General features: G+C 45.1%; 4 protein-coding genes and 1 long non-coding RNA gene across 11 annotated transcripts in view; 1 reads left to right on the top strand and 4 right to left on the bottom strand.

Annotated features, from left to right (window-relative positions):
* The first annotated feature begins 29,632 nt into the window (after nt 1–29,632).
* Nucleotides 29,633–73,736, top strand: vat1 (vesicle amine transport 1). The gene is made up of 6 exons (XM_033035260.1): nt 29,633–30,152; nt 36,652–36,862; nt 47,365–47,535; nt 49,165–49,254; nt 56,959–57,194; nt 71,849–73,736. Exons 1-6 carry the CDS (start codon nt 29,802–29,804, stop codon nt 71,948–71,950), a joined length of 1,161 nt encoding a protein of 386 aa, XP_032891151.1. The 5' UTR covers nt 29,633–29,801; the 3' UTR covers nt 71,951–73,736.
* On the bottom strand, nt 49,211–64,900 carry LOC116981996. Its single transcript, XR_004414326.1, has 3 exons — nt 64,687–64,900; nt 59,176–59,189; nt 49,211–49,223 (listed from the first exon to the last, which is right to left on the bottom strand). It is a non-coding gene; the product is annotated as an uncharacterized LOC116981996 (long non-coding RNA).
* Nucleotides 73,737–81,910: 8,174 nt separating the features above from the next.
* LOC116981994 lies at nt 81,911–104,314 on the bottom strand. Of its 3 annotated transcripts, none has more exons than XM_033035257.1 (6): nt 103,727–104,314; nt 100,438–100,618; nt 98,819–98,922; nt 88,445–91,489; nt 87,431–87,642; nt 81,911–82,293 (listed from the first exon to the last, which is right to left on the bottom strand). In XM_033035257.1, the coding sequence occupies exons 2-6, from the start codon at nt 100,610–100,612 to the stop codon at nt 82,224–82,226; spliced, it is 3,606 nt and encodes a 1,201-aa protein (XP_032891148.1). In that variant the 5' UTR covers nt 100,613–100,618; nt 103,727–104,314; the 3' UTR covers nt 81,911–82,223. The 3 variants fall into 3 exon arrangements, with proteins under 3 accessions (XP_032891148.1, XP_032891149.1, XP_032891150.1); XM_033035258.1 differs by lacking the exon at nt 103,727–104,314 and adding an exon at nt 103,093–103,676; XM_033035259.1 differs by lacking the exons at nt 98,819–98,922; nt 103,727–104,314 and having other exon boundaries at nt 100,438–100,574.
* Nucleotides 104,315–105,695: 1,381 nt separating this feature from the next.
* ifi35 (interferon induced protein 35) lies at nt 105,696–128,355 on the bottom strand. 5 transcript variants are annotated; one of them, XM_033035253.1, is made up of 11 exons: nt 128,097–128,355; nt 127,073–127,134; nt 124,247–124,321; nt 120,368–120,526; nt 118,932–119,048; nt 118,206–118,353; nt 116,177–116,292; nt 114,127–114,313; nt 110,778–110,890; nt 110,043–110,252; nt 105,696–105,706 (listed from the first exon to the last, which is right to left on the bottom strand). In XM_033035253.1, exons 2-10 carry the CDS (start codon nt 127,100–127,102, stop codon nt 110,052–110,054), a joined length of 1,146 nt encoding a protein of 381 aa, XP_032891144.1. In that variant the 5' UTR covers nt 127,103–127,134; nt 128,097–128,355; the 3' UTR covers nt 105,696–105,706; nt 110,043–110,051. The 5 variants fall into 5 exon arrangements, with proteins under 5 accessions (XP_032891144.1, XP_032891145.1, XP_032891142.1 ...); XM_033035254.1 differs by lacking the exon at nt 105,696–105,706 and having other exon boundaries at nt 108,640–110,252; nt 127,088–127,134; XM_033035251.1 differs by lacking the exon at nt 105,696–105,706 and having other exon boundaries at nt 108,640–110,252; nt 128,097–128,354.
* A 7,841-nt stretch (nt 128,356–136,196) lies between these two features.
* The window catches only part of rpl27 (ribosomal protein L27), an 8,024-nt gene continuing 41 nt past the window's right edge, over nt 136,197–144,179 (bottom strand). The window contains exons 1-5 of the mRNA XM_033035250.1: nt 144,080–144,179; nt 142,153–142,235; nt 141,023–141,192; nt 137,094–137,204; nt 136,197–136,284 (exon numbers count right to left, since the gene is read on the bottom strand). The exon at nt 144,080–144,179 is cut by the window's right edge and continues 41 nt beyond it. Of these exons, the coding sequence (XP_032891141.1) occupies nt 136,236–136,284; nt 137,094–137,204; nt 141,023–141,192; nt 142,153–142,233 (411 nt within the window). The 5' untranslated portion in view covers nt 142,234–142,235; nt 144,080–144,179 and the 3' untranslated portion in view covers nt 136,197–136,235. The remainder of the gene's footprint in view (nt 136,285–137,093; nt 137,205–141,022; nt 141,193–142,152; nt 142,236–144,079) is intronic.

The raw sequence follows: 144,179 nt of genomic DNA, 5'->3' as shown, positions 1-144,179 counted from the left end.
TTGTCCGTCTCCCGAGCTTTCCCGTTAAATCTTGAATGAACATTGTGAACTGTGAAGTGTTGTTAAATCATCACGTGGCACAAATAATGTCACTTTTTTTTTTCACACACTATAAATATCCTCCCTTGGTTGAATTGGCTCATTTGGAGACATGCCTGTACTAATGCCGTGACTTTACTGCAGGAAGATGCCACATTACTTAGACGATGTTAGTTGCACCCAAGTTTAAATTTCCAACGTGTGTTTCAGAGTAAAGAGTCAGCGCAGAATCCTTGATAATCAAAAACTGTCTGAATCAGCAAGTTAGACTCAAAATGCTGGAGTAACTCAGCGGGCCAAGCAGCATCTCTGGAGAAAAGGAATAGATTCAATTTTTGGTCGGGACCCTTCTTCGGGATGATTGCAGGGGGGAACTGGAAGCAAGAAAAGACCGGGACAAATCAGGGCCAACAACAGATGACCTCAGCAGGGTATTTTGAAGAGGGGTCCCGACCCGAAATGTCGCCTAACCCTTTCCTCCAGAGATGCTGCCTGACCCACTGAGTCACTCCAGCACTTTATGTCTATATTTGGTTCCCTGATAGGCCAATTGTTGGCTAGGAATAGTGTGATCCCAAGAGGGAACCATCATTGCAAACCTTAGACTGGTTAACCAACATTTACTGCATGGGGGAGGGAGGGACACAGACACAAAATGTTGGAGTAACTCAATGGGTCAGGCAACATATCTGGAGAAAATGAACAGGTGGCGTTTGTGTCTATCTTCGGTAAAAACCAGCATCCGCAGTTCCTTCCTGCACAATGGATCTCAGTGTCAGTCTCTGACTCCCGTTGGCAGGCCATTTGGCCCACAGCCCGCCCAGCAATGACTAACCCATGTCACAGGGGGATGGTGTGAAGGCGGAGTTAGACAGAGCTTGATTAATGTTACGGTTGGGGAATGGGCCATAATATGGCCAGGGAAACGCTGTTATTCGTGACGCCCCCTCCGCCCTTTCCCAGCTGTTCTCAATCGCACCCCTGGCCACACAAAAATTTATACTTTAAGAAGGAATACACGGAACATTTAAACTCAGAACGCTTCTAACAGAGTGAGCCATGTGAGAACTTTGATCATTCTCCCTGTATTTGCATTTGACAAAATAGTCGGAAACAAGTGTTTAAAAGTGTTCATACCTTTTGCTATGCCTAATTGGCCCTTACCTCTGCGAAAATAGTCTGATATTCGTAGGTGAAATGTCACCAACAATAATTGATTCTATTATTAATTGACTAATAATTGACTCTATTAGCGGAAAGATGCAATTCTGATCTAATATTATCAGTGTCTCTGTCTTTGGAAGCAACACCAGCAATTTATTAAATCTGACTACATGCGGCACAGTGGTAGAGTTGCTGCCTCACAGCCCCAGAGACCGGGGTTCGATCCTGACCATGGGAGCAGTCTGTATGGAGTTTGTATGTTCTCCCTGTGACCGCGTGGGTTTTCTCCGAGTGCACCGGTTTCCTCTCACACTCCAGAGATTACAGGTTTGTAAGTTAATCGGCTTCGGTAACATTGTAAAATTGTCCCTGGAGTGTATAAGAATAGGTGGTCGGCGCGGACTCGGTGGGCCGAAGGGCCTGTTTCCGCGCTATATCTCTAAAATCTGAAGTTAGGTAATGTCCAAAGGAACAGCAGATGCTGGTTAATACGCACAAAAGGACACAAAATGTTGGTGTAACTGAGCAGGTAAGTCAGATTTGGGAACAAAAACATAAAAAGCTGGAGTAAGTCAGCGGGTCAGGCAGCATCTCTGGAGAAAAAGAATAGGTGGCGATTCGAATCGGAACCATTCTTCAGACATCCTAATCGGAATTGAGTCTGAAGATGTGTCTCGTCCCGAAACATCACCTATTTTTCTCCAGAGATGCTGCTTGACTCGCTGAGTTACTCCAGCTTTTTGTGTCTGTCTTCGGTTTACCAGCATGTGCAGTTCACTCCTTACACGGGTCTCTGGAGAACATTGATTGGTAGCGTTCCGGACCCTGCTTCGGAAAGGCATCGATCGCTAGTCGGCGAGGACTCCGAGCTGTATCTCTCAAAGAAGTACATGTGAAAAATTTCTCACGGACCATAAAAATGCGGGACCTTTCAGTAAAGTCCCTTTTAAAGATTATAGTTATTTTCTTGAATCTCATTAACATAACTCATGAATAAGTTGATGTCCATATGCGGATGCAAATCTTTATTTTTTTAATTCAATCCCACAGAAGACAATTTTTACTCACCTTCTGTCCCCTCTGTCCAGCTTCCGGGTTCACCGTTCGCAGGAGTTTCCACGGTAAACGCAAGAGACAATACGGATATCGGACTGGCCACTATGTCCATATAATGTTGCAATGTTCAACCACAAGTGTACAAGTCACTCTTGGAGAAATTCAAGCTTGCTTGAAAATTCTCCCGAGTCAACAAGTTACACGATTACCTGCCGTTAGTGCCACGGTGGTCCACGGTGGTCCACGAATGCCGTACGGTTATCGTACGAGGTTCCCACGATGTTCAACTCTGGTTACCTCTTGCGTCAAGTCGCCCCGTGAGAAAGGCCTATAAATGTCCAGCTGATCAAATCTGGTGGTAGATCTGGTAGTCTGGGGCAGCACAGTGATACAGCTGGTCGAGCTGCCGCCTCACACCAGAGTTCCTGGTTCGATCCTGACCTCGGCCGCTGTCTGTGTGGAGTTTGCATGTTCTCCCTGTGGGTTTCCTTGGGTTTCCTCTGGGCGCTCCGGTTTCCTTCCACATCCCGAAGATTTACAGATTTGTAGGTTAATTGGCCTCTGTAAATTGTCTCCAAGTGTGTAGGGAGTGGATGAGAAAGTGGGATAACTTAGAACGGGTGAACGATGGCGGTGGAGGCGCGGAACAGCGGAGCGGCAGAACACCAGCGCGCACCAAGCCAGCTCGGGTGACCGGAAGCACCAACAGATGGCGACGTGAACGAAAGCACCGCCGGGGAAGCAGAGGTGGGTTAAAGGCCAGGTTAGAGCTAGCCCCACACAGGCTAGCGATTCCTAGCCTTTTCCTCGCCAACGTGCGCTCACTGGCAAACAAAATGGACGAACTCCGGCTAAGGATCTCCTCCCACAACTGGATCAAAGACTGCAGCATCCTGAACTTCACTGAAACTTGGCTCAACACCGACGTTCCTGACAGCGCCATCCAGCTAACGGGGCGTCATTTACTCCGAGCGGACAGGACAACAGACTCCGGTAAGACCAGAGGTGGGGGTCTGTGCATTTATGTAAATAAACCATGGTGCACGGACTCCACCATCATGGAGAGTCACTGCTCAGCTAACCTAGAGTTCCTCTTGGTTAGATGCAGACCATTCTATCTGCCCAGAGAGTTTACCTCCGCATTTGTGACTGCAGCCTATATCCCTCCTGATGCTAATGCCAAGCTTGCAATGAAAGAGCTGCATACTGCCATTAGCAAACAACAGACGCACAACCCCGAGGCAGCCTTCATTGTTGCGGGTGACTTCAATCACTCCAACCTGAAGACTGTACTCCCCAAATTCCACCAACATGTCTCCTTCGCCACTAGAGTAGACAAGGCTCTGGACAAAGTCTACACTAACAAGGCTGAAGCTTACAAAGCCGTCCCCCTCCCCCACCTTGGACAGTCTGATCACGTCTCATTGTTCCTGCTCCCAAAGTACTCCCCACTCATCAGACGGGTTAAACCAACTGTGAGGACAGTTAAAGTCTGGTCAGAAGAGGCGGACTCCACACTTCAGCAGTGTTTTGGAAACACTGACTGGAAGGCGTTTGCAGCCCAGGCCACCCTTGACTCCCACACGGACATTGATTCCTATACATCCTCTGTTCTGGACTTTATAAATTCCACCATCAATAGTGTCACCTCCCTCAAACGGGTGACCATATTCCCGAATCAGAAGCCATGGATGAACAGCGAGGTCAGGCTACTGCTGAAAGCACGGGACACCGCTTTCAGGTCAGGCGATGCTCAAGCCTACAGTTCATCCAGGGCTAACCTGAAGAGGGGCATCAAGAAGGCCAAGCACTACCATAAGCTCAGGATTGAGGAGCACTTCAACAACAACTCCGACCCCCGACGCATGTGGCAAGGCATCCAGGCCATCACGGACTATAGATCCACCAACACCACCCCCACATCCAGCGACGCCTCCTTCCTTGAGGAGCTTAACCACTTCTATGACCGCTTCGACAGGGACAATCTAGAGATGGCCATCAAGGCGGTGCTCCCTGCCGATCACCAACCCCTCACACTCACCCCCTACGACGTGTATGTGGCACTGAGTAGGACTAATGCACGTAAGGCTGCTGGCCTTGACGACATCCCCGGGCGCGTCCTCAGGGCCTGTGCTGCGCAGCCGACAGACGTCTGGACTGACATCTTCAACCTGTCACTTGCCCAAGCAGTTGTTCCCACGTGCCTTAAAACCACCTCCATCGTGCTGATGCCAAAACACTCCACTGCGGCAAGCCTCAACGACTTCCGCCCAGTTGCACTTACTCCCATCATCACCAAGTGCTTCGAGAGGCTGGTCCTGGCACACCTCAAAGGCTGCCTACGCCCCACACTGGATCCCTATCAGTTTGCCTACCGCAAGAACAGGAGTACGGAGGATGCCATCTCAACGGCACTTCACTCCGCCCTCTCCCACCTCGACAACAGAGGCACTTACGTTAGAATGCTGTTCATCGATTACAGCTCAGCATTCAACACCATTATCTATTAATATATAAAACTCTCGCCCAAAATTCCGAAACGGAACTCCGTCCGGCTGTCACATTTCTTCCATTGATTCCCTGCAACTCCGAAACTGGACGCAGAATCGCCGACATCTTTTCCATTTCGGTAGAGATTTCACTTTTCTTTCTAAGTATCCGCTCCTCATTACATTCCGTCGTGTTTAAGTACACGTTTTTAATCAAATCCTAACCCCCCCCCCCCCCCAATATTTCAAAACTAAACTGGCTTCACACCCACAGAACCTTCACCAGCACCAGCCCCTGCTGAGCGTTCCATCGTGTGATGTCACAATGCCCAATCTTCACATATGTCCAATCGGAATGGATTCATTTACATATGCCTATGCAGGAGCCCCAGCCAATGGTGAACGTTCCATCGTGTGATGTCACAATGCCCAATGCTCAAAGACATCGTTGCCATAGAGAGGGAGTACAGAGAAGGTTCACCAGGCTGATTCCTGTTATGTCAGAACTTTCATATGAAGAAAGACTGGATAGACTCGCCTTGTAATCGCTAGATTTTAGAAGATTGAGGGGGTATCTTATAGAGACGTTTAAAATTCTTAAGGGGTTGGACAGGCTAGATGCAGGAAGATTGTTCCGGATGTTGGGGAAGACCAGAACAAGGGGTCAAAGTTTAAGGATAAGAGGGAACGCTGAATCGCCGACATCTTTTCCATTTTGGTAGAGATTTCTCTTTTCTTTCTAAGTATCCGTTCCTCATTACATTTCGACGTGTTTAAGTGTACGTTTTTAATCAAATCCTAACCCCCCCCCCCCCCCCCCCCAATATTTCAAAACTAAACTGGCTTCACACCCACAGAACCTTCACCAGCACCAGCCCCTGCTGAGCGTTCCATCGTGTGATGTCACAATGCCCAATCTTCACATATGTCCAATCGGAATGGATTCATTTACATATGCCTATGCAGGAGCCCCAGCCAATGGTGAACGTTCCATCGTGTGATGTCACAATGCCCAGTGCTCATAGACATCGTTTCCATAGTGACAGTACAGAGAGTCAGATGTGGGCCGAGGAGCCTTCAAGACAACATGAGATGTTCCCATATTGTGTGAAAATATTTACGTCATTCACCCCTGAACCTCGATAAGAACACAACCTGCACATCTTAATTAAATTAGAGAAAAACGGAAAAGAGGTCGGGCATTTACACTTTTAAGGCTCTGTATGTGTCGAAGCTTCGTGTGTGTGATGCCGCACCGCTAACCCCCCCACCACCCCCCCCACGCGTTGCCGAGACGGACCCGACTTCGACGACTTCAAGATACGATATTTTAAGACGGCAGGGACCCGACTTCGACGACCAAATCTCCCCTGGGGGCTACAGGTAGGGAACGGTCTTTATGCACTTTTCCAACTCTGTGTGTGGGGGTGGTTAGTGTGTGTGAGGCGCCCGCCCCCCACCCCCCCCCCCCCAGTGGGGGCTACGGGTAGGGAACGGCTGCGTTGGGGGATCAGACCCAACGGGTTTGCCATTGGTCGTCGTGTTTAAGTGCACGTTTTTAATCAAATCCTAACCCACCCCCCCCCCCCCAATATTTCACAACTAAACTGGCTTCTCACCCATAGAAGCAGCACCAGCCCCAGCCCCTGGTGAACGTTCCATCGTGTGATGTCACAATGCCCAATGTTCAAATACATCGTTGCCATAGAGGGAGTACAGAGAAGGTTCACCAGACTGATTCCTGGGATGTCAGGACTTTCATATGACGAAAGACTGGATAGACTCGGCTTGTACATGCTAGAATTTAAAAGATTGAGGGGGTATCTTATAGAAACTTACAAAATTCTTAAGGGGTTGGACAGGCTAGATGCAGGAAGATTGTTCCAGATGTTGGGGAAGTCCAGAACAAGGGGTCACAGTTTAAGGATAAGGGGTAAATCTTTTAGGACCGAGATGAGAAAAACATTTTTAACACAGAGAGTGGTGAATCTCTGGAATTCACTGGCACAGAAGGTAGTTGAGGCCTGTTCATTGGCTGTATTTAAGAGGGAGTTAGATGTGGTCCTTGTGGCTAAAGGGATCAGGGGGTATGGAGAGAAGGCAGGTACAGGATACTGAGTTGGATGATCAGCCACGATCATATTGAATGGTGGTGCAGGCTCGAAGGGCCGAATGGCCTACTCCTGCACTTAATTTCAATGGGTTCTATGTTTCCCTCTCCGAAACCCCTCTCCCACCCATCCCTCTCTCCCCCACCCCCCTTCCCTCTCTACGCCACCCCCTTCCTCCTACCCCTCTGTCCCTCTTCCATCACTCCCCCTACCCCTCTCCACCTCCCTCTCCCCTCTTTCCCCTCTCTCCCCCACCCCTCTCCCCCTCCCTCCCTCCTTCCCTACCTCCCCATCCTCCCCCTCCACCACATCTATCTCCCCATCCCCCTCTCTCACCCCCTACCCCGCTCTCCTTTCCCTCCCAAATCTGTCCCATTTCCTCCACCTCCTCTCCCCTCCCTCCCCTCTTCACATCCCCCCTCCCTCCCCCCACCTGTGTGTTTGGGGGTTGGTTAATATGAGTTTGATGCCGCAGCCCCCCCGCCCCCCCCCCCCCCTGCAAAACGCCGTTGGGGAAACAGACCCAACGGGTCTGCACTTGGTCTAGTACCATCTAAACTGATCACCAAACTCGGTGACTGGGCATCGACCCCTCCCTCTGCAACTGGATACTGGACTTTCTAACCAACAGACCCCAGTCTGTTAGGTTAGACAAGCACACCTCTTCAACCCTCACCCTGAACACCGGCATTCCACAGGGCTGTGTGCTGAGCCCCCTCCTCTACTCCCTCTTCACCTACGACTGCACACCTGCACATGGTACTAACACCATCATCAAGTATGCAGATGATACAACGGTGATTGGCCTCATCAGCAACAACGATGAGTCGGCCTATAGGGAGGAGGTCCAGCTCCTAGCAGCATGGTGCGCTGACAACAACCTGGCCCTTAGCTCCAAGAAGACCAAGGAGCTCATTGTAGACTTCAGGAAGTCTAGGGGCGGCACGCACACCCCCATCCACATCAACGGGACGGAGGTGGAACGTGTTTCCAGCTTCAGGTTCCTGGGGGTCAACATCTCCGATGACCTCTCTTGGACCCACAATACCTCAACTCTGGTCAAGAAGGCTCACCAGCGTCTCTTCTTCCTGAGGAGACTGAAGAAGGTCCATCTGTCTCCTCAGATTCTGGTGAACTTCTACCGCTGCACCATCGAGAGCATCCTTACCAACTGTATCACAGTATGGTATGGCAACTGCTCTGTCTCCGACCGGAAAGCACTGCAGAGGGTGGTGAAAATTGCCCAACGCATCACCGGTTCCTCGCTCCCCTCCATTGAGTCTGTCCAAAGCAAGCGTTGTCTGCGGAGGGCGCTCAGCATCGTCAAGGACTGCTCTCACCCCAACCACAGACTGTTTACACTCCTACCATACGGGAGGCACTACAGGTCTCTCCGTTGCCGGACCAGCAGGTCTAGGAACAGCTTCTTCCCTGCGGCTGTTACACTACTCAACACTGTACCTCGGTGATTGCCAATCACCCCCCCCCCCGGACACTCCTCCCACCAGGAAAAAAATACTATGACTGTATGCACGTAAACAGATTTATTTATTGCTCATATTTATGTCGCTCTTCTAGGGAGATGCTAACTGCATTTCGTTGTCTCTGTACTGTACACTGCACAATGACAATAAAGTTGAATCTGAATCTGATGTGGACTCGGTGGGTCGAAGGGACTGATTCCATGCTGTATATACAAACACTTCTAAATTCTGTACTCCAGATCTATAATGGTGGGGGCTAAATTTTCTACCTAACTTTGTCCGCAGTTTGATCACCGTACCTGATCATACCCATGAGGAGTAATTGGGAATGTGGGAAGAATAAAATGGGTAAGGGGAGGATTAGAGTAAAAAGGGGACTGACGCTGAAGAAAGGTCCCGGCCTGAAACATTGTCCATCTATTCCCTCCAATGGAATGGATGCTGCCTGACCTGCTGAGTTCTTCCAGTGGGTTTTATTTGCTCAGGATTCCAGCAGTTCCTTGTGGGGCCAAAGGGCATGTTTGTATGCTGTATCTCTCTCTCAATCTGACTCCGTTATTGTTATTGTTGGCACACAGGGTGATCTCAATCTCACTTGGACCAGGAAGAGAGCTGAAAAAGTGGGAGTGATTTGAAAGAGTGAACGTATCTGACATTTGTGGAGTCCTGCCAGGTCTTTTTGTCTGGACATTGAATGACTTCAACAGACTCCCGGGGTCAAGGAAAGAGCTTTCACGTCGCGGCCCTGTTTCAACCAATCTTTCCACCACCACGCACAAGACGCACAAGAAGCGCAAGACAGACACCATTGTGCAGATGCCGAGAAGTGTGTTCTGGCTCTGGCTGAACAACTTCTAATCTTGTGTGTGGACTCGATAAGAAGAAGAGCAGACTCCCAATAGAATATGTTTGGCCAGAATATTCAGGAGCAGGACATCTTGTGGCAATTGTAAGTCTCCACCGTACTGCTACAAAGTTTCGGGGGGGGGGGGGGGGGAAAGACTAGCCGATAAATTTTCAGGAAGTACAAAAAGTGAGAGCATTGTAAGGGAATATCAAGATATCAAGGTGGGCCCACAGTGAATAATGGCATAGAGGAAAGGGTTGAAGAGGGAAGGGTCAAGGTGGTGGGGGCTAAAAGGGAGGGGGAGACTGAGATAGGGAAAGAGGGTCAGAGGTGGGGATACTGAGGGAGGGGTGATTGCAAGGTTTCAAGGAAATGTGCGCAGGTAAGATAATTTCTCACTATTTGTGTGTGTTTGGTCAGAGTGCATGTATGTTAAGCTAATATACTAAAGTTGAGCCACAGACATGGATTCCAGTTGACTTGGACTTGTTGACTTGTTTGTAAAGCGTCATCAACATTTCATGGCAGGCGCTTTTGAAATTATTTCTTCAATTGAAGAGAATGAGCTCTAATTGATGCCACTGACTCTAATCCTATGTCGTACTATTGGAAATTCCCCCGGATCATAGTTTGACACCACATGGCCAGAGAGAACTGTTGTCGATCGTAAAGAACAACTTCACACATGTGCTGCAGATGGTGCTGTTATGAGGCAGTGCCAGTGCAGGGAGGAGGTGTGAGAGGCAGGGTCCTGTGCCCAGCATGGCCCCTTGCCATTGTGAAGCATGTGCCCTCCACACTGGCAGGGCTTGCAGCTCGTATCTGCGCAGTGAATTGTGTGGACGGGGAGTGATGGCACACCCAGCATTGCCGTTAGCAATAAGCTGGTGAACAAAAACCAAAGCAGGCAGATGCAGAGCGCAATGTGTGCATTGAACAGTGGGAATCCTTACAGTCATATCCTCGTCCTGATCTGCTGCAGGTTCATTCTTCGTGCAATATAAATGCAGATTGTTGGGTTGCATTTTAGAATTTCTATAGGTAAGTAAAGGATTGGTGTTGATGCAGGAATCAATGCACCAGTGATGCGTTTGACACCAGGCAAATGTCAGACCTGCTCCCAATCCAGAAATATCCAGGCTAATTTCCCAATGCTCAGTACCTGACCCAGTAACGATCGCTGGCACTATGTAAAGGCACAAACAGCTTTAGCATGTGATTTATGCATACAAACTTGTGCAAATGAATCCAATTTCCACCTACTTATTTCCATGTTTAACCGTCTGCGCTGAGGCCTAATGGCGGAGCTGGTGACCTCGAGGCTCTGGAGGCAGAGCCTGTCAGGACTCGCCCTGGGCTCGCTCCCGTGAGTGCGGCCCGGTGAGGGGCTGAGACGCTCCCGTGAGGGCGGCCTGGTTTGAGGGTGGAATGGCGCTCACGTGAGGGCGATCCGGCTCGGGGCTGGAACGGTGCTCCGGTGGTCTGGCGGCGGCGGCCTGAGTCCGGGGTTCGGCCGCAGGCCAGTGGACGACATCGTCAACAGCTGCGTCCGCTGGACTGGAGGGCGGCAGCTTCGACCACCCCCGGGCCGCGGAGTTTGAACCGGCCCGTTCGCGGAGCTCGGTGAGCCGCGGGATTGACTTACAATCGCTCGGTGGGGTATCGCCTCAGCGCAGAGGGAGAAGAGGAGGGAAGAGACAGCAGCCCTAAGATTTTTGCCTCCATCACAGTGAGGAGGTGCTTGGTGGACTCACTGTGGTGGATGTTAATTTGTGTTTACTGTCTGTTCTGTTGTTTATTATTGTATGTATGGCTGCATGTAACGACATTTTGTTCAGACCGTAAGGTCTGAATGACAAATAAAGGATCTAATTCTAATTCTAATGAGGGCGGCAGTAACTTTGGTACACACAATTGCTGGGGAAACTCAGCGGGTGCAGCAGCATCTATGGAGCGAAGGAAATAGGCGACGTTTCGGGCCGAAACCCTTCTTCAGACTGTGTAACTTTGGTTGTTTTTAGGGTGCGATGTCTTGATCTGTCCATGAAGTAGATGCTCACCGCCTCCCGTCATAACCAGCCTGTACAATGCAGCTGCCCTAGTCCCCACTGGTAGCGTGTGGTGTCGGTGGAGGTGGCCGCAGGAGGCCCTGCAGCAGCCGACTGGGCGAGTGTTAACTACACGGCTGCCACCTATGCGGTGGTGGAAGGAGCTGGGCCAGACCGACCCAGTGTCACCGTTCCAGTGCCACCAGGACACCCAGGCCTTAAAGTGAGAAAATATAACTTTGCAAATCTGATCAGACTTGGAACTTACAAGATGACGAGAAGGCGAACTGTGGTGACTCCGGAGAGAACTGAGTCCGTGTGGTGACTCTCTTGGTGCTGTCCCTGGAGAGGATCTATTGTATGTATGCCTGTATAGAATGACTTAACTGCCTTGCACAGAGAGCAGGCATCTCACTGTATCTCTGGTACACATGACAATAATAAACTGAACCAGACTAAACAACCCTCTCATTACAAAGTTCATGGATTTCCTTCCTTCAGTGTGATGTTTTAAACATTAACAGGTTTGAATTTTACATCTGAGCAAAACATGATTGTAAAATAAATGAATTGGGCAATCGCATTTGCATAAAATAAAACTTTCCTGCCTGTTTACCTTCAAAGCTGGGATTCAAGTGCAGAATCTTATGGAGGGCAGGCACATCACTAACGTAGCTGACAGTAGCCATTTCACACAGTGAGGGCCTGCAGATAAGAGCAGCAGGAGTCCGTCGGGCCATTTGTACAATAGGCCAACTTAAAGAAACCAAGCATTCATTTATTATTCCAAAGGACAATCAGATTCATATGTTAATCTGCTGAATCCAACAGCCTTTTGAATTCTAAACAATCTGATCCGAGCCACTGTGCTCCGTCTTCAATCATTGTTTGTGGTTTCATTTGCTTATGTGCCATGGTCACAGCTCCCCAATACAGATCCTGACCTATGGCTGTTATTCTCACTGGTTTTTGCTGACATTATGCACCAGTCTGTTTGCAGGACCAATACGCAGGGTGGCTTAACGGCGACTCGGCTGACATGAAAATTCATGCGCTGGATTATCTCACAGGCGTGGAGCTTGTTTGCTCGGTGCAGCCTGATGCCATCTGCGCTCGGGGTGCCATATGGGTGACGATAGCAGGAGAAATAAAACAAACTGATGCCAAAATCATGAACGCAACCTGGAGTTTGGGAGTTCATTGCCTGTTTAAAAGGAGATGCTTTGTTGTGCTGTCAAATCTCATGCCTCTGGCGGCATCATCACCGCCTCCCTAACCCATCCATATCTCCTTGCAGCTGCTTCAGAACCGTATATTGCTTTTTACTTCAGCAACGACTAAAGGAACACTGCAGCTTAAACTACAACATGGAGGCTAACTCCATGCACAAAGCACAATGGCAAATGGAGAATCAACTCACACAGAGATTACATTCACACACACGATACACATTTACACTACACCCACACACTACACTCTATACATGCACACAGATATTCACATTAATCACACATCACACACACATGCTCAATTGCACACACTTACAATACACATACACAAACATGCAAATGCATTTACATTACACCCACACATTTTACACATGTGCACACACATACACATACATGCACACCTACACATACAAACACACACTATACCCAGATGTGCAAACATACAAACATTACAGACATTTATGCGCACACACTCACACACGCGATCAAGGAGGACTTCGGTTCTACTGGATGTCAACGTTTCAGATTGGGATAGACACCAAGTGTTGGAATAACTCAGCAAGTCAGACAGTATCTCTGGAGAAAATGGATAGGTGGTATTTTGGGTTGGTGTACTTCTTCAGACTCCAGCGTTTTATGTCTATCCCAATCTGAAACAGTGCCTATCCAAGTTCTCCAGAGATGCTGCCTGACCCATTGAGTTACTCCAGCACTATGTGTCTTTTTATCTACACCACCATCTGCAATGCCTTTTGTCTTCCATTAATAAATTAACAAAATATTCATTGCAGTCATTGCAGTACACAGACAATGCAGTACAGATTTGAAATGGCTTGCTTTAAAGATATCAGATATTTCTTAGTCTTAGATTTGCATTAATGAGCACCTAATCAACCTTTCGCTTGACGTAGTCCGGTTGCCATGGCACCAGACAACTCCACTTCCCTCTGGGATGTTCATGCAGGCAGGTTACTGTGCATGATCATTGCCTTCTCTCAACACTCAGCTTCACTCCGACCTTCCCCTGTGATGTGGATAATATTCGTCCTGTGTGAAACTGTGATTAATGAACTAATTGCTGCAATACACTCAGAGATCTCCGGATGTGCTTTCACCTAAACATTTAAATAATTGCAAATTTTCCAATATTTGTTGTGAAAAGCCTTCTCGGCTTTGATTACTTTGTTATAATACGCCTCTTCGTATTATAATTCTCTCAGAAATCACCACGTATCAAAACCCTCTGGCCTAGCTGAAAGGTTTCTGAATTGGGCCTCTGCATCATCTCAGGTATCCTACATTAACACCACGGTAAATTAAATTCAAGCACACAACTTAGATTTAGACTTAGATCCTTTATTTGTCATTCAGACCTTTTGGTCTGAACGAAATGTCGTAGCCTGCAGCCATACATATAATAATAAACAACAAAACACACAATAAACACAAATTAACATCCACCACAGTAAGTTCACCAGGCACCTCCTCACTGTGATGGAGGCAAAAATCTTAGGGTTACTGTCTCTTCCCTCCTCATTCTCCCTCTGCGCTGAGGCGATATGTTGTTACCCCACCGGGCGATGGTAAGTCAGTCCCGCGGCTCACCGAGTTCCGCGAACGGGCCGGTTCAAGCTCCGCGGCCCGGGGTGGTCGAAGCTGCCGCCCTCCAGTCCAGCGGACGCAGCTGTTGCCACGGGAGCTCCGGAAAACAGGCACCAGCCTGTGACCTGCGAGCTCCCGACGATGTCGTCCACTGGCCCGTGGCCGAGCCCCGGATTCAGGTCGCCGCCGCCAGAACGCCGCCTCAGCTACCGGAGCACCGTCTCAGCCCCACGCCTGGCCGCCCCTCACCGGAGAACGTCCCAGCGCCCTCAACGGAGCACCGTCTCAGCCCTGAGTCTTGCCGCCCTCACCGGAGCACCGTCTCAGCCCCGCGCCGGGCGCCCTCACCGGATCACCGTCCGCCCCGCGCCGGGCCGCCCTTCCACCGGAGCGCCGTCCAGCCCCGCGCCTGGCCCGCCCTCACCGGAGCACCGTCCCCTCGCAGCCCGCTACGGCCCGCCCTCACCGGAGCGCCGTCCCAGCCCCGCGCCGGGCCGCCCTCACCGGAGCACCGTCTCAGCCCCGCGCCGGGCCGCCCTCACCGGAGCACCGTCTCAGCCCCGAGTCTGGCTGCCCTCACCGGAGCACGGTCCCAGCCCCGCACCGGGCCGCCCTCACCGGAGCACCGTCTCAGCCCCGAGTCGTGCCGCCGCCCTCACCGGAGCACCGTCTCAGCCTCGCGTCTGGCTGCCCTCACCGGAGCGCCGTCTCAGCACCGAGTTGTGCCGCTGCCACTGGAGCGCCCGAAACGCTGCCACAGCTCGAAGACGGCCAGCCTCGCGTTGGTGAGTCCTGGCTGGCTCTGCCTCCGGAGCCTCGAGGTCGGTCGCAGGTTGGAGGCCGCCAGCTCTGCCATTAGGCCTCAGCGCAGACGGAGGCAGAGAAGGGGGGAAACGACAAAAAGAGTAGCATTCCCCCGAAGGGAGAGACAGAAAACCATGTTTCACCCCCCCCCCCCCCCCCCCACATAACACAATCCAATAACCAAAAATTTAACCAAACAAGACAAAAAAACAACAACAAAAAGTAAAAACAGACGGACTGCAGGCGAGCCGCAGCCGTTCAACAGCGCCACCACTTCCGGATTATCCACTTCCACATCATCACATGCACTTTCAACACATGGGTCTCTTTACAAAGGCAACTGGACGGGTCTGGAGTACATGAAGGAAACTGAGGCAGTCAAGTCCAAGGCAGTGGGCAGGAGATATGGTCACAGACTGGGGATTTGGTCAGAGCGCGGAGGGGAGTCCGTGAGGGATACATGGCCTTCAAGGGAGTATTAGAGTCGATGCTTTGATAGAGATCAGCTGGAGGATGGAGAATGGGGCGTCCATGGGACAAACCGAGTGCTGGGCATTTGGGCTTGCATGGTTTTCGACAATGTGAAAAACTGGAGCACGGAAACCAAGCAGTGGGATGGAACGGCACTGGGGGCAATGGTAGAGTGAGGTCAATGATTCAGGAGGAGGTCAATATCACAGAGCTGATGGGTAGAAAGTGGGCACCAGAAGAGAGTTTTCAGTCTGATGCTATTCTATGAATATACGGTTGTCCTGGCAACGACTAGTGCTTTGTTTGAAGGTACGCACAGGCACGACGCACCGACACCACTGATGTGTCACGCATATGTTTATTAATCATGCATAGCTTATGGATAACATAACATAAGGGGGGGGCGGCACAGTGGCACAGCGGTGGAGTTGCTGCCCTACAGTGACAGGGACCTGGGTTCGCTCCTGACTACGAGCGCTGTCTGAACGTAGGTTGTACCTTCTCCCTGTGACCACGTGGATGTGCTCCAGTTTCCAACCAAACTAAAAGTTTTTAAGGTTAATTGGATTTGGTAAATATTGTAAATTGTTCCTCATGTGTGTAGGAGAGCGTTCGCGTACTGGGGTGATCGCTGGTCCACAAGGACTCGCTGGGCCAAAGGGCCTGTTTCTGCACTGTATATCTAAAGTCTGAATTAAATAATGCATTTAATTGTTTGGACTTAGAGTTCAGTTATTATATTACAAGTTAAAGTGTCCCCAGTGTTAGGTATATTGACGTTAAAATAAATTGTTGATAGATGTGAGGTAGACAAAAAAGCTGGAGAAACTCAGCGGGTGCAGCAGCATCTGTGGAGCGAAGGAAATAGGCAACGTTTCGGGCCGAAACCCTTCTTCAGACTGGAGATAAATGTGGTTTGGTTTTTAATTGATATGCGTACATATATATAGTGTATATATAGTATCGGGTGTACACACACACTGAACATTTATTATATTGCTACAATGTACTATTCTAACATATTCTGTTGTGCTGCTGCAAGTACGAATCTCATTGTTTTATCTGGGACGTGTGACAATAAAACACTCTTGAAAAGATCATTAATGCATTTCACACGACGAAGGGCACATCTTTAACCATGTAGGGTCAAAATAAAGAGCGCAGTAATTGCCACATTTCAATTAGTATGATGAACCAGAGATTCAGATGTAAGCCTTTTCCGTTTCTTCTTTCTAATCACTTAAACATTGATAAGGAGACATACTTTATGATGTTGGTTCAGTTCCACCGTCTCATTATCTTGTTTCACGACCACATTAATCGTTTTTTTTCTCGCCACTATTGGCAGCTCAGTCCAGGCTGGTAGGAGTGTGTTAATTAGGAGCACCTGGCTGAGGCAGAACGTGCGAACGCCTTTCCTGTTTTGCTTGGACGTCCCAGACTCTCCCCGATGATGTGCGGAGTGCCTTGCACGAGGCAGCAGGTGGAGGGGAAGAAGGAAGGCTGAGGGAGGCAGCATCGGCGAGAACTAGTGGGAGGAGGAGCAGCATCTGAATATGCTGCTAGACATCGGCAGGAGTGGGAGATGAGGAGGGAGGGAGACTAAATCAGACTGATTGAGGCGGTGCAGCGTAGGTTCACGAGATTGATCCCTGGGATGGCGGGACTGTCATATGAGGAAAGATTGAAAAGACTAGGCTTGTATTCACTGGAGTTTAGAAGGATGAGGGGGACTCTTATCGAAACATATTAAATTATAATAGGACTGGACAAGCTAGATGCAGGAAATATTTTCCCAATGTTGGGCGAGTCCAGAACCAGGGGCCACAGTCTAAGAATAAAGGGGAGGTCATTTAAGACTGAGGTGAGAAAAAACTTTTTCACCCAGAGAGTAGTGAATTTATGGAATTCCCTGCCACAGCGGGCAGTGGAGGCCAAGTCACTGGATGGATTTAAGAGAGAGTTAGATAGAGCTCTAGGGGCTAGTGGAGTCAAGGGATATGTGGAGAAGGCAGGCACGGGTTATTGATAGGGGACGGTCAGCCATGATCACAATGAATGGCGGTGCTGACTTGAAGGGTCGAATGGCCTCCTCCTGCACCTATTTTCTATGTTTCTATGTTTTAGCACAAGACCTCATACCAGGTGGTAGTTCAGCTCTGGGACAGGCAGCTGAAGGAGAGTGATGAAAATTGTAAGTTATAGAGATAGAATACAACTTTTGTCGAATGAACTGCCTGTCCTTACTCACTGCTCGGCCAATGTTCTTTCCCTCATTTAGCATGCAGTCACTCCTTTCCTTCGAAAGCTGGGCTGGACTTTGACAGATAGGAGGCCCAGTCTGGTGTTTACTAATGCCTACTACAACAGTCCACATAATTGGCAACAAAACCATGGAATACAAATGAAAATGCAAATGCTGGAATCTGAAGCAAAACTGAAAACTTTGCATGAACTCCGCCTCCAACTGGGTCCCGACCTGAAATAATAACTGGGTTGTCTTTCCACAGATGCTGCTTGACTGGCTGAGTTCTTCCAACATTTTTTGTTCTAGGTACCAAAATGCTTTGGTGATTAAATTATAACTACAGCAGTTGTGCAAAGGCTCAGCTTTGGTTTAGATTTATGTTCATTATTGTCACCTATAGCAAGGTACAGCGAAAAGCTTTGTTTTGCATGCTATCCAAACAGATCAGATATACCTTACATAAATACAATCAAGGAAAACTCAAGTACAATAGATAGAGCAAAGGGGAAGATACAGTGTGCAGAATATAGTTCTCAGCATCAGTTCCACAGGCAGGGTCCAATGTCCTCAACCGGGTAGAGATGAATCAGATAGTACCCTAGCTTACATAAGGACTGTGCAGACGCCTGATAACAGAGGGGAAGATGCTGTTCCTGAGTCTGGAGTCTGGTGTGCTTTTTCATGCTTCTGTACCTTCTGCTGGACAGGAGCAAGGAGAGTCAAGAATAACCGGGGTTGGACAAGTCTTTGATTATTTTGACTGCTTTTCCAAGGTAGATGGAGTCAATGTGTAAGAAGGAACTGCAGATGCTGGTTTAAACCGAAGATAGACACAAAGTGCTGGAGTAACTCAGCAGGCAGCATCCCTGGAGAGAAGGAATGGGTGACGTTTCGGTTCGAGACCCTTCTTCAGACTGGTCTCGACCCGAAACGTCACCCATTCGTTCTCTCCTGAAATGCTGCCTGTCCCGCTGAGCTACTCCAGCTTTTTGTGTCTATCTTCGATGGAGTCAATGATGGGGAGGCTGCCCTGTGTAAAGGACTGGGCTACATCTACATCTCTCTGCAGTTTCTTGCGGTCTGGGCCAGAGCTGTTTCCAAACCAAATTCTGACACAACCTGACCTTTCTATGGTGCAACTGGAGAAGTTTGTAAGAGTCGCTGGATACATGCCAAATTTCCTCAGTCTCCTCAGGAAGTAGAGGTGGTGAAGTGTCTTCTTGGCTGTCACATCAATGTGGTTGGTCCACCACAGTTCATTGGTAATATTAATGCTAAGGAACCTGAAGCTCTCAATCATTTCCACTTCCACACCACCTACATCAAACTGGATGGACACTATTATGCGCAGGTAACCACGTCTTTGGTCCAATGTGGACAAGACATGATTTTACAAGGACGTGCCGGCACTTGAAGGCTTGAGCTTTAGGGAGAGGTTGGGGAGTTTAGGATTTTAACCTAGCGCAGGAGGATGAGGGGTGATCTTATAGAGTACAAGATCATGAGGAGAATAGATAGGGTAGATACACAGAGTTTATTTGCCCAGAGTAGGGGAATCAAGAACCAGAGGACATAGGTATCAGGTGAGAGGGGAATGATTTAATTAAAGCTGTGGCGCAAAGGGCAGGACAGTGGCGCAGTGGTGGAGTTGCTGCCTTACAGCACCAGAGACCTAGATTTGATCCTGACTATGGGTGCTGTCTATATGGAGATTGTACATTCTCCCTGTGACCGCATGGGTTTTCTCCGGGTAATCCGGTTTCCTCCCACGCTCCAAAGACTTACAGGTTTGTAAGTTAATTGGCTTTTGCAAATTGTAAATTGTCCCTGGTTTGTAGGATAGTGCTTGTGTGCGGGATGATCGCTGGTCAGCGGGCCGAAGGGCCTGTTTCTATTCTGTACCTCCAGAAGTCTAAAGTAAAAAGTCTAAAGTAACTTGAGGGCAACTATTTTACACAGAGCGTGGTGGGTATATAAAAAGGGGCTACCGTAGGGGGTAGTTGAGGTAGGTACTGTAACAACATTTAAAACATATTTGGACAGGTACATGGATAGCAAATGTTTAGAGGGATATAGGCCAAACACAGGCAGGCGAGACTAATGTAGATGGGGCATCTTGGTTCGCATGGACATATTGGGCCAATGGACCTGTTTCCACGTTGTATGACTCCATGGTTCTAAGCGGAGTTAGTTTGAGCAGGATGTCTGTCACCAGTTTAGCTGCTGGTCCTTTGCTGAAAACTTCAATGGTGCCGATGCTTCAAGCTTAGGTAACTGGACACTGTCCAGTTTCGGCATTGAAAATGTGCTGCTCAGTATCCATATGATGGCTGGGATACAGGGATGGGATACAGGAAGTAGGTCCACTCAAGCCAGTGAAATGTATAGTGTTTGGATGAACCCAGAGTGATAGAGGGAGATGGAGGATGTTAAGGCAGCAGTTATGGGAATAGATTGAGAGACTAGAGAGAGGATACGGCAGCTGCCATTAAATGGTGCATCTGGAGACAGCCATTTTCTTTGGGATGATCGCATGGGTTCAGGGTCCAAGTTATTCTGCTAAGCTCCAGAACGAGTGATACATGGATGACGAACTGTGTAGCTAGGAAGTGAATATTGCATCAAGGGTGCAATAAAGATTCCAGAGCAAAAATGAACTGAGTAAAAATTAATAGAGAGTGTATCATACAGCCAGTTGCATAGGAAGTGTATAATTTACCTGGACAAGGCTGCATGCATGCTACATTGCTGATGGGAGTGGGGGATGAAAATGCACAGAAAGTTTCCAAACACCCAATATATTCAGGGGTGGTGCTGGAGGACAGGGACATTGTAAATGCTACACTTTTCCTTAAAGAAAATGTGCAGAGATAAGTCGAGTAATGACAAACTAATAAGTTTTAATTCATTGTTGGATTATGTTCCAGAACAATAACCAGAGGCAGGATTAGCAATCACAGGGATATGTGAGGGACAAGGGCCAAACATGCGAAAATGGACTAGTTGGGCCAAACGGCCGGCCATTATTCATCACAAATGTGCCACATAAAATGTGATGCCCGCTTGATGGTGAAGTATTGGTATCGGTTTATTATTTATCCATTTCAGTATTAGCTACTAAGCAGCACTCAACATAAACTGTAGGCAGTCAGCATCATGAAACTGGTAAATTAATCATAATTGCAGCTTTTCAATTTCATTTCCAATTAATAGTCAGTTTTAATTAATGATAGAAAGCCAGTCAAAAATAGATACAGTACCTGGGAAAAAAATGTATGAGGGCCGCAATATAAATTTGTCAAATTATACTTACTGTTGATACACCAAGGCATGGATTCATTGGGCTGAAGAGCCTGTTTCTGTGCTGTATCTTTAACCAAATCAATGCAATAGATTTTACTCTTTTCCAATTTTGCACGATTCTATATTTCAGAATTTCAAAGCTCGATCCAATTTATCTTTCTCATTTTTGTAAATATTTGCTCTGAATAAATCTGAGGAAATAAGCAAGAATATCACAAAGTTAGCACAAAGAATAGTAGTGGTTGGGATATTTTCATGAAACTGAAACCAAATAGATAAAATCATAAGAGACTGGTTTTCTCATTTTATTTTTTATTAAATAACTGTCAGAAATGTATGATTCACAGAGTGATCATGAGCAAACATAATTACTGCCCCACACCAAACACTCAAGAACTGCAGCTGACCTTTCTATAATGCAATAAGTTGCTTCATTCCTGCATTAATTCACATAATGCAAAAGCTTGTTTTGTTCACGCTAATTATTTTTTGAATCTGGATTATTTTCTCATTTCCAAGAATGGCAAACATGAGATGAGTATAGAGATGAATAACAAACAATTCTGAGATTTAAGAAATGTGACACATATGTCCGTGCATTATTTATTATAATGTCAAAAGGTGAGGCCTCCTGTTTACTTTCATACAAGATTGCTACTATCACCCTGCAAACAGCACAACAAAGCTCTCTCCAGAAATTGCACAACTTGGCACCGAACAAGAGCCTGTGAAATGTTTCGACAGTGGGACAGCAGAGAATGCAGGAATTCTGAGTGTCCGCTAACCCTGTCCAAATTCCCTGCATCTGAATATTTTAAAGATCACAATGCATTAAAGGATGTCGCTGGTAACGGAGGGCCTGAGGTATGAGGAGAGATTGGATAGGTTAGCGCTCTTTTTTTCCCTGGAGCCTAGCACCTTAAAGAGGCATATAAAATCATGAGAGGCCAGATAAGGTCACAGTCTCTGCTCCAGGGTATGGGAGTCTAAAACTCGAGTGCAGAGATTTAAGATGAGAGGGGATGGATTTAAAGAGGATCTGAGAGGCAACGTTTTCTCACACAGAGGAAGGGGTGGGTGTATGGAATGAGCAGTCAGAGGAGGTTGCAGAGGCGGGTATATTACTACATTTAAAGGCAGTTGGATAGGAAAGGCTTGGAGGGATATGAGCCAAATGCAAGCAAATAGGACGAGCTCAGAGAGACAAACAAGTTGGCATGGATGAGTTGAGCAAAATAACCTGTTTCCAATCTATATCTCTTGACTCTATGAGGAGGTGCATTTGCATAGCCTGTATGAACCGCTAATAATGGGTGGTGAGGGTAGACATTTCTATTTGGCACCTCCAAAAAAGGCAGGACCCCCTCAGTAGCAGATGTTCAAGTAAGAGTGAACTTCTCCCCTGCATCCTACGTCATGGAGAAATGAAATGGAAACCTCTCAATCAATTGCCTAACAAATCTCAGGGTAATTATTAACTTGCCACACTCATGGAGTAAGCACGAACTGCATATCTGTAAGATACAAGGAACTGCAGATGCTGGTCTACAAAAAAAAGACGTAAGGTGCTGAAATAACTCAACAGGTCAGGCAGCGTCTCTGGATACATGGAAAGGTGACGATTTGGGTTGGGACTCTTCTTCAGATGCAAGAATTGTGTGCAATTAGTAAGTTTTTGCAGCAGCAACATCAGACCATTGATTCACGTTCCTGCTGATGCTAGTATGTAGTATCACAGATGTGCCGATCACATTCACTGATTCAATTTCAGCTTCCAATCCATCAGATAGTACATTAATAATGTACATCCTGAAAGAATTTCTAGCTCAATATAAGATAACAATATTTTGAAAAGTACAAAAAATACCTTTATTTCATTAGACAAAAATATCAGAGGATAGTTAGTCAAAAATATTAGTGATAGTCCTTTAGAATAGAAAAAATGGCAAAGGGATTTCTATAAATCGTTAGTTTCACCTTAGCGAATCTGGAACAGGAAACAAAGTGCTGGAGGAACTCAGTGGGTCGAGCAGCATCTGTGGAGCCAGAGAGATGGTCGTTTCGGGTAATTTCAGGGAACTGGAATAATTTCGGTAAATTTCCGCATCCGGCCAGCGAAGGGGTGTAAAGGTAACACACACAGCACTGCCGGTTTGGCGCTCAAAGGTTTAAACAGAGCGCCGTCATTTTAACGAGTGGGAATTTAAACAAAGAGCTGTCGGCTGCAGCGCTATGGGTTCCTACTATAGCGCTACCAGCCGCTGCGCTATCGGCTTTAAACATAGCGCTATGGCCACTGCACTATGGGTCACAGACTGTTCGGGAACATTCTCGTATAACAACGAGTCTTTGGAATTCTCTTTCTCAGTGGAAGTTGAGCCTTTGATTATTTTTCAGGAATTCTGGATAAACCTAGTGGTGAAAAGTTACCAGTGAGCAGTGGGATTGCATTACGGGGATTGGCCTTGATTTTACAGAACGGTGGGTTGGCTCAAGGGGCCGAAAGGGAGGGAGGGAGGGAGAGAGGGACAGGTGGAGAGAGGGAGAGAGGGAGAAGGAGAGAGGGAGAGAGAAGGAGGGGGAGTGAGAGAGAGAGGGAGGGAATAAAAGAGGGTGGGAGGGAGAGAAAAAGGGAAGGGGGAGAGAGAGAGAGGAAGGGAGAGAAAAGGGGAGGGAAGGAGAGAAAGAGGTGAGGGGAGGGAGAGAAAGAGGGAGAGACGGAGGGAGGGAGGGATGGGAGAGGGAGAGAGAGACGGAGAGGGAGATAGGGAGGGAGAGAGGGAGAGAGGGAGAGAGGGAGTGAGTGAGTGAGTGAGTGAGTGAGTGAGTGAGTGAGTGAGTGAGTGAGTGAGTGAGTGAGTGAGTGAGTGAGTGGAGAGGGAGAGGGAGAGGGAGAGGGAGAGGGAGAGGGAGAGGGAGAGGGAGAGGGAGAGGGAGAGGGAGAGGGAGATGGAGAGGGGGAGGGAGGAGGGAGGGAGAGAGAGGGAGGAAGGAGGGGGAGAGAGGGAGGAAGGGAGAACAGAGACTGAGACACATGAGAGCAGGTTGGAAAAATGAAGACAACAAAAGCTGTTGGAGGCAACGACAGCTGCCTTGCATAATACTGTACAAGTGAGTAACAGAAGCAGGCAGATACAGTGTAGTTACATAGATCTGTTTTGCCTTGTTCTTCTTTGTGTTGTTACCGTGTGCCCACAAAAAAAACCCAACAACATATAGCACGCAGGAAGCATTTTTGAAAATTTCAGGAAATACCATCAAATTCCAGGAAATTTGGGATTCTATTTAAGGAAGAAAAATGGTTGAGGTGTGGAAGCAATGTGGTCAGGCTAAGGGCAGTGAAGTCTGAAGAAGGGTCTCGACCCAAAACATCACCTATTCCCTTTCCCCACAGATGTTGCATGACCCGCTGAGTTACAATTGTATTGTATTGTATTATTACTCATCTCAGGCACACCGACTCAGACATAAATTCTGGAGAATCATGAAACAGCTGATGCTGGAATCTTGAGCAAAAACAAAGTGCTGCAGGAACTCAGCGAGCCAGGCCGCATCTGTAATGGGAAAGGACGAATGACATTATAGTTTTTCAGACTATAAGGGGAGATAGATATCCCGGATTTGGATCCTGACAGAGGACAGTTAGTCTGAAGAAAGCCCCCGTCCTGAAACACCCTCTGTCCATTCCCTGCACAGATGCTGCCTGACCCGCACATTTCCTCCAGCAGTATGTTATGTACACAAAAATTAAACATTGGCTATATTTAAGAGGGAGTTAGATGTGGCCCTTGTGGCTAAAGGGATCAGGGGATATGGAGAGAAGGCAGGTACAGGATACTGAGTTGGATGATCAGCCATGATGATATTGAATGGCGGTGCAGGCTCGAAGGGCCGAATGGCCTACTCCTGCACCTATTTTCTATGTTTCTATAATTACATAAAATCATGCAAGACAGTAAAATGAAACAATACTGTATTTAAAAAAAAGACATTCTTTTAAAACACAATCAGTTTAGCTTGGGGAGGATCATTATTATCCGTGAAATGAGGTACAGTGAAAAGCTTTTGTTTGTGTGTTATCCATTCAAAGAAAAGACTATACATGAATACAATCAAACCGTCCACAGTGCACAGATAAGGTAAAGGATAAATTAGAAATAAAGCAAGTCGGCACTTCAGTTCGGGATCCTGCACCAGGTTTGAAGCCATTTGGGGGGGGTTTGGGGGTCAGGTAACTGAGGTGATTCAGGCAAAGTGGCAGTTAATCTGTGTGCAACATATAAACCCAGTGATGAGAGAAACAGCAGACTCTGCTTTAGTGCTGGTGCTTGAGCGATAGATGTGGGCAGTGTAAAACCTGCATTATGTAGTGCCATGGCAACCTTTCCACCCGCTGGAGAGGAACGTCAAGGCTTTGGTTCAGCATCTCATTGAAAGACCGCAGTGCAGTGCACCCTCAATAATGCACTGAAGTGGATGTTTAGCAAACATGCTCAGTCATTTAGAGAGGATCCTAAATGCACACCTTTCAGGGACAAGGGTGCAACAAACTGAGCCTGGCTAAGTAAGGGGAGCAGAATGGGCAAGATAGGGTGGCTCGCTTGCCAGTTTTGCTCTCAGCTTGGGAAAGGCTGTATCCATGTCCGGTGATATATGTCCACGGTAAAATAGTGATAGATCTGAAGAAGGGTTTCGGCTCGAAACGTTGCCTATTTCCTTCGCTCCATAGATGCTGCCGCACCCGCTGAGTTTCTCCAGCATTTTTTGTCTACCTAGTGATAGAGACTCAACAGATATACTTGAACGAAATGAGCGGGTGATCGATGGTCGGCATGGACTCGGTGGGCTGAATGGCCTTTTTCGCCATGCAGTTTCTTTCAATCAATCGATCACTCTGCCGCACCTCTCAAGGATCCTCAGTTGAAAAGTCATTGAATGACGGAGGAAGCAGGAGCAGATCCACCTGCTCCTCACGTCTGCCTCAACACTCATGATGTGCATGATCTCTCTCAGGAGTCAGCTCTTCTGTGCCAGTGCCACATAGACCTCATGTTGAAACAAGGAACTGCAGACGCTGCTTTACACAAAAGGACACAAGGTATGGAATAACTCTCTCTAAAGAAGGATCCCGACCCGAAACGTCACATATCCATGCTCTCCAAAGATGCTGCCTGACCTGTTAAGTCACTCCAACACATGGTGTCCTTTCTTTCCGCATAGACCTCGGTTTCTTTTGTTAGAAGATTCAAAACTGTGCTGAGTTATCCAGGTGAACACGCAGTATTTTTCCCCAAGGTAGCGGATTCTACAGCTAGAGGCTACAGGTGTAAGGTGAGAGTGATTTCAGAAGGACCTCAGGTCAATCCATTCACTCAGAGGAAGCTATAGAAGCGAATACAATTACGACTTTTAAAAGACTTCTTTTGGACAGATGTTTAGAAAAGATAGACACAAAATACTGGAGTAACCCAGCAGGGCAGACAGCATCTCTGGATAGAAGTAATGGATGACATCTTGGGTCGAGGCCCTTCTTCAGACCGAGAGTCAGGGGAGAGGGAGACAGAGATATGAAAGGGTAAGGTGTGAAAACACATATGGAAAGGGGATGATGATCAAGGAAATGTAGAATGGTACATTGTTAGCTGTGGGGAATGTGACAGTGAGACCACCTCAAGTTAACAATCACGCTGGTTCTGTAGGAGGCAGCCAATTGACAATAATGGCTTGATGCTCAAAGTAAAATGAAAATCTGCCCACGCATCTTCAGAGAATGGGACGAGGAGGATGGCACAGTGCCACAGTAAGTAGAGCTGCTGCCTTACTAGGTAGAGACACAGGTTCAATCCTGACCTCTGCTGCTATCCCTGTAATCGAGTGAGTTTCCCCCGGGTGCCCTGTTCCCAGCCAAAGGACAGTTTGAATGGACAGTTACTTGGCTATTGTAAATTACCTCTGGTACATTAAGTTACATGAGAGAAGCACAGAAGGGGTCAAGGTTAAGTGGAGAGAATCAACAGCTTCAAGTTCTTGGGTGTGCATATCTCTAAAGATCTATCCCGGGACCAGAAAATTGATGCAACCACGAGGAAAGCTCTCCAATGCTTCAACTCTCTGAGAAAATTGAAGAGATTCAGTATGTCGCCGAATACTCTATAGAACCTCAACAGGTATGCTGCAGAGAGCATGTTCACTGGTTGCATAAGGGCCTGGTTGGGGTAACTCAAATGATCATGAACGACCAAAGTTGCAGAGAATGGTAGATACTACCCAGTCCACCGTAGGTATTTGCATCCCCGCCATTGATCTACAGAAGGAGCTACCTCAAAAAAGCATCTAATACCATTATTGACGTACATCATCCTGACCACGCACTCATCTCACTACCACCATCAGGAAGAAGGTGCAGGAGCCTAAAATCTGTGACCTCCAGGTTCAAGAGCAGCTTCTTCTCAGTAGCCCAGTGGGCGGCACAGTGGCGCAGTAGTAGATTTGCTGTGTTACAGCACCAGAGACCCAGGTTCGATCCTGACAACAGGTGCTGTCTGTACGGAGTTTGTACATTCTCTCTGTGACCGTGTGGGTTTTCTCCAGGTGCTCTGGTTTCCTCCCACATTCCAAAGACGTGCAGGTTTGCAGGATAATTGGTTTCTCTAACTAGTCCCTGGTGTAGAGGATAGAACCAGTGTATGGGATAATTGTTGATTGATGCAGACTCGATGGGCCAAAGGGCCTGTTTTCACACTGTACATAGAGTCATACAGCGTGGAAACAGGCCCTTTGGCCCAACCTGCCCACACCGACCGACATGCCCCATCTACACGTCCCACGTGCCTACATTTGGCCCATATCCCCCTAAACCTACCCAATTCATTCCAAACCTATCCTATCCATCGCACTACACCTAACACTGCACACACTAACCTCAATCCAACTCAGTAACTCTGATTTCCTGTGGACTTTGTTTTGATTGAACAACATACGTTGGTTTTGCACTATTATGGTTTAGTTACCTAGTGGATTGTCACCTTGTCGTGATGGAGAAGCTTGTGTGGTCCTGAGATCCTGAGAGCGATGCCGTCTGGAACTATGCTCCAGGTAGGGTCACCCATGGCGGTAAGATCGAGGGGGAGGTCCCTGACAAAGAGCAATCCAACCAAGACCTCAACGGTGAAACAGGCGGAGGATGATGGCTGACTTTAGTGGAGCATCACAATGGCTGGGAAGGCGGATGAAAGCTGCAGCAGAAAAGGGTCCCCAGTCGTCTTGGACTCCATGCCACTGGATCCTGAACCAGATCTGTCAAGAACCGTGTGGTGGCTTTCTGTGCACCAGTCTCCCCACGTTAAACAAAGTCACGCACAGGCGTCCTCCCAAAATAGGACAGTATTACTCGTTTCTAATGACCACCGATGATGATGACCTAGTATTACTGTTTATTAATTAATTGTATTATAAATGTATCTTTATCTGTGTGCTATTGCATTAATGGGCATGTATTGCTGTGGCAAGTAGGAATTTAATTGTTCTGTTGCTGGTAGATATGACAATGATGTATTGTTGACTCTTGAAGTAAGTGGAGAGAGGGATTGATATGATTGCTCTAAGAGCCAGCATTGACTCAATGGGCCGAATGGTCCCCTTCCACTTCCGTCGTGCTAATAGCTGTTTTGTCTTAATCTGTGACCATGCCAGATCCCCTTCCCCTGACATTTTTCCCTGGCTATTCACTAAAATTCCTCAAATCTTACAGCATCTCTGTAACCTCTCAGCATTGTCACCGGGGGATAATCTGAACTGTCAGCATTCACACGGGAAACCAGAAGTCCACTGGTAAAACAAACAGTTCAGAATGTATGTGGCAGATAGTGGATTGACAAAGAAAAATCCTCAAGCCACATTCACAACAAACATCCTCCTTTACCATGAACAGGAAGCCGAATAATGGGCAGGGCAATGCACGGTGTGGGATGCAACAGTGGGCTAGATCAGTGGTTCCCAACCTTTTTTAGCTCATGGCCCCCTTGGGCTCTTAAATTTTTCTGAGCCCCCCCCCCTGACATTATTAGCGGGAAAAAGTGCCCCCCTTCATTGAACCTGTGGCCCCCTAAATCCCCAAATTTTTCGGTGGCCCCCCTGAAATTTGCCATGGCCCCAGGTTGGGAATCACTGGGCTAGATTATAGTTTAATCAAATCTATGCAGAGGAGATTACAATGAAAATTGCCCCATGTTGGTATGTTATTGTAACACCCACAGCCACAATCGAGATTTACATTTCAATATTTCCCGTTGCTGCTATGGAAAAAAAAACAAATTCTGCTTCCAGACTGAGTTTTATCTTGAGAAATTGTTTCCAATTAAAATTTGATTTGTTTTCTTAAAGGCGTATTGTCATCTTCGGTGACCATAAAAGACAATTGAATAAGGCCAGATTAGAGAAAGATACAGCAGGGTGGTGTGACCACAAGAAGTGACCAATGCCATATATTGTTAATATTAGATTTATTCATCTTTTGGGTGAGAATGGGGAAGAGAGAGGTCCCGTAGAAAAAAATGATCAGTTCTGCTTAATTAATTGAGCAATATAACGAGGACATATTTTAAAAATGCTTGCTATATTTCATATAAGGCTGAACTTATTGCATGCAGATGGTTTAAAAAAAAAAATTAGGGTGACGCGCTTTAAAAACCCAGCTACTGGTTGACGGTTCCGTGACGTTGGGTTGCACTTTAAATTTCTGCTCCTTGTTAGCAGTGTATTGGCTGCACTATCACGACGTTGGCAGCTGGGCTTTGCTCTTTGCAAGATCCGTTTTGATTCTCCCTGCGTTCAGTGTAGCTAGCCTTTTTATCTGTGGGTTCTATTAATTCAAGGGGAATTTGAAAGCAGCTGAAGGGGGGGGAAATATGACCGGGGAAGAAATCAAAGAGCCTGAGGAGCAACAACAGCAGCAAGAACCACCACCGCCACAACCACAACCACAGCAGCCTAAAGAAGAGAGCAAGGAACCGGCGCCAGAGGTTTCCTACAAAGCCGTGGTGCTCACGGGGCCCGGGGGTTATGATAAAGTGAAGGTCGACGTCAGGAAGGGTGTCCCGGTGCTGAAAGCAGGTGAAATCCTGGTGCGAGTGCACGCTTGTGGCTTGAATTTCACCGACCTGTTGGTCAGACAGGGGGTGATCAGCAAACACACTTACCTGGGCACTGAATGTGCGGGTGTGGTGGAGGCACTCGGGGACGATGTGACCGATAGAAAGGTAAGGTGTCACCTGCGAATTATGTCCACCCTCCCCCCTCCGCCCCCGGGAGTCCTTTCGGCAATTGAGTTGTGTGTGTTAAATGAAGGCGCTGCTTCGCTTGGCAGTGAAGCCACCGCCCCTGTCTCCGCGGACAACGGATCGACGTGACTGCGGCCGAATTTCCTTGAGCCTTCAGCGTGGCTTTCAATGTGTGTGTGTGTGTGTGTAGTTTTACTTTTGTTAAGTGAAGCCTAGACAAAACTTTTTCTGTCTTTCTCGCCTCTTTTCTTCCTCCCCAATCTCCCCCCCCCCCCACCCCACCCACCCAGTCGCCTTCCAAGCAGTATCTCGACTCTGGACCCCAGCGTGAAGCCTTTCATGTTTGGGCTGTGTGGTTGATATGTGAGAATCTAAGGTCTTTACATTAAAAAAATGTTTCCCCGCGGAGTTAGCTTCTATCCGAGCTTTTAAGAACAGGCAAGCGTTAGAGTATTACGGTGTTCTTGAAGGAAAGTAGAGCAGCAGATGTTTTAAATAAATTTGGAAATGATATCACGTCCCATTTCCTCCCCATTGTCTAACGGGACCTGTCCTTTGTGCTCCCACCTCCGCCCTATATTACTGCAGGGATCTCCAAGAATGCCATATTTTTTCTCTCTCTCTCTCTCTGTGCAGACTTTCTCAACAAATAATTCTGATCGCAGACATAACGTTATCCCGAATATTTTCGAAGTGCTCTGCTTTTTTTTTTTTACCCGCTACTTACTCCCACTTCATTGCACACCCGAGGTTGGGACCATTTGTTGCTTTCATTCGAAGGCTTTGGGGAGTAAAAGAGGAATGAACTTGCTGTCTGCAATGGGAGGTGACCACGTCCCCACCATCTCCTTGACCCTGGACACGCCCTGCAGCAGTGCGGATTTTTTTTTTCTCTCGCCAGACCGCTTGTTATTTGCATTCTTCGCCGTGAGGAAAAGAATATATTTCCACTTGTTGCGTTCCTATTGTTATCTTACTCCAATAACTTCACCAGATTGGTATGGCGCCTTCCTGCTGTGTGACTACAGTTAACAGCATCAGTCAGGCCTTTACTCTTATTCATGCAGTGCATAGAACGATGTCACACACGAACAGGCCCTTCGGCCCACAGTGTCCGTACTGTACACAATGCCAAGTTAAACTAATCTACCTGAATTTGATCCATATCCATGTGCTTGCCAAGGCCTCTTAAACACCACTATCATATTTGCCTCAACCTCCAGTATTTGCCTCCACCTCCAGTATGTTGCAGGCACCCACCACTCTTTTTTTGAAACTCGCCCAACACGTGTTCTTTGAACATTCGCCTTAAAGCAATGGCCTCCAGTGTTTGATATTTTCACCCTAGAAGGAAAAAAGGTTTGAACTGTCTACCCTGTCTTTGCCCCTCTTAATTTTATGTACTTCTATCGGACCTGGCGGTGACAGCCGCACAGATGTGGTCAGGTGAAAATATATAGATACTGAGCCAGTGATGGTCATAGAATGGTTGTCCAAATGTTGAAGGTGGATTTTTGAAGTGAGGTTCAGAGGAGACTAATTGCAGTTCTGGGGAAGGAATGGGGAGAGGGGATCTAGAATGCTTGAATCGGGCTGTGAGGTGTGGTTGAGTGTGGAGGTGTTGGGTTTGAGCAGGAGTGAGTTCTGGGCCATATTGTTTAGAGACTGCAATATTGAGCAGAGTTAATTGACCAGTCTTGTCCCATCCTTAATTTTGGAAAGTTTGAACAACAAGTGGATGGACTTACAATATACTGCCTGAAGAAGGGCGTCGACCCAAAACGCCCATCTTTCCTTCTCTCCAGAGATGCTGCTGCCTGTCCCGCTGAGTTACTCCAGCAATTGTGTCTATCTTCTGTATATGTTGCTGCAGGTATAGACAGTGCTGCTTTGTGGACACTGAGTTGAGTGGGCAAATGTGACTTTGGCCCTGCAAGATAAGTGATGGAGTCATCCAACATTTGCCTGGTTTCTAATCTACCATTGTAGAATAGCTTGAGGAACTATTGTATGTGTTGGAAGGAACTGCAGATGCTGGTTTACACCGAAAATATGCACAAGATGCTGGAGTAATTCAGCTGGGACAGGCAGCATCTCTGGAGAGAAGGAAAAGGAGATGTTTCGTGCCAACGCCCTTCTTCAGGCTAGTCCATCCACTTGTTCGAACTATCCAAAATGAAGGATGGAACAAGACTGGTTAATTAACCCTGCTCTATAGTGCAGTCTTTACACAATATGGCCAATTGACCTGTCCCTCAACGTTCTCACACATCACTTCTGTTTCTGGGCAAAATAATCTAGGACAACTGAATCCTTTTAAGAAGCATGCTATGAACTTTGTGTGAAAGGGTCCTGACCCAAAACGTCACCTATCCTTGCTCTCCACAGATGCTGTCTAACACACTTGGTTACTCCAACATTTTGTGACTTAATTCCCTTATGGCCTGGTGTGCATTTTTGCATTTCTGTTGTATTTGAATGCCGTTTGATATTTGTCACATTTTTGTGTACACCCTTTCTCTTGACATACATGTTGAATGTGGTGGTTCATTAAAAAAACACTGCTAATGATTTAGTTATGCAGTGTTCAACTGTGACTTCATATATGCAGTCCCTCGTATCTGAGCTGTGATGACTTTATATGTTCATCTCCTTGTCGAAGGAAAGATGAGGTGCATTGGAACAGTTCAGAGGATGTCTTCCGTGCAATGCATGGGTTCTCTGTGAAGAGGTGGGGCAATCTAGGCTTGATCCACTGGAGTTTTAAACCAAAATTGAGAAGAGACTTAAATGAACAGAAGATTCTGAAGGGTGGGAGTGGAGGGAGATCTTGATGGGGTAGATGTGGAATGGATTCTTTGTACATGTAACTTATGATGACAATTTTTCCTGAGGAGTGACTTCAACACTCCTCGCCAAAGGATGGTGGAAGTGGAGTTTGAAAATAATCTTAAGGTAGATATGCATTCTTGATACGCAAGTTGGTTAAGGTTGCTGGGGGTCAGCAGGTATAGAGTTGAAGCAAGAATCATACAAGCCATGAACTTATTGAAAGGCATAACAGGCTCAAGGGATTTGGTAATCTTCAACTGCTATTCAAGTTGTGTGGCATACAACTTCACAAAAGTATAATGTTTGGTTTGCACAACGCAATTGAGGTCACGTTAGCGCAGTGGTAGAGTTGCTGCCTTACAGCGAATGCAGCGCCGGAGTCCCGTGTTCGATCCCGACTACGGGTGCTGTCAGTACGGAGTTTGTACGTTCTCCCCGTGACCAGCTTGGGTTTTCTCCGTGATCTTCGGTTTCCTCCCACACTCCGAAGACGTACAGGATTTGTAGGTTAATTGGCTTGGTAAATGTAAAAATTGTCCCTAGTGGGTGTAGTATAGTGTTAATGTGCAGGGATCGCTGGTCGGCACAGAGCCGAAGGGCCTGTTTCAGCGCTGTATCTCTAAACTTAAACAAGCGAAAAAATTGAGGAACTGTTGTTGAAATTCATATGAATGTCCAATGTTATAGAAGTTTTTCTGGTAAATAAGAGGAAAGATTGTAAAACTTAATTTATTTTACCTAATGCCTGGATAAATAGTGAGACTCGGCAGAAGTGCTGTAAAATGGAAGTTTTAATTTTGAATTTTTTTTTAAAGGATACATTTGTGTTTATGCAATTTGTAACACCTGAGGGATTGGGGTAGATTATTTGGCAGTTTGATGTGTTGAAGGAACTTGAATGTTGAATGATGCCATTATTTTTTTTTATGGTTAAAGAAAGGTTAGTTGAAATTGTCTCGCTTTTAGACAGTGTAAAGTTTGTAAAATGAAGAGGGATAAGATTTAAAAATCAGCACTTTTTTTTTTCATACATCTATCCCTTGGACTGCAGGCTTGCTGCTGCAAACAGACACTGGTATTCGATTTGGAAGAAATCACATTCGAGTGGTGTAGAGTCAATGTCATTAAAGATGAAGTTGTTTCTGAATGTGGTGTCGATGCAGCTGCTTGGGGGAGGGGCACCAAGGCACAAGAAAAGGGCTTTTCTTTTGCATAAACACACTTGCTGCTTCAGGGTACTGAATTGTGGATGAATTTTCTTTTTGCAGCAGGGCGGGGGAGAAGTTAAATTTTTGAGCTTCCTTCTATGGTCCCTTTGGAGATTAGTCATATGGAAGGAGACCTTGCGAATAACTATCTTATTAGTCATTACAGACATGCTTCATTGCAACAGAATTTCCAAGGGCAGCAAAACAAGCAAACAATGCTGTATTAAAGTATTTATTTCCTAATGGAGCTGATCCTATCATGTTTGAACCCAATGAAGTCACGAGCAAGCGTTGCGAAGAACCTGGCTTGCATTCTATTTCCAGGCACAATTTGAACTTTCTACGAGATTCAATTATTGAAAATTGCTACTGCTACTGCTGATTAAACCCAAGGTGTATTGTACTCTCTGGATCAGAATCGCCCACAAACAAAACATAACATTAGCTATAAATGCATGTGTAGATGACCATTGCTTTGGTTACTCTAACTGCGACTGATTGTCCAGTCTCTGACCTTTCCTGGTAGTGACCCTGGAGAATGTCCAATGCTGGTGCTGGTACTAAATCTCTGACTGGTGATCATCATCGACTTGGAGGATAGATGTTGCTCTTCTGTGCATGTTTGCAGAGACAATTTTATTTTGGTATTGCCTTGTGGTTTTCTTTTGGATATATGCATGAAGGCAGTGCAGTTTAGGGCTTGAGGTAAGAACCATGAATTGGGAAAAGTATTGACAATTGAATGATGACATTCTTATTTGCAGGTAGACAAAAATGCTGGAGAAACTCAGGGGTGAGGCAGCATCTATGGAGCGAAGGAAATGGGCAACATTTCGGGTTGAGACCCTTCTTCAGACTGATGTGAGGATGGGGGGGGCGGGAGCGGGAAGAAGAAAAGAAGAAAAGAAGAAGAGGCGGAGACAGTGGGCTGAGGGAGAGCTGAGAAGGGGAGGAGAAAGCAGGGACTACTTGAAATTAGAGGTCAATGTTCATACCGCTGGGGTGTACACTACCCAAGTGAAATTATGAGGTGCTGCTCCTCCAATTTACGGTGGTCCTCACTCAGGCCATGGAGGAGGCCCAGGACAGAAAGGTCGTATTTGGAATGGATGGGGGAGTTGAAGGGCGGAGCCACTGGGAGATCGGTTAGGTTAATGTGAACCGAGCGGAGGTGTTGGGCGAAGCGATCACCAATCCTACACTTGGTCTCACCGATGTAGAGCAGCTGACACCTAGAGCAGCGGATGCAGTAGATGAGGTTCACAGGACTTGCAGTGTAACAGTCCTATGAACATTAAATACAGATGACGAATGACAAAAAAAAAAAAAAATCTTCAATGCAACTCCATAGAAGATGGAATGACTGGGTTGTGTAGAAATGGCACTGGAACAGACTCCAATGCTTTAGGTTCTGATTCCAAGTGGATGTGATGGTTAGGCACTGCAGGAGTTCACTAATAAATACTTCAGTTGTGAGCCTGCTGCTGTAAACTTATGCACTGAGGCACTTTTTTTATTCTTGCCTGTGGGAAGAATCTGGCCCTAGGCCAAAGGTGCGGGGCCAGGAATTATAAAGGTTCGTAGTCAAGTGTGGATTTTGCAGGAATTCCAATCTTACCATTGTAGCAGTCAACATCTAAATGTCCTGGGCGTGCAAGAGATGTTAGCTCTGGTACTTGTTCTGAGCTGACCCACAACAGTCCCAAGAATAGATACAAAGTGCTGGAGTAACTCAGCGGGTCTGGCAGCATCTCTGGAGAAAAAGGATAGTAGAATTTTCGGGTTGGAATCTAAGGGTTGGAAGATTCTAAGCCGAAACGTCACCCAGCTTTTTTTTTTCTCCAGCAATGTTCAATTGTCAAGCCTGCCTCCCTGAGCTGCTCCAGCACTTTGTGTCTTTCTTCACTATATAACTAGCATCTGCAGTTCCTTCCTACACAGTCTCAAGAGTATTGTACAGGAACAATACAACTCAATGCACAACTTCAATCGAGTGTGGATCATGCAGCACGGAAACGGGCACGACTGCCCAACCCATCCATGCCAACCAAGACCAAGATGCCCCATTTGCCTGCGTTTGGTTCATATCCCCCTAAACTGATCATTGTATCGGACACTGAAGCACTTAAGTATTTAACGTTCAGTGGTGTGAAGTAATCTAGGATTTCCCGTTAATGTGATCACCAATGTATTTTGATCGCAGAATCCTGGAAAAAGAAATGGGAATAGAATGGAGTTCCTGTCCCTTGTGCCAAAACACCTTGGAAAAGCCCAGGAAGATGCAGTGCCCACACTATCCTGGCTTCCCAACCCCACCCACCCCTTCACATTACGCAATTGGCCTTTCACCTCAACCTCGCTGTATTTCCCTGGAGCACTGTCATTTTTTTTGCAACTGTTTGCCAATTATGTTACTAACTCTGGCCACTTCTTCCAAGGTTGGTGACAAGGTAATTGTGCTAAATCTGGATGGAGGACTTTGGGCAGAGCTGGTGGCGACCACGGTCGCCCGTACATTCTTGATGCCTGAAGGGATGAGCTTTCAAGATGCTGCTGCTCTCTCGATCAATTACTTGGTCGCATACATGATGATCTACGACTTCGCAAATTTGCGTCCAAATCAGAAAATTCTCATCCATATGGCAGCTGGTAAGAGTTTCTCTGTCTCTCCATAGTTTTGTGTACATGTTATTAAATTGTTATCGTGGAATACACTGTAGCTGGGCGACTGGAACTTTGCACAGTACTCCAAGTGTGGACTCCATCGATTCTGCCACTTGGCTACTCTCTGGGGCAATTTGTTATGGCCAATTACCCACCATATCTTTAAATTTGCGTGAGAGAACTGGAGCACCTGAGGTCATGATTGAACCCGAATCTTTAGTGCTGTGAGCAAGTGATTCGCATTGTGCCAACTACCCGCCACCAGTTCCCCTCTCTCCTTCAACACTAACCTGCAATGTTCAAACATCCCTGAAGGGCAACATTTCAGGTTGGGACCCTTCTTCAGGCAATGGGTCTGAAGAAGGGTTCTGACCCAAAATGTCACCTATCCTTTATCTCTAGAGATGCTGCTTAACCCACTGAGTTACTCTCACACTTTGTGTATATCTTTGGTATAAACCCGCATCCACTGTTCTTTGCTTCTATTTCCTTTCGCTGTTCGTTCCATGTGCTTGCTTCTCTCTATGCGAAAACGTTGCCCTTTGGGTTCCTATAAAAAATCTTTCCTCGTCTTGAACCTATCCATTCTAGTTCTTGATTTCCTGTGTATTTACCCTCTCTATTCTCCTCTTGGTTTTATATACTTCTATAAGATCACTCCTCTGCCTCCTGCGCACCAAGGAATGCCATTTCCAGGCTGCCCAGTATCTCCCTACAGCTCATGGAATGCAGAAGTCATTTGAGTATCTCCTAAGCTAGTTCTTCAAGTCTCCATGTTTAGTTTGTGCTGCATGTATTACTGAACTGAATTCAAGACAAACAATGGTATTTGTCAAGCCCTTTAAGTATTACTTATGCCAAACTCACTTATCTGTAGAGGCTCCTTCCAACTGTGATGCCTATAACCGTTCAAATGCAATTTCTTTCATGGACCAAATGTCACAATCAACTTTGTGCCTCAGATGCAATGTGTTATTTTATTTTAAGCTTTGCGAGAAGAATTTTGTAAAGGCTCTGAGGTTAGTGTTGAACATTAACATTAGTTGGAACATATCCTAAGTACCTCCTGTTTTGCTTGGACAGCTTACAAACCAGCAGTATAAATGTTGATTTATCTTATTTCAAGTAACTCTTGCATACCTTCTCTCCCTCCCCCCCCCCCCCCCCCCCCCCCCCCCCCCCCCCGCCCCCCCCTTACCCTACCCTAGTCATCCTACCAGTTCCACTGTTCACATCCTTGTAACCCTGTTGTTGCCACATGTTCCCCAGCCAACAATGAGCCAGTGTGGACTCCATCCTTCCTGAGGTCATCTGTTCCCAGCCCTGTTTTGTTCTGGCCTTCTCTATCTTTCAATCTGAAGAAAGGTTCCAACCCAAATTCCTTTTCCTTTTGGTCACCTATTCCTTTTCTCTGGAGATGCTGTCTGACCCATTTAGTTAGTCCAGAATGTTGTGTCTATCCTAAGCTCTAAATTGTGTACCACGTGGGGAAAATGCCATCTTACAATACCAAGTAGTCATTGGTTCAGGTAAAAGATATTTAGGACCTGGAATTGACACTTGAAGTTTAACACTTGAAGTTTAAAAGTAGAACATTTCTGTTAATGGTGCCAAATGTAAAATATGTAAAAGTGGATCTTGAACTCCTGTCCAGAAGTTGTTCTGCTCACTGAAACTAATTGTGGCACAGTTTACCATACTTGGTTTACTAGAGAATCAAATATCTATGCTTTGTTTCATGTAGAATTATACAGAACTGGAAAATTAATCAAGATCGGCTTCTGTTTGTTCAGTCTGCATCTCAGCAGACAGTTTAGGCACCAACATCCACTTCCAGCTCTTGGCTATCTTTACTTAACTTCCTCCCATATTGCTTCCTGTGAGGACTCTTGCATGCTCCCTGTTTGTACACTAGTTTCCACATTGTGTAACATCTTCAAAGTGTTCCTCAATCTTATTCTCCCATTAACACAGCTGACAAGCCGTCAACTGCCTTGCCTATTGTCCGCGCCTATTTTCAACACTTTCGAGCCAGAGTTAAGTCGGAGTTCCCTTGGATCTTGTTTTCCTTCACATTCATCAATTATACTTTACAATGTTCTTCCACCTTCCAGATACATTCTCTCCTGTCAGCATCCTGCAAGGGCCAAAGTCTTCTCAACCTAGCCCACTCTTCCACTTCTACCAACCCATCACTTTCTCTAAGCCCTGTCACGTTCTCTGTAATGCTATCTCTTCCCACCGTCCAGTGATGCAAAATGTGCAGTAGTGATTTCATTGCACTTCTAATTCAATGTGATTCTCCCGATATTGGAATAGCCATGTGCAGAATTGGGTAGGAAGGAACTGAAGATGCTGGTTTACCCTGATGATAGACACAAAATGCTGGAGTACCTCAGTGGGACAGGCAGCATCTTTGGATAGAAGGAATGGGTGATGTTTTGGGCTGAGACCACCTTCAGATATGGGCGACTGGTTTGCTAAACACTTAATTTAGTTTAGTTTAGAGATACAACATGGAAACTGACCTTTCGGCCCACCACGTCCATGCCGACCATTGATGACCCATTCACACTATTTCTATGTTATCCCACTTTCAAAGCCACTCTCTACACAGTAGGGAGCAATTTAGTGAGACCAATTCCTCCCCTCCCCACATTTCTGGTAACACAAAACTAACTTGTTTCTTGCTCGCAGTTCTGAAGGGCATTTGCCCTATAAAGTTTCCTCTTCCTCTCCCTCCATCCTTCCGTGTGTGTGTCCCCCCCCCCCTTCCTCCCTCCCTCCTTCCCCCAGGATACTGCCTGACATGTTACCTCTTTGTTCCTGTATGGATCCACAGACTATCATTGGTGGAACTAAATTGTGTATTTCTCGCATTTTCCGTTTTTATCTTACTTTAAAAAAAGAATAATGTTGTGACCATTGATGTGGTAACACGACCACAGTGCGGGCTAATCTGCTATACATGCATTTGTTCAGGTCACTTCACTGAGACTGGAAGCTTGAGACTACTCCTGTGGTGGTGATGGTTTGAAAATGTCCAATGCCTGCATGAAGCAAGCCTCGATTTCTACAGCTTTCGGCCCCTGACTTGCAATTCCATAACCGCAATATAGCAACTCTATTCAACTTTATTTTAAAGTTGCAATTTAGTTTCTTTTTTCCCCATTTTCCAACAGTGATAGTCTGTGGACCCACACAAGGAACAAAGAGGTAGTGATAGATATGTTTCCTCCAAGGTCTTGTGTGAGTATCAGCTGCCAGTTGTTTGCCTCTTGGCATTCGGTTGCATAGTGGGTAACCTCTCCCCTCATGGACTCGCCGGTTGCTGTTCACTGGTGAGGATTGTGTGCATGTTGTTTGTGAAACATGCACATAGCAATCGGAGTATTGCCTGAAGACACTGCTGTTGTAATGCAGCAGGCAATTTGCACATAGTCTAAAAACAGCAACAAAACGGTGAACAGTAAAGAGATCTCATTCTTTTTCCACCCTGATATTGAAAGGGTTTCCATCATTTTTTTTTTTTTATTTTAATATATTTTTTTATTAAAGGTAATCAATTACAATGCTTCAAACAACTTTATATCAAATTAATTCAATTTGCATTAAGTAAAACACTAGTAATACTTATCTACTATTTTTTTTAGAAATAATGATAGAAAAAGAATAGAACAGTTATAAATCATTAAGAGAGTGATTAAATAATAATTTGATTATATATAAGAAAGAAAAGAGAAACGGAAAAAAAAAAAAAAAAAAAAAAAAATGAAAAACCACAATATGTATTGTTAATAACACTACTACAAGTGATAGTATCAATAAAGACATATATGTTAATTCCAATCATTTTTATACAGTTAACAGCCTTTGATGCTATAAGTGACAAAATATGGACATGTTTGCTGGAAATTAATAAAACGGGTGCCTTCCACAACCAATTTCCGTTCTTATAAAATACGTTTTTTTATAAGGGAGTGCGACACGGTGGTGCAGCTGTGTAGTTGCTGCCTTACGGCGCCAGAGACCTGGGGTCAATCTTGACTAAGGGTTCTTGTCTTGTGGAGTTTTACGTTCACCCTGTAATCTGTGTGGGTTTCCTCCAGAATCTCCGGATTCCTCCCACACTCCAAAGACGTACAGGTTTGTAGGTTAATTGGCCAGGTATAATTGTAAATTGTCCCCAGTGTGTGTAGGATGTTAATGTGCGGGGATCGCTGGTGGGCTCGGTGGGCTGAAGAGCCCGTTTCTGCGCTGTACCTCTAAACAAAACTTTGTAGTGCGGCAGTTAAATTGCGCAAAGATTCAATGAATACTGGCCAGCTTCAAATCGTGATGGGGAAACCAGTTGTACAATGCAATGCAATCTTATGTAATCTGACTTTTAATGAAGAAAAAATGCCCTGGAATGGCAGCAAACTCATTTTGAATGTGTGAAGAAAAGTTGCAAGATTTTACTGTCAAAGCATTATTTAGACCATCTTGTGGCACCTCTTGAGATAATTATCTCTAGATAATCAATGTTTTTTTAGGTTGAAATCATTCAGATCAACTTGGTCTACTGAAGCCATTCCTCAACTTGGCACATGCATCAGACAGCATGAAATGGTAGAGACAAAAATGCTGGAGAAACTCAGCGGGTGAGGCATCATATATGGAGCGAAGGAATGGGACGTTTCGGGTCGAGACCCTTCAGACTGATGTCGGGGGGAGGCGAGAAACATAAAGGAAGGGCGCAGTCAATAGGCAGTGGGAGAGCTGGGAAGGGGAGGGGAAGGAGGGAGAAAGCAAGGACCTGAAATTGGAGAAGTCAATGTTCATATCACTGGGGTGTAAACTACCCAAGCAAAATATGAGGTGCTGCTCCTCCAATTTGCGGTGGGACTCACTCTGGCCATGGAGGAGGCCCAGGACAGAAAGGTCGGATTCGGAATGGGAGGGGAAGTTGAAGTGCTGAGCCACCGGGAGATCAGGTTGGTAATTGCGAACTGAGCGGAGGTGTTGGGCGAAACAATCACCAAGCCTACGCTTGGTCTCACTGATGTAGAGCAGTTGACACCTGGAACAGTGGATACAATAGATGAGGTTGGAGGAGGTGCAGGTGAACCTCTGCCTCACCTGGAAAGACTGCTTGGGTCTTTGTATGGAGTTAAGGGGGGTGGGAAGGGACGAATTTACCAGGGAGTTACGGAGGAATGGTCTCTGCGGAAAGCAGAAAGGGGAGGAGATGGGAAGATGTGGCCAGTGGTGGGATCCCGTTGGAGGTGGTGAAAATGACAGAGGATTATATAATAATATAATAAACTTTATTACAGACTCAAGGTCCAGACAAGGGGCAACATTACATTAAAAATGCATTGCATATCAAATATCATAAATATATATAAAATCATGGTATATCACATAAAAACATCATAATTTATATTTAACAAAAACCCACAATACTTAAGTTAAAAATCCAGATTAAAAGATGATCAATGTCCTACAACGAGACAACGATACCAGTGTCTCCACAACTGGGATTCGTAGCGTGTAGTGCTAACCCTTATGTTTGTCAAGGCCACAATAAGCACATTTTTAGAGTCATTTATCCTGCAAATGAATTTATACATGTGGTGTCTTAGGATAGCTTCTAAAGTACTGACTCCTGCAGCCACAAACATATTACTGGCACTACACCATCTAGGTTGCCTTAGCAGTGTTCTCATGGCATCGTTATATGCCACCTTTAGTCTCTGCATACTTGTCTTTAAATAGTTCGACCACAGGTGCGCAGTGTAGAGGGGTGTGCAGTATGCTCTAAATAGCGACATCTTCACCACATCTGCACACTCACCAAATTTACGCAAGAGGATATTTGCCTGTACATACAGCATGCGTCGTTGCCTATAAATATCCTCATCATCTGTCATTTGTTCTGTAATAATATGCCCTAGATATTTTATCCTATTACAGACACTAAGATTGTTGTCAGACAATTTAAAAACAGGATATTTTAGGCATTTATCCTCTTTGGTTCTACAGACCATAACAGCACTCTTACTAGCATTATATTTAATGTCATGTTCCACACCATACACGGAACATATAGTAAGGAGCTGCTGGAGATCAGCGCTAGATGGACTAAAGACCACAAGATCATCTGCATACATAATATGGTTCACTAAAATATTACCAATCACGCACCCAGTTGTATATGTTGTATGCGATGGCTGGTCGGGTGGAAGGTGAGGACAAGGGGGACTCTGTCCTTGTGACGTGGGGGGGGGGGGGGGGGGGGGTGGGGAGGGAGAGTGGAGCTATGGGATATAGAGGAGACCCTGGTGAGAGCCTCATCTATAGTTGAAGAGGGGAACCCGCGTTCCCTAAAGAATGAGGGCATCTCCAATGCCCTGGTTTGGAACACCTCATCCTGAGTGCAGATGCGGTATAGACGGAGGAATTGGGAGAAACTGGGAAATGGAACCAGATTAAAATGTGTGGTGATGGATAAGTTATTTATAAGTGCATGAATATCAGATGGAAATTGTGACCTAACTGTTCGCTGCTGCTGCCAAATAATTTGATCTTTAATAAAACCAACAAATGGGCAGTGCTGAGCCGAAATGCTGTTCCATCTTCAAATCTAGATTGTTTATCAGACACTAACATTTGGAAGATATTTTATCCTTGTTAAACTGAGTCTTTGTTTTTGGCGGAAATCTGCACAAGCCAAGATGACGTCTTCAACTGGAAATGTTTGTTTTCAATGTTAAAACAATGTTAAATGTTGGTGTGGTGACAATTCTCGTTGTGGATTAATGTTTTTAGTGCCAAACATTCTCGTTTGTATGCCATTAGTCTTTCCCTGAACCTAAGACTCTAGAAGAACTCTTGCTCTAGAAGTTGTTCGGAATCCCACTAAAATGTGGGATTAAAGGAGCACATGCCAGCAGCTGAAGGAAGGATGTCACAAAGTTGGAAGGGTGCAGACGAGATTGTTGTTACCTGGGCTCGAGTCGGAGAGAGGTTGGATAGGCTGGGGCATTTTTCTTTGGAGCTTGGGAGGCTGAGGGTTGACCTTATTGAGGTGTACAAGACCATGAGGGGCATTCATAACACTTGCTGTCCTTTTCCTAGGATTGTGGATTCTAAAACTTGAGGACATATACATAAGGTGAGTGGGGAGAGATTTAAAAGGGACCTCGGGGGCAACCGTTTCACTCTGGGATCGTCCATATGTGGAACGAACTCTGGGGAAGCTAAAGAAACGGATACAATGATGACTTTTAAAAGGTATTTGGACAGATACATGCGTGGGAAGGAGAAAGGTCTCGACCTGAAACGTCAACCATTCCTTCTCTCCAGAGATGGTGCCTGTGCTGCTGAGTTACTCCATCTTTTTGTGTTGATGGGCAAACACATGAATAGGAAGAGTTTAGAGGGCTGTGGGCTAAATGCAGACAAATGGGAACAAGCCCAGGTTGCTAACATGGTCAGTGTGGATAAAGCAGGCTGAAGGGCCTGTTTCCATACGATACAGTTCTTGTTCTATTCTTGCAAATCTTTGCCAAAAAAAAATGGTTGTTTTTAAGTGCTCCAGTCACCTTCCTGTAGTCATGATATATTAATATATCACCAGACATTTAGGTTGGTAGTAGGAAGATTAGCATTTGTTTGGGATATTTTAACAATGCTGGAGTTCATAGTTAAGCAATGAGTGCCAAAACACTCTGGGCTGCTGTGTCAGTGCAGTGCTGACTGGGTTCTCTGCTCTATATCGGATGAAAAATTGAACCCAAAAACCCAAGCTTTGGGTGAACACTGTTGGTCTCAAGTACCCAAAAGCAGGGGATTAGTTCTTGCAGGCCAGCCAAATTCATCAATCATGGGACGCGACTAGAATTGATATTTTGGCCGTTATGAAATGTCCACAATGGCAAACAAATGTTAGAAATAATACTGAGAGGGTGTTTGAGACCTTTAGACTTGCGGCATGGAAACAGGCCCTTAGGCCCACGGAGTCCACACAGACCAGCAATCGCCCTGCACGCCCACAAACTATCCTACACACAAGGGATAATTTTACTGAAGCCAATTAACCTACAAACCAATACATCTTTGGATGTGTGGGAGGAAACTGGCGCACCTGGAGTTAACTCGCATGGAGAACGTACAAACTCCATATTCAGGATCAAACCTCTGGAGCTCCAAGGCAGCAACTCTACCCATGTGCCACTGTGCAGCCCTTGCAAAATATATCTGGCGAAATCCAATGTAACACAAATTGCCACCATATTTCCATAAATAGTTAAGTAATTCACTAACATAAGATCTTAAGACATAGGAGCAGAATTAGGCCATTCAGCCCTTTTAGTCTGCCCCACCATTTTATCATGGCTTTTTATTTCCTTTTTTTTTTTTTCCCCTCAATCCCATTCTCCTGCCTTCTTCTTTCTGTAAGCTTTGACATCCTTTCTAACGAAGAACCTATCAAAGTCCACTTTAAAAATACCCAATGACTTGGCCTCCACTGCCCTATGTGGCAATGAATTCCACAGATTCACCATCTTCTGTCTAAAGATATTCCTGCTCATCTCCATTCTAAAGGTACGTCCTTTTTATTCTGAGGCCGTGCCCTTTAGTCCGATGCTCTCCTACTACTGGAAACATCCTCTCCACATCCACTCTAGCAAGGCCTTTCATTACCCGGTTGGTTTCAAGGAGATGCTATCTCCTCGTTCTTATCTCCAGCAAGTACAGGTCCAGAGCATCAAACACTTCACATATGTTAACCCAATCAACTCTAGGATCATGCTCGTAAAATTCCTCTGGATCCTCTCCTACGCCAGTACATCCTCACCCAGACATGATGCCCAAAACTGCTCACAATACTCCAAATGTAGTCTGACCACTAGCTTATAAAGCCACGGCATTAAATCCTTGTTTTTATTTTTTATTTTAGTCCCCTTGAAATGTATGCTAACATTGCATTTGCCTTCCTTACTACCAGCTCAACCTACAAATTATCCTTTTGGGGAATCTTGCCCCAGCACTCCCGAGTCTCTTTGCACGTCCGGTTTCTGAATCCTCCCCGTTTAGAGAATAGCCTGCGCCTTTACTTCCGCCAAAGTGCATGAGCGTACACACTCGGACAGACACACTTGACTTTCAGCAAGTCTTCATTTGAAGGAGAGTTGGCTAACAGCCAGCTGAGTTATTTTCAAGTGATTCCTGATTGTTACAACTTTTAAACCTCGAGTTAATTTTTAAGCTTCTATACCTTGATGGATTGTTTGGATCCAGTGGAAATGTAAAATAAACTGTAGACATCCTTGTGGGAAATGGAGGATTTACCTGCCGGATGACTAATATATTCTGAGTCTTTGAGTAAGTTGACCAAAGTTTCATTAGTTAAGGAATTGTTTAAAACCAACTAACTAGGGCTTTATTTTACCAGTGACTAACAGTATACCTGGTACCTATTACTTGAAGCTGATCCCAGTGATGCCTTCATTAGGTTAAACGATAAATCAAAGGCAACTGGGGAACATAGGTACTTGGTCCCAGAGGCGTGACCATGTAGGCCAGTATATATGTGTTTAAAAAGGCTCTCGGGTACAGATTTGCTGATTTTAACTTCTGTACCTGAGCAGAACCTGCCTTACTGAAATATTAATCAACCTTTCGAAAACCAATAAAGAATGCCCTTTTTCCTTGTTGAATAACACCCCTGACAACTATTAGTTTAGTTAGTTTATTGTCAAGTGTATCGAGGTACAGTGAAACACTTTTGTTGCATGCTAACCAGTCGGTGGAAAGACTATAACATGATTACAATAGTGTCATCCGTAGTCTACAGATACATGATGGAGGGGATAATGTTTAGTGCAAGGTAAAGTCCGATTACCTTGTCCGAAGGCCTCCAATGAGGTAGATTGTCGCTCAGGACCGCGCTCTAGTTTTTGACAGGATGGTTCAGTTGCCTCGTAATAGCTGGGAAGAAACTATCCCTGAATCTGGAGGTGTGTGTTTCCACACTTCTGGACCTCTTGCCTGATGGGAGAGGGGAGAAGAGGGAGTGACCTGGGTGAGAGTCGTCCTTGATTGCGCTGGTGGCCTTGCCAAGGCCGTGTGAAGTGTAAATGGAGCGGAGGTTGGTTTGTGTGATGGTCTGGGCCATATCCTCCTTCCCAGAGATTCTAATATTCCTTTAGGAATGTTTACATTCATTTCAGAAAATGTGCAGTTCAAGATCCAACGTGTGAATTAATAATTTCTTGTATATGCTTATTGCTTCCCATGTTAAATAGTGCTTTAAAGACCCGCTGGAAAAATTGTATGGAGCTTCAGGAATTGCGAAGGATGGGTTGTGACCGCTCTCTCCTGATTTCTTAAAGTTTGAGTTGAACGTTGACGGTGGTCTTGATTTGGTTTTGTTACATTTTTTGTTCAAATGCACTGACCAGTTTGCAGCATTGATCATCTCTCATTGTTCACTGCAGGTGGTGTAGGAATTGCTGCAACACAGCTGTGCAAACTAGTTAAAGACGTGACCATCTTTGGGACTGCCTCCGCCTCCAAACATGAAACGATCAAAGAGAATGGCGTGTCTCACCCAATTGACTACAACACCCTGGACTATGCTGAAGAAGTTCGCAAGATTGCCCCCAAAGGTAATGGGGTGGACTGGGTGGTTGATTGGGAGGCATTGATAGGGTGGATAGTTAGAACCCTTTTCCCAGGGTGGAAATGTCCAACATTAGAGTGCACAGCTACAAGGTGAGAGGGGGACATTTTTATGGAGATATAAGCAGGACAAGTTTAAAAAATATATATATATATTTAAAACAATTCATTTATAAACACAGTGGTGGGGGGAGCCTGGAACACTTTTCCAGGGGTGGTGGAGGAAGCAGATACAATAGTGGTGTTTAAGAGGTGCATGAATGTACAAAGAATAACAAGATATGGATGATGTGCAGGCAGATGAGATATGTTTAACTTGGCATCATGTTTGGCACAAACATTGTGGACCGAGGCGTTCCTGTTCCGTATCGTTCAATGTAATTGGCAAACTTCAAGTTGCCGCTGACTTGAAGGCTATCTTTTTCATGACTAATGTTGTTGTGTGCCATTAGAAAGCACAATAAATAGTAGACGGAACAGTTATTGCACAGATAAAACATTTAATTAATACATTTGCATTTGATTTTAGCATTCCCCATTTTCAAGCCTTTGACATTCATCCTCAAACTCAACAGCGATAAGACAGAATTCCTCCTCATAGACTCCAAAGCCACACTCAGCAAAATCAATAACCCCACTCTCACCATCGACGGCACCACTGTCTCCCCATTCGCCAGGCCTGCAACCTTGGCGTGATCTTTGATTCCACCCTCTCCCTTGAGCCTCACATCCGCCATGTCATTAAAACCTCCTTCTTTCATCTCCGCAACATCGCCAAACTCAGACCCTCTCTCACACCTCCCGCTGCTGAAAGACTAATCCATGCCTTCATCTCCTACCGACTGGATTACTGCAACTCACTTCTCCTTGGCATCAGCTCCACCTACATCAACCGACTCCAACTGGTCCAGAACGCAGCCGCCCGACTCATCACCCACACCAAATCCTGGCATCACATCACTCCAGTCCTCAAACAACTTCACTGGCTTCCCATCTCCCACCGGATCACCTACAAAATCCTGATCCTCACCTACAAAGCCCCACCATCTGACCCCCCCCCCCCCCCCCCATATCTCACTGACCTCCTCTCCCCCTACCAACCCTCACGGTCCCTCAGATCCACATCAGCGGTCTCCTCTCCATCCACAAGTCCAACCTCCGCAGTTTTGGGGACAGAGCCTTCTCCAGGGCAGCTCCCAGGCTCTGGAACTCCCTCCCCCAACTGATCCGCAATTCCGTGTCCCTCACCATCTTCCAGTCCCGCCTCAAGACCCATCTCTTCACCTCTGCCTATCCTTAGCCCCACGTCCCCCTCCCTTTTCATCTGTGCATTAATTGCCTCGTATTGTGTTTGAATTGAATTCTGTCTTTACTTTGTGTACTAGTCATGTCTCTACTATTTATTTCATTCCCCTTACATGTTTTTCCTCTACCTGCTAAATTTGTGTAAGGTGTCCTTGAGACTCTTGAAAGGCGCCAATAAATAAAATGTATTATTATTATTATTATTGTTCATGTATGTTTCTACATGTTTGACTCGAGCCATTATTACAATGCTGGAATTGACTGTCACACCATAACTACAAAGACTTCAATGTTTGTACTTTATCCTGAAGGTGTTGACATTGTCTTGGATCCCCTGGGAGGAGCTGACAACACTAAAGGCTTTGGTTTGCTCAAACCATTGGGAAAACTTGTCCTGTATGGTAAGTTACATTGAAACAGTCACTACTCTAGAATATCAAATCAATAGAATTGCTCTACTTACTGCACAAAGCAAAATCTAAGTATTCTCCTGCTGTAGCTATAGGCCCTTGGCATCTCTCACATGTACTTCCATTTGTAATAGTTGAGAGAGGATGTGAGAGATCTCTTCCGGCCACTATTGCTTGGTGATTTTGGTGATCTTCAAACATTGCAACCCCTGTGATTTGACCTCTTATAAGTCTTACCAAGGGACTTGAATTTGACTCGTGAATTTGTCACCTTTGTCAATGCAATGGACCTGGGTTATTGTGCTTTTGTTCCAGAGCAATCACTAATTGGAATTCAAAAGGTTTCAGCCTCAAGTACTGCAGTTCCTAAATTCCACCTCCAAATTAGTTATATTGCTGATTAGTGGTAGTGAATACTGATTTTCCCATTAATTATTTTGTAGAGGGGCCAAAAGACCTGAACTTCCAGCTTTCTCCATTTTATTTTACAAACTGTGGACATTGCTGGCCTGTATCAAATGGTACAAGGCTACCAATGAACACTTTGTTGTTGAAGAAGTAGTGCCAATAATAATGAGGAAGAACACTGACCTATTTACTAGTTGGGGGAAACAAACATGGAAAGCCATTTGGCCCACCTAGTCCGCGTTGACCAGCGATTCCCGCACACAAATGCGAGAATCCTACACACACTAGGGATAATTTACAATTATAACAAGCCAATTAACCTACCAACCCTGTATGTCTTTGGAGTGTGGGAGGAAACTGGAGTCCCGGAGAAAACCCACGCAGGTCACGGGGAGAACTAACACTCCGTACAGTCCCCATAGCCAGGATCGAACCAGGGTCTCTGGCGCTGTATGGCAGCAACTCTACAGTTGTGCCGCCCCATTTAACTTGGAATCTGCTGGTGGTGCATATTCATTCCCTCTTATCCTTGCTGGCTGAGATCAAGTTTTGCTCTGGAACGACGTTGGAGGTTGAGGAGAGAGTTGATAGAATGTAGCATTAAGTGAGGCAGAGACAGTCAGAACCTTTTTCCCAGCGTGGAAATGTTCCAAGACTAGAGAGCATAGGTGTAAGGCGAGAGGGGGAAAGTGTAATGGAGATGTGCGGGGCAAGTATTTACACCGTGGTAGGGGTCTAAAACATGTTCCCGGAGGTGGCAGTGGAGGCAGATACGATAGAGGTGTTAAAGAGGCTTTTAAAGAGCACATGGAAGTGGAGGGATATGGATCATGGGCAGGCAGATAAGATTAGCTTAACATGGTATCATGTTCAGTGCAACCATTGTGAGCCAAAGGGCCCATTTCTGTGCTGTACTGTTCTACTTTAGGTGTTGCAGAGGCCACCATTTGCAACAAGGACAAAATCAGCCTAACGGACATTCTTTCCTTCTGCTCTGAATTTGCCATTACAATAGCCTTGTTCCTGTTTGCTCAAACACTTGGCTACTGGAACCGTTTTGTATAACTGGGCAGGATTTCCTAATGCCGCGCTTTTGTGGGGGTGGGGGGTGGGGAAGCCTTGTAGTGCAGGCAGGATGTGTACAGAGAAAGCTTGAGGTTTAAGCATTGCATCTGGCAACAGTTGTTGAAATAGAGTAAAAACATAAAATGTTGTTAGCCTTGTTGGTGAGATGTCGGGTTGTGCGCCGGTCCTGTTAGTAACCCAACACTCTGCTGAGTATTGCCCTAGAGATGGATTAAATGTATAACTCTTTATTTAGTTTTGGTCAATATTTACCATTATGATTTATTTATTTTTGATCGGGTAACTTAAGGCAGGTGGTGAGCAATGCACTTTTTAAAACAAGGGAGAAGATGATGCAAGGTGGTTGTTGATATTGTGAAGCCCAATATAAATGCAAACCCTCTTCCTTATCAAGCAAGGAGTGTGGAAATTTACCAATGCACCACCTTGTAACTTCCCTTGTTGCATCTGGAGCTTCCTCTGTGCTGTGTACAGGATGCCTTTGTTGCTGCATGAGCCAACAACCAAGGGAGGGAATCGAATTGTTCTTTATAAAAATGCATACGCTGTAAAAGTAACAGGAAAGTGTGGAATGGGAGTCTGCAATCTCCGAACTTCACTCTGAACAATTAATTGCCAAAGCTACTGAATGGTGATGTGGAGAAAAACCTGGACGCCAATTGATCCATCAAGGAAAAATATTCAGATTTGTATATCACAGAAACGGGCCCCTTTGGCCCAACCTGTCCATGCCGATCAAGATGCCCCATCTACACTAGTCCCATCTGCCTGCATTTGGCCCATGTCCCTCTAAACTGCTCCCATCCATGAACCTATCCAAATCTCTTTTAAATGTCTTTATAATAATACCTGCCTCAGCTTCCTCATCTGGCAGCTCATTCCACTTACCCACAAATGACTTTTCCAATTTCAAACAGAGCCAGGGGAAATGCTTCTCAGACCGCTGTATGTGACGCCAAGATATCTTGTGCCGTAAAGTTAGATTTTCAGTTATTTAAAGGGCCTGTCCCACTTGGCCGTTATTTGCGCCTCATTTACGCGCCATATGGAAAATAGGTCGACGCGTTGTGACGCACGGGTAGCGTGTGCGTAGCGCGAGGTGGGTGCATGGAGAGGAGTGGAGTTGCGTGCGGTATCGCGCACCGCTCCAGGATTTCGTCCTGTACGAAATCCTTGCACGCCACCTGCGTGACGTATCGCTGACGCATTGGTGTCGCACGCTGCGTCCCGACGTCTCGCGTGTATCGTGTGGTGACGCATTGGAATTAGTTCCAACCTTAACTAATGATGTCACGCGCACCAGACGGCATGACGCATGATTTGCGCGTGATGTCGCGCCGACTTATTTTACATATAACGCGTAAATGAGGCGCAAATGACGGCCAAGTGGGACGGGCCCTTAAGATTTAAAAAATCTTTAATATTAACTTTAACCATGTTCTCTGTGAGAAACGGCTTTTAAAACACTGGTAAAAATAGTTTTTATCCTGCGACTGTCTTGATTTTAAATTAATAATAATGCTTTAAACTGTGCAAAATCACATTGCAAAGTTAGTGCTCCCAAAATTCTGTAGATCTTCGGTCAAAATAAACCATTGGTCTGCAATACCAATGCATTATAATTTTCCTGGGTCATTTGCCACATTTTTTCCATGGTTTGACATAGACATCTGTTTTGCATCCAAGTTCGAGTGTGACCTGCCTTCACTGGATCCCTGGCCCCAGTTTCTAACACATTCTCCAGTTACTGAATCATAACTTTTGAAACCAAAGCTATTTAATGCTTGCTATAAATTGTACAGTCTCCCAATAATCTGAGTGATCATCTACTGCTCAGTTCCATTTTGTACAGCCTTGGCTGGCTGTAACAAAAATAAAATCTTCATTGTAATTTGTAAGCCAAGTTCCTGTGTGCCATTTCAGTGAAAGGCGAGCTGCTCTGTTAAACTCTGGCTGTTTTTTCTGGTGAAGGCATTTTTAGTTCTATTGGGCAAGCTGCTTTAGGGTTTGGACGGAATAACAATAAAGAAACTCCAAGCATGTTTCCATATTATAAGGGTGTGTTCTACTTGGAGAATCTGCAGCTGAGTGATTTTTGCTCCCTGCCAACTGCCTGTGATCTTGTGGTAGGAGGTGAAATCAAACTTTGCCAAATTTAAGTAGTGGATACAGACTTGACTTTGTAGAAGGAAGCAGAGGGTGGTGGTGGAAGGTTTTTTTTTCCAGTCTGGAGGTCTGTGACAAGTGACATACCCCAGGATCTAGTGATGGTTGTTTGTTGTTTTTGGTATGTGTCCACTATTTTCATGACAATGTACAAGGCTTGCAGATGACACTAAAGTGGGTGGTATCGTAGATGGTGAAGATGGTTATCAAAAATTACACTGGGCTCTTGATGAGCTAGACATATGGGCTGAGGGATGGCTGATGGAGTTTAATGCAGATAAGTGCAAAGTGTTGCTTTTTGGCAAGTCAAATCAGGGCAGGCCATTTGCAGTTAATGGTAAGCCCCTCGGGGTGTTGTAGAGCAAATAGATCTAATACATGTACATAAATTCCTGAAATTGATTTCATGGGTAGATAGGCTCATTGAGAAGGCTTTGGTATATTGGCCTTTGAGTTGAGAAGTTGGGATGTCATGTTAGAATTGTAAATACATTATTAGTGAGACTGCATTTGGAGTTCCATGCTCTGTTTTGGTCATGCTGATATAGGAAAGATGTCATTAAGCTGGAAAGAGTGCAGAGATGATCTATAAGGATATTGCTGGACCTTGAGCAGCTGAGCTATAGGGGGAGGTTGGGCAAGCTAGGACCTTATTCCTCAGAGCGCAGGAAGCTCAGGGGTGTTCTGGTAGAGGTGGATAGATTGGGTGAATGCACAGACTTTACCTAAAGTAGCTGAATTAAGAGCCAATGGACATGCTTAAGGTGAGAGGGGCAAGATTTAATACGAAACTAAGTAGCAAATTTTTCATTCAGGGTGGTGGGTATATGAAGCAGGCTGCCAGAGAAAGTAGTTGAGGCAGGTACTATAACTGCCTTTAAGGCATCGGATAAATCCATGGGCAGGTACTGTTTAGAGGGATAAGGGCCGAATACAGTCAAATGGGATTGGTTTAGTTGAGGCATCTTTGCTAGCAGGGATGAGTAGGGCCAAAGTGCCTGTTTCCCTGCTGCATGACTCAATGACTGAGGCATCAGAGATGACAATGCACTGGCAAATACTCATTTCTCAGCAATAAATTATCATTTGAAGTACCTTTGCACAGCAAGATTCATCAAATTGCAGGAGTGACTTGCACCTCTGTATTCCAGTGGCTGGGAATCACTTCAGTGTATTGAGGCACAAGGTGCTATAAATGTGAAGTTGTCTTCTGGTTAATTGGCTTCTGACTGGAATTGCATGCAAATTCCTTTGTTGCATCCCACAGTCAAACTAGGACCACTAATGGCTCTCCGTAAAGCCTTTTGGGCATGAATTGTCTTTTGTATTCTAGATGGAGGCAGTACGCTGGATGCTTTGACCTGATAATTCGTGACATTCTTGCAGGTGTTTAAGCGTTGCTGATTGTACTGTCAAAAAACACAACCCAGTATCGATTCATTCTAAACTGGGGATTTGATTACATAGAAACATAGAAAATAGGTGCAGGAGTAGGCCATTCGGCCCTTCGAGCCTGCACTGCCATTCGATATGATCATGGCTGATCATCCAACTCAGTATCCCATCCCTGCCTTCTCTCCATACCCCCTGATCCCTTTGGCCACAAGGGCCACATCTAACTCGCTCTTAAATATAGCCAATGAACTGGCCTCAACTACCTTCTGTGGCAGAGAATTCCAGAGATTCACCACTCTCTGTGTAAAAAATGATTTTCTCATCTCGGTCCTAAAAGACTTCCCTCTTATCCTTAAACTGTGACCCCTAGTTCTGGACTTCCCCAACATTGGGAACAATCTTCCTGCATCTAGCCTGTCCAACCCCTTAAGAATTTTGTAAGTTTCTATAAGATCCCCCCTCAATCTTCTGAATTCTAGCGTGTACAAACCAAGTCTATCCAGTCTTTCTTCATATGAAAGTCCTGACATCCCAGAAAGTCCTGCAATCCTGCCAGTCTGGTGAACCTTCTCTGTACTCCCTCTATGGCAAGAATGTCTTTCCTCAGATTGGGAGACCAAAACTGTACGCAATACTCCAGGTGTGGTCTCACCAAGACCCTGTACAACTGCAGTAGAACCTCCCTGCTCTTATACTCAAATCCTTTTGCTATGAATGCTAACATACCATTTGCTTTCTTCACTGCCTGCTGCACCTGCATTCCTACTTTCAATGACTGGTGTACCATGACACCCAGGTCTCGTTGCATCTCCCCTCTCCCTAATCGGCCACCATTCCAGATATTGATGCCCAATATCTTAAACTTGGTGCCTAAGGAATGATTGAAGTTCTCCAACTTTATTTACACAGAAAGGGTTGACTTGAGATACCATGGCCTAATATTAATCTCCAAGCCTCCTATTATATGTACCAAAATCAATTTGACAGTTTAAATGGTTTATGTGTAATTGTAACCTTACTGTAGATGCTTAAATAACCTCTTCCATTCCCTGGCACAAGCCTGTATCCAGCAGTCTATCCCTTGTTAATGTTGGCTTCAATGTTATACTAACCTTTCCTTTCCCTTGTCTACCCCTACCACTCTATCTATCTGTTATCTCTCACTACTTGCCTCATCCCATTGAACCTCAAGCCATTCCTGTGTAGGAAGGAACAGCAAATGTTGGTTTACACCGAATATGGACATAAAATGCCAGAGTAACTCAGCAGGTCAGGCAGCATCTCTATTGAAAAGGGTCTTCGTCTGAAGAAGGGTACCGGCCCAAAACATCACATACTCATTTTTTCCAGAGATGCTGCCTGTCCCACTTAGTTAAATACTGAGCATCAACAATATATCCTAGACGTACGACAACTCCAGGCTTTGCACTGTTCACCTCAGTGGCACATGGGGTCAATGTTTACTTCTTTGTCCTGCTGAACTACTTACCATTACATTGGTCTTTTGCCATGGCACTTTATGGGTCTGTCGAGGATGTTCCAAGCACAGTTACTTACAAATTAATCCAGTTTGTTAAAAGCACAGTGTTTGTTCTTTTCCTCATTAATGAGGAGTTTGGTATGTCGGAGGAGTAGAACAGTCTGTGAATTGTGCTGCCTGTAGCAAGGAGATAAAAGCTGCCACGTTGACTGGGGGATGTGGAGTAGTTTACATTGCGGTGTAAAATTACAATGTTTACAACTTGAGGTTTTGGACACATACCCTTCACATGGGTTGTACAGCATGGATAAAGGCCATTCAAACCGCCACATGAGAATGGAGATGAGGAGGAATTTTTTAATTTTAAATAAAGCCAGAGTGGTGAATGTGTGGAATTCATTGCCACGGATGGCTGTGGAGGCCATTATTGAGTCATTTTAAAGTGGAAATCGATTCTTGATTAGCAAAGGTGTCGAAGGTTACATGGAGAAAGCAGGAGAATGGGGCTGAGGGGAAAGATAGGTCGACCATTAGTCGGAGTAGACTCGCTCATACGACTTACGGTCACATTTTTGCTGGCTACTGGGTATTCATCATATTGATCCCATCCAGGCCCACAGACTCGGCAATGTGCCTGCGCACCTCAACACTTCTTGACTCCTGTCAGCGACTCTGCTTCTTCCACTCTCTGGCAGTATGTTCCAGACACTCGCCACTCTCCGGGTGAAAATGTCCCCCTCAAATCTAAATCTCGTGACCCTTACTGTAAAACTATGTCCCCTAGTGGGGGGGGGGGGGGAGAAACCTTCCTGCTATCTACTTTTACGTGGCATAACAGGAGCCAATTAATCCAGACTTTGGATGGTGTATTTTGAAAGATGTCAAGAGTGTTTTATTGTCATATGTCCCAGATAGAACAATGAACTTCTTACTTGCTGCAGCACAACAGGATATGTAATCATAAATAATATGACAAAAGCTCAGGAAAAAAAACCAAACAATAACTTCAATAATAATAATAAGTATTGTAGTGCTCGAATATCAATTTTACTGACAGCGTAGAGTGTCCGATTAAACCATGAGGATTATTTTGCGTCTCTTAAATGTCTTTCCATTAAAGTGATTGCATTGCATTAAAACTTGTTTTGTTCTTGACTCAGGTTCTTCGAATATACTGACCGCACCAAAGCGGAGCACGCTAGCTGCCGCAAAGATCTGGTGGCACAAGCTCAGTATTGATGCCTTCCAGCTAATAAACAGCAACAAAGCTGTGTGCGGATTTCAACTCAAAAACGCAGACCCTGACCAGATTGCAGACGTCTTTGGCAAGCTGATTTCACTGTACAGTGAAGGGAAAATCAAACCTAAAGTGGACTCTGTATGGTCATTCGAGCAGGTAAGCAAGTTCACTACCACATCTGCATGCACTGGTTTGTTATTGCCTCTACAGGCCACTGGCAGGTTTTAGATGCTGTTGACAAGATGGGGTACAATTCTAGAGAAACGAGCTGTTGATGCTAGAATCTCGAGCAAAGTGCAGATTCTCATTTCAAGTAATCTCCTATCCCCGTTATTTTTTCCCCACCCGAGTACGTACACACTTCTCCCAGTCACCCTGCCCATTTCCCCCTCTATCTGTTTGCCTCCCGTTCCTATTTCCATTTTTATACCCTCCTTCCACCCTCCAGCTTTATATATCACACCTTATATTTCACACCCTTGTCTCCTTTTCTCCTCGAGCATTTGTCACTTGCTGCACGTCTCAACCCCCCCCCCCCCCCCCCCCCCCCCCCACACACAAATAATCTGGCAGGCTTTGCCCAAACTACTTATTTTCCAGTTTTCTTCAGCCACCTCATCCCACCCGTAATCCAATCAGTGTGAAGAAGGGTCCCGATCTGAGCTGCCATCTGTCCATTCCCTCCACAGATGCGGCTTAACCTACCAAGTTCCTCCAGCACTTTTGTGTTTTGCAGCAAAAAAATCTCTCATCATACTGTTTGGAAATTATTTTGGTCTGGCATCTGGCTGGGAGTGCAGGGCAGCCCAGGGTAAGCCAGAACTCGAGAGCACAGGAGCATGAGTAGGTTTACAGCTGGAGTGAGGTTTTGGAGCATGTTTCTTCCTTTCCTCGGGTCAATGGAAACTTTCTTGTACCACTGTGCAACATGGTGGAGTTTTAGTATTAATAGTATAGGAGTAAGCTGTGTTTTTGTGATGGTATGCACCAATACAGTGTAGTGGCACCTCTATAAAGTTGAAAACTAGATTTAAAATTTGTATTAAAAATGAACAGCAATAAAAAATTTGTTTTTGTTTTTAAAAATGTATTAAATTAGGTGGTCAGGCCCTTAGCTGAAACAGTTTATAGGTGGTCATACCAACAGCTGGGATGTAATGATTTAATGTACAGTAATAAGATAATTGTGTGAAAGGCTGTGAGAATCAACATTTCATTTTCCTGCAACATAATGTGCGTGTTTGGTGAACCTTAGTGGATATTTGAATGTTGATTTTTATACTTGGTATTAGTTTATTAAATTAGATGTTGAATTTTGACATCCTTCAAAGCAGAAGGGGATATATTGACGGAAAAAAATGCTGATAAATATGGCATATTTTAATTGATATGTGTGCCGGCACCTTTCTAGCTTAGGTAATTAAAACACCAGGAGTAAGTATTAATAGTTTGAGAAATATTGCTATTGGATGCCACCCAAGATTAGCAGCACATTGGCACTGCTAGCTCACAGCGCCAGAGACTCTAACGTTTGGTTCTGTCTGTGTGGAGTTTACATGTTCTCCCTGACTGCCTGGGTTTCCTCCGGGTCCACATCTCAAACATGCGTGGGTATGTAGGCTAATTGCCCCTAGTGTGAAGGGAGTGGATGAGAAAGTGGGATAACGTAGAACTAATGTGAATGGATGGTTGGCGTGCCTTTTACATGCTGTACAACGAAACTTAAGGGCCTGTCCCACGAGCATGCGACCTGCATGCAGCAAGCGCGACCTAACGTGATCGCTTGAGCCGTACGGCCTCGCGGGGCCTGTCCCACTTCGATCGCAGGAGCCGTATGGAGTTGTGCGGAGCTGGTCCCGACATCGCGCGGGGCTCCAAAAAACTGACCGTGTTCAAAAGTTCTGCGCGGCAACGGCCTGCCCGCCTTGACGCCGTACTTCACGCGCGAACTTCCCAGCGGACTTCGCTCGAACTTCATGTCACTCACTTGACCTCCGCGCGGCCCCCGCTTCTGGTTTGGTCGCGCTTGCCGCATGCAGGTACATCCTGGTGGGACCGGCCCTTTAGGTCGCGCTTGCCGCATGTAGTCGCATGCCCGTGGGACAGGCCCTTAATAGTTTTATTGTGTTGTGTGAACTTTGATAGTGAGTGCTCTTAGTTCAAATGGCCACAGGATTGTCATGAGAACCATTTGTACATTTTAAACTACTTTATTCAACACCACCTAACTTCCATAGAATAAATCTGTTCACTTGTGTTGAATAAAGAAATACTTGTATTAACCACCATGGTATGTTGTCAGTGCTGGACTTTGATGCGCACACAAGCATGTGAGGAGAAACGAGTCATTGTTTCCACTGAAAGTCCAGGAATGGCAGCTGGGATTAGACTGGGCTCTGCTGACTCTGGCTTTAGTCTATCATAGTTTAGTTTGGAGATACAGCATGGAAACTGACACTTCGGCTCGCCAGGTCCATGCTGACCAGCGATCCCCGCACACTAACACTATCCAATGCACTAGGGAAAATTTAATGTTTTTTTTACCAAAGCCAATTAACCTACAAATCTGTTTAAGAAGGAACTGTAGATGCTGGAAAATCGAAGGTACACAAAAATGCTGGAGAAACTCAGCGGGTGCAGCAGCATCTATGGAGCGAAGGAAATAGGCAACGTTTCGTCCCGAAACGTTGCCTATTTCCTTCGCTCCATAGATGCTGCTGCACCCGCTGAGTTTCTCCAGCATTTTTGTGAACCTACAAATCTGTACGTCTTTGGAGTGTGGGAGGAAACCGGACGGAGAGCACCTGGCGAAAACCCACGCAGTCACAGGGAGATCGTACAAACTCCTTACAGGCAGCACCCGTAGTCAGGATTAAACCTGGGTCTCTGGCACTATAAGACAGCAACTGCACTGTGGATACAGCATGTGGCGGTTGGTTTTGCAAATAAAGAATGATACGGGGTAAGACGTAGGAATTTGTAGATTATACATTCTAGATCGCAGCTTAATTTATGGTAAAACACTTCTACATTTGTGTCGTTTGGCTACTTCTGCTGCTGAAAGTGATTTTCGTTATTATTATTTAATCTAAACTTCCAGATTTGTGACAACTTTCTTTGTAGTGACACCAACCTCGGGCCACACGTACAACAAGTCTTGTGGCTCTGATTGATTGAAAGATACAGCGTAGAAATGGAGCCCTTTGGCCCACCAAGTCCATGCCGCCAATTTAAAAAAAAATATATAATATATAAACATAACTTAGCTTTATCTGGTACAATAGACACACAGCTGGTGTAACTCAGTTTTATCTACAGTTGTATTTTAAAACGTTTGCATATAATCCAACATTCTGGCTACTCTTGAGAGCAAATGATTGGGTGCAAAGTATTTTAGGAAATTCAGACGCGGTGAAATGTAACCAGACTTATTCCAGCTGCTGTGACCACAGGGCACCACAGATGCTGACCTACAAAAAAAAAACAAAGGCAATGCTGGAGTTACTTGGCATCTCTGGAGAAAATAGGTGACGTTTCCTATCGGCACCCTTCTTCAAACTGTTTGTAGTAGGGGGAGAGATAGCTGGAAGAGTTGGAGGCCCAATATATTCAGTCTGAAGAAGGGTCCCGAGACAAGATATTGCCCATCCATGTTCTCCAGAGATGCTGCCTGTCCCGCTGAATTGCTCCAGCACTATTGTGAAATATCATAGTTGCTGAGAACGCAAAATGCTGGAGTAACTCAAGGAGTCGGACAGCATCTCTGGAGGACATGGATACATGATATTTTGGGTATGGGCCTTTCTTCAAAGTCCCCTGGACTCAAAACATTGCATATCCATGTCCTCCAGAGATGCCATCTGACCATACTCGGACACTTTGTGTTCTCTGTAGGAAACCAGCATCTGCAGTTCCTTATATCTACAATACATTTGCTGAGGTTCTATGGTTGTTGAGAAGAAGCTGCTCTTGAACCTAGAGGTCACAGTTTCCAGACTCCTTCCTGTACGTTCTTCTCGATGATAGCAGTGAGATGAGAGTGTGGCCAGGATGGTGTGGGTCTTTGATATTGGCTGCCTTTTTCAGACAGTGCCTCCTGGAGATCCCTTTAGTGATGGGGTAGTCAGTACATGTGAAACATTTACTCTAACATTCTCCTGATGTTACCTGATATGAAAATTCCTTACATTTTTTATTTTCCATTATCTGCAACATTTTGTGCTTCAGGATGTTATTTTCCCTTGGTTTCCTGACTAATATATAACCCTCCTCGATTGTCACAAAACCACCTTTCCCACCCTGGTCACTCCTGCTCCCTGCTCCTGTGGGACAGAAGATACAGAAGCTTGAATGTGTGTGCCACCAGACACTGTGAACAGCTTTCCCCCTCCCCCCCCCCCCCCCCCCCCTGTTATCTGGCTTCTGAACAGTCCTTCCATAAGCTGGAGAACAGTCAGAAATGTTTTCCCGCTCTACCTCATTGCGAACGTTAGAGACGAGACACAAAATGCTGGAGTAACTCAGTGAGATAGGCAGCATCTCTGGAGAGAAGGAACAAGTGACTTTTGGGGTTGAGACCCTTCTTCAGACTGATTCTGAACTGTCTCTGAGGCTGTTGTGCTATGATGTTGAGAACTATATTCTGCACTCTGCATCTTTCCCTTCTCTCTACCTTTTGTACTTGGCGTAATTTGATATGTATTATCTCACTGCATGTCGCTGCCTCAAAGGCTGGCAGTATCTTCAAAGACCCTCACCATCCTGGCCACACACTCGTCTCCCTGCTACCTTCAGGTAGAAGGTACAGGAGCCTGAAGACTGCAACAACCAGGTTCAGGAATAGTTACTTCCCCACAGCCATCAGGCTATTAAACCTGGCTCAGATAAAACTCTGATTATTAATAACCCATTATCTGTTATTTGCACTTTATCAGTTTATTTATTCATGTGTGTATATATTTATATTATAGTATATGGACGCACTATCTGTTTTGTAGTAACTGCCTACTATGTTCTGTGTGCTGAAGCAAAGCAAGAATTTCATTGTCCTATACAGGGACACATGACAATAAACTCGCTTGAACACTTGCATAGCATACAAAATAAAGATTGTCACTACCTCAATGCACTTGACTATAATAAACGTAAATCTTATACCCTTGTTATTGCCATACCGGCTTCCAAGTTTGAATACAACTGCTGATTGAAAGTGTTCCATTGGTCAGTGGTCTATCATGCATGCAGTTTAATAATAATAATAATAATAATAATACATTTTATTTATGGGCGCCTTTCGAGAGTCTCAAGGACACCTTACAAAAATTTAGCAGGTAGAGGAAAAACATGTAAGGGGAATGAAATAAATAGTAGAGACATGACTAGTACACAAAGTAAAGACAGAATTCAATACAAAACACAATATGAGGCAATTAATGCACAGATGAAAAGGGAGGGGGACGTGGGGCTAAGGATAGGCAGAGGTGAAGAGATGGGTCTTGAGGCGGGACTGGAAGATGGTGAGGGTACACGGAATTGCGGATCAGTTGGGGGAGGGAGTTCCAGAGCCTGGGAGCTGCCCTGGAGAAGGCTCTGTCCCCAAAACTGCGGAGGTTGGACTTGTGGATGGAGAGGAGACCGGCTGATGTGGATCTGAGGGACCGTGAGGGTTGGTAGGGGGAGAGGAGGTCAGTGAGATATGGGGGGGCCAGATGGTGGAGGGCTTTGTAGGTGAGGATCAGGATTTTGTAGTTGATCCGGTGGGAGATGGGAAGCCAGTGAAGTTGTTTGAGGACTGGAGTGATGTGATGCCAGGATTTGGTGTGGATGATGAGTCGGGCGGCTGCGTTCTGGACCAGTTGGAGTCGGTTGATGTAGGTGGAGCTGATGCCAAGGAGAAGTGAGTTGCAGTAGTCCAGTCGGGAGGAGATGAAGGCATGGATGAGTCTTTCATCAGCGGGAGGTGTGAGAGAGGGTCTGAGTTTGGCGATGTTGCGGAGATGAAAGAAGGAGGTTTTAATGACATGGCGGATGTGAGGCTCAAGGGAGAGGGTGGAATCAAACATCACGCCAAGGTTGCAGGCCTGGGGAGATGGGGAGACAGTGGTGCCGTCGATGGTAAGAGTGGGGTTATTGATTTTGCTGAGTGTGGCTTTGGAGCCTATGAGGAGGAATTCTGTCTTATCGCTGTTGAGTTTGAGGAAATTATGTTGCATCCAGGTTTTTATAGCTAACAAACAGGAGTTGATATGGGAGAGGGGCGGGGGGGGGGGGGGTTGTGGGAAGATTTGGTGCCGAGGTAGATCTGGGTGTCATCAGCGTAACAGTGGAAGTCCAGGTTGAAGTGGCGGAGTATCTGACCAAGGGGGAGGATGTAGATGATGAAGAGGAGGGGGCCGAGTACGGAGCCTTGGGGAACGCCTTGAGTGACTGTGGCTGTAGCAGAGGTGTGGTTGTGGAGAGATGAAGTGGGATCTGTTGGAAAGGTAGGAACGGAGCCAGCTGAGTGCAGAGCCTTCAATGCCGAGGTCTTTGAGTCTGGTGAGCAGGATGTTATGGTTCACTGTATCGAAGGCTGCGCTCAGGTCGAGGAGGATGAGGATGTTGAGGGAACCAGTGTCAGCAGAGGTGAGGAGGTCGTTGAGGACTTTGAGGAGAGCAGTTTCTGTGCTATGGAGGGGGCGAAAGCCAGATTTCAAGTAGGTTATACGCAAGGAGGTGGGAATGAAGTTGCGTCGCAACGATACGCTCCAGGGTTTTTGAAAGAAAGGGGAGGTTTGAGATTGAGCGGTAGTTAATGAGAGAGGAGGGATCAAGACCAGGTTTCTTTAAGATTGGTGTAACAGCAGCAGTTTTGAAAGCGGAGGGGACAATTCCTTGGGACAATGAGGAGTTGAAGAGATTAGTGAGGTAGGGGCAGAGAACGGGGAGGCAGGACTTCAGCAGGGGAGTGGAGAGAGGGTCGAGGGAGCAGGTAGTTTGACTGCCTTAGTACTGCAGCCTCTTGCTTTTTAATATTAGTTGGTTTGGCAGCTCGCATACATAAACTTAACTGCATTGAGCATGACCTGAATCTCCAGCTTTTTTGGCTATGTACCCTGGTCAAAAAATAAATCAACATTTTAATTTTGCTTCTTATTTTGCTAAACTTCAAAGTAGCTGTTTATCTTTCCAGATCACGTTATTAAGCTCTGTTCTGAACCAGCAAACATTTTTGATTCAAATATTGCACTCATTTGAACGTCGGAGCACAAATATGCAGAAGACCCCAACGGCTTAAAATCCGGCTGTTTGTCTTAACGAAATGCATTGGGAAACCAAAAGGCATGTTTTGACCTTCTGCTGATGGGATCTCGTGTAAATTTTTCTTTAAGCCGTATCGTGGGAAGAGTTAAGGCAGGAGACTAGTGCATGCAAGAATTGTATCGTCCCAAAATGAACCACAAAGCAACTTCTCGGCACAATTGTGGGAGAAGAATAATTGGGCTTGGCAATTGATTCAGCAGTTTTATGGACATGACCTCTAGAAACATGCAATTTTGTTTTACAATTGTGCAGCCTTTGTTGTTGTGTGAAACTTGTGCAAGAAGTACTGCCTCTGGGCGAGTAGAATTTTTAATTGTCCTCTGTCTGAACCATCCTCATTTGCTACCTGAAGAGCCTGTCCCACTTGCGTGTCCTTGGCACGCAAATTACGCGACCTCGTGGTCGCGTTGAGCCACGATGGTCCGGCGAAGGTCGGGCGTGATTCCATGCGTACGCACAGCCGTCTGGAGCGCGTGACGTCATTTGAAGATGGACACAAAGCTGGAGTAACTCAGCGGGACCGGCAGCATCTCTGGAGAGAAGCAATGGCCGACGTTTCGTGTCGAAACTCTGAATTCAGTCTGAAAAGAAGGGTCTTGACCCAAAACGTCACCCATTGCTTCTCTCCAGAGATACTGCCGGTCCCGCTGAGTTACTCCTGCATTTTGTGTCTATCTTCAATTTTCTTGGCCCCGCTCTGGGAGTAGGAGTGGGGGCGGATCCGGACCGCAACGGCCGTGAGCCCCAGGCCGAGTTCGGCGATCGTTTGTCTGCTTCTGCTGCTGTTGGAGGTGAGACGTTGCGTCGCGCCAGGGTCTTGGGCCTGTCCCACTTTGGCCGTCAGTTCCGCGACAGGCCGTTGGCGCGTGAAGATTTCGTTCACTACAAAAATTTCGGAGCCCCACGCGATGTTGCACACAACTACATACCCCTCCGCGCTTCTATGTGGGACCGGCCCCGCGTGGCCATACGATGCCCGTACGCCTCAACGCGACCACAAGGTCACTTTGGACTCCCGCTCCACGCTGCGCCCGCCGCTGAAGCCCCGGGCGCGTCTCCGGGAAAGGCCGCACCAATCCTTGCTGTTAGGCCACGGGGGAGGCGACCTGGAAAAAGTCGCCTCTCCGTGGAGGAGGCGGCCAAAACGGTTTCCCCCTTACCCCCCCACACCACCCCCCACACAAACACACCGAGAAACATCAAAACATACTTTAAAACATATTAAAAAATAAAAAAAGTTGAAAAAACTAACGTGCTGCTGACAGGCTGCTGACATTGCAGCGCCCCCTACCTAATGCACACTAACCTAGAGCAGGGGCAGCACAGTGGCGCTGCGGTAGAGTTGCTGCCTTACAGCACCAGAGACCGGGTTCAATCCTGACTACGGGGGCTGTCTGTGTGGAGTTTGCAAGTTCTCCCTGTAGGTTTCCTTTGGGTGCTCGAGTTTCCTCCCACATTCTAAAGACATGCAGGTTTGTTGGTTAATTGGCTTCTGTAAATTGGCCCTAATGTGTCGGATAGAAGTAGTGTATGGGTGAGTGCTGGTCGGTGCAGACATGGTGGGCCGAAGGGCCTGTTACTGAGCTGTATCTCTGAACTAAACCAAGCGGGAATACTGCAGTAATGTGGCAGTTTTAAATGTGTACGTGATTGAGGAACGTTCACCGTTGGACGTGCAATTTGTAGGCTCGTCTGTAGTTAAACATTTACTGTTTAGAGTGACCTGCAGGGTACAAATATTTAGCGCTCTAGATTATTTCAATAGTAGGAACTGGAGATAAACTTCCTGCAATTGTCGGCAGTTTTTTTTCCCTTTGGCAGCGTTCTCCTGGGTTGAAGATACTGGAGCATTAATCCAGCACAACACTTTGCAGAACTGAGGAAGTGCTGCATACTTTTCGGTGCCTCTTCCTCTCAGAGATAGAGGCCCTGTCTGTGCACACCAGATTTGGAGGCTCCAACTCCACTTCAATTCTCCCTACCCTCGGTACAAGAATTGTTCCAGAGCCGCTGCCTGAAAAAAGCACTGAGCATAGCAAAGGACAGACTGCACCCCCTCCACACACACACCTGGATCTCCTGCCATCAGGCAAGAGATACTGTAGCATCAAAGCCCGGATAACCAGACTGCTAAACAGCTTCCTTCCACAGGCTGTGAGGCTGCTAAACAGTCATTCCAACTGATTCTGCTGCTTTTTGCACTGACAATTTAATAACTCTGGCACTGGCCACTTAAATCAGCTGCCCTGGCCAATTTATGACTGTTTTTACTTGTATTTTAATGTTGCTGTTTTTACCTGCACTTTTTAACTATTCGTACTGTTTTATCAGGGACTGGATTGTTTTTATTGTTTTTATTTTATGTGTGAAATGTTTAAGTTTTATGTGCGATGCTCCGGTATTTCCAGGGAAACGTCTTCTCATTTTGCACTGTACAACTGTTGCTTTGCAAGATGACAATAAAGGTTGATTGATTGATTGAAATGGGAAAGGGTGTAGAATGTGGCTAAAGGTTGCTTTTCAAAGTGCTTTTTGCTTTGTTCTATCCTGCGTCTCAGGCTGGTTTCTTGGCTTCCTACAAACTTGTATTGGCATTGATGTCATAGAGCCATACACTATGCCGACCACAAGGTTCCATCTAAGCTGATCCCATGTGCCCATGATAGACACAAAGTGCTGAAGTAACTCAGCAGGTCGGGCAGCATTTCTGGAGAAAAGGAATGGGTGGCGTTTCGGGTCAAGACCCTTCCCCCCACCCACCCCTCCCATTTGTCCAGGTTTGGCCCATATTCGACCAAAAGTTTTTCTATCCAAGCCCTCCATTTCCTCCCTCTGTACATACATATCCTCCAGTTTTCTTTTTGTTTACCCTTCCAGCACTTTTCACATCCCTGCAGGAAAGGAAATCTTAAGAGAGTCTCGGGAGGCAGCGGAGGTGGCCTCGTACTGGAAACTCTGTTGCCACTGGGAGGCCACAAGCCATTTGTCCACCAAGGGAAGCCAGTGTGGGAGCGCACGTACATGAAGTATCCTTGTGCTGCTTTGGGAACTGTTCACTTTTCACTGCGTCAGTGGCCAACTCTGAAGCAAATGGAAAGGCGTTTTGATGCTTGCTGTGGTGTCAAACTTGACAGTGTTAAAACCTAAAGAACAAATGGCTGTCATCTGTCACGGTGCTGCCTCTACCTTCTTAGTGAGAAGCTGTGCACTAACACCTTGGGCATAGCCCAGTAGTAAGCTGCTTTGATTCCGAGTCTGGAACAAATGCTTAATGTCACCAACAGATGCATTTCACACTTAGCTTTTGGAAGATGCTGTCTACTGATGTTAAATTCAGTGTGCAAACTCCTGCATCTAAAGCATCTGGTGTCTAAGGTTTGATGCCTTCACTTGGTAATCACTGCCTTTGAAGTCCTGTTAACTGACTAATAGCCCTGTCCCACGGTACGAGTTCATTCCAAGGGCTCTCCCGAGTTTAAAAAAAAAACAAAACAAACTCGTGGTAAGCACGGAGAATGAACGTGGCGGGAATGTCGGAGCTAGGGGACGTCTTAGTGGCTCGTTACGCTAACGGCAGGTAAGCTCGGAAAGACTTGTGAAGATTTTTCAACATGTTAAAAAAAAATGTCCACGAGAGCCCCGAGTACCGACGAGTGGCCATTACCGTAAATCTCCGAGTTTGAATCAGGGCAAACTCGGGAGAGCTCTTGGAATGAACTCGTACCGTGGGACAGGGCTTTAACATGTTGGGAGAACTGTGCATTGGCTCGATGAAGACATTGAGAAAATCGTTACATATTCCCACTATTTGTGTCGACTCTCTCGGACGATCTTGTCTTCAGAAAAGCGCACAATCCTAAAATGACAATTCGCGGCAAGATCAGCTTAAGCTGAGGAATCTAATTTCCTCTGTCATATCTCCTTCCAGGCCATCCCACCTCCATTAGTTGGAAAATGTACAGAAATGATTTGCCAGGCTGTTTTGTGTGCTTCAGTCGTAGGGAGAGGTTTGATAGGCTTGGACTTTTTTTCTTTAGAGTATAGGAGGCTGAGCAGTAACTTTAATGAGGTGTGCAAGTTCAGTGGAGCATGGACAAGGTGGGTTGAAGGCCATGTTTCTGTGCTGTACTGAGCCTCCAAATTAATGTACATCTCAAACAACTGCACCTCTCAACAAGGCTGCAGCACAGATCCCTTGGATACAGTCTGTGGAAGGGTCTCGATCCAAAACGGCACCCATTCCTTCTCTCCAGAGATGCTGCCTGTCCCGCTGAGTTACTCCAGCATTTGGTGTCTCCCTGTGATACACCACAGGTCACGGGCTTAACAAGCAGGAAAGCATCCTTCCACCGTTATTCCCTCCATCACCTAAGCCAACTTCGTATGATTTTGGATCGGCAAGTGGTTTATGTGCAGGCTGTTAATAGTTACTCTTGGCATCCTGTTCAGCACAGACATTGTGAGCTGTGCTGTGCAATACTATAAAAGTGCTCCAAATGCAGCCTTACCAAAGTTTTGTACAGCTGCAACCTTTATACCCTGACCGGTGAAAGCAAATCTGCTAAACTCCTTTTTACTAATTTTATCATTTTCAGAAACCTGTGGGCTTGCATCTTAATACCCCTTTGCACAACAATGCCCCCAGGGGTCCTGCTATTTACTGTACACTTTCCTCTTGCACTTGACCTTCCAAAATACATCACATCTTAGTTGTCTGGATTAAACTCCATCTGCCATCTTTCACTGCCCAACTTTGAACTGATTGGAATCCATTAACAACCTTCCCCTCTCTATTCCTTGTATACACCAGCTTTTTGGTTACATAACAATCCTTTAAAAAAAATAGTCACATGATAATGACTATTTAATTTGACTTTTGGTTTATGCAAATTCCCACCCATCTTGTGCCATTTTATTAAATAACATGACATTTTCTTCTTGATGAAATGTTGGCTTGGCTGGTGTCACATGATTAAGAATGTAATATAGTCTAATATATTAACCAGGTACTGCCCTTGACCATACAGCACCATTCAGTGTCAATAAGTCTACTCTGTAGTTTAATACCAAGTAGTGGGCACATTCAGTGTAGTGCAGTTCGAGTGGGACTATTTGTGGGTGGCAAAACGGTAGATTTGTTGCCTCAGTGCCAGAGACCCGGATTAGATCCTGACTACGGGCGCTATCTGTACGGAGTTTGTGCGTTCTCCCTGTGACCGCCTGGGTTTTCTCTAGGTTCCTCCCACATCCCAAAAACGTAGAAGACAGTTTGTAGAATAATTGGCTTCGGTAAAATTGCAAATTGTTGTAGTGTATAGGGTAGTGCTAGTGTGATCGCTGTTCGTTGCGGACTTGGTGGGCCTGTTTCTGCACTGTATCTCTAAAGTTAAAGTAAAAATGCATGCTGATCCATGTCCAGAACGAATCTATTTTATAGTTAGTCTTAGAAAACTACTGTAGCAAAAGATGTCTTGCTGATGGTTTTGTGTGTAATCTGTTCCTTGTAAATTGCAGCATTAAACACTTGGCCCCTGGACGACACATTAATGGATGAAATGATGTACTTTGCAAATAAGAAAAGTTCTTATTTGCAATTTACTGAATGTCCTCTTTAGAATGGGTGGAGTGGTATTATGGTCAGTAAATGTCTAGCTTGGTTTCCCAAATTCACTTGTGTAGGCTGCCATCTAGTGGCGACTTCAGCAGTAGGCTTCCTATTAGATAAGGTTATTTAGCATTGCTTTGTAGCGTAACATTTCCAGATCTGGTGAAGACAGAAAATGCAGGAGTAACTCAGCGGGTCAGGCAGCATATCTGAAGAAGGTTTCTGACCCAAAATGTCACCTATCCATGTTCTCCAGAGATGCTGCCTGATCTGCTGGTTTATTCCAGCACTTTGTGTATTTTATTTTTGTAAACTAGCATCTGTAGTTCGTTGTGTACACATTTGCTAAATCTGGTAATGTGTTACTCTATATTAAACATTGGAGTTCAGTTCACTCTGCGAACTTGCCCACTGCTGTAGCTAACTAGATTTGAAAGTCTTGCTGCATATACAAACTCCTGACGCTAGATTTTTGAACCTGTGCAAAATGTACACGTTGAATTTGTTCTTTAACATTTTTCTGCAATTTGGACTAACAACCAGTTTATGGATTGATGATAAAGTACTAATTGTCATCACCTACAGTAGATCAGTTTTACTTTGCTTCAAGTAATCCATTGTGCTGTGATTTGCTTTTAATGTCAAGGAAATGTCACTTCTCAAGAATCCTGACACAATACGTCATCTGTCCGTTCCTTCCGCAGTTGTTGCCCGACTTGCTGAGTTCTTCCAGCACTTTGTATTTTGCACAAGATTCCATCTGCAGTTCCTTGTGTCTCCATTTGTGCTTCTGTTTACATGTATCGAAAACATTTTGAATGATGTGGAAATTCCTTTAGGTCTGATATTTTAATCATCGCACTGGTCTCATTGAGCTAACACTTGACTTGATCTGAAGTTGGCATTGTTTCTGTCTTCTGACTGGAAGGGTGGAGTTTTCTTCTGGTCTCTTATAATTAAAGAGAGTTTGAGCTATAAGGAGAGATTAGATACACCTGGTATGTTTTGTCTTATGGCTGAGGGGACCAAATAGAAGTGTATATAATGAGGTATACGTAGGGTAGACGGAACTTTTCTTCATGGGCGGAAATGTCAAAAACTAAAGGGCATAGCTTTAAGGTGAGATTGACAAAGTTTTGAAGATGTGAAAGGCAAGTGTTCAAAGGGCAAGTGCCTGGAATGCAGTGTGGGGAATGATAGTGGAGGCAGCTAAGATAGTGGCACTTGAGTGTATTTTAGATGGGCACATTGCTATGCAGGGAATGGAGGGATCTTGATCGGGTGCAGTCAAAGGGGATTAGTTTAACTTGGTATTGTGTTTGGCACAGACATTGTGGGGCAAAAGGCCTGTTCTGTTCTAATTGTTTTGTGACCTAGTACTTGGGTGCTGTTAGGGGCGGCACAATAGTAGAGTTGCTGCCTTACAGCGCTTGCAGCGCCATAGACCCAGATTCCATCCCGATTACAGGTACTGTCTGTACAAAGTTTGTACGTTCTCCCCGTGACTGCGTGGGATTTCTCCGAGATCGGTTTCCTCCCGCTCTCCGAAGACGTACAGGTTTGTAGGTTAATTAGCTTGGGTTTGGATACTTGGTATAAGTGCAAATTGTCCCTAGTGTGTGTAGACTTGTGTTAATGTGCGGGGATCGCTGGTCGGTGCAGACTCGGTGGGGCCGAAGGGTCTGTATCCGCGCTGTAACTCTAAACTACATTAAACTTCAAGCATAATCATCTACTCAGTACAGCAGCTCTAGTTATCACTTGGGGCCAACAAACTGTTTTAAAAACCTAGTGCATCAAAAACTGGCACTTCAGTAGGATTTGTTCCCTGCTAAAATGCCTCATCTTGTAATTTACACCTTGGTGCCAATTCCTAAGTTGTTTTTTTTCTCTTCCTCTGCAGATTGGTGATGCAATGAGGCATATGCAAGAGCACAAGAACATTGGAAAAATCCTTCTGGTCCCTGAAGTCAAGACAACCGATGCCACAGCAACTGAAAATTAAGCGTTTACTTAAAAGGCGGGGATAACCTCATGAATTAGCTAAAACTCCTAACCTTTTCTGACCTGAAGATATACCTGATAGTTTGAGGGTTAAAGTAGGGATGTGACTCCTGACTGAATCACCCTTGTATCAGACTCGTTAACAAATTGTTGTTTGTGTCAATGTCGCAATGGGTTTTATTTTCTACGACTTAACTTTGTGTTTTACCTTCATATTTTACCACCGTCCCACCCCCAAGTCCTGTCAAACTTGTTAAGAGCACAGAACATTGACTTGCAGTAATTTTTACTCTTTTCCTCAGATCACTGCTCTGAATAGCCCTCTGTCTTAAGATGCAGACCAAAGCTCCATGAGGTAACTGAACAGCTCTGGCTACCAGTGTCCTTGCTCTAGAGGCAAGGGCTTATCACTTACCCTGGACAACATGCATTGGCTAAAAGTGCTTCAAGCCACTATATCGGTGGGCTTGCACCAAACAGCTGTTCTAGGTCATGGTGGATTTGATTATATTAAGTTCAGTGACCACACCTTCCCAAAGTTTCCAAAAGTTATGCAAACCGAGATAGTGATTGTCTAAAACCCTGATGGTACTGATTGGTTCTCAACATGTACTTTGAAACCATGGGGTTAAGAATTCTTTTGAAGGTGCCAAATGATGACATAAAATTGTATTAGGATTGTGCCAAATATTTGGCCAGTTGATTTGGCTTGACAAGTAAATGTTGAATAGCAAAACTTGGGTAACATTAGGTTTCTGTACCAATACCATCATGGGGCGGGGGGGGGGGGGTGCTAAGCACTCAGTTCTACACAAGTTGCTTTCTCTTTGGGTTGAATAGTGGTTTACACTGGAAGCTGTTTGAGCTTCAATTGTAACTTGCAGAAATGTTTCTGTCTTTTGTAAAAGAATAGCACTGAGCCCCATTCTGAACAAGGCGAAGCCAACTCCTGCTTGATGGGATGTTGTATCATCCCATGGTTCAGTCATAGAATGGTTAAGTCATAGAATTATTCCACTTTCCCCGCCCCCAAAATACATTGCCTTTTGGCAAGTTTATATCTTAGTAGAAACTAGGAACTACAAATGCTGGTTTACAAAAAAGGACACCATACTGGAGTAACCGAGCAGGTTGGGCAGCATCCCTGGTGAACATGGATCGGTGACATTTTGGATTGGAACCCTTCTTCAAAGTCTAGCCACAATGTTACCGATTCATGTTCTCCAGAGATGCTACTGATCTGCCGAGTTAGTCCGGCATTGTATATTTTAGTGTTTGGTCTAACCTGTTTGGAATAACATCCAGTCTTTGTGTTTCATTTGGTGCAAAGGATGTTAGTCTGCTACTGTGTTCAAAGGTGCTGTCTGATATATGCAGATACAACTGAACTAGCTAGGTTTCTGGGCTCCAGTTGAGTGTGGCATCTGCATAAAGCAGATTCCATTCCATCTGCTGATTGGAAAATCATTAAAAACTAATATTCTTTTTTTTTCCAATGTAAGGTGCATGGTGGGGGGGGGGGTGAAAAACACTAATCTAATTCCGCATTTGCATTATGAGCTTTGCTGCCCAAATTTATGATGTGTCCCCTCCTGGGCTAAATTGCTCCTGGGGTGGTCTGACCACATTCACATTTAACCATCGCTTCCTCAGGAGAAAGTAATCTATTTTGAAGCCAAATACAAATCTGCTGCAGAATCCAAGGATGGACTTTATCAGGTTGGTGACATAATACAGAGCTTAATCATTTGTTTTGAGCCACTAAAATGAACTTGAATTACTTGATTTAAAACACATTTGTTCAGCTGGCAACATGAAAGTTTGAGCTCAATCCAGCTGCCTCGGAAGTGAAGGTGATTGATGGTGGCACCAGCAACATTTGCCTTGCTTTAATGATTCAGAACTTTATTCCAGCACTAAACCCAATAACTGTGTCCTCAATGCATAGATGGCTTCTGGATACTTTTATGCCCCATCTGAATAAGGCTGGAAGCCAAATCACACCATCTCTGATTTTACTCAAATGTATTTAGGTCAGTACAATCGTGCAGCGGTAGAATTGCTGCCTTAAGGTGCCAGACACACTGGTTCGATCATGACTTTTGATGCTGTCTGTACGGAGTTGGCACGTTCTCCCCATGACTGCCAGGGTTTTCTCTGAGTGCTCAGGTTTCCTCCCACACTCCAAAGAGGTACAGATTTGTAGGTTATTTGGCTTCTGTAAAAATTGCAAATTGTCCCTAGTGTGTAGGATAGTGCTAGTGTACGGGGATCGCTGGTCAGCGGGGACTAGGTTGGCCGAAGAGCCTGTTTCCGTGCTGTGTCTCCGAAGTCTAAAGTATTTGATTCTGCAAAGGACACTTGTCTCTTGTCTTGGTGACCAGACAAACCAATATATAAGTTCCAGTGCTTTCAATTCTACTCTTATCTTTCTCCTTGCGTAATTCTGCTAATGGTTTTCAAACTCCAAGACGAAAACCTCTTAAAACCAATGCAAGTGCTATTTAATGCAATGTCATAGTTTTAGCCTCTTGTTCATCGGGGCCCACCTCTTGAAGTGGTTTAGTTCTACGATTCTTTTTAACTTTTTAGAAACAGTGTTACTTGGCTTCAATATGGATTCCTCCCTTGTCTAAAAAGCACAATGTCTGGACTCCCAAGTACCAGACTTTGGTATAATAACCTTTATCTTCAGTTCATGGGCTAATGGATACATGATTGGATATGGGGATCAGTATAAGAGAGCAAGTGTGACACCTGGACTCCAATCTGATCAGGCCACAGCACTGAATATTTTTGAACCAGTTAATTAAATTATTTTTTTTTCAGAACCTGGTGCCTACTAAACCCAAATGCCTATTGTTAGCATTTTTTTTTGTCAATTTAAATCGACAGAAGGAGGCCTTTTGCATGAAATTCTGCCAATTCCGATAGTTGATTAAAGATGTGCTTAAGATGTCTGCTATATTTTGTGCATTAGGGTGACCAAATGTCAAGTACAACAGTTCAAAGGGTTAATTTTTTTTTAAAAGCCGTTGAGTGTTCTATATATATTTTTTAAGTTAACTTTGACCTCAGTGCTGTTCCTGTTTAGTGTTTTGGATGGAGGGGAAAAAACAGCACAAGGTAGCAGTGCTTTAATGTCTGCTGCCCCACCACACACCTCGGTGGTGTCCTTTATTGGAAGGAGGAGGAACACTAGTTCTTTGCATAATGTGTTGTGCTGGACTGGTCGCTGTGATCTTATTTTAACCCTTTTTAATTATGTGACATTAATGGAATGCATCTATTTCAAGTTTCTTTGAAATATCATAGAACATAATGGTTTATCCTGTGATTTTTATATTATTAAACATGTTCAAGGTGTTCAATGTTCAAGGTCTTCAATCTTGCAGAAATAAGTGGGTGCCAAAGAGCTGAAATCTCATTACCCAGGTGGGCCGGCTATTATTTGCCTTGTGTATCAAGTCTGAGTTGACTCGTGTACATTGGCCAAACAGGAATCTTGGTTTGCTGTCTTATTGAATTGAATTACTGCACCTAGCCTGCAAATTACCCTTTTTCATGTAATGTGCGTAATTCTACTGTTCAAATCTCCCTTTTAATTGATATTGGTCTCTGACCGAACCTTCCAACATTTTCTGTCCAATTCCAGCATCCTGCTTCATCGCTTTAGAGTTGTTTGGTTGAGAACTATTCCATCTTTTGGATACGCAAGGAACCGCAGATGCTGGAATCTTGAGCAAAGTACTGGAGGAGTTCAGCATATCAGGCAGCATCTGCAGAGAAAATGGATGTTCTCTCAGACATTCCATGCCCGTTCCCTCCGCAGATGCTGCCTGACCTGTTGAGTTCCTCCAGCACTTTGCTTCAGTTCACCGTTTTGGATGAACTTGCAATGAACAGCCAATGGAAAAAATTACACTTGATGCTCTAATCTGGTTTACTGTTGGTGTAGATTTTTCTTCCAATTGCATTCAAGCTAAGTAGCTTTAGGTGGAGAGGGGGTGTGTATGATTGACTTTGTCATGGGTTATAGAAAGGATAGTCGGCCAAGATTCCTGCTACTGTGCTAGAAACTAACTGGGCTGCAGGCCTTCATGCAGTTAGTTTCACTTCCCAATTCCAACCCTGCCCCATGGATATGGAAGCAAACAGAAACAGAATTAAAACTGGATGGATTTGGCATCTTTTCATCTGTCCGCCAAACTGGTATTTGAAAATTCACACAATACACACTGCCTTACTCCAAACTGAGCCTGAGCAAGTGCTCTCGTGTCTTCGAGCTTAGAAAATGTGCCAATATGACTTAAGTCAAGGGACCAATGGTTCTGACTATGACTGGAATGAAATGTAATTTAGTTTATCCAGTTAAATGGTTGATGTCCAAGAAATGAATTGAAAGATATTTCAATAAAACTGTCGGGGTTTAAAAGGGTTAAGTCGGCCTTAATGTGGTTTATTGTGTAAAACCTTCCTGTGATTCAGTTGCAAATCCTTTCATTTTGGTGTTGACATATGCACTGCAGCTACCGAAGGCCTTCGGATAATTCAACATAAATTGATTTCACAATTGCTCCAGATAATTGCAGTTGAGCACTTGCCTGGCAACAATTATTTTTTGAGGTAGGGAGCTTGAACTGGAAATCAAGGCATGCTTTCTCGATTTGGGGACATTGAGGAGCTCCCACTTGAAGATGTGTCGAGGGAAAACTTTGTGTTTCCAGACAGTCTTTTCAACATCGATTAGCTTCAATGAGTTTTTAATGTATTTTGTCCCTAAACTTGACGCCAACATTCAGGCGTGAAGGTTGCCTGTTGGCCCCATTGGCACCTGGCCAGATAAGATGCCACTTTAGTATGAAGCTCTGTGGGTTGAGATAACTGTCGGAACAGTTGCTCTTCCAGGGCAGCACAGTGGTGCAGCGAGAGTTGCTGCCCTACAGCGGCAGAGACCCGGGTTCGATCCCGACTGCGGGTGCTGTCTGTACTGAGTTTTTAATGTTTTCTCTAGGATCTCTGGATTCCACCCTAACTCCAAAGATGTACAGGCTTGTAGTTTAATTGGCTTGGTATAATTGTAAATTGTCCCTAGCATGTGCAGAACTAGCGTTAGTGTGCAGGGATCGCTGGTCCATGCGGACTCGGTGGGCCGAAGGGCCTGTTTCCACACTATCTCTAAACTAAACTTATAAAGCACTTGTGGGCCAATGTTTAGGTTCCAGCAGAAGTAGATATTGGGTGTAACAATTGCCTTGTAACATTCGGTATAAAGACTGAGGTCCCAGGTCCGGCCATTTTGCTGGATATGTTCAGCCAGGGTTACAATAAGACTATTATTGGAACAGTGATGGATGTGACTTGTTGCCAAGTGCAGCAGCAGAATGTAGCTCCAAGCAACGGTTGACTGTTTAGGATGCAGGTGGGTTTCTGTCCTGGAGGCTCAGTGCTTGGAATTGCTAAACATTGGCGGTCTGCAACTTGTAACTGTGAAGCTGTTGTATTCTGATGATTTTCTTTTTCTTTTGTGGAATTACCGTGGTGCTCTGTTGAACTTCTGCCATGCAGACTATTAGCTTTAATGTGCAGCGGCAAGTAACTGAAATCTGCCCCTGGCTCCTGCTAGGAGTTGCTCAGACGTGGGGTGGCAGCAAAGTATAATGCACCCGCTCTGGCCGGGGAATTTGCTGCCAAGGTGAGTCCTGATTTGAGCCGGCTGCCTAGGAAGGCACTGTTCCTTTTGATCCATGCTTGGCCATGGCAGTGAATGCATGTCAGTCAGTCCCACACGTTGAGAGATGTGCAAAAGGCCATGCAGAACTATGGCCTGCTGCCTGACATCTTTGATGCTGAAGTATTCTTTCACTTGCCAAACTGCCTTTGCTTTCAGAAAAATGGCAGCACAGTGGTGCAGATGGTTGAGGCACTGCCTCACAGCGCCAGAGACCTGGATTCGATCCTGACCTCGGGTGCGGTTCATGCAGTCTACACGTTCTCCCTGTGGCCTTGCGTAGTTTTCTCCCAGTGCTCTGGTTTCCTCTTGCATCCCGCAAACTTGCAGGTTAATTGGCCTTTGTAAATTGCCCCTCGTTTGTAGTGAGCGAATGAGAAAGTGGGGATAACATGGAACTAGTGTGGACTCGGTGGGCTGAATGGCTTGTTTCCATGCTATATCTTTGAACAAAAATAAATAACACATATCCCTTGTTTGGTGGTTGCTGTCAGGTGTGACAGTTCCAGGATGCATTCCTTGGTAGCTCACCCTCCCCCTGCTACTGCTGCATGCAAACCTGATGCTTGACAATTGGAGATAGTGTGTTGTGATTAAACCAGCTTGAAAGGGTAGCCGTTTAACAGTACCACGTAATTGGCAGTGGCATTGGAAATTTCACTAGTGAATTGTAGTACAGTTGTGTTGCAGTCCATTCACCCTTCCTTGAGTGACCACTTGGCCCTATCTTGCAGAGCATTTTGTAAAAAAACAAGGAACTCCAGGTGCTTGTTTACAAAATAAAATGACAAAGTGCTGGAGTAAGTCAGTGGGCCCAGGTAGCATCCCTGGAGAACGTGGATAGGTGATGTTCTCTTTGGGTCAGGACCACTTCAGATGAAGGAGAACTGAAGAAGGGTCCTGACCCGAAACATCACCAATCCCTGTTCTCCAGAGATGCTGCCTGGCCCGCTGACTTACTCCAGCGCTGTCCTTTTAAGAAACCATTTTGTTTCCTTTTAGAAACTGTCAGGAGCAACAGTAGTAACTCAATACATAAAATCATCCTCTCTGTTGAATTGATAGCATTTACAGTCCCCAGAGAACGTACAACAGATTCAAGAGCTAATGTTGAATCTGGATTTAAAATACTTTTACCTAATATCATATGCTGGCATCAAACCTACAATTCAACAGATAAACTTTGATATTTTTTAATTAAATTGGATAATAAAATCTAAAGTTATTTTCCATGTGTGAAATGGTAAATTTGTTCAATGCAACATGTCAAGTGCTGCTGGGAATCTCTGTCTGCTGCTGCTTGTATATTAAGACGTCACCCAGAATTGCCACAAGGATCTTGCAACTGTAAATCCATTGAAGGCAAGAACTGTCCCTTTTATAATAATGGACAGTGGGGTGGGGGGTTGAGAAACAGGTCAATTATTATCTGTGCTTGGTTTATTTGGTGTTTTAATCCCATCAAAAGCTGCTTTTGTAAATGTGAAGCAGTTGCTATTTAGATGGATTCTACAATGAAATGTAATGCTGTTTATGCCAGGTATTACCATATGCCTTAAATGTTTAATAAAATGCATACTGATGACTCCAGCTTGCTCTAGTTTTTGTATGTGTGAGTGTTGGTCTCTTGTGATTTTTGACTGCCGGCATGTAATTGCAACAGGCTTGCATACCATTGAACTACAGATGACAGATACGAAAAACTGGAGTAACTCAGCAGGTCAAGCAGCATCTCTGGAGAAAATGAATAGGTGACGTTTTGGGTCGAGCTTCTTCAGACTGAAGAAGGGCATCGACCTGAAACGTCACCTATTCCTTTTCTCCACAGATGCTGTCTGATCCGCTGAGTTACTCCAGCTTTTTGTGCCTGTCTTCGGTTTAAAACCAGCATCTGCAGTTCCTCCCTACATGCATTGAACTACAGATGTTGAATTGCAGGTGCAGACATACACTGCATTGAGCTGTCTGCCAGAATCTGCAAATCTTAAACTTGCTGCTAGGCATCTAACATTTAAAAACATCTCCTCAATCTTTGCATTCCCTACTGAAAGCCACATATTCAAAGCACCTAAAACGAGCAAGTTTGCCCATATTTGATGGGTTAATGTGCAGGCACGTCACCTTTGTCTGTTGGAGTCAACAAGTGTGAGAAGATTCGATTCAATATCTATAGAATGACAGCCTCATCAATGAAAACCGGCCCGATGAAGAAGGGTTCCAACCCACAACGTCACCTATTCCTTTTCTCCAGAGATGCTGCCTGACCCGCTGAGTTACTCCAACACTTTGTCTAACAGAGTTACTGAGTTACTCCAACACTTTGTCTATCTTCAGATTTCTTGTTAGTTTGTTCTCTAATCTGTACAGCAGGTTTCAGTTTGACATTATTACACCCACTGGTACAAGTGCAGGATTTTCTGCTTTTTGGGAGCTGTTTGCTTTCACTGAAACTTCATGCTTTACTTGCAGGTTTTGCCTTGGCAAGAAATGGGTGGGAGTGCTGCATTTTCACTGCACCGCAAGTAACATTCCCTTGCCTTTCTCAAAACCAATGCTGAAGCAGCCCCCCCCCCCCCCCCCCCCCCCCATCAGTCTGAAGAAGGGTTTCGGCCCGAAACTTCGCCTATTTCCTTCGCTCCATAGATGCTGCTGCACCCGCTGAGTTTCCCCAGCAATTTTGTGTACCTTCTGAAGCTAAACATGTCAGGCAGCATCTGTAGAGAAACCACAGGAAAGGAAAAAAACCATTTTGGGTCACTGAGCCTGGTAGTGAGTGTGAGGTGATGGTGTTGACAGGAAAAAGTAGCTGTGATCCTAATGGAGGAATATAACTAGACAAATATGCAGTAGTGGGAGTGGAGAGGGTGAGGGACACAGGGAAACTGAGACACACCAAGGCCAACTGGTTCTTTCCGATTGGCATTGTACCCACCCATGCATCTCATGCCCTCGACCCGTCTCATGCTCAGACAGTTTAGTTTAATTTATTGTCACGTGTACCGAGCTACAGTGAAAAGATTTTGTGTGCTAACCAGTCAGCGGAAAGACAATACATGATTATGATCTAACCATTCACAGTGCACAGATGCATGACACAGGGAATATCATTTAGTGCTAGGTAAATCTGATTAAAGATAATGTGAAGGTCTCTAATTAGGTAGATAGTAGCTCAGGGCTGCTCTTTAGTGGTTGATAGGACGGTTCAGTTACCTGATAACAGCTGGGAAGAAACTCTCAGAATCTGGAGGTGTGCGTTTTCACACTTCCATACCAGTTGCCTGATTGGAGAGGGGAGAAGAGGGAATGGCCGGGGTGAGATTTGTCCCTGATTTATGGTGACCTTGCTGAGGCAGCTTGAAGCATAAATTGAATCAATGGAAGGGAGGTTGGTTTGAGTGATGGTCTTGGCTGCGTCGATTCTCTGCAATTTCTCGTGGTTTTGGAAGGAGTTGTTTCAAACCATGCTCTGATGCATCCTGATTTAAAATGCTTTCCACGATGCATCTGTAGAGGTTGGTGAGAGTTGTTGGAGACCTGCCCAACTTTAAAGGGCCTGTCCCACGAGCATGCGACTCCATGCGGCAAGCCCGACCTAACGTGGTCGCTTGAGCCATACGGCCTCGCGGGGCCGGTCCCACTTCGATCGCCGGAGCCGTATGGAGTTGTGCGGAGCTGGTCCCGACATCGCGCGGGGCTCCGAAAAAATGACCGTCTTCAAAAATTCCGCGCAGCAACGGCCTGCCGTCCTGCAGCCGCCTCTACGCCGTACACATCGCCTCAACGAGCGTGCGCAGCGTCTTGACGCCGTACGTCACGCGCGAACTTCCCGCGCGAACTTCCCGCGGACTTCGCTCGAACTTCACATCACTCACTCAAGCTCCGCGTGGCCCCCACCCCCGCTTCCGGTTTGGTCGCGCTTGCCGCATGCAAGTCGCATGCTCATGGGACAGGCCCTTTCGGCTTCCAAGGAAGTAAGGACATGTGGGACATCAGGGAGGAATAGTTGGTCTGATTGTGCAATTAAACTCCGATGCAGGAATGTCAAGTCTGCAGGTACGATGGATTTCATTATTCCCAGATTTAGAACTTGGCCAAGAAATGATTCCCATCTTAAGTTGTTAGGTTATATTTTGTTGCAATCTCTCGTACACTAACCATGTGAAGTGGGATTTAAATATTTGCACCCATTTTTAAACTTTGTACATGGATTAAATAAACATTGCTGTCTGGTTTTGTGTTACCATTGAGATTTTTTATTTTAAACTAAATACAAATTTGCTGTAAAATGTCAGTGGAATGGGTTGAGCATCTGGAAAATACACGTGACATATTAAAATTTGATTTCCCCAAGGTGATCAGTTAGAAGCACTCAGCCATTCACCTTTCTGAGGAACAACCTTAAAATACCTGACTTTGACTCGTTCAGTATCTTGTTTATTCCTGAATGTGCAGAATGTAGGAAGAGCAAACACATGATGAAATAAAACTGCAGTAAAATATGTACAATACAAAAACATCCTTGATGGGTGGTGTAGCTCTGACTTCACTGAAGCCCGTAGCGCTTCAGAGCTAACAAAACCTTCCTCAAGTAGAGTGCGTCGGGATAACCATTCCTGTGAAGAAACAGAGTCCCTGATTATTATTTAGAAGTGATAACACTTAGAATTGAAGCAGAAAAATAAATACTACAGATGCTGGAAATGTCAGGCTCCATCTGTGGAGGGAGAAACAGACTTAAGCCTTCATCAGAACTGCATTATGTTATCAATGTTAAAGGTGGGGGGGGGAGGAGAGTGAGAGAAGGTGAGGATACAAGAATGTTTTAAGTGACTGAAGAGGAAAAGTATTCGAGAACAAAGGGAAAGTGTCAGGGAGACGTAAGGGTCAGGCAGCATCGAATGGAGAGATCGGATAGGTGACATTTTGGGTCGGGATCCTTCAGAATGATGGGGGGGGGGTTAGAAAGCCTGGCAAGTGATGGGTGGCTTGATTGGCAAATGGATGGAGTAAGCATCAAAGGCTAGAGGGCAAAAAGTGTCAGATGTAAAGCCAGTGAAATGTAAAGCCAGAGGGGGGGAATAAGTGGAATGTGGATAAGAGGAACTATGAGTCTCAGGGATGGGAGAGGGAGAACAGGGAGCGATGGAAAGAAAAGGAGTGGGGTGGTGGGAGAGATGGGTGCTCAGCAGGTGGGATGGAAGCTGGGGGACAAATGGGAATGACGGAGTATTACTAAGGTTGGAGAATTCAATGTTCATACCGTTGGATTGTAAGCTACTCAAGCAGAAAATGAGCTGATCTTGTCTACACCAAGCCTCGGTGCCAGGTCTTATTATCAACCACATAATATTCAGGGGCAGTAATGGTCCAAGATGCATGATGTCAAGGAGATGAGGGGTAATAACTGGAAATCAAGCTGATGAGATTTACAGTTTTGATTAAGGATACAACACAGTTTACACTAACCAGGGGCTCCAGAAACACTGAAAGTAAGCACGCATGTACAGCAGGCAATGAAGAAAGCTAATGGCATTGCGAGAGGATTTGAGTGTAGGAGCAAGGAGGTCCAACTGCAGCTGTACAGGGCCCTGGTGAAACTGCAACTGCAATATTGTGTGCAGTTTTGGACTCCTAATTTGAGGAAGGACATTCTTGCTTTTGAGGAGGTGCAGCGTAAGTTCACCAGGTTAATTTCCGGGATGGCGGGACTTGAGATATGATGAAAGAATGAGTCAACTGGGCTTGTATTCACTGGAATTTAGACGAATAGGAGGGGATCTTATAAAAACATATAAAATTCTTAAGTGATTGGACAGGCTAGATGCAGGAAAATGTTCCCCAACGTTGGGGGAGTCCAGAACCAGGGGTCACAGTTTAAGAATAAGGGGTAGGCCATTTCAGACTGAGATGAGGAAAAACTTTTTCACCCAGAGAGTTGTGAATCTGGGGAATTTTCTGCCACAGAAGGCAGTGGAGGCTAATTCACTGGACGTTTTCAAGAGGGTTAGATTTGGCTCTTAGGGCTAACAAAATCAAGGGATAAAGCAAGAACGGGGTACTGATGTTGGATGATCAGCCATGATCATATTGAATGGCGGTGCTGGCTCGAAGGGCTGAATGGCCTACTCCTGCAAATATTTTCTGTGTTTCTATGTAACTCTGTACATGTGAAAATAAATTAAACGCTACTCTTTTACTGGCCCACATTACAACGTTCTCGACTGAGCTACACAACTCCCAACAATTTAAGATTTCAAACACCTTCAAATAATGGTATTAGTCCATTTCCTGCTCCCGTTGACTTCACACCCACCTTCCTGTTGTTCTCAAATCACTCTGACCTTAAACCAATTGCTAACCTTTCGTTTTCACAGCCATATTTTACACTTCAATCAGTTCTACTCCAGCTTTCAAAGGTCATCCACCTAAATTGTTACCCGTCTCTCACTGTCCACAGATGCAACCTGACCTGTTGTCGAGTTCCAGTATTTTCTTTTGATTCACAGCCGATTTGGGAACAAGTTTTGGCCCCGGATGTTGCAGTGTACTTCACAGCCTGTAACAACCACTGTGTTGTGGATAAAACAACAGCAGGCTTGACAACAGCAGATATTTCCACATTCTGTGAGCTTTCAGGGGCCAAGATCCCACATGTGCTGTAGATCATCTTGCTTAGACCTCCAGAGAAGACTAGTGTGGGTGCCCACCACGATTGGGAACAGCGCCAGGGATCCTGGTTGAGTGTAACCCAGTCCAAATCTGCAGCTGGTGGTTTACCGCTGTTACATCCCTTCAGCCTCAAACCCTGGAGTAAGTTCTAGGCCAAAAGGTAAGGCCCATAACCCTTTTGGGGGCAGCACAGCTGCTGTTTCACAGCACCAGAGACACAAGCTTGGTCCTGATCTCGGGTACTATCTGTGTGGAGTTTGCGCGTTCTCCCTGTGATCGCATGGGTTTTCTCAAGGTGCTCTGGTTTCCTCCCACCCACAGTTGTAGGTTGATTGGTCTCTGTGGATTTCCTCTAGCGTGTAGGAAGTGGATGCAAAAGTGGAATAACATAGAGCTGATAAAAACGAGGGATCGGTGGTCAGCGTGCACTCAGTGGGCTGAAGGGCCTGTTTCAGACTGTTACTCTAAACTAAACTAAATTAATGGCATTCTCCACACATACATGGCATTCCTCCTTGAACAGTACAAAAATACATTTGTTCAAAAATAGTTATATCCAAAGTTTTGAGATCAGGATTTGATTAACATTGGTTTATATATTTGTGTGTCCTCTAAACCTACATCATCACATGAGTTCATGTACCAATTTAGATATGGGGACAGAGCTATATGGGACAGATACAGGCCCTTTGGCCCACTGTGTCTAAGGTGACATATTGGGCTAGTCCCTTTGCCTGTATTTGGCCCCATAGCAGTCTAACCCATTCAGTCCATATATCTGGCCAAATGTCTTTTCAATGATAAAATAAAATGTGACTTTGAAATCAAGATACGGTTTCAATGCACGTACTAATGGAACATAAACCATTCAGTTTGTTTTTGTTTTAAATTATTAAAAGGTTTAAAAATAAATTCAATTGTTCTGTTCGTAGCAAGTAGCTGTACTTGGCAGGAATGTTGTCGTTGTCAGCATTGATCTACTCTTTCTCTCTCCAGTTTAGTTTACTTTATTGTCACACGTACCAAGATACTGTGTAACGTTTTTTTGTTATGCCATCCAGTCTGGGGACAGACTATACATGATTACAATCAAGCCGTCCAGTGTACTGATTCAGGACAAAGGGAATAACATTTAGTGCAAGATAGAGCTCTCCAACCAAGTCTCACAACCAAGGTCTGGTTGTGAGACTTGAGTGTAACACGGAGAAAACTAAGCCCAATCATGGCTTCTCCTATATCCCTGACAGGTGTAATAATTGAATATTATTGTTACTATTGTTGTTTGTTTTTTATGTGTACATAAGTATGTGTACATATATATACAGTGTGTGTATGTGTGTGTGTTTATGTGTGACTATGTCTGTGTGTCTATATATACATTGGATTTGTTCTGGTTTATTATATTAAACAAGTACTTTGATTCTGTCTTCACGAAGGAAGACACAAACAATCTCCCAGAGATACTAAGGGACCGAGGATCTAGTGAGAGGGAGGAACTGAAGGAAATCCACATTAGTCAGGAAACGGTGTTAGGTAAACTGTTGGGACTGAAGGCAGATAAAGCTCCAGGGCCTGATGGTCTGCATCCCAGAGCACTCAAGGAGGTGGCCCTAGAAATCGTGGATGCATTGGTAATCATTTTCCAATGTTCCCTCGACTCTGGATCAGTTCCTGTGGACTGGAGGGTAGCCAATGTAACCACACTTTTTAAGAAAGGAGGGAGAGAGAAAACGGGGAATTATAGACCAGTTAGCCTTACATCGGTAGTGGGGAAGATGCTTGAGTCGATTGTTAAAGATGATATAGCAGCGCATTTGGAAACCAGTGACAGGATCGGTCAAAGTCAGCATGGATTTATGAAGGGGAAATTATGCTCGACTAATCTTCTGGGATTATTTGAGGATGTAACAAGGGAGAGCCAGTGGATGTGGTGTATCTGGACTTTCAAAAAGCCTTTGACATGGTCCCGCACAAGAGATTAGTGTGTAAAATTAGAGCACGTGGTATTCGGGGGGTAGGATATTGACATGGATAGAGAACTGGTTGGCAGACAGGAAGCAAAGAGCAGGTGGGGTGCCGCAAGGCTCGGTACTGGGACACAAGTTATTTACACTTTATATTAATGATTTTTAGACGAGGGAATTAAATGTGACATCTCCAAGTTTGCGGATGACACAAAGCTGGGTGACAATGTGAGCTGTGAGGAGGATGCTATGAGGCTGCAGGGTGACTTGGATAGGTTGGGTGAGTGGGAAGATGCACAACGAGACCTGGGTATGCTTGTGCATCAGCCACTGACAGTAAGCCTGCAGATACAGCAGGCAGTGAAGAAAGCTAATGGCATGCTGGCCTTCATTTGGAGAGGATGTGAATTTAGGAGCAAGGAGGTCCTACTGCAGTTGTATAGGGCCCTGGTGAAACCGCACCTGGAGTATTGTGTGCAATTTTGGTCTCCTAATTTGAAGAAGGACATTATTGCTATTGAGAAAGTGCAGCGTAGGTTCACCAGGTTAATTCCAGAGATGGCGGGACTGACATATGATGAAAGAATGTGTCGACTGGGCTTGTATTCACTGAAATTTAGAAGGATGAGGGGTTCTTATAGAATAGAAACATATAAAATTCTTAAAGGATTGGACAGGCGAGAAGCAAGAAAAATGTTCCCCATGTTGGGTGAGCCCAGAACCAGGGGTCACAGTTTAAGAATAAGGGGTAGGCCATTTAGGACTGAGATGAGGAAAAACCTTTTCACCCAGAAGGCAGTGGAGACCATTTCACTGGATTTTTCAAGAGAGATTTAGCTCTTAGGATAAAGGAATCAAGGAATATGGGAGAAAAAGTAGGAATGGGGGACTGATTTTAGATGATCATCCATTATCATATTGAATGGCGGTTTGAAGGGCTGAATGGCCTACTCCTACACCTATTTTTCCATGTTTCTATATTGTTTACAGTGTACTATCTTTACATATTCAGTTGTGCTGCTGCAAATAAGAATTTATTTGTTCTATCTGGGACATGTGACAATAAATCACTCTTGACACTTGAATAATCAAACTGAGAGAAACAAAATTGACTTACATATCTTTACCTCCCATTATGGCTGTTTTATGAGGAATGTCATTCCATGTCACGTAGGCTTGCCTTCTAGACTCGGACACCACTTTGAAGATCAGGTGTCTCACAAAAGCTTTCTGTAGCAACATCAAAATATTCTTTCCTTCGTAATTGTCAGGCAAATAGGCTTTAAACTCCCCTCCTCTAAATGGCTCCCCTGGATTTGGATCACCCTCCTTTTAAAAAAGAAAAATGAAAGGTTAAAACTCTGAGTGAGGATCTGCAAATTTGTTCCTCCATTCCTTGCCGCCTCCTCCTCGTGGCCGAGAATCGAGGATGACGAGACTGCTCAGGAACGTGGGGTGGTTCGGGCCATAGCAGCTTCCACATGGTCTTGGCAGGGCAAGGTCTTGGTTCAATGGCGGGCATGTCCAAGGCAATCCTGCTCCACACTGTCATACTACTAGGGCCTCAGTACAGGGCATGTTGGTCTCATAGAGTCATATAGCATGGAAACAGGTCCGTCAGTCAGTCAGTCTCCCTCTCCTTCCCCCTCCCCCTCCCTCTCTCTCCCCCCCCCCTCCCTCTCTCCCCCCTCCCTCTCTCTCTCTCTCCCCCTCCCTCTCTCTCTCCCCCTCCCTCTCTCTCTCCCCCTCCCTCCCTCCCCCCCCACGCTTTGACCAAGGTCTCAGCCGTCCTTGCTACCACAGCCACGTGCCTCTCCTCAAACACTCAGCATGTCCCACTGTAGCTGCTCCCATTAGTCTAGATTTAATTTTTTTGTAAAAACAAGATTCTCACATTTTTTAAATTGTTTTATGTATACTATTTCAATAAAAGATTTAATTTTTAACAAGTGTTGATTTTGTACTTTTAAATAGCGTGTATATTAATGGAAACATTTGTTTAAAGATGTAGCTTAATTTATAATTGACATGCGTACCGCCATTTTATTTCTCCACAAAAATAAAACATTGCCTATACTTCACCTACGATTCTACAAGCACTCATTCCTTCTTAACTACATAAAGTTCTTACCTGTTGGATACCATCAGGGATGTTGTAGGTTATTTGCAAGGTAATTTCTCTTATATATCCACTTAATGTAATATTCAGCACTGCAAGCTTCATAGTAGGTTGGCGCTGCATTTCATTTTTATTTGCAACAGCATTTTGAATGCAGATCAGACAACTTTGATTGGCCGTATGGCATTCCTTGCACAATAAGTGGCCACAGCCCAGCTTTGAGGGCTTGCCCATTTTCTTGCAGTTATAGCATGCTGAGTTTGATTCGCCTGGCTCTAGAGCATCCATTCCTATAGCTGGACTTCTGCATTGGCTTTGCTGAGGGTTTCTCATGGTCTTGCTTTCTTGCAGCACTGTCTCATTGCTCTCACTTTGTTGCTGCACATAGTTTGTTTGCATTTGGCCTTTGGAATCGGCAGCAGAATCGGCGATATATTGACCATTGTTTCTTTGATGTAATGACCAGGCTGACCTATCGGCATAAGAAAGCGTTGGCAATGACTGCGTTGCACTATCCACCTTATTGTGTTGCAAACTGGTCTCCTTATGGTACCACTGGCCTTCCTTCGTTAGCCTACTGGTTGTAAGATGGAATTTATCTGGTAATGTCTTCCTTGTCTTGACTCCTTCTACATCTCCCATCTGCTTGATTGTCTTCTGACCCTTAGAATCAGCCTGGTCTAGAAATGACTCAAAACCATTCCCCTCATCGAGAGTTTTTGGTGATCTCTTCTGATCCATAAATGGGCCATATTCCTGCCTTGAATTCAATTCATGGCCATCCCTATGGAAGTCTGGAGTGTTGATGCCCTCGGGTCTATTGGCTCGACCCAAGGATGAGAAACCATCAGCCGATCGGGTGAAGTTCTCTCTCTCTGTGCCCTCAACATTAACATCGTCAAGTAACGCTTGCTGATTAGAAGCCGTTGTGGGCGCAATGTCCATCCAGGACAAGTCTTCCAAAGCTCTCGAACTGAACTCGGGGTTAACAGCTTCCATCACCTTCAAGCAATTTTCATACGTGCCAATAATATGGAAGCCACGTTGAGAAGCAATGAATTTTACCTTGGGGAATGTTTTTTTTAATGTGCTCCTCCATTCTTCCACAGTTTTCTCTGTGCACTCTTCAATACCAAGATCTTTGTAAGGAAGACGATGTTGGGTCAAATGCTTCATGACCAATGTGTAAAGTGACAGAATGTCCTCCTTGGCAGCTGTGACATTGTCCCTGTTCAATGCTGTTAACATCAGCACTGTCGTTTCTCCCAGCAGTTGCTCATTTACCAAAGCCACATTTCTGGTTGTAATTTCTCTTATGGTGGCATCATGGATGTCTTTCAGATAAGACCACACATCAGAATCTATCAGAAGCTCTTCAGTGACAGTCACTGTTTCAGTCTGACCTACTTCAGCGGGCTTTTCCTGGGATTTATGGACAGCTTCTGCGGACCGCTTTGATTTTGAGCATCCAGAGAAACTGTTGGTTTTTCGCAAAGATGTTTTGGTGGATTGACGTTCTGAACCTTTAGCTGGAGAAACGGTGTCCAGCAGGTCTCCCTGATGAAAGAGAGTCCCTGCTGATGTTTCTGAGTAGTAGGACTTCACAGGGCCACGCCCTTTGCTACTTTTGTCCTGTTGTCCTTTATTTGTAAAGAGATTGGAAGAATCTCCACCTCCCTGGAATAAAATGTCACTGCCTGTTTTGTCAGGATTTCTCAGTAGCTCGGTTTGATCCGTCAACATAGAAAAATCTTTGCTGCTCCTGGTATGAGACTCTTTGTTGCTTCCACCAAACTGCCCTGTTCCAATGCTTAATGCCTTGTCAGCATTAGTAAATGCCTCTTTGGTGGATGCACTGTCCTGTGGAACTTGCTGCATTTCCCAACTCCTGGTTTCCACCAGTGAACCTCTCGCCTTAGTAGACCCTGTCATCAGTTGCTCAGCTGTCTGGTCAGGATTAGGAACCAAATTGTCCTTAGCTGCACTGCTTCCTGCCTTAAAGGCACTGTCAACTTTACCATTACCATTGAAGTTTGTAGCCAATTTGTGTTCCTTTCTGCCACTTGTCTTTGGAAATACTACTTGACTGACGTCCTTAAATCCTTGCAGAGAGTGAGACGTATTGCTGGTGTTAGCCTGGTCATTTACAGGGCCACTGCCTAATGCCACAACTTTTTCTTTCTGAGATCGTGCTTCCAGATCCTCCTTCAAATCCTGTAGATACTTCTTGGCCAGGGAACAATCATACGAAGTGCCTATTAAGTAAAAATAATTTGAGTCTTCGTTGAAAATTATTTGGGGGTATTGTGCCTGGATGCTTACGTAGATGTTCTGCAGCAGTTTGGCGTCATGAGTTAGACTCTCCTTCCCGATCTGTTCTTTGCGAAGCATTGATTCAAACTCTTGGTAGAGATAAGAGAGCTCCTGATGTGCCTGCTGTAGTGATGTTGCGATCTCCAAACAGCCAGGGGCTGCATGCAGATAGACCATGGTGATGCCTTCTTCAGCGACATCCAACACCTCCACAATGTATTTGACCAGGATGCTTTTATACCTGTCTTTACAAAATTTCAGAATATACAGAAAAATATCAGAGTCCATCAATAAAGTGTAATCCTGAAGTGTGCCTGTATGTTGCTCTTTGTCCCGTGGCACATCAGTGCCTTTCCTGTCAGTTGCATGAACAGAACTTTCCATTCCAGCCTTAGTTTGCAATTCTAAATTGTCCCCCTTGGTATTAGAACCTGCGTTTGATTTCTGGGCACCTTTCCCATTCCCGTTTGAACGACTGATGGCCGGACTTTCTTGGCTCTTGTGTTGTTGGTGCTGAGTTTCACTGGGGTCGACATTGGTTTGGTCAGGGTTTAAACTGAGCAATGGATGAATCTCTCCGCTGAGTTCCTTAATGGCTGAGAATGGGCCGGCCACTGTGCACTGCTCTGCTTTCTGATTAAAACCAAAGTGAATTTCTTTATGCGTCTTCTGAAACTGTTTTATTAATCTTCTCCCACCATAGAGTTTTCCATAGTTTATTGTCATGGAAACATGGGGGATGACCTGATGACAAATAAAAGACTAACAGTAGTTAGAGTCCAAATTAAATAGTATACCTAAAACATACAGCACAGGAACATGCCCTTTGGCCCATAATGTCTCTGTTGAACATGCTAAAACAATCTCTTCTGCCTGCATGTGATTCATATCCCACCATTACCTGTATATCCATGTGCCTATCTAAATGCCACTATCATATCTGCCATCTCCTTCTTCTTGCGTATGGCGTACACAGCCTAAAGTTGTAGGACAACTTGTTCTATTTGATCTTATTTGATTGTGCACACCAGGTTGATTGCATTCGTCGAAACAGGGCGGACCAAGTGAAGGTTCCAATCCCCCACCCCAAATCTGCCATCATATCATGTGAACAACTTGAAGCTTGAAAGAAAACTTAGTTTTATTTAAATGGATGAAATCTGGTAACAAAATGAAGTTAGAACAGTGTGCAGAGAAGATGTATGAGGATTTTGCCAGGACTTGAGGGCCTGAGCTATAGGAAGAGATTGAACAACCTAGGACTGAGGGGTAATTTTAGAGAAATACTAGACTAAGTGGGCTGGTCCCCCAACGCAATATTCCACCTCTCCACCAATTCCAATATTGCTGGCCAGTGGGGGGTGGGGGGGGGGGGGTTCTGGAGCGCTAGTATGTGTGTTGTGGGTCAAAGGGACTGGCTTCCAGAGGGCTAGTATGGACATTGTGGGCTGAATGGATTCTTGGGCTGGCAGCTTAGTCACTCTGGCCGGGCAGCTCAGTCACTCTGGCCGGGCAGCTCAGTTACTCAGGCTGTTGTGCACTGAAGGAACTGGTTTCCAGAGGGCTAGTATGGACATTGTGGACTGGATGGATTTTTGGACTTGCAGTTCACTAAGTCATGGGTGGTGGGCTGGCACTTCAGTCACTTACAGCTGGTGGGCTGGCATTTCACTTACTCATGGCTGGTGGGCTGGCAGCCCAGTCACTCACAGCTGGTGGTGGCAGTTCACTCAGTCACCCCTCTTCCCTTCTCCCCCCCCCCCCCCACTCTGCTCCATGCCATTCCCCTCTCCCACACGCATTTAGTCCATCTCCCCTCAATCTCCCCCATGCACTCTTAGTGGCTCTCCACACACACGCACTCACACACACATAGATACTCAGACACTCACGCAGCCACACACTCAGACACACATACAGACACTCATACACAGAGACACAGTCAAACACTCACACACATACACAGACACTCACACATACACACACTCATACACAGGCACTCACACACTCATCCAGACACTTACAGACACAACAACTCATACATACGCACGCAGACAGACGACGCGCACACACACTTTAGAAGCAATAGAGAAACTATCTGCAAGCATTTTAGCACTAATAGACATTTTTTTGCAAGCTTTAGAACCAATAGACATTTTTTTGCAAGCATTTTATAACCAAAAAAGACACATTCTGCAAGCATTGTAGAAACAAAAGAGACACTTTTTGCAAACATTTTAGAACCAAAAGAGACACTTTTTGCAAACATTTTAGAACCAAAAGAGACACTTTTTGCAAACATTTTAGAACCAATAGACACTTTTTGCAAGCATTTAGAACCAATAGACATTTTTTTGCAAGCTTTAGAACTAATAGACATTTTTTGCAAGCGTTTTAGAACCAATAGACTTTTTTTGCAAGCATTTTAGAACCAAATAGACATTTTTTTTCAAGCTTTAGAACCAATAGACATTTTTTGCAAGCTTTAGAACCAATAGACATTTTTTTGCAAGCTTTAGAACCAATAGACATTTTTTTGCAAGCATTTTAGAACCAAAAAAGACACATTCTGCAAGCATTTTAGAACCAAAAAAGACACATTCTGCAAGCATTGTATAACCAAAAGAGACACTTTTTGCAAACATTTTAGAACCTATAGACACTTTTTGCAAGCATTTTAGCACCAATAGACACTTTTTGCAAACATTTTAGAACCAATAGACACCTTTTGCAAGCATTTTAGAACCACTAAGGGCACTCACATTTGAGTACACATGTGTTATTCACAGCTCAGAGAAACGTGACCCTCTGCCTCCCTCCATCTTGAAGAGACTGTGAGGCACACCACTTCCGGGTTTTATAGTCCCTCCCCCTCCCACCTTTGCAAGCATTTTAGAACCAATAGAGACACCTTTTGCAAGCATTTTAGAACCAAATAGACATTTTTTTCAAGCTTTAGAACCAATAGACATTTTTTTTGCAAGCTTTAGAACCAATAGACATTTTTTTGCAAGCTTTAGAACCAAGACATTTTTTTGCAAGCTTTGGAACCAATAGACATTTTTTGCAAGCTTTAGAACCAATAGTCATTTTTTTTGAAAGCTTTAGAACCAATAGTCATTTTTTTTGCAAGCTAGAACCAATAGACATTTTTTTGCAAGCTTTAGAACCAATAGACATTTTTTTTGCACGCAATTTAGAACCAAAAAATACACATTCTGCAAGCATTGTAGAACCAAGAGACACGTTTTGCAAACATTTTAGAACCTATAGACACATTTTGCAAGCATTTTAGAACCAATAGACACTTTTTGCAAACATTTTAGAACCAATAGACACTTTTTGCAAGCATTTTAGAACCACTAAGGGCACTCACATTTGAGTAGACATGTGTTATTCACAGCTCAGAGAAATGTGACCCTCTGCCTTCCTGCATCTTGAAGAGACTCTGAGGCACACCACTTCCGGGTTTTATAGTCCCTCCCCCTCCCACCTTTGCAAGCATTTTAGAACCAATAGAGACACTTTTTGCAAGCATTTTAGAACCAATAGACATTTTTTTGCAAGCTTTAGAACCAATAGATATTTTTTTGCAAGCTTTAGAACCAATAGACATTTTTTGCAAGCTTTAGAACCAATAGACATTTTTTTTGCAAGCTTTAGAACCAATAGTCATGTTTTTGCAAGCTTTAGAACCAATAGACATTTTTTTTGCAAGCAATTTAGAACCAAAAAATACACATTCTGCAAGCATTGTAGAACCAAAAGAGACACTTTTTGCAAACATTTTAGAACCGATAGACACTTTTTGCAAACATTTTAGAACCAATAGACATTTTTTGCAAGCTTTAGAACCAATAGACATGTTTTGCAAGCTTTAGAACCAATAGACATGTTTTGCAAGCTTTAGAACCAATAGACATTTTTGCAAGCTTTAGAACCAATAGACATTTTGGGCAAGCATTTTAGAACCAATAGTCATTTTTTTTGCAAGCTTTAGAACCAATAGACATTTTTTTGCAAGCTTTAGAACCAATAGACATTTTTTGCAAGCATTTTAGAACTAATAGACATTTTTTGCAAGCTTTAGAACCAATAGACATTTTTTGCAAGCATTTTAATAATAATAATGGATGGGATTTATATAGCGCCTTTCTAATACTCAAGGCGCTTTACATCGCATTATTCATTCACTCCTCAGTCACACGCGGTGGTGGTAAGCTACTTCTGTAGCCACAGCTGCCCTGGGGCAGATTGACGGAAGCGTGGCTGCCAATCTGCGCCTACGGCCCCTCCGACCACCACCAATCACTCACACACATTCACACACAGGCAAAGGTGGGTGAAGTGTCTTGCCCAAGGACACAACGACAGTATGCACTCCAAGCGGGATTCGAACCGGCTACCTTCCGGTTGCCAGCCGAACACTTAGCCCAATAGAGACCCTTTTTGCAAGCTTTAGAACAAATAGACACTTTTTGCAAACATTTTAGAACCAATAGACACTTTTTGCAAGCATTTTAGAACCACTAAGGGCACTCACATTTGAGTACACATGTGTTCAGTGTTATTCACAGATCAGAGAAACGTGACCATCTGCCTTCCTCCATCTTGAAGAGTGAGTGAGGCACACAACTTCCTGGTTTTATAGTCCCTCCCCCCTGCCACCAGCGAGAGAGAATGGGGAATTTTGTAAAGAACATTAATATCTCTGTCATTTTTCATCGACGGGAAAAATCCTCGGCACACATGCGGCGGAGGGGGGGGTCTGAGCAAGGTGGCCAAAAATGACGGCCGTAGGTGGCGGCGTTCTCTCGGAAATCGCAGCACAGACGGCCAAAAGCGGTCAAGAACAGAGATTTAGTAATATAGATATAAAATCATGAGGGGAATAGATATAGTGAATGAACAACACCTATTTTTCTCCAGAGTTAGGGGAATCAAGAACTAGAGGTCATGGGTTTAAGGTGAGAGTGGAAAAATTTACTAGGTACTTGAGGGGCACCTTTTTTGCCCAGGTGGGTATCTGGAACAAGCATATGAAGTAGATGAAGCAGGTACAGTAACAACATTTAAAATAAATGTAAACAAGTTCATGGATTAAATTTAGAGGGACACGAGCCAAATAGGGGTAAATGGGACTAGCTTGGATGGGGTATCTTTCCCATGGACAAGTTGGGCCAATTGATCTATATCTATGCTGTATGATTCTATGAATACATTCAAATGACCCATCCTAAATAAAATTAGTACAGGTGCACAACCTTTTATCCGAAAGCCTTGGGACCAGACACTTTTCGTAATTCGGAATTTGTCGGTCTTCGGAATGGAATTTTTTTAGCGTAGATTTTAATGGCTGGCTCAGTGGTAGAGTGCTCGGCTCATATCCGCAAGGTCGCGAGTTTGCGCCTTGATCCCGGCAGTAAACTCGGTCGCGAGTTTGAGTCTTCAATGTAGTTTTTTCTTGCAGAATAAATGTTTGTATGAAATGCAGTGTAGGAGAGGTGTACTGACTGTGTGGGTAGAACTTTGGAAGTGATTGCCCACCAGTCTAAAAAGCCGCTGTGTCTCCGTCCCTGGGATAGCAGGGGGCGATCAAACAGCATAATACCCCCCTCCCCCTCCAGAGGATACCGCTCCCCGATGGGCCGCTACGGCGACAAGTGGCAGTTTGCCCACAGCCCGAGCTGCGCCCCCTCATCCGCCACCCCAAGAACAAGACGTACCTTGCACACCATCAGCTTCTGCCCCTACGTGTTACTCTGGAGTTGGAGCGGGGCTGGGCTGGAGTTGCTGCTGGCTGTGGGTCTCTGGGATCTCCGTGCTTGCAGTGGGCCTGGGGGTCGGTGTCCCGTTGGTCCTGACGTCTCCGGCCACCCCCCTGGACTGGAGCTGAGACTGGAAACTGTACCGCCCTTGCCCCCTCCCTCTGCAACAACAAACAACCCCACTCTCCTGCAAGGGCGGTACAGTTCCCGGAGGATGGTAGGTGGCCGGAGACGTCAAGACCAACAGGAACCCGCTCCCCGATGGGCCCCTACGACGCCCCGAGCTGCGCCCCGTCATCCGCAACCCAGGTTCCTCTGTAGTTGGAGCGGGGCTGGGCTGGGCTGCTGTTGGCTGTGGGTCTCTGGGATCTCCGTGCTTGCAGTGGGCCTGGGGGTCAGTGTCCCGATGAGGGGGCGCAGCTCGGGGAACGGCTTCTGGTGGTCCTGACGTCTCCGGCCAGTTTGCAGTTTTCCTCTGTAGTTGGAGCGGGGCTGGGCTGCTGCTGGCTGTGGGTCTCTGGGATCTCTGTGCTTGCAGTGGGCCTGGGGGTCGGTGTCCCGTTGGTCCTGACGTCTCCAGTGACTGGCACGGTGCAAAGCCCCCGCGCCGGTGCAGAGGGGAGGGAAGGGGTCACACACATGGCCGGGAAGCAGAGGGGTGTAGGTGGGGTGAAACTGAAGCGAGCGACAATCTGCTGCTGCCTGCCCCGCTGAGTTAAAAAGTTCCCACGCAAGACTCACGAAACACTGTGTATCGTGAGTCTACCTTGGGAACTTTTTAACTCAGCGGGCAGGCAGCAGCATATTGTCAATTATTAACCCTCCCGCGCAATATACCCTCACTCTTTTATGAATGGGGATTTAGTTCCCCTTTCTTCGAGGACCGACCGGAGGTTCCGCTGTCACCTCTGCGGGCCGCCCTCGGTGAACGTTTTCAAGGACCTTTCTTCAAGGACCGAAAAAATGGCCGCTATTCGGAGGTTTTCGTTATTTGGATCTTCGGATAAAAGGTTGTGCACCTGTATCTTGGTTAAAAGGTTAAGCAGAAACCATTATAGAGAACGTGAAAAACACACAACTGTGCTAATGCTGTCAGAGGGATTTCAGAGGGATATCAGATGGATATCAGAGTCTGTGATTGTGTGTAATAACACTTGTGAACAATAGTTACAAATATTTGTAATACATATTTTTTAACTCTTTTCCCCGTGACACTGTGCACAAGCTGACAAGACTGTATTAAGCCTTAAATAAAAGCAGGGTGAGAGTTTGGGTGATCATTGGATTCAATGTGCTGGCTGATCTGACTCATTTTCATTTTGATAACAAACACTCTCTTTTTTATTTGACTGTTGCATAATATACTGCAATATCAACATTTTAAAAATGGAAATCATTCACATGAGAATCTCACACTCCAGCCACTTCAATGGGAGGGAGGGCGTAATCAGTGTTACAAATTTACACCCCAGTTTACATTATAAATGTAAAGATTTGACACCGGGCACAGACACAATTTTAACAACAAGGAAAGATGTAAAATGACATGCTTTGTCATCCTTTTAATTCAGCAATAAAAAATAATTTAACAAATTTAAAACAGTCACTATCAAATGAATCAACATTCATACCTAATACTTAAATTTTAAAAGATTTCCCTGCAGCTTGTACAGGAACCCTCAGGTTAATCCCACAAGCTGCTGTTCAATAGAAACCAGGAAAACATTGCAATTCATAAACTTGTTGTTTTCACAAAGGTTTTTAAGTACATTTGTTAAAAATACACAGTTATTGTGGTAGAATAAGGGGTAAGCCATTTAGAACAGAGACGAGGGAACACTTTTTCTCACAGAGAATTGTGAGTCTGTGGAATTCTCTGCCTCAGAGGGCAGTGGAGGCCGGTTCCCTGGATACTTTCAAGAGAGAGCTAGATAGGGCTCTTAAAATAGCGGTCAGGGGATATGGGGAGACGGCAGGAATGAGGTACTGATTGGGGATGATCAGCCATGATCACATTGAATGGCGGTGCTCACTCGAAGGGCCGAGTGGCCTACTCCTGCACCTATTGTCTATTATCCTCTGGTGAATTAATAAGCAATTGGTATTGTCTGCAAGCAGGTATAACATTTCTACTGAAGCCTCTGCTGTCAATGCATCAGGAGCATGGTTCAGAACCTTATAGTGCACCACACATGTCCAATCTTAGCCTTAACTTGGCAGTTCACTAGTGACCACAACTAGAAGATAGTCATGAAATATGGAAATGAAAATCTATTTGGAAATATATCAATAATTTTTCATTTACCTGATCAACTTGGATCACAGTATTAGCGGACTTCACTTTTAACTTGTGTTGTTCCCCATTAATTGCAAGAACATGATTTTCAATTTGGAGAACTCGCTGAGCCACTGAATAAGGAATACAAAATGATTATATTTAAGACCATAGGCATATATGTTCGCTAACATTGTCAGTCATTATCTGGCCCATCAATAGGAGTTCTCAAGATGTAAAACCTGGGATGGCACAGTGGTGTAATGGTTAGCAATGCAGACTCGCAGTGCTAGAGACCTGGGTTCAATCATGACCGCGGGTGCTGCCAGTGTGGAGTCTGCAAGTTCTCCCCTGTGACCAAGGATCCTGATCCAAAATGTCACCTATCCTTGATCTTCGGAGATGCTGGACGTTCCTGTTTCCATTCATATTACCTGTGGGGTGGGTGGCACTGTTAGAACCCGGAGTGTAGGTGGGTGACTTTGCATTAGGCATTCCCCCATGCTAAACTAAACCCTGCTATGTGACAAACATCTGCAGACAAGTGGGTCAGTTTCCCTGTGTATGTTGCTTGAATTTCCATCATCAACTGTACACCTTTCTTTGGCCAGTGTTTCTTACTGAACCAGATTACTTTCTGCATCCATGGCGTATTTATCCCTGGTGACATTCTGACTCGATGTTACAAAGGCATCCAATCTCGGTCTCTGTAATCTCACCTGCATCACCTGAGGTCCTGGGTCAGGCCTTTGTCATCTTCACTATCCTCACAGATACCTCTAATCGTCCATAAAGAGGGTAGAGAGTGTGTTTTCACATGAAGGGTAGGCAGTCAGAACCCTTTTCCAAGGATAGAAATGTCAAAGACTGGAGGGCTTAGCTTCAAGGTGAGAGGGGCAAAATTTAAAGGAGATGGGCCTAGTATGTTTTTTACACAGAGGGTGGTGTGTGTTGAAACACACTGGCAGGGGTGGTGGTGGAGGCAAGGGCTGGAAAAAGAGGGAGCAGGTAGGAATGGGAAACAAAGGGATACTCTGCAAGCCATGAACGGCATTATGGAATATTGCAGGGAGCAAAATCATTATGAAGCACCCCAACAAAACCCATGCCAGTGACAACTGAACCGCTCTCCATTTCTTCTTTTGTTCCAAGCTAGAATGAGCCTCAAAATATAAAGTGCTGGAGGAACTCAGCAGGTCAGGCACCATCTGTGGAGGGAATAGAGAGATGACGTTTTGGGTTGGGATCCTTCTTCTGAAAGATGGGAGTATGGCGATGAAAGCCGGAAAGGAGAGTGCGGTAAAGCAAAGCCTGGCGAGTGATAGGTGGATACAGATGAGGGTAGGTGGTTGGTTGATGAGGTGGAGTAAGTCACAAGAGCTAGAGGTGAAAAAGAGACAAAAGAGTGACAAAAGACATAAAGAGAGATGAGGAGGAGTGAAATGTAAAGCCGGAGGGAGGAGTGTGGGTGGATGGCGACTGGGGGGGGGAACAGGGGCGAGGGGATAGAGAGGGAATATAAGGGAAATAAATGTAGGACAAAGGAGGGACAGGGAACAGGGTGACTGGGAATAAGTCGTGTTCACTTCACCAGAGAATGGCTGGCATTTTCATGCCTTGGATTTCTGGAATTTCATTTTGCAGCCTACCTTCTGCTTCCTCAAAGATGATGAGAGCAGATGAGAGTGTCTCCGAGGGGAACACCACGTCGATGATTTCACCTCCTCCGTTCTTGGTCCGCAAGAAATGAATCATGAGCTTGTCTTCGAGGCTCTGCTTTGAAAAGCCTCTGGGGAGGTCAGACACGTGTACGCTCCTCTCCATTTCAAACTGCAACAGAAAAGGATCGTTTAAGCTCAAAACACCAAATTCCGCATTTCCTTCCTTACAACAGTGACTGTGCATTAAAGCTATGTTATTGACTGTAAATCACAATAGATTGTTGATAAGATATGAAGGACACTATACGAAGGCAAGTTTTCTATTTCTGTCTTCATCCAACTTAGGCTCTTAGTTTCATGCAGCCAGAACTATGCTTGGAGGTGGGTCTGACATTTGTCGAGGGATAGTCGTACAGCACTACAGCGCAGAAACAGACCATTCGGCCCACCTTGTCCATAATAATAATAATGGATGGGATTTATATAGCGCCTTTCTAATACTCAAGGCGCTTTACATCGCATTATTCATTCACTCCTCAGTCACACTCGGTGGTGGTAAGCTACTTCTGTAGCCACAGCTGCCCTGGGGCAGACTGATGGAAGCGTGGCTGCCAATCTGCGCCTACGGCCCCTCCGACCACCACCAATCACTCACACACATTCACACACATTCACACACAGGCAAAGGTGGGTGAAGTGTCTTGCCCAAGGACACGACGACAGTATGCACTCCAAGCGGGATTCGAACCGGCTACCTTCCGGTTGCCAGCCGAACACTTAGCCCATTGTGCCATCTGTCGTCCCTGTCTGACCAAGTTGGCATACTTGGCTGCTGCCATTTGTCTGCATTTGGCCCATCGCCCTCTAAACCTTTCCTATTCACGTATCTAACCAAAGGCCTTTTAAACGTCGTAATTGCATCCGCTTCTATAGCGTCCTTAGGTAGCTCATTCCAGATACAGATTACTCTCGTGATCACTTTATGATCATATTATAATAAGCGCTGGCGATGAGAGAAGGATCACAAGACAGCTTGTTCGTCAGTCCACGGTACCTTCCAGCCCAACGGTGCCAATCACCTGGTTGCTAACCCTATTAAGTCCTCTTCCCATTCCCATACTGGCCTTTTTGTCCTATGCCTCCTCCATTGCCAGAGTAAAGCTACACACAAACTTGAGGAACAGCACCTCTTATTTTGGGTAGCTTACAACAACTCAATGGTATGATCAATGAAATCTCCAATTTTAGGTCCTCACATAACCTTTTCCCCTCTCCCCAGTGCCCCCACCTAGGTTCACACCTATTTCTCCTCTCCACTTCGCCTCCCTTCTACATTCCTTCCTCCAATTTCACAGTTCGCGACTCTTTAATCCTTTTCATTTCTGGCCTTTGTCCGACCATCTACCTATCAGAAACCCCCCTCATCTGCCATGCTTTGCCCTGGCCCTCATCTCTTCCAGTTTTCCTTCCGCCCAGGACAATCAATCAGAAAAAGGGCTTTGACTCGAAGCATCACCTATCTATGTCCTGCTCAAATGCTGCCTGACCTGCTGAGTTACTCCAACACTTTGTGTCATTTGTTAATAGAGTAGCCAGGGAATGCACACACAAGCATGAGGAGCTTGGTATTGGGTGTCTATAAAAATTAAAAGGGTCCACAATAATCTGAATACAACAGGTTCCTTTCTACACAATTACCGTATGGTACCTGCAATATATTATGTTAGGATTCCTAAGGTTACTACAATGACTCAGGTACAAAGTGTTTCGCCTGCACTGGTATTTTTCATGTGATCAGTCTCATTGACTTTAGTAGAACATGTCCAAACATGCCCAAGGTATAAATAATCATAGTAAAAGATTAGAAATGCATAGCTGGCCTGCCAGCTTCTAGCAAAGAACAACGAATGTTGAGGTTCAGGAAGGTGCATTGCTGTAAACACCAACAGGACTTCCTCTCTTTTGAAATTGCCTTTTTTTGGAGCACTTACACAGTTTATTTGGCGATTTAATTGTCTAGCTGTAAATCAGCCATATTCTTTCCAATGTAGAGGAAACAAGAACTAGAAGGCCGAGGTTTAAGATGAGAGGGGAAAGATTCAATAGGGACCTGAGGGGCAACTTTATCACACAGAGGGTTGTGGGTATATGGAACCAGCCAACGGAGGAAGTAATTGAGGCGGGTACGATAACAGCACCCAAGATATATTTACACAGATACGAAAGGTTCAGAATGGTGAGGAATACGATGTATTCAAGAGAGAGTTAGATATAGTTCTTAAGGGCTAAGGGATATGGGGAGAAAGCAGGAACGGGGTACTGGTTTTGGATGATCAACAATGATCATATTGCATGGCAGTGCTGGCTCGAGTGGCCTACTCCTGCACTTATTTTCTATGTTTCTATGAGCCAAAAGCAGGCAATTGGGTCTGGCTGAGATGGGGCATCTTGGTCGGCATGATCCATTTGGGCTGGGCAGCCTGTTTCTGTGTGTATGACTCTAGACCCTTGGGCTCACACCTCAACAGCACACAATGTTTTGTGCAAATGGTGGAAAGAGCTACCCCCTCTCACACCTCCCCTATCCCACCCCAAAGATGCATCACCTGGCCCACCTCCCCCTATCAGTTGCCCCCAACCCACCTGAAGGCAATGGTCGTCTCCAATCCTGAGGATACCACTCAAGAAGAAGTAATTCTGGCTTTGGTTAAGAGATGAACGCTGACCCAAGCTGCACTCGGTATGCAACCGGGGCTAAGCTCAACATCTCCCGTGGCGGGGGCACCTTCCTCAGTCTAGCCTAGAGGGCCAGACTAGACTCCTAGACGGGACGAGCGGCCACAGCCCCTGGACCTGGAGACTGGGAGGCGACTAGTTGCTTCGACCAGACTCAAATCTTCAGACTATGCTACGGCGCAATCTGAAGGCATTAGCCCGGGCCTCTGGAACAGCTTAACCCAGCGAGGCCACACTCCCTCACAGTGGAACATATCCGCTGGCCCCAGCCCCAGACATTACATTCTGTTTCAGGGTGACTCGTCCTGTGCGCTGTTTATCCAAACTAACTAACTCCAGCCCCACAAGCGGGGTCTCTTGCTGTCGACCAGGCTTGCGATGTTTACGACTACATAAATGCGGATGTTGCCATTTTATTTTTCTTTTGTAGCCACCCACACGTTCCTTTCCGACGGAGAAAAAGCCCCACCGAAGGGTCTAGCAATGGGTTTACTTTTTCGGGCAGTCCCACCAGGTTTAAAAAGGACACCAGAGCCCTTACCTTTGTCGACCATCCGAACCATCCTCGAATCCGTGGAGAAACAGAAAAGAAAAAACGCAACCGCGAATATATCAGTATCGAAAGTGAAAGTCTGATTTCAGGGCTGGCTGCAGCCCTGAGTCTGATCCCCGCTGGAAGAGACTAGACCTGGCCGGGTTAGACACACCGAGCTCCGGCTCCCTCTCTCTGTGTAACGCGGGCTTCATCTTTGCAACCGCAGGCAAGGAGCATCAGGCAGCTCTGCAGAGACAGGGACAGGGACAGGCTCATTTCCCCGGCACGGCAGCGCCAGCGTAGGTCCCAAACACCCTCAGTGTTGGCCCGGGAATCTGGCGGAATTTGAACCGCTGCGGGCAGCCTGGGGAACAAGAGGAGGCCGATATCACTGGAGCGTTTGGGGGACAGTCTTGGAAGAACGACACCTCGTATTCCGCTTGGCAACAGACACAGAATGCTGGAGTAACTCAGCGGGACAGGCAGCATCTCCGGAGAGAAGGAATGGGTGCTGTTTCGGTTCCAGACACCTTCTTCATCCCAATTCGTGTGTAGGAAGGAACTGCAGATGCTGGTTTACACCGAAGATAAGACACAAAATGCTAGAGTAACTCGGCGGGACAGGCAGCATCTCTGGAGAGAAGGAATGTCTTCAGTCTGAAGAAAGGTCTCGACCCGAAACGTCACCAGAGATGCTGCTTGTCCCATTGAACTACTCCAGCATTTTGTGTCCTTCCTACTCATATTCCGCTTGGGTAGCTTACAACCAAACGCAAGACCACCGACTTCTCTGATTTCAAGTAATACCCTCCCTATCAGCAACCCCTCTCTTCCCCCAGCTCCCTTGCCACCCCTGTGCAACGCACATATCTCCCACCACCCCAGCGGTCCCTTCAGGTGAGGCAGGTTCACCTGCACCTCTAAACTATTCTACCGCAATGGGTGCAACCGTTGTGGCCTCCGTTACATCGGCCTCTATTGCCAGCGTGAGGCCACATGCAAACAGGGGGAACAGTACCTCATATTCTGCTCAGGTAGTTACAACCCAAAGGTATGAACATCGAATTCTCCAAGTTTAGGTAATTAACTTACACACACCCATCCCCTCATTTTCCCTGTGCTCCACATGGATGGGCACACACTCCTCGCTTTCCCCTTCCCCTCCCACCTATATTCCTTCCTCTGGCTTCACATTTCGTCCCCCTTCTATCCTTATCCCACACTTCTGGTCTTTTCATTGCTGGCTTTTCCATACATTACACGTATCCACCTATCACTTACCTGATTTTGTACCTCTCTTCCAGCTTCCCCCCACCCCCTTACAATCAGTCCGTAGAAGGGTCCTGACCCAAAACGTCACCTTTCCATGTTCTCCAGAGATGCTGCCCAACCTGCTGAGTTACTCCAGCACTTTGTCTCCATTTATGGCCCCTCTATTTCCTGGTGGACAGCTAGTTTTTCAGTCACACCAACGCATTACCTCCTATACCATGTAGTTTCATTTTCACAAAGATCATGGATTTGTTTTCTGGAAACCAAGTATATCACATCTACTGGTTCCCCCTTCTCCACTACACGGTGCTTCTTCAATGAAAGCAAATAAACAAATCAAACATGATTTCCCTTTGATAAAAAAATGCGTTGCCATTGTCTGGTTATTTGTATTTTTTTCAATATCCTGCTAGAAAATCATTCATAATAACCTGACGATAATGATAAAGTCTTTAAAATGCATTTTATCTTGTGATTTTAAGATTTAGCATTAACAGTTTTTGTCGTCTTGTTTTCCAAAACGGAATGCAGAAAACATTTCTTATATAAGAGAAATGAGATTCTGTAAAGATTAATGATGATGCATTTAGAGATCTTTAGAACAGAAATGCTTCTTATTCCACTTATTTGCCAATCAAACCCTCATCTGTATTCATCTATCACTTGCCAAGTCTAGTTTCGCCCCCATCTCTTTTCCAGCCTTCTCTTTCCCTACTACAATCAATCTGTAGAAGGGCCCCAACTCGAAACGTCTGTCCATTCCCTCTGAGTTCCTCCAGCACTTTGTGCTTTGCTCAAGATTCCAACATCTGCAGTTTCTTGCATATCCATTTTAATGCTTTTTATGTTGGAGTTTAGTGAGGCAGCATTTGATTCTGAAAGTATTTTTTTGGTGTTGAAAATAGGATTGGATAATTTATGCGATATTAATTGAAATAGATTGAGAACAATTAATTCCCTTGTATGCTGGGAATAATTTTGCTATTCTAAAGATGGCTATCCTCAATCAATGAGAGGCAAGAAATCTTTACTGAATTGCATTGCACCTCATGAGAGAGGCACTCCCAAAGCACTGCAAATGATTAAATATTCTGGTCGGTGCTTGTAGCTTAATGAAATATTGATAAATTACTCACTAACTGAATAATGGAAAAAATATACATTTTGTACACCTGAGCAAATAATAATCTCAACAATATTTACTCAGCGAAATGTATATCCTCAGATATAGGAGCGGGCAGGAAATAGGATATGGACCATGTGTAGGCAGATGGCATTAATTTAGATTGGCTTAATGGTCGGCACAGACAAGTGAGCTGAAGGGCCACAGAGGTTTAGTTGTGGTGGGGAAGAGAGTCACCCCCTCTTGTTAGAGAGTCCTGTTAGACAGAAGGTGTGGGGAAGGATGCTCTGGTATCTTTCCTGCTTCATCCATAACAGTCTCTGCACTCCGTGCTGTGCTCCACTAGAGGGTTCATCTCCATCAGCTTAGTGTGGACTGCGCAAAACCTTTTGGTCTCCAGCAGAAGGAAGCATCCACAAGTAAGGGCTGTGATTAGCACACTCCAAAGTCCAGCACATGCTCTGGGACTCACCAAGCCAGCCCTGACCTGCCCACAGCGTCTATGTGGGATATCCACTCTCTATTGACATCTCCACCAAGGTTCCTCTGCACGTATGGTGTGGTATTGCTGTGAGGTGTTCTCAAATAAACATTAACATTAGGTTGGAGACACAAGAAACTGCAGTTGCTGGAACCTGAGGAAAATACAAAGTACTGGAGGAATTCAGCGGATCAGGCAGCATCCCAGGAGTAAATGAACAAACACCATTTTGGGTCGGAAGAAGGGTTTCAGTCCGAAACTTTGCCTATTTGAGTATAGGAGCAGGGAGGTTCTACTGCAGTTGTACAGGGTCTATGTGAGACCACACCTGGAGTATTGCATACAGTTTTGGTCTCCTAATCTGAGGAAAGACATTCTTTGTCACAGTCTGCCCTCTCCTCATTCTCATCCACTTCGCCTGCCTGCCTGCCACTCCCCTCTCATCAGCCCAACTCTCCTCACCTGTTCCACTCAGTTGCCTCTGATCACCAATTAACCCGGTATATAGACTCTCCTCACCGTTCACACAGTGCCAGATTGTTCTCAGCATTCATGCAAGACTCTCCAGCGATTTCCCGACTTCCCGACTGGCTCCGACTCTCCTTTCGTCTGTCCCTCGCTGGTTTGTTTGCATCGTGTGTTGGATCTCCTGGTTACCGGACCTTCCGCTACCCCGACTACGTCTCCTGCCTGCCCCTCTTCGGAACCCTCGCTCAATCCTGAGCCTCTGTGTGAGTACGGTGTACCCATTCCTGTGTTACTACTCTGTGTTACAGTATCGTAATAAAGTCCGTTACCAACTACACCTGCCTGATTCTGTGCTGCTATTGGGTCCAAGCTATACCCGTTACATTCTTGCCATAGAGGGAGTACAGAGAAGGTTCACCAGACTGATTCCTGGGATGGCAGGACTTTCATATGAAGAAAGACTGGATAGACTCGGCTTGTACACGCTAGAATTTAGAAGATTGAAGGGGGATCTTGTAGGACCGTACAAAATTCTTAAGGGGTTGGACAGGCTAGATGCAGGAAGATTATTCCCGATGTTGGGGAAGTCCAGAACTAGGGGTCACAGTTTAAGGATAAGAGGGAAGGCTTTTAGGACCGAGAGGAGAAAATCATTTTTTACACAGAGAGTGGTGAATCTGTGGAATTCTCTGCCACAGAAAGTAGTTGAGGCCAGTTCATTGGCTATATTTAAGAGGGTTAGATGTGGCCCTTGTGGCTAAAGGGATCAGGGGGTATGGAGAGAAGGCAGGGATGGGATATTACATAGAAACATAGAAACATAGAAATTAGGTGCAGGAGTAGGCCATTCGGCCCTTCGAGCCTGCACCGCCATTCAATATGATCATGGCTGATCATCCAACTCAGTATCCCGTACCTGCCTTCTCTCCATACCCTCTGATCCCCTTAGCCACAAGGGCCACATCTAACTCCCTCTTAAATATAGCCAATGAACTGGCCTCGACTACCCTTTGTGGCAGGGAGTTCCAGAGATTCACCACTCTCTGTGTGAAAAAAGTTCTTCTCATCTCGGTTTTAAAGGATTTCCCCCTTATCCTTAAGCTGTGACTCCTTGTCCTGGACTTCCCCAACATCGGGAGCAATCTTCCTGCATCTAGCCTGTCCAACCCCTTAAGAATTTAATTGTTGGATGATCAGCCATGATCATATTGAATGGCGTGCAGGCTCGAAGGGCCGAATGGCCTACTCCTGCACCTATTTTCTATGTTTCTATTTCCTTCACTCCATAGATGCTGCTGCACCCACTGAGTTTCTCCAGCACTTTTGTCTACCTTCGATTTTCCAGCATCTGCAGTTCCTTCTTAAACATTTTGGGTCGGAACCCTTCTTCAGACTAATTGTTCAGCGTAAACCTGTTGACTAAATATTTATATGGTCACCCATGTTGTATGAACCAAGTGTACATGTTTATTTCTATGGAAGGTGTTTACCAATGTAATTTTTAAATGGCATGAGCAGCCAATTCTTGTTCATTCTGCATAGAAACACGAGCATGCGATTAACAGAAAAACAAACCTCTGTTAAGCTTTTATTAATATGTCTTTCATAAAATGTCCCAAGGCACTTCCCAAGTCCTTTGTAGACAGAATCAGACAATGAGTAACATAAGGCAGCATAATTTGTGTCTACCTATGAGGGTATCAGATGACGAGAGGCTTTTTCAAAGAGGAGATGTGGAGCTTAGAAATTCAATAGCATTAGGTGTAAATTATGAAACTGAAAATGGATTTCTCCTGGAGGGTACTGGCAAGTCCACCATTACCAGGTCATTTGGCAACAGTCCAGAAATTCGGCCGGGCAGTTAGGCCTTGGTCACCCTTGCACTCCTGACACAACCTTTACATCAAACCCTCCAAATGACCACCTGTTCCCACAGACCACACATCCTAATTCTTCCAGATTACTCACAACCACCCTAACCACAAGCATCTGTAATGCCCTCATGAATGCACATGGACATAATCCAAAATAATCAAAAGGGGAAACTAACTACTTACATTATAAAAAGCTTTATGTTTGGAATATTGAAAGTTCTACACTGTGATATGACGTTCTACAACATTATTCCCTTGTCATGTATCTATACACTGTAAATGGCTTCATTGTAATCATATATTGTCTTTCCGCTAACGTTAGCATGCAACAAAAGCTTTTCACTGTACCTCGGTACACGTGACAATAATCTAAATGGAACATTACTGCTGCATTATTGCAATTTCCTGACCATTTCTTGCATTCAAGATCATAGTGAGGACACACACACACACTGAGAATAACAAATCTTGTGTCTATCTTCAATCCAAGTTTGAAGATACTTTGCAGCCCTGACTAAGGTGCCAGGCCTCCTTCCCTAGCTCAGCCTCTCTGTCCTGGGGTGCATTTTTAAAGACAGAATTGTGCAACAGTTTAGCCCTGGGGAATGTTGTAGAACAGAAGGATCAAGGGGTTCAACTACATAGTTCCCTGAAAGCAGCGTCTATATGGGATGTCCACTCGCCATTGACGTCCCCACCAAGGTTCCCCTGCACGCATGGTGTGGCGTTCTCAAATAAACATTAACATTTGGTTCGAGACACAAGAAACTGCAAGACGCACCAGCTGTGGAGGGAACGGACAGACGACATATTGAGTCGGGACTGAAGAAATGTCATCTGTCCATTTCCTTCCACAGGTACCTCTAGACTGGCAAGAGTTTCTCCAGCAGATGTTAGATGTATAAGCGCACATGCTTAACATGCTTGGTGAGCTTTGGTTGGGAGTGGGGTAGGATTAACGCATTGTGGGTTCCATACACACAGCTTTGCAGACATCAGCATTAGACCTCCACCTGAATAAGATTGTCTAAAAATCAAATAGGAAAATAAATTTATCATTCCTAGCTCGCATTTAGCACTCCAATATTCTCTTCTGGGTAAAACCATGGATCTTCAGATCTCCACCACACTGTCTAGCTCAAAGGAAGTTATCATGCTTTGCCCCTCAGGGATGTACACGATCGCATCCACCTCCCCACCTCCGTTGCTGGGTTTCTGGAAATGTATCTGCAAATTGTCTCTCAGCTTCTCTTCATCTATTATGTCCGGAATCCCAGCAAACAGCACGCTCTTTCTGGAAATAATCTCACCAGCCTGAAGGAAAAACCACAATACAACAGAAGATGTAAATAAGTTCACAAACACATGACAGAAATATTCAGCAAGTCGGGCAACATTCGTAGGGGAAAGAATAGACTAGATATCATAGCAGGAGTGGAGTAACTTTCGTTTCTCTCCCAGCTGTTGTCAGGCAATGAGTCATCCTATCAACAAATAGAGAGCGGTCCTGAACTACTACCTATTTCATTGGAGAATCACGGACTACCTTTAATCTAACTTTGCCGGACTTTATCTTGCACTAAACGTTATTCCCTTTATTATGTATCTGCACACTGGTGGATGGCTCAGTTGCAATCACGTACAGTCTTTCTGTTGACTGGTTAGCACGTAACCTGTATGTTAATACTCTGGGACTATCTAATTTGGGCTATCTTGGTTGGCATGGACAAGTAGGGCCTGTATCTGTGCTGTGTGACTCCAGGCTTTCCACATGCAGCATAACTTCACTTGCTTTAAAATCACCTCCACAAAATTAACAGAAAGTAAGAGATTCTATACCTTTATGCGCACAATTTCACCATTAATAAACGACGAGACCCTCAAAACGCACGTCTTGTTAATTCCTCGAAACACCACCTCATGTAACTCTTTCTTTATCAAATTCTCAGAAACTAGAAAACAAAATTAAAGGAATGAAACAGTTCGGTATCCAGGTAATGTCTGGCGAACTTTTCCACCAGCTTCTGCAGTAGCAGTCACATTCTGAATATTTCCAGAATCCATCAGATATTCCTTCCCAATGCGGACTTTGATTTTGCACTTTTGCTTACCAAGTATTACAGTTATTAATTAATTGTATTACTAATTATTATATATTCAGCTGCCTGTTATGGTGTTGATGGGCCTGCTAAGGTGCAGCAAGTAATAATGTCATTGTTCCATTGCCGGAACAAATGACAATGAAACACTCCTAACTCCTTTGTTTGGAAGCTTGGGTTCATTTTTTTGTTGTTGTTTTTTTTGTGTATGTGTGTGGGGGGCGGGGGGGTGGGGAAACTTTAAAAATCTTTCCCCTGCACGCAGAACCCGACCTTTTCTCTGTCGGGTCTCCGTTGTCGTTGGGGCCTAGCACCGTGGAGCGGCCTCCAACTGGAACGACCTGGGGCTCCAGTCGCGGAGCTGAGGACTTACCCACCATCGCGGAGCTGGCCGAGTTCGGAGCGGGTGGAGCTGTGGTGGCGCGCTGCTGCGACCCGACCCCGGAGATTCGGAGGCTTACCGCAGTTCTGGTGGACGGTAACACCGGGAGCCCGCGGGTCCCTGCTGGGAGACCGCTTTTCGGGGCTTCCGCAACAGCGACTTCTCCCGCCCGAGTTGCGGGGTTGAAGATTACCTGGAGGGGGGCCTTACATCATCGCCCGGCGCGGCCTTAAATGTCCGCGGGATACTTACCATCGCCCGCCGGGGGCTTTAACTCTGACATCGGGAGGAGAATGAGGAGTGCAGGGGACAGATAAGGACTTTGCCTTCCATCACAGCGAGGAGGAGATGCGCTGTGATGGATGTTTGTGTAAATTGTGTTGTGTCTTGGCTCTTTCTTGTGTGTATGACTGCAGAAACAACATTTCGTTTGAACCTCAATGAGGTTCAAATGACAAATAAATTGTATTGTATTGTATGAAGGCACATGTCAGATACAGCGCAGATCGGAATCACACCTGGTCACCTAAAATTTATTATGAACTATTATTTTAGATTTCCAGCATCTCCACTTCTTTGATTTTCAGAAGTCTTTTGGCCTGTCTTTAAAGATTTTCTATTTTAACTGATTACTCATCGGGGAAACTCTGATACTCAAAGCATCAGCTTGCATCCAGAAAGCATTTTTAGCAAAGTAAATCATCCCAACTGCTTTACAAGGGAGGTAGAGAGGGATACCTTGTATTAACTATTGTATTACCTTGTATTAACTAGCATAACTGAGCTTAAATACAACCTGAGCAAATCCTTGTTAGAATGCACAATCACAACTCTTCACAAAGTCAGAAAGCAGCTGTGATCCAAAAAAAGGTACAATTAAGGTGCTACAAGGTATTTATGAAAGAGTAAAGAGCTGGAAACATTGGTCCAAATCTATATTACTAAAAGTCTGATATTGATTTTAGAAAAAACGCTGCCACTTATGGCTGTGATTTTTGGCCATCTTACTCAGAGTGCAGGACGAGGATTTTTCCCATCGATTAAAAATAAAAGAGTTATTAGTGTTTAAAAAATGTTGAGATTCTCTCTCCTGAAGGCCACGCCCCTTCTGGAGGGACTATAAAACCCAGAAGTGTTAAGTGCCTCAGTCAGTCTCTGCAAGATGGGGGAAAACGAGAGGGTCACATCTCTCAGTCTGAGCTGTGAATAACACTGAACACATGTCTACTAAACCGTGATTGTAGTTTTACTGACCTTGAGTGCCCTGAATGTGGATTGAAAATAAAAATGTAGTTGATTTGAAATAAAGCACAGCAAATGGTTGGTGGTGGTTGGTTTGAAACAAAGCACAGCAAATGGTTGGTGGTGGTTGGTTTGAAACGGCAAATTATTAAAAGTCTAAACTTGACAACTTCCTGTTTGCACTGTATATTGATTTTAGATAAAACAATGCCACTTACGGCTGTGATTTTTGCCCATTTTACTCAGTCCCCCTCCGCTCATCAGGTGCAGAGGATTCTTCCCATCAATGAAAAATAAAAGTGTTATTAGTGTTTAAAGAATGTTGAGAATCTCTCTCCTGTCAATCATGTCATGAAGGCCACGCCCCTTCCGGTGGGAGGGGGGGATTATAAAACTCGGAAGTGTGGGTGTGGCTCAGTCTCTGCAAGATGGGGGAGGGAGAGGTCACGACTGTCTGAGCTGTGAATCAACTGAACACACTGAATGTCTACTGAACTGTGAGTGTGGTGTTTATGTGGTGTTTTGTGTGGTTTTATGGTGGTTTCACCCTGCTTGAAATTGTATGAAACTGTATTTGAATGTGGTGGCCTTGCACCCTGCATGAAATGGTATGAAACTGTGAAACTGCATTTGAATTTGGTGGCCTTGCACCCTGCATGAAATGGTATGAAATAGCATTTGAATTTGGTGGCCTTGCACCCTGCTTGAAATTATATGAAACTGTACTTGAATTTGGTGGCCTTGCACCTTGCTTGAAGTGGTAGGAAACTGCACTTGAATTTGGTGGACTTGCACCCTGCTTGAAGTGGTATGAAACTGCACTTGAATTTGGTGAACTTGCACACTGCATGAAGTGGTATGAAACTGCACTTGAATTTGGTGGCCTTGTACCCTGCTTGAAATGGAATTTCAAGGAATAGCCGTGAATCAACTGCCAGCCCACCAGCCGTAAGTGAGCTGCCAGTACATCAGGCTTGAGTGACTGAGCTGCCACCCCAAGAATCCATTTGGCCCACAATGTCCATACTAGCCCTCTGGAAACCAGTCCCTTCAGCCCACAACAACCATACTAGCGCTCCAGAAAGCCCCCCCCCCCCCCCCCCCACTGGCCACCAATATTGGAATTGGTGGAGAGGTGGAATATTGCGTTGGGGGACCAGCCCTCCCGTGTGAACATGGGACCCAACGGGTCCCACTTAGTCTAATATATAATAAAAATGAACTGCAGGTGCTGGTTTATATGGACACAAAATATTGGAGTAACTCGGCGGGTCAGGCTGAAGAAAGGTCCCAACCCAAAACGTTTGCCTATCCATTTTCTCCAGAGATGCTGCCTGACCCACTGAGTTACACCAGCATTTTATGTCTATCTTTGGAGACCAATGATACTCAGGGTTCATGCACTCAAATCATGGGTAGTTGTATATGCATGGAGTTGCAGAGAACTTTGCATTTGATATCTTACTTCTTTCATCCACAAATGTAATCACCACGTTTCCAGAATCTTGCAAGAATTCAATGTTTTCCACTTCCCCTCCATTGTTCTTCTGTTTGCTGAAGTGGATTTCTAACTTGTCCAAGAGTTGGTCGACAGTAAGAAACCTTGGGATTTCTGAAATCAGCACTCGACGTTTGCAAACGTGAGTTTGAATCTGCAGAAACAGTTTTAAGTTTTTCAATGCCAAGCTTCTGACTTCATGGAGACAGATGCCAAACACAATGCTAATCAGAACCACATCTGCCAGCAAGAAAGCTCACAAGAGTTCTTAACTTAATGTTCATTGTGGACGTGGAGAGGACAATTCCACTAGTGGGAGAGTCTAGAACCAAAGGCCATAGCCTAAGAATAAAAGGACGTACCTTTAGGAAGAAGATGACGAGGAAATTCTTTGGTCAGAGGATAGTGAATCTGCGGAATTCATTGCCACAAATGATTGTGGAGGCCAAGTCAATGGATATTTTTAAGACAGATGTTGACAGATTCTTGAGTAGTATGGATGTCATGGGTTATGGGGTGAAGGTTGGAGAATGGGATTGAGAGGGAAAGATAGATCAGCCATGCTTGAATGGCAGAGTAGACATGATGGCCTGGATGGCCTAATTCTGCTCCTATCACTTATAAACCTTTGAACTTATTGTACAGTGGCTGACAGGCGAGAATCTGGAGACAAGACAGAGTATCATGGGGTATGGAACAATATCCACAAGATACTTGGAACGGTCCAGACAAATTTGATATAATGATATTGATGAATTAGGGAACACTATTTGTATTACGTGGGCCCAATTAGTTAGTACTGGATTTTATTTGGGAAATAAAGAACCACTCAAAGGTTACTTTAGGAATTGACAAGCAGGAAAAAAGCTGTCTTGGAAAAAGAACAATATTGGGGGGAAGAAAACTGTTCCCATGTAGCCTCCCCACAGCAATTAAACATAATTCTCTCTTAAGAACCCACTGTCAATTTCGCTCTGGGTGGCCATTGAAGTTGATAAGCAATCCTTTCTATTGACATGTGTACCATACTCTATTAAACAATGTAACATACAGCCTTTAGTATTTTTAGTTTGTGATAACAAAAATAGACTTTTATCTATTTAGAAGACCTTTATTCCGGATCATCCTGTTATTTGTTACGGCGAGTCTGAAATTCACCAGACTCTTGCCCCTTTTCACCACAATTGTGTTTAGAACACGATTTTCTGTAACATGATGATTCTTAGAAATTCAACTACCATGTTACAGCAGAGATGCCTGTACATGGATAGGGAGGATTTAGAGAGATATGAGCAGGTGCAGGCAAGGTGGGACTAGCTTGGTTAGGCAACTTGGTCAGCATGGACAGGTTGGGCCAAAAGGCCTGTTTCCATGCTGTAGAGCTCAATGGCTCTACAAAGGTGTCAATATTATAACTACAGAGGCTTATTTTGACAGGCCAGAGATAAAATAAAAGCTTTCATTTTTGTACCACCTCCCGTGGAATTGGTATTTCCCGAGGTGGTTCACTGCCAGTCAAGTAGACATGGATATTGAACTGGACATGATACCATGCGAGGTGTCAGAACATATTCCTGGGGATGAGTACACAAATGGAATCAGTGCTAACGGGGCATTATACAGAGACAGATGAGTCACAGACAGTGTTGCTTTGCAGTGAGCCTGGTGTGAACTCTTGCCCCTTGCCAGGGAAATTGACAGTCGAGACCCTTCTGCTGGACTGAAAGAGGGGAGTGGAGATATAGAGTATAAAGAGGCGAGGGGGTGGTCTGCATTGGACCTCACTGATGTAGAGGCGACCACAATAGGGGGAGCACAGAATAGACAAGGTAAGAGGAGGTGCGTGTGAGTCTCTGCCTCACCTGGAAGTGTAGTTTGAGCCACTGGATGGTGGTGAGGTTGGAGGTGTAGGGAAAGGTGTTGCACCTCTTACATTGCAGAAAAACATGTCTGGGCAGGGGGAGGAATGTACAGTGGAGCAGAGCGGTAGAGGGTCTGTGTCAATGTTCAGACTTACCTCAATTTCTTCAACTGTGGGCAACTTCACAGGCCAAGCTTTTATATTAATTGCAATATCTCCATTGTCTTCAATTTTAATTTTGTGATCTCCCATCTCCAATATCTGAGCAGCAACTGTAATAATGATTAAAAAACACAATTAAAAAAAACTTACAAGGCCAGCTAATTTAATGCTTCCCACTATAGTTACAGGTAGAACATAGGGAGCTGGAGAAAATCACCGGGTCAGGCAGCATCTCTGGACAACATGGATAGGTGATGTTTCAGGGTTGAGACTCTTCTTCATTCTTCTATTATACCTCCAGATAATAGAATAAAATCATTCTAACCTGCTTGAGAGATGCAGGAGCACTGAAGATAGACAAAGTGCTGGAGTAACTCAGCGGATCAGGCAGCATCTCTGGAGAAAAGGAGTAGGTGGCGTTTCGGATCGTAACACTTCTTCAGACATCTTCTGAAGAAGGGTTCCGACCCAAAATGTCACCTATCCCTTTTCTCCAGAGATGCTGCCTGACCCGCTGACTTAATCCAGCACTTTGCATCTATATTTGGTATAAGCCAGCACTTGCAGTTCCTTCCTACACATATGCAGTAACATTGACTTCAACACAAACATGTTGCAGAAACAATGTACAACAAACAGCTCTACTGGGGTTGGTGGTGTTTACTGCAACTGAATATCTAATCCTCACTTGAGTAATACTCCGATAATCCAGCATTCCCGGTGTCTTGGTGCTGCTGGATTGAAAGATAATTTGTACTATCAGATGTTATTTTATTAATACTTCAACACTCTTCTAATTCAGATGTTACACAGAGTGATTCCAGTAATGTTATTCCCTTATCATGTATCTAGACACTGTAAATGGATCAATTGTAATCATATATTGCCTTTCTGCTGAATGGTTAGCACGCAACAAAAACTTTTCACTGTAACTCAGTACACGTGACAATAAACTATAAACAGAACAGAACTGCTGCATTATTGCGATTTACTTGACCTGTACAAACCCGGCAGGTTGAAAGGGAGGGGGGGTCAGGGCGAGTGTGTGGGAAGTCACTTGGTGAACCATTGGGATTCTCGATGGGTTGGTGAATGATTTTTCCAATAGTTAGTCTGCCATATTAGTTAGTAGAATTCAGGTCTGATAAAAGAGTCCAAGGACAATCCCAAGAGATTTTTATGAATGAATAAGGGGAAAACGGTAACTAGAGAGAGAGTGGGACCACCCCCCCCCCCCCCCCCCCCCCCCCCCGGGAATCAAAGCAGTCAACTCTGTGTGGAACCACAGGAGATGGGCAAGGTCCTCAATGAGTATTTCTCCTCTGTATTTACCGAGGGGAAAGACAGGAAGTCGGAGGAACTTGGGGGCAGTCAATGGAAGTGTCTTGAGTACAGTCAGTGTTATGGTTGAAGAGGTGCTGCAGGTACTATCGTGTATGAAGGTAGACAAATCTCCAGGACCCTGGTGAGATATATCCGAGGACATTGTGAGAGACCAGTAAGGAAATTGCGGGAGCCCTGGTTGAAATTTACACTAAATACAGGAGCGGTGCTGGAAGACTGGAGGGTGGCAAATGTTCTGCCTCTATTCAAGAAGGGCTGCAAGGAAAATGCTGGGAACTATACGCCAGCGAGCTTAACATCTGCAGTTGGAAAGTTACCAGAGACTCTCTCTTATGTTCTCATGTACTTTATAGGGAAACAAGATATCACTGGAACTGGCCAAGTAATAGGTCCAGTCCATGGATGCTGTCCGACCCCCTGAGTTAATCCAGCATTTTGTGTCTATCTATGGTTTAAACCAGCTTCTGCAGTTCCTTCCTACACAAGATTGAGAGGCTGATCAACTAATCGCTCCTTACATTCGAACAATACCATGGTCATTTGGAATCGGTTTGGAGAACCATTCCGTGTTTGTAGTGCATGATCCTTTAACCTTGCTCGTGAGAATCCAAATTAAAATGGCATTGGTTATAATGGATCCTTTCTCCTCCAGACTGGGTGACGTGGAAAACTGTCCTACCTTTGGCATCTTCAAATGTGATCACTGCGCTTCCCCCTTGGATTGGATACCGAATGCTAGGCTTGGCATCATATTTTCTTTCTTGGTCATGTTCTTTTGCTTCCTGACCAGCAAAGACCCATCTTTTCTCCGGCATACATTTAGAAACCTGCGGAACGCCAGAATGTGATGGACATGCATTGTAACAGCGTGCCGCTTACGGTAAGTCCACAGACAGGTTACAACAGGGCTCCGTTCCTGGGAACGGTTCATAAGTTGGAAATGAACAAAAACAACTTGTGGAAGAGTCACAGAGTCATAGACCGATACAGCACAGAAACAGGCCCTTCAACCCACCTTGTCTATGCCAACAAAGTCCCATTTGCCTACATTTGGCCCCTATCCTCATAAAGCCCTCCTATAGATATATCTGTCCAAATGTCCTTTTCAAAGTCATAATTGTACACACTTCTAGGTCTTCCTCTGGTAGTTCATTCCAGATATGGATAAACAACTGAGTGAAATACAACTGAGTTACAATACAAGAAATAACATCCTAGCTTGCCCAATCTCTCCTTATAGCTCCAGCCCTCGTGACCTGGCAGCATCCTCGTAAATCTCCCCTGTGCTTTAAGTCTCAGAGAGAAGAAAACCTGAGTTTTATGGGAGCGGCTGATTCTAAACAAATCCACAGAGGAGATTATTCTCTTTACCTGATGGACAAACACATCGCTATTTCCGTCTTACCTGCAGCTGTAACTCCATCTTTGCATTCTGTTCATCGAGTTTGGCCAATTTTTCCTTTACTGCATTCTCCCTCTCGGTAAGCGTTTCAATTTCACTGTCTACCTCGTTCAGTTTCCCCTACAGAATAGCACACACACACACACACACGTTCATTTAAAAACATGCAAAATCCTTGGTGGATCTTTCAACGGAAGAGAAGTAGGATCAGGACAGAGGTTTCACTCCTAGATGATGCACATGCTCACGAGAACTGGATATGACAGGGACGTAACTCATGGCAACTGAGAATTTTCATTCTGCAAAAAGGAATGAGTAAAACAGAAGTGGAAGGCACTTCCAAAATCTCAGTCCAAATTTGGGAAGCTGCATCAGTGAAGGTGTGCCAGTTGTAACGTCAGTGACTGAAATGCATAAAAATAGTGTTCTTGCCTGGGCCTCCTCTACTGCCAGAGTGAGGCCATGTGCAAACTGGAAAAACAGCACCTCATATTCTGCATGGGTAGCTCACAACCCATCATTCTCTAATTTCAAGTCATTTCCAACCAAACACCTCTTTCCCCTGCACCCCCACCTCCAGTGAGCACACATTTCCCCCAACATCTCCCACCAACCCAGTCACCCTGCTCCTTTCCCCTCCTGCATATGTCTATCTCCCATCCCCGAGACCTACACTCCCTTTTTAACCCCCTCGCTCCCCTCACCCATGTCCTCTTCCACCTACATCCCTTCTTACAGATTTGCATTTCATTCCTCCTCTTCTCTCATTATCTGACACCTTTTTTAATCTCCTTTGCACCTCTAACCTTTGTCACTTACTCCACACATCCATCAATCAACCCCACCCCCACCTCATCTGTATCCACCTATCACTTGTGTCGGAAGGAACTGCGGATGCTGGTTTAAACCGAAGATAGACACAAAAAGCTGGAGCAACTCAGCTGGACAGGCAACATCTCTGGAGAGAAGGAATGGGTGACGTTTCGGCTCGAGACTGGTTAGGGATAAGGGAAACTAGAGGCTGGTTAGGGATAAGGGAATCTAGGGATATAGGCGATGATAGAGAGATAAAGAACAAATGATCGAAAGATATGCAAAAAGTAACGATGATGAAGGAAACAGGACATTGTTAGCTGTTTGTGAGATGAAAACGAGTAGCTAGTGCGACTTGGGTGGGGGAGGGATAGAGAGAGAGGGAATGCCGGGGCTCCCTGAAGTGAAGCCTCTCCAGGGATGCTGCCTGTCCCGCTGAGTAACTCCAGCTTTTTGAGTCCCTCTATCACTTGTCAGGTTTTGACTTGTCCTGATCATTGAATCAACTTGTTCCAGCCACCAAGCACCATGCACGGAGTGGACACGGAACTATCTCAACATTTTCCTGACAATGAAGTGCTACCAGTCGCAAATAAATATAAATACAAAATTATAGAAATACCAACCTGAAGATGTAGGTTCTGAATTGTATCTTTTAATTTGTCTTCCTCAATTTTATTTTGGAATCTTTGAACCTGGGCATTACATTCATCTGTTGTATCTTCGATTTCTAGTTTTGCTGCGAGCAAGACTTTCTTGGCCTTTAGCACTGCATTATAACGGGTCTGGTTGGATTAAACAAAGTGCTTCATTGCAGAATCCCTTTTGTGGACCCAAATGCGTTGGAAAATTGCAAATATTTAGGAAAGGAGGCAAGAGAACTGGAGTTCATGCACATCATTTTCATTACATTCTACTTGTTACATTTAATGCATATTGGTGTTAATGGAGACTTTTTCTGACTTAACCAGCCCCTCCCAGTTCAGTCTCACTAATTTTCACTGAACTTCAGCATATTAGAAAAAAGATTTTAAACTCTTTCGTTTCCTTCCTTTCTGTGTAGTCAATTCTGTCAGAACCTACAAGTTGCACGGACACTGTGTGTTGTTTCATCAGAGAGGAAGGAGATAGGTCCATCTATACTTGGACCACAAGCTTGTTCGAGTATTCAAGAGGATCACCTGATCCATTTCAATGCTCAATGGTCAATGGTTTCTTTATTGTCATGTGTACCGGGTACAGTGAAATGTATGCCTTGCATACAGATCTGCAAGGCTATCCCCATACATAAGCACAATCGCCCCGGTCAGTACAGTATGTGCGGAGCAGCCCACCGAGTCCATATGCAAGAGCCATTTCACTGCCTTGTCTCCATTTCTCTTGATGGGCTTAGAATGCTAAAATCTATCCCCCTCAGGCTCAATTACACACAACAAATGACGGTGCTCCATAGATTCGCCACAGTATCTCATCTCGGTCCTAACTTGCCCAACCCTCAAACTAAGGCTATGACTATTGGTTCCAGGTTCTCCAGTCAAGAGAATCAGTCCCTCAGATTCCACCCTATGGTCCTTCAAGAAGTCTATCCAAGTCATTAATATCACCACCCATTCTTTCAAACTCCAGACACCTTTGCCCTTCATCTTTCCTCTCAGGACTACACCTCTAGTCCAAGGAATCTTTCTAGTAAATTATTGTTGCCTCTTCCCTGAGGCAAAAGATTCATTCCTCCAGACTATCCATAATCAGATTTTACATGACCTAATCTTGCACTAAATGTTATTCCCTCTATCATGTATCTGTAAACTGTGAATGGCTTGATTGTAATCATGTATAGTCATCTGCTGATGGGTTAGCACACAACAAAAAGCTTTTCATTGTATCTCGGTACACGTGACAATAAACTAAACTAACCTAATCGAAGCCGTGTCATTTAAGCAAGATTTATTTATTCATATTCTCCAAACTCTCAAGAACCATTTCCATATGACTTCCTAACTGCTTGCAGTACCTGCACAGTAACCTTCTGAGACCTACAGTAGCATTACATGCGTCTAAGAATGCTCATTTGAAATTTCACTGGATTACTGAACAGAATGAGATTTTCTCTAACATATTTATAGTGCATTGAGGAATTCATACTCTTGACAATTAAAAAATACCACTTCACTCTGACCTTGCATCCTTCTAATTCCTGTTGCAGCTTTTGCAAATCATTCATAGCAGGCTCCTGAGGATTCTTGAAAGTGCCCTGCAAAATAGAAACAGCAATTGTGAGCAATTCTGGGCCCCATATCTGTGGAAGGACGTGCTGGCTCAGGTTTACAAGAATGGTCCTAGGAATGAGTGGGTTAACATATGATGAGTGTTTGACGGCACAGGGCCTGTACTAGCTGGAGTTTTAGAAGGATGATGGGGGACTTCATTGAAACTTACAGAACAGTGCAAGGCTTGGATAGAGTGGATGAGGAGAAGATGTTTCCACGAGTGGAAGAGTCTAGGACCAGAGTTAAATAACCTCAGAATTAAGGAATTTAGGAAGGAGATTAGGAAGAATTTTGTTAGTCAGAGGGTGGTGAATCTGTGGAATTCTTTGCCACAGAAGGTTGTGGAGGCTGTCAATGGATATTTTTAAGGCAGAGATGGGTATATTCTTAATTAGTGTGGGGGTCGGGGTTCATGGGGAGGAGGCTGGAGAATGGGATTTGGAGATAGATCTGACATGATTACACATAGACAAATAGGTACATTCGGCCCTTCAAGCCAGCACTGCCATTCAATATGCCAATCAATATGCCAATCTAAAATCTGTACCCCGTTCCTGATTTTTTTCCCCATATCCTTTGATTCCTTTAGCCCTAAGAGGGCATATCCTTTGATTCCTTTAGCCCTAAGCAAGGGCTATTTGAAGTTAGAGAAGTCAATGTTCATACCACTGGGTGTAAACTACCCGAGCAAAATTTGAGGTGCTATTCCTCCAGTGGACAGTGGAGCAGGCCCAGGAGTTCAAATAGCTAACTTCAAATAGCCCTTTCGGGAGGATTGCTGCCAATTTTTTCAGCTGGAATTTCAAATCATGCAGAACCTAATGCTAAGTATCTGGATAGGTAAGATTTTGATGAGGAAATTTTTATACACATCAGATTATAAAACTTTGGAGTTCTCTCCCACTGATGCTAACCAATTTATTTTAATTTAGCTTTGAGATTCAGAATGGAAACAGTGCCCTCTGAGTCCACGCTGACCATCTTTAATTGTTCACACACTAGGGGCAACTGCAGACTTACAGACCTGTACTTTTTGGGATGTGGGAGGAGACCAGTGCACCCAGAGAAAACCCACATGGTCACAGGGAGCCAAACCCCCCCCCCCCCACAGACAGCACCCAAGGGCAGGATTGAACCGGGGTCTCTGGTACTATAAGGCAGCAGCTCTACCAGCTGCACCACTGGGCCGCTTTTGTGTTGAGGTAATTTAGATCAGTAGATTTTTGGAGAGTATGCAAATGAAAATAGATTGTGATCAGGTAGGAAAGTAGAACATAGACACAAAAATCTGGAGTAACTCTGTGGGACAGGTAGCATCTCTGGAGAGATGGAATGGATGACGTTTCGGGTCGAAACTGAAGAAGGGTCTCAACCTGAAACTTCACCAGTTCCTTCTCTCCAGAGATTACTCCAGCATTTGAGTTACTCCAGCATTTCGTGTCTATCTTCGGTTTAAACCAGCATCTACAGTTCCTTCCTCCACAGGTAGGAAAACAGATTTGAGTCACAGGTTCTGCATCAATGTTACTGAATGAGGAAGCAGTGTGAGAGGGTTGACCTGGCCTCTACCTGATTATATTTCATCTGAAGAGGAGAGCTCTTCAGCGCGCCGTCCACAGGGCGCAGTAGATTATTGGGACACAGCTACCAGCCTTGGAGGGCATCTACCACACACGGTGCCTCAGGAAGGCCGTCAGCATCAACAAAGACTCCTCACACCCTAGTAATAGTCTGTTCGAACTCCTATCTTCCGGCAGATGTTACAAAGCCTTCTACCCTTCTACGCCCGCACCTCCAGACTCAGGAACAGCTTCATCCCCAGAGCTATCCCTGCTCTGAACCGGCCCTGCTGAGTGCTCCCCCCCCACTGTGAATGGCTTGATTGTAATCATGTATAGTCATCTGCTGATGGGTTAGCGCACAACAAAAAGCTTTTCACTGTATCTCGGTACACGTGACAATAAACTAAATTAACCTAATCGAAGCCGTGTCATTTAAGCAAGATTTATTTATTCATATTCTCCAAACTCTCAAGAACCATTTTCCATGTGACTTTCTAACTGCTTGCAGTACCTGTACAGTAACCTTCTGAGACCTACAGTAGCATTACATGCGTCTAAGAATGCTCATTTGAAATTTCACTCGATTACTGAACAGAATGAGATTTTCTCTAACATATTTATTGTGCATTGAGGAATTCATACTATTGACAATTAAAAAATACCACTTCACTCTGACCTTGCGTCCTTCTATTTCCTGTTGCAGCTTTTGCAAATCATTCATAGCAGGCTCCTGAGGATTCTTGAAAGTGCCCTGCAAAATAGAAACAGCAATTGTGAGCAATTCTGGGCCCCATATCTGTGGAAGGATGTGCTGGCTCAGGTTTACAAGAATGGTCCTAGGAATGAGTGGGTTAACATATGATGAGTGTTTGACGGCACAGGGCCTGTACTAGCTGGAGTTTTAGAAGGATGATGGGGGACTTCATTGAAACTTACAGAACAGTGCAAGGCTTGGATAGAGTGGATGAGGAGAAGATGTTTCCACGAGTGGAAGAGTCTAGGACCAGAGTTAAATAACCTCAGAATTAAGGAATTTAGGAAGGAGATTAGGAAGAATTTTGTTAGTCAGAGGGTGGTGAATCTGTGCAATTCTTTGCCACAGAAGGTTGTGGAGGCTGTCAATGGATACTTTTAAGGCAGAGATAGGTATATTCTTAATTAGTGTGGGTGTCAGGGTTCATGGGGAGGAGGCTGGAGAATGGGATTTGGAGATAGGTCTGACATGATTACACATAGACAAATAGGTACATTTGGCCCTTCGAGCCAGCACTGCCATTCAATATGCCAATCTAAAATCTGTACCCCGTTCCTGATTTTTCCCCATATCCTTTGATTCCTTTAGCCCTAAGAGGGCATATCCTTTGATTCCTTTAGCCCTAAGCAAGGGCTATTTGAAGTTAGAGAATTCAATGTTCATACCACTGGGTGTAAACTACCCAAGCAAAATTTGAGGTGCTATTCCTCCAGTGGACAGTGGAGGAGGCCCAGGAGTTCAAATAGCTAACTTCAAATAGCCCTTCCGGGAGGATTGCTGCCAATTTTTTAAGCTGGAATTTCAAATCATGCAGAACCTAATGCTAAGTATCTGGATAGGTAAGATTTTGATGAGGACATTTTTATACACAGCAGATTATAAAACTTTGGAGTTCTCTCCCACTGATGCTAACCAATTTATTTTAATTTAGTTTTGAGATACAGAATGGAAACAGTGCCCTCCGGCCCTCTGAGTCCATGCTGACCATCTTTAATAGTTCACACACTAGGGGCAACTGCAGACTTACAAATCTGCACTCTTTGGGATGTGGGAGGAAACCAGAGCACCCAGAGAAAACCCACATGGTCACAGGGAGCCAAACCCCCCCACAGACAGCACCCAAGGGCAGGATTGAACCGGGGTCTCTGGTACTATAAGGCAGCAGCTCTACCAGCTGCACCACTGGGCCGCTTTTGTGTTGAGGTAATTTAGATCAGTAGATTTTTGGAGAGTATGCAAATGAAAATAGATTGTGATCAGGTAGGAAAGTAGAACATAGACACAAAAATCTGGAGTAACTCTGTAGGACAGGTAGCATCTCTGGAGAGATGGAATGGATGACGTTTCGGGTCGAAACTGAAGAAGGGTCTCAACCTGAAACTTCACCAGTTCCTTCTCTCCAGAGATTACTCAAGCATTTGAGTTACTCCAGCATTTTGTGTCTATCTTCGGTTTAAACCAACATCTACAGTTCCTTCCTCCACAGGTAGGAAGACAGATTTGAGTCACAGGTTCTGCATCAATGTTACTGAATGAGGAAGCAGTGTGAGAGGGTTGACCTGGCCTCTACCTGATTATATTTCATCTGAAGAGGAGCTCTTCAGCACGTCGTCCACAGGGCGCAGTAGATTATTGGGACACAGCTACCAGCCTTGGAGGGCATCTACCACACACGGTGCCTCAGGAAGGCCGTCAGCATCCACAAAGACTCCTCACACCTTTGTAATAGTCTGTTCGAATTCCTATCTTCCGGCAGATGTTACAAAGCCTTCTACCCTTCTACGCCCGCACCTCCAGACTCAGGAACAGCTTCATCCCCAGAGCTATCGCTGCTCTGAACCGGCCCTGCTGAGTGCCCCCCCCCCCCCCCCCCCCCCCCACTGTGAATGGCTTGATTGTAATCATGTATAGTCATCTGCTGATGGGTTAGCACACAACAAAAAGCTTTTCACTGTATCTCGGTACACGTGACAATAAACTAAACTAACCTAATCGAAGCCGTGTCATTTAAGCAAGATTTATTTATTCATATTCTCCAAACTCTCAAGAACCATTTTCCATGTGACTTTCTAACTGCTTGCAGTACCTGCACAGTAACCTTCTGAGACCTACAGTAGCATTACATGCGTCTAAGAATGCTCATTTGAAATTTCACTGGATTACTGAACAGAATGAGATTTTCTCTGACATATTTATTGTGCATTGAGGAATTCATACTCTTGACAATTAAAAAATACCACTTCACTCTGACCTTGCGTCCTTCTGTTTCCTGTTGCAGCTTTTGCAAATCATGCATAGCAGGCTCCTGTGGATTCTTGAAAGTACCCTGCAAAATAGAAACAGCAATTGTGAGCAATTCTGGGCCCCATATCTGTGGAAGGATGTGCTGGCTCAGGTTTACAAGAATGATCCTAGGAATGAGTGGGTTAACATATGATGAGTGTTTGACGGCACAGGGCCTGTACCAGCTGGAGTTTTAGAAGGATGATGGGACACTTCATTGAGGGACCCCCCCCATGAACTGTATTCACGCACATCGACCCGGCACAGACATATTTACACTTTAGACTGTTTTACTGTTCTTTTAAAAAATATATAAATCATGTTTCTCGGGGTATCTAAATTATTTTAGTTGTTTAAGTTATGACTATCGGATGGAAGCTGCATACCAAATCTCGTTACCAAATGACAATTAAAGATATTATTATTATTATTATTATCCTATCAGTTCAAGAACTACTGACGCACCCATCCAATTTTAGCACTTGACCATTCCATGGTGTAATTTCCACAGCTTCACGATTGCAAACCTGCCACAAAGAAATTAAGTTTCACGTTAAATGTCACCAGCGAGTAACCAACACGATGTGAATATAGGCCATCGGGGGTACATTTTTGAAACCACAGATCGAAGAGTGGCTGTAGGAGTAAAGCAGGTCAACTCTGGCTCCTTTTGCAAGGCACTTCCCGGGAGCGCGGCTAAATCTGAGCCCCGGCAGCATTTCACAACAGGTACACAAAATTGCTGGGGAAACTCAGCGGGTGCAGCAGCATCTATGGAGCGAAGGAAATAGGCGACGTTTCGGGCCGAAACCCTTCTTCAGACTGTTTCGGCCCGAAACGTCGCCTATTTCCTTCGCTCCATAGATGCTGCTGCACCCGCTGAGTTTCCCCAGCAATTTTGTGTACCTTCGATATTCCAGCATCTGCAGTTCCCTTTTGAACAGCATTTCACAACAGTCTGGATGACACTTGAATCGCCGAGGCGATGGTCCTCGCGGGAGGGATGGGATTCGTACGGAAGGCGCATCCTTTCTAAAGTTGTTACTGTCATCTTTTATGCTCACCACACTTTACAGAGGGAACACTTCACAATGTAACACAAAGGAAGGCACGGCTAAAAGTTGCCTTAAGAGCAAGTTATTTTCTCAGGACCCTTAACACTTTCAGTTTCGATTTCCTCCCCGCGATCGCTCCCGATGCTTTCCCATAAAGTATTAGTCGGCAATATTTTTTTGTAGATTGCATGTTCCCGGTGTGTGACATTAAAACGTATCGACCCCCCCCCCCCCCCCCCCCCCCCCCTCCCAGGACCAGTTACGGAACTGTCGCTCCGTCCCGTTCGCCTCAGTATTGATCCCCAGTATTGATCATTCCGCATAAATCTTGCGTCCCTAACAAATCAAACACTAAGCATGGCAGAACATCGGGGTTGGGGACACGTTGGTCAACATTTGGTGGATTGCGGTGTGTGGAAAACTCAAGGACTTACCCTGAAAGCAACCTTCTGTGAATGACGAAGCAGCAATCAACTCGACATCTTCCAGGAAAGTGAAACTAACACAGAACGTTTAGGGGGTTGCCCGGCCGTTCACGGCGCAGCGCCGCCGCCGCTCAATGTTTGACACTAGATCCTTCCCAGTGCGTGTTCCGGCACTCGCCCTGCATCAGCTGGGACTCACAACCTCTCCAGTGCCGCCGACTATCCGAGAAATCATGCACGGGTCCTTGATTCACCGTGACAAAACAGAAAATGCTGGAAACACTCGGAAGGTCAGGCAGCGTCCGTGGAAATGGAAGCAGGGTAGATATTTCAGATCAAAGAACTTTGTCAGAACTGGAAAAGACAAGTTAAAGGTCCCGATCAGAGTTACTCCTGCACTTGATGTCATAAGATCATATATGATAGGAGTAGAATTGGGCCATTCGGCCCATCAAGTGGTTATGGGGAGGTGTCAGAGGTTATGGGGAGAAGGCAGGAACGGGGTACTGATTGGGGATGATCAGCCATGATCACATTGAATGGCGGTGCTGGCTCGAAGGGCCAAATGGCCTATTCATGCACCTATTGTCTAAGTCTACTCCGCCATTCAATCATGGCTGATCTATCTCTCCCTCCTAACCCCATTCTCTGGCATTCTCCCCATAACCTCTGACACCCGTATTAATCAAAAATCGATCTATCTCTGCCTTAAATATATCCACTGACTTTGCCTCACAGCCTTCTGTGGCAAAGAATTCCACAGATTATCACCCTCTGACTAACAAAATTCTTCCTCATCTCCTTCCTAAAGGAACGTCCTTTAATTCGGAGGTTATTTAACTCTGGTCCTAGACTCTCCCATTAGTGGAAACATCCTCTCCACGTCCACTCTATCCAAGCTATTTACTATTCTGTACGTTTCAATGAGGTCCTCCCTCATTCTTCAAAACTCCAGCGAATATAGGCCCAGTGCCATCAAACGCTCATCATCTGTTAACCCACTCATTGCTGGGATCATTCTTGTAAACCTCCTCTGGACCCTCTCCAGAGCCAGCACACCTTCCTCAGATATGATCCAGTATATTGAGCAATATTGTCCTTCTTTGTAAACCAGCATCTGCAGTTCCTGTTTCCACGAGAAAAATGAATACGGTATAAAATTCACAGAGTGGTGAAGGGTTGGATATGACAAAGATCTTTTAGTTGTACAAGGTTGGGATTGCTTGGAGTCATACAGGAGGGAAACAGGCCTTCAGCCTACATTTGGCCCATATTCCTCCAAACCTATCCTATCCATATAACTTTCTAAATATCTTCTAAATGTTGTTATTGTACCTGCCTCAACTGCTCCCCCTAACAGCTTGTTCCACACACCCATCACCCTCTGTGTGAAAAAGCTGTCCCTTATGCTCCTGTCCCACTTATGAAACCTGAACGGAAACCACTGGAGACTTTGCGCCCCACCCAAGGTTTCCGTGCGGTTCCCAGAGGTTTTTGTCAGTCTCCCTACCTGCTTCCACTACCTGCAACCTCCGGCAACCACCTGCAACCTCCGGGAACCGCACGGAAACCTTGGGTGGGGCGCAAAGTCTCCAGAGGTTTCCCTTCAGGTTTCCTAAGTGGGACAGGGGCATTAGGTTCCTGTTAAATTTTGCCTCTCTCATCTTAAACTTCTAGTTCTTGTTTTCCTTACCCAGGGAAAAAGACTGTGCAGTCACCCTGCCTATTCCCCTCGTGATTGTATACATTTCTATGAGATCACCCCTCAGCCTCCAGACTTCCAAGGAATACAGAGGCTTCCCAATCCCACTCAATGGCTCTGGTCCTCATGTCCTGGCAACATCCTTGTAAATCTTCTCTGCACACTTTCCAGCCAAATGTTGTCCTTACTACAGTGGGGTGACCAGAAATGAACACAACTGCTCCAAGTGAGACCACACTAGCATCTTGCACAATTGTTGGCTTTGTTCCAATGTATCAGAAAAGATGGCACAGTAAGTGTTCAGGAAAGTACGGGCACTTTGAAGGGAATCCAAGGAGTTCCAAGTAAGATGGGCATGAATTTGACATACTAGAGCATTTTCAAGGAATTTGAAGAAATTGGAGATGGGCTAATGACAGCAGACTTGAAGGAGAGTTAAATATAAACCGTTTCATCTAATTAAAGTCAAGGCACTGACCACAGAGCAATGACATTTGTATAATCACCTTTACAGGCCTGTTAACATAATAATGCAGATAATATGAAATAATCAAAAAATACAATAAATGTATAATCATAATTATAAATGTATAATCTGCTTCATCTTGGGCATTTGGGTTGCTGAACCAGGCTGTGATGCAATTATACAGTGTGCTCTTTACTTAGAGCTTTGGGGACCAATCATGGTTTTTTCTGTGCTTCTGTCAAATCAAATCAGTTCTCCACCCCATTTGTTCTATTTTGTATCCTTGGTACTTGGGGAGAGAGGAGGAATGTACCTGCTAGAGTCAGGGGTGGTTTAAGTGTGCTGGGCTCAGAGCTGGAGTTGTTTGGTACAAAAATACCAAAGTGAAAGCAAGACATTCGAGAATTGAAGTGGTGGATGTGATATGGATAAACATTTAGATTAGGTCAAGTGGAAGTAGACTTGAGAAAGGGAACGAGGATGTAACAGATGGGAGGGAGGAGTCTGAAGAAGGGTTTCGGCCCGAAACGTCGCCTATTTCCTTCGCTCCATAGATGCTGCTGCACCCGCTGAGTTTCCCCAGCAATTTTGTGTACCGAGGATGTAACAGAGACTGGTTTAGATATCAGAAGTAACTTTAAAACATTTATTTGCTGCCTTTTCAAATATTTTAATTGTATTGAGTTCAGTTTAGGTCAGCTTGCTGTAAGAAAGTTCCCATTAAGCTGGAAAGAGTGCAGAGAAGACTCACAGGGATGTTGCCAGGACTCGAGAGCCTGAGCTGCAGGAAAAGGATGAGTAGGCTGGGACTTCATTCCTTGGAGGGCAGGGGGGTGATGGGGTGAACTTAGAGTTGACTAAACTCACGAGAGGAATAAAGAGGGTGAATGCACAGGTTCTTTTACCTGAGGTAGAGGAATCCAGAACCAGGCGGCATAGGTTTAAAGTGAGAGGGAAAATATTTAATAGGAACCTTAGGCGCAATCTTTTCCACTCAGATCCACTATGGATCAAGATGTCAGAGGAGGCAGCTGAGGCAGGTACGATAACAGCATTTAAAAGACACCTGGACAGGCATGTGGATAGGAAAGATTGAGAGGGATATGGGTCAGACACAAGCAAATAATACTGGTTTAGATGGGGAATCTTGGTCAGCATAGATGAGTGGGGCCAAAGTGCCTGCTTCAGTGGAGTATGGCTAAATAAAATAGCAAAGTGTAATAACAGAATAACTGAAAGTTTAGTTTATTACTGTCACGTGTACTGAGGTACAGTAAAAAGCTTTTGTTGCGTACTATCCAGTCAGTAGAAAGACGATACATGATTATAATTGAGCTATTTACAGCGTATAGATACATGATAACGGAATAGTGTTTAGTACAAGATAAAGCCAGCAAAGTCCGATCAAGGTTATTCTGAGGGACATCAAAGAGGTAGATAGTAGCACTGCCCTCTGGTTTTGATAGGTTGATTCACTTGCCTGATAACAACGGGGAAGAAACTGTCCCTGAATCTGGAGGTGTGCGTTTGCCTGATGGGAGAGGGGAGAAGAGGGAGTGGCCAGAACACGACTCATCCTTGATTATGCTGCTGGCCTTGCCGAGGCAGCGCCAGGTACAAATGGCGTCAATAGAAGGAAGTTGTGAAACGCCAACTCTCGGACACCTCCTCCTACTTACCCTTGGACCATGACCCCACTGACGAACACCAGGCCACCATTTCTAGCACCATCACCGACTTCATCAATTCCCACGCCCTGCCCGACCAAGCTTCCAACCTCATCGTTCCCCAGCCCCGCACGGCCCGTTTTTACCTTCTCCCCAAAATCCACAAACCCGGCTCTCCCGGCAGACCCATTGTCTCTGCGTGTTCGTGCCCCACCGAACTCATCTCCACATACCTTGACTCCATCCTATCCCCCTTGGTCAAATCCCTCCCCACCTATGTTCTAGACACCTCAGACACTCTCCGCCGCCTCCACGCATTCCACTCTCTGGGCCCTCACCCCCTCATCTTCACCATGGATGACCGGTCACTCTACACCTCCATCCCCCACCAGGATGGCCTCGGAGCCCTCCGATTCTTCCTCGACCTGAGGAGCAACCTATACCCAGCCACTGACACTCTCCTCCGCTTAGCGGAGTTGGTCCTCACCCTCAACAACTTTACATTTGACTCCTCCCATTTCCTCCAAACACAAGGCGTAGCTATGGGCACACGCATGGGCCCCAGCTACGCCTGCCTCTTTGTCGGGTACGTTGAACAATCCTTGTTCGAGACGTACCAGGGCCCCATACCCGACCTCTACCTCCGTTACATTGACGACTGCTTTGGGGCCACCTCCTGCACCTACACACAACTGACTGACTTCATCCACTTCACCACCAACTTCCATCCGGCACTCCAATACACCTGGACGATTTCCGACACTTCCCTACCATTCCTTGACCTCACCATCTCCATCGCAGGGGACAGACTCCTGACCGACATACATTACAAACCCACTGACTCACATGGCTATCTGGACTACACGTCTTCCCACCCTGCCCCCTGTAAAGACTCCATCCCCTACTCCCAATTCCTCCGCCTACACCGCATCTGTTCCCAGGATGAGACATTCCATACCAGGGCATCGGAAATGTCCTCGTTCTTCAGGGAACGGGGATTCCCCTCCGCCACCATAGATGAAGCTCACACCAGGGTCTCATCCATACCCCGTAACACTGCTCTCTCTCCCCATCCCTGCACTCGCAACAAGGGCAGAGTCCCTCTGGTCCTCACCTTTCACCCCACCAGCCGGCAAATACAACACATAATCCTCCGCCATTTCCGCCACCTCCAACGTGACCCCACCACTTGCCACATCTTCCCATCTCCCCCCATGTCTGCCTTCCGCAAAGACCGCTCCCTCCGCAACTCCCTCGTCAATTCTTCCCTTCCCTCCCGCACCACCCCCTCCCCGGGCACTTTCCGTTGCAACCGCAAGAAATGCAACACCTGTCCCTTCACCTCCCCCCTCGACTCCATTCAAGGACCCAAGCAGTCGTTCCAGGTGCGACAAAGGTTCACCTGTATCTCCTCCAACCTCATCTACTGCATCCGCTGCTCTAGATGTCAGCTGATTTACATCGGCGAGACTAAGCGGAGGTTGGGCGATCGTTTCGCCGAACACCTCCGCTCAGTCCGCAATAACCAACCTGACCTCCCGGTGGCTCAGCACTTCAACTCCCCCTCCCATTCCCAATCCGACCTCTCTGTCCTGGGTCTCCTCCATTGCCAGAGTGAGCAACAGCGGAAATTGGAGGAACAGCACCTCATATTCAGTCTGGGGACCTTGCGTCCGGATGGCATTAACATTGAATTCTCCCAATTTTGCTAGTCCTTGCTGTCTCCTCCCCTTCCTCAACCCTCTAGCTGTCTCCTCCCACCCTCCCATCCGCCCGCCCTCGGGCTCCTCCTCCTCCCCTTTTCCTTCCTTCTCCCCCCCCACCCCCCATCAGTCTGAAGAAGGGTTTCGGCCCGAAACGTCGCCTATTTCCTTCGCTCCATAGATGCTGCTGCACCCGCTGAGTTTCTCCAGCAATTTTGTGTACCTTCAATAGAAGGAAGGTTTGTTTGTGTGATGGTCTGGGCTGCGTCCACAATTCGCTGCAATTTCTTGCGGTCTTTGAAGGAGCTGTTCCCAGATAAAAGGCTTACTATGGTCTTCTTCTTGCGTATGGCCTGCACAGCCTAAAGTTGTAAGACAACTTGTTCTGTTTGACCTTCTGTTTGTGCACGCCAGGTTGATTGTATTCATCGAAACAGGGCGGACCACGTGAAGGTTGCAATCTCCCACCTTGCTTTCTATGGTGCATCTGTAGAAGTGAGAGTTGTAGGGGACATGCTGAACATCCTAGGCATTCTAAGGAACTAGAGGCGTTAATGTGCTTTCGTGATCGTTAATTCAATATGGGTGGTCCAGGAGAAGCTGTTGGTGATATTGACTCCTAGGAATTTGAAGTTTTCAACCATCTCAATTTCAGCGCTGTCAATGCAAACTGGGGTATTTGTGTTAGTTTAATTTAGAGATACAATGCAGAAACAGGCCCTTTGGGCCACCGGGTCCGCACTTATGAGCCGAATGAGGCAAAGTTAAGTAAGAGTTTGCACCACAATTTAAAACTATTATTTTGTAACCTTTAAAATTTTATTAAACGGCCAGAAGAACAAAAAAGTATCGGTGGGGTGTCGCACATAGATATCTTGCTTTTGCAGTCATGGAATGAGTCATCACTCGTGCTTTATTTGGATGGTTGGAGAGTATACACAGACAGGAGGATCTGTGAGAAAGGGAATGGTATCTAATTATCAGCTATGCATATTAAGATTACTGCAATTCCTTGACATCAAATTATTTCACTGCAACATCAGGATTTTAATTTTATTTTTCTGCAACCAGCAGTCAGTTATATTGCCTGGGTGAGAGAGTGTAGGATGACCAGTGTCGATTAACCCTTATTAATCCATGCCATTTATAATCTCCACTACACATATATGCATGCCACCCTTTACATGGTATTACGGTACTACACAGTTTTTCACTAGCAAAGTCAGCCGGCTCTCACAAACCACGCCGGCTGGCAGTTTAAATGTTCCTGATTGCTTATGGAATAAAGTTTGATCTTTCACTATGTGTGTTGTTGTGGATCATTCACAAACATGGTGTCAGAAGTGGGATTTGAACCCACGCCTCCAAAGGAGACTGCGAATAGCTCCTTCTCGATTTGAGTGTAGCGCTGTTCAGTGTCAGTCATGGTGCAGGAGGCATAGGCAACTGGTCTGGGACCCTTCCCGTTGTCTTGCAGGCAAGTGGCGCCCAGTCCATATTGGGAGGCATCACAGGTGAGGGTGACGGGTAACTCTGCATCGAAGTATGTGAGGGTTGGAGCGCAAGACATTATACCATGCCTAGAAATCGTTGTAGGGCTGTCAAGTCCTTAGGTGCTTGCAGTTTAAATGTTCCTGATTGGAAGTGAATGGCTGGCAGTTTAAATGTTCCTGATTGCTTACGGAATAAAGATTGATCTTTCACTATGTGTGTTGTTGTAGATCATTCACAAACGACCAGGAATACAGGAGGGGATAAAGATGAGCCTGAACAACTAGAGACACAAAAAACTGGAGTAACTCAGCAGGTCAGGCAGCATCTCTGGAGAAAAGGAATAGGCGATGTTTCGGGTCCAGACCCTTTTTCAGACCAGGTTTATCTTTGGTTTAAACCAGCACCTGCACTTCCTTCCTACACATTTAGCCTGAACAACTCATTCCTAGTATACTTTAGATTATAAACCCTCTCTGCATCAGACATCACCGCCTGACCGCTCAACCGATGGAACACTTAGGGAAGCTCAAGGTGTGTTAGCTTGTGAGGTAATCCTCCCATAAAACACAACCAAGGAAGCAAGCAGCACCTCTGCCAAAGCTAGAAGTTGGAGATGGAAAGCTCATTAAACAAGGCTCCCGCTACAAATCGACCCATTATTGTTGGTTGGGCTAAACATGCGTTCAAATTTATTGATCAAATGCGCAGAAGCAGGATATCCCCTTTCCACATTAATGTAAGAATAAGGGGTGGCCATTTAGGACTGAGATGAGGAAAAAAAATTTCACCCAGAGAATTGTGAATCTGTGGAATTCTCTAGCACAAAAGGCAGTGGAGGCCAAGTCAATGGATGTATTCAAGAGAGTTATATATAGCTCTTAGGGCTAACGGAATCAAGGGATATGGGGAGAAAGCATGAATGGGGTACTAATTTTGGATGAACAGCCATGATCATATTGAATGGTGGTGCTGGCTCGAAGGGCCGAATGGCCTACTCCTGCACCTATTTACTATGTCTGAAAATATTGAAACCTGCAAATTTTGGTTACTTAGATGGTAAATGACACTAATAGTCAAAACATTTAAAATGAAAATTTATTTATACTGATACACAACTTAGAATCGGAGCTTCTGAAAGAACCATTTGTTTTTCCCAGTCTTGTACCTGCAAAAAAATAAAAGCAAAATCAGCATTTCCTCAAGAGTTCTCTTACAATGTTATTTTCACAAAAATATATAATCCATATTAATCAATAGGCACCAAAATAAATAAAATCTAACTGCATATTATTATCAGGTGAAGAAACCTCACATGATCAACTAAGATATTCTCTTTAGATGAATGTTAGATATTACATTTTAACCATAATGGCCTCCAGAAAAAAGGCTATTGTGTTTATTGCATCCTCTCCCCAAATCGGAAAGCTTGCATTTAAAACATTTATTTTACAAAGACCATCCATTCTTTCACTACTGGTGCATACATAAGCTACCTTGCACCTAATTTAGTAAGTCATTGTTGAAGCACCTTAGGCATCGTGTATATAGATCAATAATTTATTTTTAAGACGCAAGATGCGATGGAACATGCTAACCGATAGACAAGAAGACTGCTAAATATGCACGCATTAGTCTATACGTTTTGGGGGAAAACATTAGCTGCACAGCGATGAGGTTGGGAGGGATAATTAATATTTCATGTGCATTTATTCTACTTTATTTTCTTGTACACTTTACCTGTTTAAACATGAGTAGCCCTTCTTTTAGGTAAATTGTTATTTGCAAGAGCTCAATGAATACATTCACTCCACAGATACTTTCCTAGTAATGGGCAATCTTTTCAAATGAAAGTTGGTTGCAAAGTCAACTTTGATCTAACAAAAGTCACACTAGGCAAACTGAATAAGACGCAAGCACAAAGTTAAATATATTTTGGCAATCAAGTTTCAACTTAATTCTACATTTGTTTCATACCTTTCTTCAAATTTTACTTTGGCTTCTCGCCTAGCTTTGCGTTTCAAAGCAGGATCCCTGAAAACATCCTTGTTCACAAGGGTCTTATCCAAGGGAATGTCAACTGAATACCTGAAAATAAAACAAAATCCATAATACGAACCCAGTGCCCAACAAGGGGAGCCTTAAATGGATCATTCATCTTGTGACATATACGATATTTATTAAAAGAAGCCCTGAGCATTCTTAATGTCCATAAAGTAAACTGAAACCTAAGATCAGTGGCAGGAACAGGAACTATGCCCTAGTACAGATTAAACAGTCAATATTATTTTCCCTGCTCTGTTGTTAAAAGAGCTTGTTGATATATGCTGCCTGGGGGTTTCAAAAATAAAGACTGGTCACTTGACTGCAGAATAGAAGGCGGAACTACAGCCAGAAAATCATGCTTCAAGAAAGGAGTAAAGGTAATTTAAAAGAAAGAAATTGCAGCAGATAGTTGCGTAAAGTTTTCCTATCAAATAAATCAAGGCAACCGATCAGCAACACTTTCATGTAGTTGAGGTGATCAATAAACAGGTACTCATTACAATCACCAAATGAAGTGGGCAAAAGGTTTCCTTGTGGATGAACTAATAAAAGTTGAGTTTTATTAACTGTACCCATATGTGTTACAATTTTGCAGAGAAAAAAAACTAGTAGAAACTATCACAAAGGAACATGGTTCCAGGATAAAGAAGGTCAAACACTGAGTCAGCAAAACAAGATGAGCACTCCCAATCTCTCAGCCATCTACTGCTCCCCAGTACGTAGTCCGACAATAGTCACTGGAAAAGGTCTTGACCCGAAACGTCACCCATTCCAGAGATGCTGCCTGTCCCGCTGAGTTACTCCAGCTTTTTGTGTCTATCTTCGATTAAACCAGCATCTGCAGTTCCTTCTTACACAACAATCATGGGCTGGTCAGCCAAACCGCCATTTGTCTCAACCCGAATATTTAACAGCAGTTTCTGGTGTAAATACATCAGCTCCCTATTCCCCTGGCAACCCCAAAGGCACCTATTTCAGTTTAAGCATAGCAGAGGAAACCACAACAACAGTGCACTATCCCTGCACTATTATTTCATACTTCAAAGAGGTACCGAGGAGCTCAGTGGCCAAAGTCATCCATTTCCTTGCACTGTCTCTCATCACAATTCAAAGCAAGAAAACACACGGTTCAAGCTTCACATTTGCTTAAAGTCAAAGAATGGAAATAATGAGATCCAAAAGATACTCGCACTTCAGATGTTCAGGCCAAGACACATTCATGAAATCATATTTGCCATGGAGCTTTATTTATGCAAGGATAAGTCAACAGAACACTACTTCGGACCGCAAAAGATATCTGCCCTGCAATAAAATTGGCAACTTTAGGCAACTTTCATTGACACCTCATTCAGAATGGTCAGATATGTCCATGTAAAACTGAAGATGTCCAGCTGCAATTAATACAGAGCTTGTAATAATGATCACCTTTAAGGTAAATTCCAGTATCTGCATTTAACAAGCAATTAAAACAGGAAGTAATTTACAACTGCAGTAGTCCCAAGAAAAAGGAAGCCAAAGTAATACTTGGTGGGAAATATAGTCCCTCAAAATATTTCATACTACCATATTTCCATCTCCGAGTCACACCATGAATAATCGTGTAGTGTTTTACACCATCAGGCCACAACTAAAATGGGACCAGCTTAGATGGGCATCTTGACCAACATGGACAAGTTGAGCTGAAAGGCTTGTTTCAATGCTAAATGACTCGATGTACAAATGTCTATCTTTTTGTCTTTTCTCTCCAATTATTTCACTGCACTATTGACATAATACAGGCTCACCACAAATATTCTGGCATCCTTGGTTCCAGAGGTTTTCTGGATTATCTGTTTTGCTGAACCACAGAGCTCATGGCCTCCGAGGAGAGTCCAATGATACCGGAACGGCCCCTAGGCAGCCGAGATATCGGCCCGCAAAGCTGGCTATGGGTACGGATATGCTGCCTCTAGCCAAGCTGACATTCCAAAGCCCCAGCATCTGGGGGCAAATTCAACCCGTCAATCGGCTGCAGAAGTCAGCTGTGGGAACAGATCTGCCGCCTCTGGCTGAGCCTGAGTTCCAGAGCCCTGACCATAGGGGGCAAATTCGACCCGCCAATTGGTGCGAAAGTCCCAATGAGATCGGCTGGCACAACTGGCCAAGGCGCCACATTTTTGGGGGGCTACCTGGGGGGATTTCAAGCTCGCTCTCATGATTGTGTCTGGATTTACGGTGGTGTCAGGCCACCAGTTTCTGAAAAATCGGTGGTGGACCTGTAACTAATTTCACTTTCAGCTAACACCAAAAGGGAGAATACTATTTAAACAGTCCCAGTTTAAGGTAAAACCCAATACCCTCACCCGATGGCATAGATGAATTCTGCAGTAACTGTGAAAGGCTCTTATCAATCTGTTTAATTTAGCTGCATTTTCAAAACATTTTGATCAAAATATTCAAAACAAAATATTTTCAGTGAGCCACTGACAGGTTGCAGATACACTGCAACCTTGGAAACTTATCCTCTTCCATTTAAACTTAAGACCTGTAGACACAAGGAACTGCAAATGCAGTTTACAAATAAAACACAAATAGAGCTGCCAAGTTTTGTCAGAGCATTTCAGTATTCTAGCACCTGAAAATCAGTATTTTTACGCGGTGCCATTTTGTTAAATAAAGTTTTTTTTAATTTATGTGCGGCCAAACCCATGTAAGAGTACAAGAATGCATAAGTTTGCTACCAATTGACATGTCTTCTACGCACCTTACTTGACAGTGCATTCATTGTCATCTCTTTGTATACTGCTGCTTGAATGGCTGCTTCCTGCTTTTAGCATCAGATGATGATGTAGAAGCCATTTTGGAAGCCTTCCTCTCCCTCCCTCAATCTCTCTCGCTCCTTCCTCTATTTCCTTCCCTCTCTCTTTCCTTTTTTATCTCCCTCCCCCTCTTATTCCCTCCCTCCCTCCCACTCCCTCACCTAACAGTCTGTGACCCATAGCACTGTGGCCATAGGGCTATGTGTAAAGCCCATAGCGCTCCAGCTGGGAGCGCTATTTTTAGAACCCATAGCACTGTTCATATTCCCACGCGTTAAACTAACAGCGCTGTTTAAACCTGGAGCGGAACAGGCCGATCAAAACTTCCAGATCTTGACATTTAAAACGCTAATAGATTTAATTTTTAGAGGTACAGTATGACTTTTTATATCCTTGCATTTTGTTAAGCAGCAAGATGAAACAGGAAGTCGGGCAGATTTTTAAAAATCTGTAATTTACAAAGCAAATCCGTACATCCGTATTCTGATCGCATTTCCATACAAAATAGGGAAAATCCGTACTACTTGGCAGCTCTGCACAAAGTAACTCAGAGGGTCAAGCAGCATCTCTGGAGAACATGGATAGGTGATGTTTCGGGTCAAGATCCTTCTTTAGACACTTGATCCTCTGGGTCTGAAGAAGGGTCGTGACCAGAAACATCACCTACCCATGTGCTCCAGTGACCATGACATGCTGAGTTACTCAAGCACCCTGTGTAAACTTAAGCCCTTCTGTCCGTGACTAATCTAGTGGCCCCAAAGGCATTTTGGAACACAGCACTACAGTAGGAACATTTTTAATCAAATGAAGGCAGGAAATACGAGAAGGACGGCTTGCTGCCAAATTGAACGAGGTGATGGCTTCAACTGGCCTTTACGGACTGTGTAAAATGGCGCCAAAATCTGGCGACTATTGTATTTTGACTCAGCAGGCAGTTTGTATGCATGGGATACTTAATCAGGGATTGTGTTTATGTATGGCAATAATCGCACGGATCTATATGCAAAAAATACAATTTATCTTTGGTACACTTGACAATAAAAGAACCATTGAAGTACTCACCTGGTTGGCATCAGGTGGTTGTAGTTGTATACTTTCACAAAGGACTTGATCTTGGACCTCTTGGCCACCTTCTTCTTACCCATTTTGGCCGTCACTTTTCGAGGGTAGCGATCAATACCAGCAACGAGGGCATGACTGTACGGCCTATCGGAGGTTCCATCATCAATGTTCTACAAGATAAACACATTTCATAGAACATGGAACAGTACAGCACAGGAATAGGTTCTTTTGGCCCATGATGTCTGTTGAAAATAATCCCAAGTTAAACTAATCGCCTGCACATGATCCATATCTTTCCATTCCCTACATATCCAAGTACACATCTAAAAGCCTCTAAACATCACCAATGCATCTGCTTCCTCACCCCGACACCCTCTCCAAAGCCTCCCTGTCTTTCCTGTAATGGGGTGACCAGAACTACACACAATACTCATTGTCACAAGTCACATGGGATAGGAGTAGACCCAATAAATCTACTTCGCCTTTCAATCATGGCTGATCTATCTCTCCCTCCTAACCCCATTCTCCTGCCTTCTCCCCATAACCTCTGACACCAGTACTAATCAAATTGTGGTTTAACTGAAGTTTTAAAGCTGCAACATGACTTATTGGCACTTCTACTCAATGCCCAGACCAATGAAGCAAGCATACCATGTGTCTTCTTTACCACACAATCTACTTGTATTGCCAAGTTTAATGAGTTATGGACTTGTTCAAGATTCCAGTGTACATCAATGCTTTTAAGGGTCTTTCCACTGACAATGGATATACTTGCCCCTTACATTCAATCTTCAAAAGTGCAACACCTCACACTTGCTTGGAGTAATCACCTTTTCTTTACCTATAACTGTAGCTTATCTGTATTCCGCTGTATGTTTTGACAGCCTTCCCCACAGAAACCACCTTAGCAGAAATTCTTATTAACCAAATCCAGCTAAAACTATTTTACTGCATAAAAATTAAGTCGTAAAGTAAAAGTTCTTTGTGGATTGCAAATCCCTTGAAAACCAGTATAAATATCAATGATTTTACAAATGGAAATGTTATCGATAGCTGTGAAATTCTTCTAACAATGAAATTTAAACCCACTTGTTTACCCACAGGCCATGAAATGAAAGATTAAATTGTACCTTTACAATGACACCTTTGCGTCCAGCATAGCGACCGGCCAGCACCAAAACCACCTTCCCAGGTTTCATAAACTTCCCCATTTCTGCAAAAAGCAAAGATAGTGTTGCAAAGGTGGCACATCAAAACTTATAACTCTTGAGAGGTAGGAAGTTCTTCCAGTGCACGAAGCTGTTCCAGATAGCTTTAGACCTGCAACCAACCTGGGCTCAAAAACCTGCACCGAGAAACCGCTGCAACACAGCAGGTCAAACAGGGCCCTCTCAAGATCCCACTGGACTCTTACAAAGAGCAAAAGTGATGCCGAATGGTTGAGCGGTTTCATGCCTCATCTTCTGGCTGATATTTATCCCTCAAATTGAAGATATTTAAATTATTATTATTATCAAACTGCTATTTAAGAGGAGCAGACAATTAGCTGACAAACACCACACTTCACTGACTGCAGGGTGCTTTGGGACGGGCTGAAAGGTGAGAAATAAACGTGAATGTTCTTCACCACAGCTTGCTCAATCATCCTGATTTTAGCCAAAGGGACATAAGCATGTGCTGAAATCTTGAGCCAAGCACAAGGTGCCGGAGGAACTCAGCGGGTCAGGCAGCATCTTGGAGGGAAATGGATGGACGATGTGTCAGGCCTGGGCAAGTCTTCAGACTGATGGGAGATGGGGGGGAAAAACCTGGAAGAGAGGTGAGGGAGGGACACAGCCTAGAAGTCTGGATCTGTATGTAGTACGCTGAAAAGCTCGAGGTAGCGCATCACTCGGCACTGGACAATTTTTACATTTTTACAAGCCAATTAACCTACAAATCTGTACGTCTTTGGTGTGTGTGGGAGGAAACCGAAGATCTCAGAGAAAACCCATGCAGATCTCGGGGAGAACGTACAAACTCCATACAGACAGCACCCGTAGTCGGGATCAAACCCGGGTCTCTGGCGCTGCATTTTGCTGTAAGGCAGCAACTCTACCGCTGTGCCACTGTGACCGCCCCCATGATAAAAGGACACTATAAGTGTTACATGTTTACTATGAAATGTCTTTCTAAATAGGCACACAAGCTGCACTCATCCCTTAGTACCAATCTCTATCCACCTTACTCATCTGCCGATGAAGCCCTCCACCTGATCCATCTATCACTGAGGGTAGACACAAAATGCTGGAGTAACTCAGCGGAACAGGCTGCATCTCTGGAGAGAAGAAATGGGTGACGTTTCGGGTCGAGACCCTTCTGGCAGATCTTTCCACAGGTCTTGCACTCACCTCTATATCTCCCCCCCCCCCTCCCCTCCCCTCAACAGCTAAAGTTTGACGCCTTCCCAGTTGCAGCATTTTTTCGTTAGTGTATTGGTGTCAGTGCAGGTCTTTGAACCAACGTGGGTTGCATTTCCCTCCACATATGCTGTTTAATGAGATCCTCCTACACTGTGGGTTTTGCTCCAGGTTCCAGCGGCTGCAGTCTCTGCCCTCCGAGCACTGACTGCGTTGCCCAGCCCAGCTGCGACGTGAGGGGCTGATTCACGGCGAGCCCGCGGCTCAGTGACACCGGAGATGAACGCAAGATGCTGGAGTAACTCAGCGGCTCAGGCAGCATCTCTGGATTGAAGGGGCCCAGCATTTTGTGTCTATCGTCGGTTTAAACCAGCGTCTGCGGTTCCTTCCTACACTCATTGACACGGGAGCCCGCTGCCCGGCCTCCGGGGCAACGATAGGAGTGAAGCGCCGGCTCCAGCCCGCGGCTTGGTGCCGTAGCTCGGCCCGCAGAGGCCCCGACATAAAACCTCACATCCACCACATAAACCGACACGGAGCCGCGCAATACTTGTCCGGGTGTGGGGAGGGGGTGGGTGCGGCCGCGGGCCGGGTGCGACGAGGGGGTGGCGGGGCCGCGGAGCGGAGGATGGCGGCGGATTGAGAAGGGTGGTGTTACCGGCTGCTGCTTGATGGCCGCCGCCAGCAGTAGAGGAAGCTCGGCCGGTCCCGCTGACCTTTGGCCGACTCCCCGCGACGTCACTTCCCTTGCTGCAGGG

This window comes from Amblyraja radiata, chromosome 16 (assembly GCF_010909765.2).
Source record: "Amblyraja radiata isolate CabotCenter1 chromosome 16, sAmbRad1.1.pri, whole genome shotgun sequence".
NCBI classification, from domain to species: Eukaryota; Metazoa; Chordata; class Chondrichthyes; order Rajiformes; family Rajidae; genus Amblyraja; species Amblyraja radiata.
The sequence above is the reverse complement of the archived record's forward strand: the minus strand, read 5'-3'. Positions and strand labels throughout refer to the sequence as shown.

Excerpts from the sequence above, each read along its gene's own strand:
- vat1 (XM_033035260.1), top strand. The coding sequence starts at position 29,802 with ATGACCGGGGAAGAAATCAAAGAGCCTGAGGAGCAACAACAGCAGCAA. Across the intron at positions 30,153-36,651 it reads ACGATGTGACCGATAGAAAG|GTTGGTGACAAGGTAATTGT; the intron begins GTAAGGTGTCAC and ends ACTTCTTCCAAG. Across the intron at positions 36,863-47,364 it reads TCTCATCCATATGGCAGCTG|GTGGTGTAGGAATTGCTGCA; the intron begins GTAAGAGTTTCT and ends TGTTCACTGCAG.
- LOC116981994 (XM_033035257.1), bottom strand. The coding sequence starts at position 100,612 with ATGGAGAGGAGCGTACACGTGTCTGACCTCCCCAGAGGCTTTTCAAAG. Across the intron at positions 87,643-88,444 it reads TCCCTGATGGTATCCAACAG|GAGGGTGATCCAAATCCAGG; the intron begins GTAAGAACTTTA and ends CTTTTTTAAAAG. Across the intron at positions 82,294-87,430 it reads ATAATGGGAGGTAAAGATAT|GAATGGTTATCCCGACGCAC; the intron begins GTAAGTCAATTT and ends GTTTCTTCACAG.
- ifi35 (XM_033035253.1), bottom strand. The coding sequence starts at position 127,102 with ATGGAATGGTCAAGTGCTAAAATTGGATGG. Across the intron at positions 124,322-127,072 it reads CAAGTGCTAAAATTGGATGG|GGCACTTTCAAGAATCCTCA; the intron begins GTGCGTCAGTAG and ends TCTATTTTGCAG. Across the intron at positions 116,293-118,205 it reads CACATTTGAAGATGCCAAAG|TTGCTGCTCAGATATTGGAG; the intron begins GTAGGACAGTTT and ends TCATTATTACAG.